The sequence below is a fragment of the Vitis vinifera genome, chromosome 16, assembly GCF_030704535.1.
Source record: "Vitis vinifera cultivar Pinot Noir 40024 chromosome 16, ASM3070453v1".
In the NCBI taxonomy this organism is placed as follows: domain Eukaryota; kingdom Viridiplantae; phylum Streptophyta; class Magnoliopsida; order Vitales; family Vitaceae; genus Vitis; species Vitis vinifera.
This window is the reverse complement of record NC_081820.1, coordinates 4,521,097-4,665,275: the sequence shown is the minus strand read 5'-3', so window position 1 is coordinate 4,665,275 and position 144,179 is coordinate 4,521,097. Positions and strand designations below refer to the sequence as shown.

At 33.0% G+C, this 144,179-nt stretch overlaps 5 protein-coding genes and 1 long non-coding RNA gene across 7 annotated transcripts in view; 2 read left to right on the top strand and 4 right to left on the bottom strand.

Moving 5' to 3' along the window:
- LOC100244174 (histone-lysine N-methyltransferase, H3 lysine-9 specific SUVH5) overlaps window positions 1-1,902 on the bottom strand; it is a 6,827-nt gene extending 4,925 nt beyond the window's left edge. The window contains exons 1-3 of one of the 2 annotated variants that reach the window (XM_010663939.3): window positions 1,696-1,902; window positions 845-874; window positions 1-295 (exon numbers count right to left, since the gene is read on the bottom strand). The exon at window positions 1-295 is cut by the window's left edge and continues 2,438 nt beyond it. In XM_010663939.3, the coding sequence (XP_010662241.1) occupies window positions 1-284 (284 nt within the window). In that variant the 5' untranslated portion in view covers window positions 285-295; window positions 845-874; window positions 1,696-1,902. The remainder of the gene's footprint in view (window positions 296-844; window positions 875-1,695) is intronic. The other variant, XM_010663940.3, reaches the window with a different exon arrangement.
- A 12,049-nt stretch (window positions 1,903-13,951) lies between these two features.
- On the bottom strand, window positions 13,952-16,321 carry LOC100249331 (cyclin-U4-1). Its single transcript, XM_002278390.4, has 2 exons — window positions 15,837-16,321; window positions 13,952-14,341 (listed from the first exon to the last, which is right to left on the bottom strand). Exons 1-2 carry the CDS (start codon window positions 16,169-16,171, stop codon window positions 14,092-14,094), a joined length of 585 nt encoding a protein of 194 aa, XP_002278426.1. The 5' UTR covers window positions 16,172-16,321; the 3' UTR covers window positions 13,952-14,091.
- Window positions 16,322-52,303: 35,982 nt separating this feature from the next.
- LOC100258013 (peptide methionine sulfoxide reductase A1) lies at window positions 52,304-60,174 on the top strand. Its single transcript, XM_002281289.5, has 2 exons — window positions 52,304-52,927; window positions 59,613-60,174. Exons 1-2 carry the CDS (start codon window positions 52,415-52,417, stop codon window positions 59,862-59,864), a joined length of 765 nt encoding a protein of 254 aa, XP_002281325.1. The 5' UTR covers window positions 52,304-52,414; the 3' UTR covers window positions 59,865-60,174.
- An 18,315-nt stretch (window positions 60,175-78,489) lies between these two features.
- On the top strand, window positions 78,490-89,878 carry LOC100263147 (protein mago nashi homolog 2). Its single transcript, XM_003633973.4, has 4 exons — window positions 78,490-78,901; window positions 80,305-80,481; window positions 84,683-84,747; window positions 89,579-89,878. Exons 1-3 carry the CDS (start codon window positions 78,683-78,685, stop codon window positions 84,740-84,742), a joined length of 456 nt encoding a protein of 151 aa, XP_003634021.1. The 5' UTR covers window positions 78,490-78,682; the 3' UTR covers window positions 84,743-84,747; window positions 89,579-89,878.
- A 489-nt stretch (window positions 89,879-90,367) lies between these two features.
- LOC100252930 (mavicyanin) lies at window positions 90,368-91,651 on the bottom strand. The gene is made up of 2 exons (XM_002281250.4): window positions 91,159-91,651; window positions 90,368-90,924 (listed from the first exon to the last, which is right to left on the bottom strand). The coding sequence occupies exons 1-2, from the start codon at window positions 91,322-91,324 to the stop codon at window positions 90,542-90,544; spliced, it is 549 nt and encodes a 182-aa protein (XP_002281286.1). The 5' UTR covers window positions 91,325-91,651; the 3' UTR covers window positions 90,368-90,541.
- A 44,467-nt stretch (window positions 91,652-136,118) lies between these two features.
- On the bottom strand, window positions 136,119-136,705 carry LOC132252708 (uncharacterized). Its single transcript, XR_009464478.1, has 3 exons — window positions 136,674-136,705; window positions 136,473-136,590; window positions 136,119-136,290 (listed from the first exon to the last, which is right to left on the bottom strand). It is a non-coding gene; the product is annotated as an uncharacterized LOC132252708 (long non-coding RNA).
- Between the last annotated feature and the right edge of the window lie 7,474 nt (window positions 136,706-144,179).

The following is a 144,179-nucleotide window of genomic DNA, read 5'->3' as shown; positions in this document are numbered from 1 at the left end:
TCCCTTGTGACTTCAGCATCAATTGTGGACGGGCTCCCCTGAATACCGTTCGCGACAGGAGCTTGCAAGTTTCCAGCTGTCCCAAAAGCAATGTTATCTCCAATTACATTTGAATCAGTTGGAGGAGTGAATTTTCCACACAATCTTGGCCAATCCCGAACAGCATCAACCTTTGGACGCCTGAATTTTGGAGGAAAACTTTGATATTGATGGTGAACATGGTTTTCAAATGGCCGTTTTTTGGGTGGCTTCAGAGTGGAAGTTCCAGGAATTGATAAAACCATTGTAGATTGTTCTAAGGTAATAAAAGAACATGCCAAAAGATAAAGCATCACTATATCAAATTTCTATAAGATTGACAATAATTGAAAACTACACTAACAAAAGCTTGCGAAAGCATATTGATATATTGAATATCTAGAGACAATAGAATAACAAACCAAGAATATACCGAGAAATGATAAATAAATAAACAATCATTGCATTATGGTCAATGAACAATGTAAATAGTACCAACATCAGATTATACAATTAAATAAGGAAAAAGATAGGAAAGAGACAAGAAATTTCAGAAAATGGTTTAAGAATGCTTCACTATCAATGAAAACCTAAGAACCCAAAAGCCAAGTCAAGAAGTTCTTTTCCACTCTATACTATAAAGGTTACTCTGAATGGATACTAATGTCCTTTTATTTCGTATATTTTTCTCAGCAACCAAATGGCATTGATGGAAATTAAAAGACGAAATGACACCTTGTTCTTGTTTCAATTGCAAACCATGAACTGAAATATAGAGGCACCAACAATTCCACTCAATTTTGCAAAGGGTCAAAACAGTGAATACCTGAATCAAGATTTGAATGTCTTCAACTTCCTACATTTTCTCAGCAACGAAACAGCACAAATGTAAAAAATAAGCACATTGATAGGAACCCAAAAACTAAGCAATGAAATTCAATTGCACTCAGATCCAAGTAATCAATAATCCAATCAAAAATTTCATTCTTTTTTTTTTTCCTAATATTTTGCAGACAAAGAAATTAAACTCCACTCCATCCAATTGCATAAAGTCTGCAGACATTGAATTCGAACCAAGATTTCAGTGTCTCCTTTTCTTCCTATATTTTCCCAGCATTAATGGAAATTTCAAAAAACATAAAAAAATAAAAAATAAAATTTAATGCCGCTCACGTGTGTAGAGATTCCAAACTGTAAATCAAGAGTATAGTTAAAGATAAGAAGCAAAGGTCAGGAGACCTCAACCCAAAAAAAGTAAGACGCAACCCAGGGCACATGTCGAGCACATGCCACTGTTCCTTGTCCTTTTCCGACATGTTCGAGATTTTCATATTCCTTTTTTCTGATATTTTCTCCTCATACCAAACAAAATTAAGAAAATTCCTTTCCAACAAAATGATTAGTTCTAAACCAAGGACTTCAACTCCCTATATTTTCTCAGCAACCAAAAAGCATTAAAAAAGTTAACGAGAACGAAACATCAAAGAACACTCAAAAACAAAGAAGACATCAAACCCAACAGAACTGAAGAACAAACCAAATGAATAGAAAACTGAAAAATCAAAGAATGCATTCCGTTCGTTTCAAGTAGAAATTAGAAAACTCAAAGGCAAAAATTGAAGCTCCTACTAAACAAAAACAAAAAAAAAATGTCAAGAAATAAGAGGAAATACATACGTAAATGTTGGTGAGAGTAGAAGAAGCTTGGGATTTTTGAGAGATTGTGAGAGATTGAATCACAGAAACAGGGAAAGAGAAAGAGAAAGAGAAAGAGAAAGAGAAAGACAGAGTGGTGTAGAAGTTTGAAAAAGAAACGAGGGTTTTGAATTTGAGGGACGCGTTGGCAGTTACAGGGAAGTAAAGTAGGGCCTCCTCTCACGATTCCCACATGGGCCCACTTACTATTTTTTATAATATATACATATAACCTCCGCCGTCGATATCCCTAAAAAAAATTCATGGGCCCCACTGTACAAGTGAAGTGTACTCTTCCTATTCTTAATCTTATTCTTTTATCGATTATTCTTATCCACCCAAAACCTCGACATATGAATATTCCATGAACCAATAACGTTGCTAAAATAATAAAATCTTCGACCCAATTTAATATAAAATAGTGTTTCAAACAAAAATTTAATATTACATGTGTAAAATCAAACCTAATAGACGGAGGAAAGGAAGAAAATAAAAATAAAAAGAAACTCTAATTTTTGAACGGGGCCATCCAATTAGCATGTTCATAAAAGCATTGACAAAAGCGTGAAAGAAAACTACAATCTCCAATTTCATGTACATTATTCCTCAATCACAACATCTATATGAATTTTTTTACAGGTTAAAAACGTCCACTTCCGTTTAAATCAAAGTCAAAATCATTATTTTCAAAAAATTAATATTGATATTACAAACTTGTTAAATAGATCAAAATCAAACATTTACATGGAGACTAGAATGTTTTCTTCTAACTAATCCAACTAATCCTACCCATTTATTTTAAAAACAAACTAATATACTAATCAACATGAATACTATATATATATATATAGATATATAGATATATATGAAAGAATACTAAGCAATCGATGATCTATGGTGGACTTTTTGACCTCTGATGTAAATGTAAATGGTAATCAATGAATAGTGAAAAATAAAAATAACTTTTGACTTTTATGATCAAATCTTACTTTTCAATGGAATACTATATAATATAATATAATATATATATATATAACTTCTAAGAAAACTTGGTTTAGTAATTATGTTCAATTTTAATTACTAAGTGAACTAAGATATCCATAATTGTTATTCTCCCAATGTAATCCAATTGGTGTGGGAAAATTTTGAACCAAAACTCAATCATTGTACTTAGAATTCGATGTGAAATTCTAGGGATGGCTAAATGAAGAATTCTAGAAATCCAAAGTGAAACTATAAACCTATGGGTGACAATTTGTATTGGTAGGTTGTGCTTATATCACATTGAAGTCTAGGTATTATACCATATAGCTCAACCTAAACCTAAATCGGACATATATTATGAAACCAAGATTTGGTTAATTTCGGTTTTGATGATAACAAAATAAGGTTTAGAACTAATGATTATATTTCAAGTGTGTTTGGTAAGACGATTTTCAAAGTGACAATCACAAAGATAAATTAAGCCAAAGAGAAATCATGAAAAAAAAAAAAAAACCTTAAATAGAATTGTTTTTCAAGACCCAAACTTCATAAGATCTCTTTGTAAGGTTGTTGGTGCACTAAGATTTTGATGCATTACATTCTTTACTTATATACCAAAATCATTCAAGAGTTTTTTCATTTTAAATCCTTTAAAATTGGATGATTTCATGTGTTTCAACTAAAACCTTGTGTTAAATGTTTTCTAAATTTGCTTAAAAAGTTTTAAGTTGAAAAAGTTGGTTGTTGAGCCATAAACAACTCAACTGATTGAACTGGATGAGGAACTAGTTGACTTCCAACTCAACTAGTTGAAGGATGCAAAAAAAACTCTCTCTCTCTTCTAGAACGGTTGCTCAACTGATCAAGATTGAACCTCAACCAGTCGACCCCCACCTCAAATGTCATGGTATGGTCAAGGGGCGGTCGAAGTCCAACGGTCACCTACTAAGCATTAAATGCTAACAGCTAGTCAACCGATCGACCTTCAGCTCGACTGGTCGAATTTGGTATTTTTCCTCTATAAAAAAAATCTAATTTTCATTGTTTCAGGACTTAACCTTCCTAAACCTTTCTTGCTTTGAATTATTCTATTTTGCCCTTGGAGTAGGAGGGCTTTTCTATGGAATGATGTATAGGGGGTGGCTGTATATAGCGTAGTATAATATGGCCTGAGGTTGGAATATGTGACCTTTCCACTGTGCCTTTGAAGGAGCGTAAACTCTAGGGCCTGATCGCGATTCATCAGTCACAATACTCCTTGTTTTGGTGAAAGCACAAGCTTACCCTTCTCCCAACGGATTTTCTCTTAATCTCAGCAGCTTTCCCCACCCATGCTGACTTTATTCGGGTAATCCAAAAGAGTTTAATATATTTGAGCCTTGGGAGAAAGTTTTTTAGTGCACCATTGTTTTAAAACTTGCATATCAATAGTGCACTATTCAATCCTAGTTTTCTTGTATCATTTGAGCCTAAAGTCTTGTATTAAGATTTTGTGAAATTATTTGTATATCTTTGAGAGTAAGAATCTAAGTGTGAGGTATCACTTGAGAGGTTGTTCAAGAGTGGGGCATCTCTTGAGGATTGTAAAGGGTGTTTGGACCCAAAAGTCCAAAATGGTAGATTGGAACCATAATCCAATTGTATTGCTTTGAAGGTTTGGTTTTGAAGTCTTGAAATAGTAAAACTTTAAGCTTGGGATTAAAGTTAAAGGAGAGTGGATATAGGTTGGGTTACACCAAACCACCATAAAAATCTTATGTTTGCATTATCTCTTCTCTACTCTCTTAATTTATATGCAATTGTTTTTATATTATTTTATTACATATTTGCATATAATTGTCTCTTACATTCATATAATTTAAATTTACAAAAAGAGACCATTACCTTATTCATCCTCCCTCTAGGATGACTACCTTATGTTGGATTAGCCTAATTTTTCTAATATGTATGATAATAATCATGTAAAAAATATAAACCTAAAATACTACCTATTGAATTGAGTTAAGTCATATATAAGTCTATATGATTAATGTCTCAATCAACATGTTTATAACTCAATAAACTTATTTATTTAAAAATAAATTAAATATGAATTAAATATTTTAAAGATATAATTAAGTTAATAATAAGATCCAAAAATTACTTATTTATTAAAGTATAATTGGGTTATAAAGATTAACTTTTATTAACCGGGAATTAACTTTTATTAATAGGGTTTTACAAATTACCTTTTATTAATAGGTTGGGTTTTGAAAAATTTGAAAGAAAACGTCAAAGAAATAAAACAAAAAATTGTTGGAAAGAAAAATAAAAAATAGATTTAAAACTAATAAATTATTTTTATATTTTACTTTAAATTCATTTAATTTATTTTTCTCTTCCTAAATATTAAATAATTTAAAAATATATAACATTTTAATAAATTTTATATATATATATATATGAAACTAAGCACGATTTTCAATCATTTTGACTTAATAATTAAACTCAGATATAGCCGTCTTCTTTATTTCCCTCTTACAAAAATCTTAATTTCACACAAAATTAACAATTGTTACATCAAACCTATCAAAAATACAAATTGAAGAAGCTCTTGACAGCCCAAAAGCACATGCTAAACTTATTTAACAAAACCAACAAAAAAAAAAAAACTCTAGCAAGTGTTTCACAAATTAAAAAAATTGAAAAAATAAATATATAAATAAATTTAAATATATGCATTTTAATTTATGAGGGGAAAAGAAAACAAACAAAACTTACAATATTGGAACTTGCCCCAGCATTGCCATTTGATCTCTCGCCTTCTCATTAGTGAGGTTGAAGAAGATGATCTTTTTATAGGCAGTAGAGCCTCTCTGTCTAACTTATTTGCAATTCTTCCTATTTCAGAAGTTGAATTAATTTAGAAGTCTTTCAAATTTGAAATTCCTAATTTCAAAATAATTGTCGATGGAGTTAATATTTAGTTGGTTTCCACCCAATTTTCATTCAAATTCCTTATTTATCTTTATCCAAATAAGTTTTTAATTAATCCATAAATGAATTATAATTAATTTTAAATTAATTCATATATTAATTCTAAAAACGTAAAATACAAAGTTTTGATTTCCTTCCAAGGAAATAACTAAATAAGGAATAAAATTAAAAAAGAAAGTTAATACTTATATTTTTATTTAAAATTTTTAAATATTATAATTCCAACGAATTGTTCGTCGGTCAAATACGGTAAAGTCGGGTGAGAATTTTCCGCTAATTGAAAATTTTCCGGCTTCTTGGTTATGCCAAGAAGGAAGGTTTCTCTTGTTCTTTTTCTTTTCCTTTCTAAGAAAATTTATGCTATAAAACTGAATCATAAATAATTTTTTACGTAAGTCATAATTTTGGTACTTAAATATATTTTAGTAATCACAAAATCTTATATGTTATATGTTACTCACATTTTTTCATACCCTAATTACAATTCTTATACCTTAGTAATTTGGTTACCTTTTTTGTTTTTTGTACCTTATTTATATTTATCATGCCCTTACCACATTCTCTATAATATGTTACAATATTTATTTGTTAGTACTTGGTTTAAAATTTTCATATACTCTTACATTTTTTCTATCATTAATTACATATTTATGCTCTAATCACATTATAGACCTGCATTTTTTAAAACAAAATAAGAAAGAAAACTCGTGACTCATTTTTTTTTTTTATAAAAAAAACACATCTATAAAAATCAATTCAAGGTCAAGTTATCTATCAAAAAAGTAAAAACATGTCTACAAAAATCAAGTCTAGATTCGGAGTCAAGTTATCTATTGGAAAAGTAGCCGTGACACCCCTTTAAACCTGTATGCCTATGATTTTTACTAAACAAATGGAAGAATATGTGACAATTAATTAATTAATTATGAATTCCAAGAATATAATCGTACAAATAAATATGTACAAATCAATATATATAAAAATGATGATGAAATCAAATTATAACAATGTATAAATATAAATGAAAATTATGCAAATTGATTTATTAAATTGATTACAAAAAAATTTCAAAAATTAGTTTTCAAGAAATTCCAAGGGAGTATATTAAAATCAATTTTGAATGAATGATTTTAATTTATTTATTTACAAAAACGTTTCAATTCATTTTCAATAAAATATTTGATTCAATGTTATTTGTATTCAATTTTTAAAAAAAGTTATTTATTTAAAAGAATTAATTAAAAGCAATTTTATTTACAACAAAATGATTTTATTTATATTTGTTTAGGAAAAGACTAAATTATTATAATTTTATTTGCAAAAGTATTTCAATTTTAATTTTTATTTAACAAAAGCGTTTTTAAAAAATATTATTAAAAAATGATTTTTTTATAACTTTATCTAAAAAGATATTTCAATTAAATAAACAAGACCTTTATACTTTTATTTACAAAAATATTAAAATGCAATGTAAAATATTAAAATTCAATCTAATTTTATTAATACAAAAAAGATTATTAATAGGAAAAAGATTTTTTACAAAATTAACTGTTTAATTTCATTAAAAAAAAGATTTATTAAAAAAAAATTATCTTTGTTTGATTTAAGAAAAAGTTTTATAAAATTATATTTGATTTTACAGATAGAAATTAAAAATTTATTGTTTATCTTCAAAGGTTTTGAATTTATTAAAAAAGAGTTTATCCAATTGTAGACCCCTCTTGTGGACCAAAATTTTTTTTCTCATCATTTGCTAGCCACTCGGGAAGAGCTGGGCATCTCTATAGAAGGGAGTAGGGGACGACTTCCATAGGTGAGTTGCATGCATGAGACGTGTGGCAAGGATGTGACCACCTTGCCATGGTGGTGGTTGAAGCAATGGAGTTGGTGGAGGCTGAGCGGTAAACAATGGAGTTGGTAGAGGCTTGGGAGAAAAAGAAAACAAAGCAAAAAGGTAGAGAGAGAGATGACTGGAACGAGGGGAGGGTTTTCAGAGGAGGATGAGTTGGGCAATGTCGTTAACAAGAATAGCTCTATAGAGATGAGAGAGTGGAAACAGGAAGTAAGGTGGGAAGGGAAAGCTGTACAAAAAAACAGGGGTTGAGTACCAGCTGAAAAAGAGAAAAAGAAGAGTTGGAAGCCATGGAACTCTCGATCATGAGGGAGCATTCCAAGAAAAGCTACTATGAGCTTCTTGTTTCTCATTTCCCCACTATTTCACTCTCATTTTCAGCTGTTTTTTCTGAGATTGATTTGTTGAGTGGTGTGGACATCAAGGGCCACTCGTTTGCTTGGCTAGATCTAACTTCCCACATGCCTGCTCTGTTTTGGCTTGGTTTTTGTATGTTTGTTTTCTCTTGTGAATGTCTGATGCCTTGCTCCTTCCCTGAACTAGATACATAAAAATCATGTTCTTACTTTCTTTAAATCCCACATGTTCCTTGCTCTTTGAGGATTGCTTTGTTTCTACGTGTTTTTTTTATTCTTCTCTGTTTCTTGCTGATGGTGGGGTTGAGGTCATCATGGCCAGTTTCAAGTGGAGAAGATTCACACAATGACATAGTCTCTAGTAGAAGCAAGATTTCTATCGGCATCACTATTCTTTTCGGGTTTTCTATGCACATCACAAGGGATTTTTTTACAGTTCCAAATCGGTGTTCGCAATTCTTCATCTCACCTTGTCCACAACTAGAGACCGTCATGCACCTCCCTTGGAAAACTTAAATTGGACACCGACATCACTTCTAAAGAAAGATCACTATTATCGGCATCATCTCCTCTACTGTCGATTGCAATTGAAAACAAGGAGCAACATCTTCATTATCTTCCTAATTACCACTAGTTCATGTCTCCATGCAGGAGTTACAGCAGGTTAACTTACCATCACCATACCTGATCATCGCCAGATTTTAGAAGTCATCATATTGTAAGACGGGCAAATTTCAGATGGATGCAACCATGAATTTCGACAGGAGGATTAACATATTGTAGCCATGAATCTCGGTGAGAGATTTTGAGGATCGCGACTACGAATTTCAACGGATGATTGGTAGATGTTTTGAAATTTTCTAATGGAGATTAAAGCTTTGAATTTAAGTGAGAGGGAAGAGAATCTAAGAATGGCAAACATGAATATTGTAATATCAAAGACAGGAATGCGTTAAGCTAGTTTGAGGTACTAATCATGAATTGTTTTCTTCTTTTGTTGTTGCATTTTGGTGGGAAAATTGAAAAATGACAGCAACTACTGGAGATCGCATTAGTGGTAGCAGCATATGGCAGCAACATGTGGATAAAATTCAAGAGTAAAAGGTGTTAGTTCCTAGCTGAAAATTAATAGAATTGGATGATTGAATTGTAGCCACGTAATAGAGTTTCATGGCTGCATTTCAATGGAGATCAATGGTTGTATAGATAGGGATTGTTTATGGCTGAAAGTTTTTTTAATTTAAGTAGAAATATGGATGAATTTTAGTAGATTTGGTGGTTGCATATAAGGTGATTGAATGGTTGAAATCCAAGTGAAGTTTTGTGGGTATTTTCATGGTTGAATTGTGTTGAAACTCTAGTGAAGAAACGAGCTGAAGGTGTCTACAAATAGGGTGATCAAATGGTTGAAATCCAAGTGAAGTTTGAATTGTGCTGAAACTCTAATGAGGAAACAAGCTGAAGGTGGTTGTATATATGGTGGTCATGTAGCAGAGAATTAATGACGAAAATGCCATGTGTGTATGGCTATGCATGGCCACTCTTGGCATGCAATCCCAATGGCCATATGTCATCCTTTTTTTTTTTCATCATTTGATGTTAAAAATAATTTTCCACACTCCAATTTTTAAATAATTTTTAAAACTCTTATTTTTCTCAAATAATTTTAATTCTACTCCGATTTTCAAATAATTTCTAAGTCATTAATTTTTCTTCCTTTCGTAGGGTTTTAGGTTAAAAAAAAATAAAAAATCTCATTTTTTTTATAAACTTGCTACATTTCCCTTCAGGTAAGCACTTTCACAAATTTTCTTTGATTTTCAAATAATATTTTGTTTCTCTTGATTTTAAATAAGCATGATTATGATTTTCATAATTCCAAAATAATGGCATTTGTGGGATTAATTCATAGAAAATCAATTGGGCTTTAGTAGGGGCCCTACATATGATCTCTTTTGATTGTCAACTGCTATACATAATGAATATTGTCTGATCTTTGTCTGATCTTTGATATGCATGTGATATATTCTGTATTCATTATTGTGCACTAACTTTGTTTCATAATAGGGCTTTATTACTTGTTGCCAAGGTACGCTCTCACTTTCTCACTCTCACTTTGTTTATTTGTTCATTATCATGACTTGTTTTTGATCTATGATCATTTTGGTATCCATTGATCTCCTAGTTAATTGTCATATTTGCTTTACTTTATTTAGTAGAGACACATTTTTAGGGGTTTAAAGGGGTGATATGACTCATCACTGTACCTTCCCAATAGGTAACCTGACCCCCAGACCCAGACTCGGTTTTTCCTAGACCTGTTTTTCCTTCAGGAGTCACACTTAGGGTTTTTCTTTCTTATTTTGTTTTTCCCTTTAAAAATAAAACAAAAATAAGCAGTGCCTCCAACTCTTTTTCTAAAAATCAATTTTTCACCAAATAAATGAAAAGCGAGTTTCGCCATTCGAGTGGGGACGCATGTGAAAAACGCGAGGTCTACACCAATTTTACTTAAAAAAAAACTATTTTTCAAATTTTATTCACAAAAACATTCCATTTTGATTTTTCAATTTGAATTTTGTTTTCTTTGAAAATGAATTCTTTTTTTTTTTTTTAAAAAAAAAAAAAAAGAATTTACATCTTGACAATTTTATGTAAAAGGAAAAGAATTTGATTTATTTTTATCATTAAAAAAAGAATAATCTTACAAATTGTTTAAAAAGGAATTTATCTTTAAAAAAAAAATTTCTCTCACAATTTCATCTAATAAAAAGTAATTTATGTTTGACTTTTATTAAAAAGGAATGTTTATTTAACTATACTTAAAAATAAAAATAAAAATTTTCTTTTTTAAAAAATAATTTTATCCAAAAAAGGATTTTCCTTAACTTAAAAAATATATATTTTTTAAAATTTTATTTAAAAAGATAGCTTTTCCTAAATAAATAATAGTAATAATAATAATAATAATAATATTGTAATATAAAGTGAGAAAAGAAATCAAGAAAAAGATAATAGAATGTATGGGAAAACTCAATCGAATTTCATTAAGGGTCCTTCCATTTTATAGGGAGTTACACAAGATATTTATGGATGATCGTCTACAAGTTACCATAGTGGTATAGAATCTTATATTTTATAACACTCCCCCTTGGATGATCATAAGAATAGGCCTCATTAAAACTTTGTTAGTAAAAAACCCTATAGGAAAAACCTAGCAAAGGAAAAAGAGTACAATATTCTTATAATTCTTTAAATTGCTCTTGGTATGTTAGGACCGTCTCGTTAAAAACCTTACCAGTAAAACCCAGTAGGACAAAACCTGGACGAAAGGAAAAATAGTACAATACACTAACATCATTTTACAAGCATACTCCATCTCATGTCGATATCCTTGAGTTGACGCATTCCAATCCTGTGTATTATCTTCTTGAATGTTGAGGTTGACAATGATTTTGTGAATAAATTTGCTAGATTATCACTTGAGCGTATTTGTTGCACATCAATTTCACCACTCTTCTGGAGTTCATGTGTATAAAAGAATTTTGGTGAAATGTGTTAAGTTTTATCTCCTTTAATGTAACCCCCTATTATTTGTGCAATGCTTGCAGCATTATCTTCAAATAATATTGTCGGGTCACTTTTGATAGAGGAGAGTTCACATGATTCCTGAATATGCTGAATCATAGATCTTCGTCATATACATTCACAACTTGCTTCATGAATTGCTAGTATTTCTAAATAATTTGATGATGTGACCACCATTGTTTGTTTGACAAATCTCCATGAAATAGCAGTACCATTGTAATTAAACACATATCCTATTTGTGACCTACCTTTATGTGGATCTGAAAGATATCTTGCATCTACATATCCAAACAATTGTTGCTTTGATTCCCTTGAGTAAAATAGACCCATATTAGTAGTTCTGCAAAGATAACGTAATATATGTTTGGTACCATTCCAATGTCTTTGAGTTGGAGCGGAATTGTATCTTGCTAATAAATTGACATAAAAAGCAATGTTTGGAAGTGTACAATTGGCAAGATACATAAGTGAACCAATAGCACTAAGATATGGTACTTCAGGACCAAGTAATTCTTCATCTTTTTCGCAAGGACAAAATGGGTAATTTTCACATCAAGTGATCAAACAACCATTGGAGAACTTAAAGGATGCACTTTATCCATATAAAAATGCTTCAAAACTTTCTTAATGTATGTTGATTGATGTACTAAAACTCCATTTGGAAAATGCTCGATCTATAGGCCGAGACAAAATTTTGTTTTTCCAAGATCTTTCATCTCAAATTTATTTTTCAAGTAATTTGTTGTTCTTGTGAGCTTTTCAGGAGTTCCAACAAGATTTAAGTCATGAACATACACTGCAATAATTGCAAATCCGGTTTTTGATTTCTTAATGAAGATGCATGGGCATATAGGGTTATTCATGTACCCTTCTTTTAGCAAGTATTTGTTAAGACAATTGTACCATATGCGTCCAGATTGCTTTAATCCATACAAGGATCGTTGTAACTTGATTGAATACATGTTATGAGGCTTTGTACAATTTTCTTCAGGCAATTTAAATCCTTCAGGGATTTTCATGTATATATCATTATCCATAGATCCATATAAATATTTTGTAATAACATCCATGAGACGCATGTCTAGTCCTTCTGAGATTGCCAAACTAATTCAAAAATGAAATGTGATTGCGTCCATGATGGGAGAGTATGTTTCCTCGTAGTCAATACCAAGTCTCTACTAGAAACCTTGTACTTATTAATCTCGCTTTATATCTTATGATCTCATTATTCTCATTGCGTTTTCTTATAAATACCCATTTGTACCCAACAGGTTTTACATCTTCAAGTGTTTGGACTACAGGTCCAAAAACTTCTCATTTTGTTAACGAGTTTAACTCTGCCTATATAGCTTCTTTCCATTTTGGCCAATCATTTCTATGTCGGCATTCTTCCACATTTCGTGGTTCAGGATCTTCATCATTTTTTATGATATCAGAGGCCACTTGGAAAACAAAAATATTGGTAATAATAATATTATTTCGATCCCATTTTTATCCTATGTATACATAACTTACGGAGATCTTACAATTTTCAGGCACATGTGCCTCTTCAGGGGCTCCTATGTATACATAATATTACTCGCTTGCTGCCAAGGTACGCACTTGCTCTCACTCTGACTACTCTCCATGCTTTGTTTTGGCCCCCAATGTATGATCACATTTTGGTATTCATGTTTAATCAATCAATAACCATATGTGCTTTATTTTATTAGTAGAAACTCGATTTTAGGGACTTCGAGGGGTGTTATGGTCTTTACCGTACCTTTCTGATAAGTAACCTGACCTCCGAGCTTAGATCCGGTTTTTTCATAAACCACCTTTTCCAAATAAGGAGTCACACTTAAGGTTTTCTTTCTTATTTTGTTTACCATTTAAAAATAAAACAAAATAAGTGGTGACTCCAAGTCTTTTTTTAAAAATCAATTTTTCATAAATAAATAAAAAGAAAGTTTCACCATCGAGTGGGAACGCATCGAGCAAAAATGCAGGGTCCATACCTTGATAAATTACATTTTTATATATTTTTTTATAGTTTTGATGTTGATTTTTTTTTAGAAATCCATTTTTTTTGGTTTCTATAAATTTAAAATTTTTTACTTTGTGATATGATTATGATGAATTAATTCTTTAAATAAATTTAAGATGATTAATTTTCTTATATGATTTAGAATAGCAAATTTTTTAGTGGAATTACTAGATTTGTTTAAAAAAAATATATTTATTAATAATTAGATTTAAATGGTGTGACACCTACCTTATTAGTCATATCATATAAAAGTATAGGTTAGATCATAGAAAAGGCCAAGACTATTTTCACAACATTAGAAAAATTCATACAATTAATTAATTAAAAAATAAAAATTTTAGAACAGGTAACTGCAATTTTTGTTTCTTCTTCAAATAATGTATAGCTGTTGCAAGGTTGGCTCCACTGAGAAACTCAGTGCCACCCAGCATGATGGAGAAAGGTGGTGGCAATCCATATCAAAACCAAGCTTTGATTATGAAGAAAACTCCATCTATGACAGCTGGGAAAAAAAACCCAAAAAAATCCAACTACCCAAAAGCAAGTCCAAAATTCAAAATTCAAAAAAAAAAAAAAAAAAAAAAAAAAAAAGGAATTCATACTCCAAAAATGCTTAAACAGTTGGTGGATTCATCTTCATGGAAGGAGCAATGGAGATTTAGGGGTCTTTCCAATGGAGGAGATTGGAAGGACATTTCCTTGTGTAGGAAAGAGCAATAGCTGTGGAATGCATTGGGGGTGACATTCAATTGGAATTTCAACCCAAATAGGAAGTCCACTTCAAGGAGGTTCATCTCTGCTCTGCTTATTCCTCCTACTTTTGCATAGTATGCATTGTTGTAGTACCTACACAACCCAAAAATTATTCAAAATATTAATTCATATTTGGGAAAATATCACATAAGGAATTGATTTGGACTAAAATTTCACACCAAAATCTTTTTAAGCATAAAATATGATGTATAAATATATTGAGAAATGTTAAATATTGAAATTTACTTATTTTTATAAATAAAATGTACATGTAAAATGATAAAACTTGTTTCGGTTATGTTTGGTTCTGGAAAATACTAAGGAAAAAAATGACAAGAAAAATGATTTTTTTCATGTTCAGTTGTTTTTTAGAAAATTTATAAGAAAATTAAATATGATTAAAATTAATTAGAAAATTATATATTTTTAAATTATTTAATTTTTATATCAATGAGTTAAAATAAATAAAATGAGTTTGAAGTAACAAATAAAAATAATTTATCGATTTTAACTCCTTTTTTTTCACTTTTTTTTCCTTCTATTTTTCCTCTCTATTTACATTTTCTTTCAATTTTTTTGAAAACCAAACATATTCTTTATCTTTTTCATTTTCTTTGTACCACTCATATTATTAAACTATGAATAAGAATTGGACTATTGCCTTGTTGTACCCATTTATATGTATAATTAAATAAAAAAAAATTATTTTGTAATTTTTCCCTTTTTTAAATAAAATTTTATTTCTCTAAAAATAATTTATAAAAATTATAATATTTATTTATAAATTATACTTATTTTAAAATTTTAAAATTTTAAAAAATTAAAAAATTAAACATTATATCAAGCATGAAAAATTTTCATATCTGTCCATCTATTTATTTATTTGTTTTTTTTTTTTTTACAAAATTAGAGAAGATTTAAAACAATTACAATTCATTCCATTATATAAAAAAAATTAAAATCAATAATTTTCATTATGACACTTATTACTGCAATTCTCATAGATAACTATCATGCTCTAAATTTCAAAAACAAAGAATTGAATGTTCCCCTCCAAAACCAAAGGAAGGTGCATTGTAAATGGAAAAAAGCAAGAAGCTGTTTGGCAGCAGGGAAAATGAGAGTCAAAGATGACAAATCATTGAACAGACAACCAGGCAATGCCCTTCATTGAGCTGTCATTCCCAACACTGACACTTGACCTTTTGCTTAAGCCCATCTTTTTCTACAAGATTTACAACTATGCCTCCATAACAAATTAGTGTACACAGACAGCCTTTCCACATCATTTTTTTTAGGTAATATATTAAAAATGGAAAAAGTAAAAGCTCTTTAAGTACTTAAAAATATAAATAAACGAAAGAAAAATTTATTTCAACTTGAAAAAAAAAAGAATTCCACCGAATAATTAAAATAAAAAATAAAAAATAAAAAATCAGGTCCCAAATCCAACCCATCTGATTGGGGAAAGAGAAAATTAGAAGAAACCCAGATTAAAAAAATCCAATTCCAGTCATCCAAACAGAAACCCAGAAGTAATCCCCCAAGAATGAAAGAAAGAAGCAGAGAAAATGCAGAGAAAACTCACATATCATCCATGAACTTAGCAGCAACCATGACACTGGTAATCAGGAGCCTATGCGCATTGAAGGAGCTGAGGGGCAAAGAGGGTTGGCTCTGAGAGAACCTGTCAAGGTAGATGAAGGCAACAATGAAGCAAGATGGGCTGCAATTGGCATACTTGAAGATCCTCTCAAGGTAACTCTGGATGGAAATGGAGGGCCTTGTGAGGCCATGGAAGGCTGAAATTTTCTGGGTGTGGAGCTTTGGGTTGAGGTCATTGGAGATGGCCACTCTCTGGAGGAGAGAAGAGAGGAAGGAGATGAGTTCTGGCAGTGGCATCATCACCTCAAGGTCAGCCATGGAGTTGCAGGTGAAGAGGCTCAGGGCCTCTCTGGTTGTTGGTTGGTGTCTTTTTGGGGAGGAGTTCCTTTGATTGGTAGATATGGGGTGTGGAGGGTTTTTGAATAACGACAGTTGGGGGTTATTGGACTTTTGTGGGACATTATTATGATGGGCGTGTCCCTACAGCTCGGATTTTGGGCACTGTGACTCGAAAGTTTTGTGGTAGTTCGAGAAGCGGTTTTTTTGGTACTAGCTTGGCTTCCAAATGAAGAAAAAAAAATGTTTGGAAGGTGGGATTTTGGGCTTGTTTTGGAGAAATTTGGGAAAGAAATGATTTGTGGGTGACCCCTAAATTGATTTCTAATGATAATTTTTTGGCACCAGATGGATAAAGGGCAGTGACACTATTCGTCTAGAGTTTGGATTTTAAAATAATTTCTCTATCCATGTGAGATTAAGAATGAAGGTAAATTACGAATTTATAATCTCATAAATGTTATATTTAATATTTTAAACATAGCAAGCTTTAAGCTATGTTTGATTGTCAAAAAGTTAAAAAAAAATAATACAAGAAAAAAAAATTAAAAAAATTAAACATATGAAAAAATTATATTTATATATATATTATATTAAAATCAAATATGAGAAAATTATTTTTCTTAACATATTTTTTTTTTGTGTTTTTTAGGAGTCAAACATAATCTAGATTATATTTAATTAAAAAAAATTATGAAAAATGATTTTCTCATACTTATATTAAAAAAATTAATTAAAAATTTATATATTTTAAATTATTTAATTTTTATATAAACAATAAGTGAAATAAGTTTCTAATAACATATAAAAATAATTTATAAATTTTAAATACATTTTTTTTTTAATTTTTTTTCATATTTTCTTTTATTTCTTTATTTTCCCTCACTCAAATTTTTTTAGAACCTAAGACCGACTGGTCACAGTTACCGTTCAGTTTGGTCACTTGGACTAGATCGGAATTGAACTAGTTAAACTGGTGGTCCGATCGCCGAATCGGATGAGCCGGACGATTCCCTTCAAACCGTCCGATTCAACTTTTTTCTTTTTCTTTCACTGTCGTCATCCCTTGCTGGCAAGACCCTTGCGACCTCGCTGGAACCCCCTCCACCCCCACCCCCGCGCTGGAAACCCCGCCCTCCCACGACCCCGTTGGAATCCCCTGGCCCCACCCCGCGCTAGAAACCCACCCACCCCCCGCTGGAACCCTCTGCGATGGAAAAGCTTCCATTTTTTGCCTGCCAGAACACCCCTCGCGCTGGAAACCCCGCTCCCACGCGACCCCTAGGAACCCAACCCCCCCTCCTCCCAACGACCCCACTAGAATCCCCTACATTGAAAAAGTGAAAATTTGTTCCCCTTTTTGCCCAACCCTCTCCTTCCTTCTTCTATATTTTTTTTTTAATTATTTTTTTTACCTCATCTCACTATTTTTTTTATATTTATTATTTTTTTACTTTATGTTTAAAACTTATGATTTTAATTTAAATTAATAAAAATATTACAATTTTAAATAAATTTGTAATTTTAAAATAAGTTTTTTTATTTAAAAATGAATTTTAAATTTGAAACTAAATTTCTAATTTTCAAATAAAATTTTAATTTTTAAATAATATTTAAATTATTATTTTTATTTTTATAATTATTTTAAAATTTAATAATTTATAAATTATATATTTATGACATCACCAGTTCGACCGCGATTCAATAATTGGTTCGATTAGTGAACTGTGATTCGGTAACTTTTTCGATTTAATGACCAATTTTTTTCGATTTAATGACTAGTTTAGTTTTGAAAATATTACCTTAAACTATGTTTGGTTATTCGAAAGTATTAAAAAAAAGAAAAAATATTTAAAAATTTATTTTTTCATATTTGTTTTTACTAGAAAAATGAGAAGAAAAATAAAATATAATTTAAATTAACAAGAAATTTATATATTTTTAAATTTTGAAATAAGTGAAATGAGTTTGAATTACTAAATAAAAATAATTTATTGATTTTCAATATGTTTTTATTTTATTTTATTTTATTTTTTCTTCTACTTTTCTTCTTTATTTTCTTTACCTTACATTTTCCCTTAAACTTTATGAAAACAAACATAACCTTAGAATGCAATTTATAGGATTATTTATCATAATTTATGAATAAAATCCCTTTTATTTCATGGAAGGATTAATTATTACATTATTTGATAGTAGACATTTTGCCTACAGAAAGATAAACAGTGAAGGATTCTTCTTAAAACCAGAAAATAATCAAGACTCTGTTTGGCAATTACTCAAATTTAAATGCACTGTCACCTTCAAATTTTATTTATTTTGTATTGATTATAAAGCCAAGACAGTGCCCTGAGAAAAAAGAATAGAAAATTTTCAAGTGTTTGGTAGTAAATAAAGTTAAATATAAGTTTTTCTAAAGCAAGATGGCAATGATGTGGCAATGCCACGTGTTATTTGCTGTAGAATGAGCTGGAGTTGGATTAAATTAATTCAAAATTGGTATAGATTTTCAAAATGGTGAGTCCTCCCTCGCAGTTGGCATAGGTTGTAAGTAATCATCAAAATTTCCAGCTTTCGCTTTCCATGTTTCTCCATTCACGCTTTCTTGTTTTGTCATTTTTCCTTTTCAACATGATAGCAATTAATTAATTACTAACTCCTTTTTTAGGCTTACCACAAATATTTTTAAAGTTTCTTAAAAAATTAATTTAAAAAATAATATAAAAATTGATAATATTACTTTTGAAATAATAATTTTCTTAATTTCTATGAAAAATTATTTTATATTTAATGAAACTTTCAATTATCAATATTCATCTTTTAATGTTATAAATTCAATTATAGCTCTATGATTTTTTAAATCAAAACTTTTTTTTAAAAAATTTATATTCAAATAAAATATGTGAAAATAAAATTTTGATTAAACCTTTTTTTTCATTCATATTATTATTTTTGTACTAAAATTTTCAAATCTTGAGGTAATTATCAAAATTATTATGAAAATATTTATTATAATCATTATGATTAGAGCCTTATAAATAAACTAATGTTATTGGAATAAAATAAGTTCATAATTCATTTTTTGAATTTTCCTCTCAATTTTTTTTCTTATTCATTTCTTCTTTTATGATGCAATTTTCCTTTTTTTAATTGAAAATTGCATTTAAGGTACTATAATAAAATAAAGTTGCTCTTTAAAAAATTCATTAAAATTAAATAATGTTTTTTAAAAAATTATTAATTTTTTTAATATAATATTGACTTATAATGTATTTAATATTAAATTTGTAATAGAGCATTATTACATTCAAAAAGTGAGTTAAATTTAGATTTTGTAAGATCATAATAATACAAAAATGCTCTTTATTAGTTAGTAGAGAAATGAATTGAATTAATACTTTTGGATCGGGTTTTAACCATCTCATCTAAAAACGAAACATTTTATGACATTCGACATCATTTCTCATGGACCTATTCTAGGAGTCATCATTTTAGGAACTCATTCCCAGGATTAAGAGCGACATTATTACACCTCCACAAACACAAATTTTGGTATTATTTTTTTTTCTTTTCAAAATTGTGGCTTCCTCAATTGGTATAAGTTGCAACACAAGAAATGCTAGTTTTTACTTACAATATCGTTTTGATATTTTAATAAATTAATAAAAAAAAATTAAAAAATATAATTAAAAAATGAAAATAAATAAATAATATACTTAGATCGCTTTTAATAGGTAACCTAGATTACTTATACATTTAATCTGTAATAATCCTAATATTTTCGAATTGATATTTTTTTTTTTTAATTCAAATCCGATTGGGTCAAAGGGTGTATTAAGAACAACAAAGGAAGCCAATGAAAAAGAACAAAGTAGGATTTATGAATTGACTATTGAGGTTGTGCTCCTCCATCATAGGAATGCTGCATGTTGACAACTTCAATTTGCCTCATTACTTGACTCCCATTTTCCAGGTTTTCCTCCCAAAATAATATAAGTTCAAAGGAGAAAAAAAAAAAAAAAAGAAAAGGAAAATTCAGTTAGATACATGCATCAGAGATATGAACCAGCTAGCTTTTGGATACTGAGCAAGTTGACTAAATTAAGTGATGGCATTCAATACATGGTCATCTCATAGGGTTTTATATGTATGGATCTTTTTGTAAAGACTTAATCAATCACTATTCAATATTCAATATTCAATCAAAAGAGCTTCCAACTTTTGAATTCTTGATATATATATATATATATATATAAATATTTTTGAGTTAATAAATATTTTAGCATTATATTATTGAGTCTTTGGTAAGCATTTTCACTGATTTTCCTTATTATAAGTGAGTCACTTAATACTAATTATTATTTCACTTAATACTAATTTTCTTGAGGAATGAGAATCTTATAATTTCACCTTTATAACTTGAATGGAATAACATCATGTTACCTTACATTGCGAGTATAACATTATCTTTATTTTTATGGAATTGGTGTTAGAAGAAGTTTCACATTAATTTATGAGTTGCCTAAGAACCCCAATTTAATTGTTTCATTAACAAATTTTTTAAGAACCCCAATTTAATTGTTTCATTAACAAATTTTTTACTCCAAGTCATGAATAGAATTGTTAATACGAGAACCACTCTAATTTTCACTATACAAGAGATGTAACCTTTGTGTTCATCGAGAAAACTAAAAACATTAAGCAACGACTTTTCCAAAAATATCTATGTTGAGGGAGACATTCTTTGACAGTTTTTTTAACGTGATATTTTTATATATTGATAGTTTCTGGATAAGTTATAAAACTCCTCGAAATTACTCCCTCCATTCTTTATTTATTCAGTTAGGTTAGCTCATTTAGGCACCCAATCTAGCTCTAACACTTCCTGCTTGAGCAAGATGGGATAAAATAGTCCAATTAGTAACATCCAAGTCTATCCTATTCAACTTTTGAGGACCATTCATACATATAATGGGTTGTGCGACCATGCAAGAACACCTTCAATTTAGGAACTATAAACTTACTTATTAGAGTGTATGGTAGCTCAACCCCAAAATTTATGAATGAACAATAATAATCATGTCTTGTTATATCCTAGACTTATTTAGTAATATTTTTAATGTATACATTTAATCCCATGAAGTTGTATACTATACAACATTATAAATGTATTCACAATTATATCAGCTACAAAAGCAATATAGTCGGTCCATCATGAATAGATCTCTGTTAATGTAACTTAAATAGTCTTCCTTTTGAGCTCATGCTTGCCTAATAGGTTTTATAAGGATAAATTATTTTATTTCCATTAGAAACATATAAAGTAATGACATTAATTTGTTATCTCAAAACATAATCAAAAGTACAAAGTCTACTTATATAGGTTATTATATATGATTATAATAAGCTTTAAGGATCTCACATAATGAGGATGTGGGGATTAGCCACTCACTTTTCTTATTAGTCACGTTCAAATATATGTAGCATGAAATACATGCTATGGTGGTTTCTCTTTACTTTAAGAGCATATGCCAAGCTTCTACCATATGAATTTTAATTAAAACCTTTATACTAGCAACTTGATAACTCTCCTTAAACTTCTTATGTAAAACTCAAGTTCAATTTAAACAAGAAAATGTAATTGTAGGCAATTAAATTCGGTTAAGATGTCATTTCTTATAAACCTCATCTTAATATTTAATCAAGGCAACACCCACCATTTTTGTATACTTTTTACTCATTTATCATCATTAGTATAGTGTGTTTCATCTCAACTTATAAACACATTGATGGAGGTGATTGTTTTGTGAGAGACTTAACCTTTGCTTGATGGCACACCTTTAAGTGCATATTTGTGTAATCACCAATTTCATATTCAATGATATGAATAATATATACTCATCTCATTTTATCATGTATAGTGTATCTTACATCCAATCAATAATGATCCCTTGACATATGATTAACGTGAATTATAACCTACATAATTCTACTGACATTACATGTACAAAAAAACATGTTTCTTGGAATGGATTTTGTGAATGGATTAGCAACTATTTCCTATGTAAGTAAATACTTCAGGGTCACCTCCTTTTATGCAATAATAACTCTTATAAAATTATTCTTGATATCTATATACTTAGTCCTTCTATGATATTTTGGGTCTTTTACATAAGTAATTGCAACTTGACTGTCACTATAGACTGTTGTTGACTTCAAATCATTTCTAACTATTCCCAAGTTCAATAAAAATCTTCTCAACCATACAGTTTCCTATACTATAGTTGAACATGCAATAAAATTCAGCTTCCAAGGTTGACAAAGTCACACAAGTTTGTTTCTTACTTTTCTATGAGATGATTCCATTATTGAGAAAAAAAAAACATATATCTTAATGTTGATTTATGCTTAACTAGATCTCCCGCCTAATCCAAATCTGAATAACCTACTAAGCACAATTACTAAGTGCAATTCTTTTTCTTGATAACAATGGGAATAGTTCATAGTGCCATTTTAATACCAAATTATAAAAAATTCTTGGATTCACTCCATTCTCATCTTTGGACTAGTTAGGGTGCATCTTATTCTTCTTAGGCCTCTAGATCATAGCAAGGGAAGCAATATAGATATCAAAACATTTAGGATCTAGTGTTTAGTCTACTTAAAATCTGGATGTTCCCTTATTAGATCCTACTAATGCAGAGTTATTAAAAAATGTTGCGGATAGTGTAGATCTCGTAGACCCAATGATTTTTTTTCCATAATGACTTATCCTTGAATCTAAGCATAGAGATGGTAGAGATCTTACAAGAGTAGTGGATAAAGTTCTTTCTCTCTCTCTAAAGTCAATAGGAAGCGAGATTGAAGCCTTAGCCCCAAAGGGGATATTTATAGGCTTTCAATGAGCTTAAGTGATTAGAGCTCATCTTGAGCTTAAGTCAATTAAACTAACCCACTTGGATCCTAATTAATTAATTAATGCAATTGGATTCCCCTTAATTAATTAGCCTAGTCAAAAGAGACAATTTACAAATTTTTTTGCAACCTTATGTATTTACTAAAACACCTTTATATACAAGTAAACAAAGAACTTAAACAACCCTCACAAATTGTACTATCAAGGGATATAAACTTGAGTAAGGACCATTGGGGCCCATTATAAAATACTTACTCCCTCATAATCTAATTTTTTAAAAAAATGTCAAATGCACTCCGTTATTCTATGTACATTACAAAGAAATACAAGAACTCGGGTATGTGACTTACTTTCCCTTATATGTAGGCTCTCTATGAACTAGTGTCTATAATATAATATGATGAGTGTTATCAACTTCTCAAGATTACCTCTACAATCCTTCGGTCATAGAATCTTCTATTATGTGATCAAATGACATACGTTAGCTCACAAAGAACACATGTTAATTTCCAGTTAATGAATTACTATAACTATTGATTTCTTGAACACACTTCCTTAGAATCACCTGAGGGAACACATTGTCTCAATCTCTGTGAGATATAATGGTGCCTCTATTCAGAATATCTATTGCTACTGATCTCAATCAGTAGTGTCCCAATCTATAAAGAATATATGACTACCTTGGGGTCTCATCTATAAGTCAAAGTCACTACAAACCTTAGTACAAGTTTAGTATTATGAGATATCACATAGTATAGTAGCTTGGTGAGGTCATACTACCCAATAGCCTTGCGTCATGACTTACCACAGGTCTTGTCCAATGTGTAACCGTACACACTAGTACATTCACTATGGCAACCCCATCCTAATGACCAAGACTAGTCATCGCTCCAATTAAGAGGTGATGTACTACAACGTCAAATAGATTGTTTAAGTCTATAAATCAGTAGTGAACAAATCATTTACTTGCAAAAAACCTATGACTTGGATCTTATGTGCAATTCCTAATGCACCCAATTCATATACAATACAAAAAAGACTAGATTAGAATGCTCATAGAGTGTAATGCATAAAATGGATCAATAAATGAGGAATTGGAATCTTTATTAACTAAATAATAAATCCATAAAATTTACATCATGTCATGCTTTTTAAAGGCTTAATCCTAACAATCTCCTACCATTCCTCAAAGAATACTACCCACAAAGTAAATTGGGAAAACATTTAACACCAATGCTATCCTAATCACCATCAAAGACTCTACCCACAAAGTCTTTGTGAAATGATCTACTAGGTTCTCTATAAAAAGTATCTTTTCCACTGCTACATTGTTAGAAACCTTGGATTATTCCATTCCCATCCCTCATATCATTAAGGTACATGAAATCCTATCTTAGGCTCTTTAGATCTAAGCACAATAGCAAACTTGGTATTTAGAATAAAAAATGATATTATAAATTTAGATATTACTCACATACCTAGGATTTGGATGTTTTTAAATTGATTCTCATCAATGTAGAATACTACAAATCTACAGACAATCACATAAACTTAGCAATCATTCACATGATAACTTCTCTTTGAGTATAGGCATAGAAATGGTAGGGATTTCTATTTTAGAGACTAAGGTTTTCTTTCTTTGGACTAAAAGGAGAGACAACAAGATTGAAGACCTAACCTTTAAGAGGGGTATTTATAATTTTCCTACTAGGCTTAAGTGATTCAAGCCCACCATGGGCTTAGGACACTTAATCTAACCCAAAAGGTTTCTAATTTATTAATTAACCCAATTGGGCTTCAATTAATCAATTAGCCTAATCCAGATATACCACTTACTTACCAATATACAACCTTGTGTGATTACCAAAACACCTTTATGCACATAAGTGAACTAAAAATCCATTCAACTCTTATAAACCGCGTCATAAAGGAATATGAGCTCGAGAGGGACTTCTAGGACTCATAGGAGACTATTGGCCCTCTTATAATCTAGTTTCGAAGTTAACTCAACATCCTACTATAAAGAGTCAGTTGTACTCTAATACACTATGTATATTACAATGAAACACCAAGTACTCAAGTTCGTGACCTACTATCTACTTTATACAGTTTCCCATGAACTAACCATTTGTAGTCTAACAAGATGAAAACTATTAGCCTTTCAAGATTACCTCTACCATCCTTGAGTTACAAATCCTCCTATTATGTGATCAAATGACATACTCTAGTTTATTAAGAGCATATGTCAAATTCCACTAAAGGAATTACTATAGGACCATATATTTCATGATCACGTATCCTTAGGATCACCTAAGGGGATACACAGTCTTAAAGTCCATGAGATATCATAGTGCCTTTATTAAGAATCTTGTTGTTTCTGGTTTCTATTAACAATGACCTAGTCTATAGGGAATATTTGATCACTTTAAGTCTTACTTGTATGTCAAAATCACTGCCAACTTCTGCACAAGCTCAATATTCTCTCAAGATTCAGAAACAATAGTGTAGTAGCTTAGTGAAATCATGACTACCCAATAGTCTTATGTCATGACTCATCATAGGTCCTGTCCAATTTATAACTGTACACATTAGTGCACTCACCATGGGAACACCATCTTGATGACCAAGACCAACCATCCCTCCAATTAGGAGATGTTGTACTTCAACTTCAAGCAAATTGCCTAAGTGCACAAATCGATTTGGAATTCATTATTTATTTAATAATATTCCAGTTTCACTTTTATCTATTTTTATTCCATGCATTTGTACTTTATGAGCATTGTTGGCTAGTACCTCTTGCATTGTACATGACGGGTGCATTAGGAATTGCACGAAAGATCCAAGTTATGGGTTCCTTGCAAGTAGATGACTTATTCACAATTAGTTCATAAACTTAGACAATCTATTAGAGGTTGTAGTGTACTATCTTCCTAATTGAAGGGAAGATTGGCCTTGGCCATCAAAATAAGTTTTTCATGGTGAGTGCACTAATATGTATGGTTACACATTAGACAAAACCTATAATGAGTCATGACTTAAGGCTATCAACTAGTCATAATCTCACTAAGTTATTTCATTGTGTTGTCTCTTAATCTTGAGAGAATATTGAGTTTGTTTTAAAGTTAGCAGTGACTTTGATCTATGAGTGAAATTGTAAACTAATAATATATTTCTCATGGATTAGTTGTAATAAGATAGTGAATCAACTTTATAATTGGATTATGAGAGAGTTAGTATTGTCTTAAGAGTCCTAGTGGTCACTGCTCAAGCTTATATACCTTATTGGCACAGTTTTTAAGGGTTTGATTAACTCTAGGTTCACTTTTGTGCATAAGAGTATTTTGATAATTACACAAGATTACATCAGGGTAAGCGAACAAAGTCTTTGGATTAGGCTAATTGATTAATTAGTAGACCCTGTTAGATTAATTAATCAATTAAGACTAGTTTTGGGCTAAATTAAGCAACTCAAGCCTTTAGTTGGATTAATCCACTTAAGCCCATTGAGGAACCCTATAAATACCTTATTTAGGGGTTAGGGTTTCCATAAAGTTATTTTCCACCTCTAGAGAGAAAGAGAGTCATAGCCTCCACCCTCTTCCTTCCTCCCCCTCCCAACTGGAAGTGTGCTAAGATTAAGGAAGAACCATCGAGTGGAAAATCATGAGTCTATGAGACTTTTAAGGACATCAATTTGATTCTTAAACACTTGGATTTTAAGGTTGAGGGACATCCAAACCTAAGGGTTTGTATTTTAACCCTAAAATCAATTTTTTAAACAATTGGTATTGTTGATATATATATATATATATATATATATATTTAATCTCTTTTATGGTCTATTAACAATTTTTTAAAATTTAAGGATGTTTTCTTGCTATAGAAGCACCATGACATTGTTAAGATAGAACCCTTAAAAGCATAACATGATGTAATAAATTTGGAATTTGTTATTTATTTAATGATGTTCAAGTTTCACTTTTATCTATCCTTATTGCATGTATTATACTTTATGAGCATTCTTGTCTACATTTTTTGCATTGTACATGACTTAGGTGCATTAGGAGTTGCATAGAAGATCTAAGTCATGGGTTCCTTGCAAATAGATGACTTGTTCACAATCGGTTGATGGGTCTAGGCAACCCATTAGAGGTTGTAGTGCACCACCTCCTAATTGGAGGGATGATTGGTCTTGGCTATAGGGATGAGTTTCCCATGGTGAGTGCACTAGTGTATATGGTTACACATTAGATATGACCTATGGTAAGTCATAACTTAAGGTTATCAAGTAGTCATGACCTCACCAAATCGCTTCATTGTGTTTTCTCTCAACCTTAAGAGAATATTGAGTTTGTACTAAAGTTAGCAGTGGCTTTGACCTACTGTTGAAATCGTAAGCTAATCATATATTCCTTATGGATTAGGTCACTGTTGATGGAAATTGGTAGCAATAGGTATTCTCAATAGAGACACCATAATATCTCATGGGATTGAGACAATGTGTCCTCTTGGGTGATCCTAAGAAGGTATGTTCATGGAAACTATGGTCATAGTAGTTCCTTAAGTGGAACTTGACATAAGCTCTTTGATAGCTAAGACATGTTAATTGAATACACAATAGGAAGATCTATAACTCAAGGATAGTAGAGGTAGTCTTAAAAGGTTGATAGCTTTCACTTTGTTAAACTATAGACACCAATTCATAGGGAGACTGAACACAAGGGATAGTAGGTCACGGACCTGAGCACGTAGTGTCTCATTGTTATTTACCTAGGATACTGGAGTTCAGTTGATTTTTTGTAGTGGGATGTTGAATAAACTTCAGAATTGGATTCTGGGGGAGCCAATACTCCTATGAGTCCCAATGGTCCTCGCTCTGTGCTCATATACTTTGTTGGCATGGATTATGAGGGTTAGATTAGCTCTAGGTTCACTTTTGTGCATAAGGGTGTTTTAGTAATTGCATAAGATTACATAGGGATAAGTGAACAAGGTCTTTAGATTGAGCTAATTGATTAATTAAAAGGCCTTATTGGGTTAATTAATCAATTAGAACCCATTTTGGGGCTAGAATAAGTGACCCAAGCCCATATGGGCTCAAGTCACTTAAGTCCAATTAAGAAGCCTATAAATACCCCATAGGGGTTAGGGTTTCTAAAACTTTTGGTTTCCAACATCCAGAGAGAATGAGAGTCATAGCCTCCACCATCATTTCCTCCCCACTAGTAGTATGCCAAAAATAAGGTTGAGTCATCGAGTGGAAGATCGTGGGTTTACGAGACTTCCAACAACTTCAAGGTCGTCTTCAACACTTGGATTTTGAGGTTTGGGAACATCCAAATATAAATGTTAGTATTTTAAACCTAAAATATCAATTTTTTTTTTTTTAAAAAAAAAAAATTGGTATTGCTTCCGTTGCTTAGATCTAAGATGCCAACATCTGGTATTAGAGCATAATGTTTTAAACATGCTTAGATCTTTATTTAGGGTGTGCTAACATCCCTTTTGCAGCCTTGATATTATCCCATAGCCAAGGGACACATGTATGTTCCTTTTTATTATTGTTTGTGATGATTGAATGGGATAATTTGTTTTCTTTCTTTGTTTCTTCATAGATTTGGTTGCAAGCTCCATTAAAGGAGCATAGGTTTTTTTTTCTTTTGTAAGGTTTTAATATTTTCCATAGATTGGGTTGTAAGCTCCATTATAAGAACATAGGATTTCTTTTATGATGTAAAGTCTTATTTTTTATCATCTATAGAGGACTACAAGAGATGAATTCCTGAATGATGTCAATAAAGATTGGATCTTTATTGGAACATCATCTATCAAGATTCAAGGATTTTAATGGTTGTGGAAGAAAGGTTGAATCCTTCCTTTGATTGATTAAAAAAAAAAAAAGAGTTTTTTTTTTTTTTTAGATCCATGGTTGCACAGAAATGTTCTTTTTTACTCAAAATCAAGGCTTCCTCCTGTGAGTTTTCTGGGGCAAGCTGCATATGGATTTAAATCTTAGGAAGTTAGGAATCAAATGACATAAATGGTTCACGATGCAGAGTTGAAACGGGGGATATATGGTTGTTTGAAGCAAAGTTGCGCAGAGGGTATGTTGTAACGGGATTGCGTACGGATTCAATTCTTTTTGTTTGTTTGGGCTCATCTTTTGGACCACTTGTTGGGCCTAAAGTTGCTGAATGGTGGCAGCTATGCAGGAGCTACTTTTGGTAAGTTTTGATGCCAAATATTGGTGTCAAGTTGAAGACAATTGACTTTGGTTCACAATTGGAAAGTTGTGAAAATTATCCTTTAGTCATGGGATCTCCTTTTGAATATTTCCTTTTTATGCATATTGTTATATTGCATGAGATGAGAAGTATTTTTTAAAAAAGTTGCTAATTTTGGTTTTTCTTATGAAAAGTAAATTTTCATGAGAAGATTAGTTCCAAACTTAAATTTTATTCAAAAATTGGAATGATGCTACTATTAAGGAATTTTTTATATGCAAAGTTTTTTTTAAGATTGTGAGATGATCTAGTTTCCTTTTCTAAAAATCCTTAGAAGATCCTTTTTCTTTTTCAAAGTTTTTTATTTTGAGATCTTTAAGGACTTGAGTTTCTATATTAAGGAAGGATTCTCTTATTTTAAAATCTTTATAGAATTGGATATTCCTTATAAGCACAAGTATTCCAATTTAATGAATAAGTAAAGCTTTTGGAAATTCTCATGATAGATAAATTATTGAAAGTTTCTTAGGAAAATTGTATGAAACTTTTAGTAATTTTAATGGATATAAATTTTCTTGAAAATTAGATTCCAAAGCATGTTATTTACTTAATTTTGGAATAGTGAGATAAGGAAAATAAAACTTGTGAAAATAAATTAGAGAGCAAAGTTTCCTTTTCTAAATTATTTTCTTTAAAATTATTTTGATAAGAATTCTTATAAAATAAAAGTTTCCATTTTTGGATAAAGTGCTCTCTAATTTTATTTTTCAAATTTTTGGAAACTTTCTTATTACACTAATCCTTAATTTGGAGAGTAAATATTTATTTTTGAACATTTTCAAGACGGATAATTTATCATTAATAGAATTACTAAAAGTTTTATTTTTGGTAATTTTAATGAAATAAATTATTATGAAAATTAATTTTCATATTTAAGAATATTTATTAAATTGGAAAGGTGTAGGGATAAGAAAATTAAATTATAAGGAATTTTGAATATGAGAGCTCAAGTTTCTTTCTGAATTTATTCTTAAGGATTTGAAATATTTTTCTTAAATTTATTTTTGAGAACCCTTGAAGAATTAAATGTTTCATAATTGGATAAGGTGCTCTCAAGTTCTCAAAATTTTATAAATTGAAAATTTCCTTATTACAGTAAGTTTCCAATTTGGATAGTAAATATCTTATGAAAAATTTCATTATAAATAATTTATCATTAAAGGTTATTACCAAAAAGATATTTAGTTATTTGATGAAAATAAATTTCTTTGAAAATATTTTCAAGACAAAATATTTATTAATTGGAATTGTGTAAAAAAGAAGAATTTTTTATGAAAATAAATTTTAAAATTTGAGAGTAGATATTTTGTCAAAAATCAGTTTTGGATAAAATACTCTCATAGAAATTTTAAATTTTGCATATGGACATTCTCCTGTAACATTGGGTTTCCAATTAAGAAATAAATTTTTTTGGAAATTCTCAAAGGGGATAATTTATCTAATGTTTTAAAAGCTCTAATTTCAAAAGATTAAGTGGGAGAGGGCCATAGGCAAGCCCATAGCCTCCAAGATCGAGCCCATCTTGATTTTGTGTGCATCACCATCCTAAAGATGGGATGACCCAAAGAATTAAAGGATATAGACTATCCATTATAGACGAGACTATATATGTTTGTAGTGAGAGTGACCAATCCTAAAGATGGAACTCTTCACTTGGTAACATTGATGTCAAGGATCTTGGTTACACACCTAACTTAAACATGAAGTAGTAGAATCACCTAAAGTGGTCCTACTTGCATGGGCTAAGGGCTAAACAAGAAGGGTATGTTGATCAATTTCTTAGGATAACTTTTAAAGTTTAAGGCAAGTTGATCAATTAGAGAGGGTCTCTACCCTAGTAATAAGAGTCATGACCTGCCTAAAATCGGCTTGATTCTTATGATACTAGGATACCTTACAAAATGACATGTAGTTTTAGAGCATTACATTTTTGCTAAATTAATTACCAACTTGCCTTGAATGCTCAGTTTCTTTTATTAATGCATTGAATTATTATATTTATTATAGATATCATGTCTTTAACCTGTCACCTCTTATCTCATGTTTAATTGGGCCTAATTATAGATTGCAAATAATCTAGATATAGTATTAATTGCATAGAAGTTGATTTAGGTAGAGTTTGTTATTTCATTTGAACAAACCTATCATAAAGTAAGAGAAACATATTAAAGGTGGCATAAGACGGATCAAAAGACTGTGTCTCATACTTGGGTCTCTAGATAATATGTTGTAAAAACAACACATGTTTATTGTCCTGGTCTATGATATTCTCTTTAAAGTTGCAAAGGCTATTTGGTGATAAGGGTAAATCAACTAGACAAGTTTTCCTTAGGACTATTATGAACACCAGGATTCATGTTATCTTAGAGATCTTATGAGATTCCTTTAGAATAGGTAAGAAGATTCTCAAAGAGTGGAAATGTGTTCATATGAAAGTCAAGGTTTTTTAGGCTCTTTTACCAAGAAGAATAATAATAACACCAAATAAGGAAAGTTTAAGAAAAGAAATGAGAAAACAAACTCATGGACACTAATTCCTTTATGACCATTTAGGACACTAGAAAAGGAATTCTTGAAGTGCCTAAGGATAGACAAGTACACAACATGTTCTCGTTGTTAAACTCATAGTGGTGGATTTCAGCAATTGTGGTGGATAGATTCCAGGCCCATTATAAACAAGTGAGAAGATCACATGATAGGATTGTACTTACCTTACCTTTTATTGTAAGGTTAGTTGTGTAAGTTAGTGGGAGGTATTACCTCTTTTATGTGAAACTCTATTATCACTTTGCCAAGTAATGAGAGTAGTTAGATTTTACTAAAAGAAAGAACCTAATACTAACCAAATTGGCTTTTAATGCCTAGGTTATGTTAATTTAAACAAGATCCAAAGATTGATCAAGTCTAGACACTTTTATTCTAAAGGATCTTTAAGTCTACGAATCTTGTATAGATAGTAAGATGACTAGAAGACCCATTTATTTCTAAAAGGACTTGTAACCAAGGAATGTTTGGAGTTAATACATACTAGCGTGTATGAACTTTTTTGTATTTATGCATGGAAAACATGGGTATTTGATTATTTTATTTATAAATACTCTAGATTTGAATATGTAGATAGGAAATCTAATGTCTTGAATAAATTCATTGAATTTAAGGCAGAATCGGATAACCTATTGGGTAAACATATCAAGGCACTTCAATTAGATCGAGGTGGTATGTCTAGTAGGTTTGATTATTTCCATATGGAGCATGAGATGATATCTCAATTGTGTACACCAAGGACTCCATTGTAAAATGGAGTAATGGGAATACGATATTGAATTTTGATAGATATAGGGAGATCGGTGATTGGTTTCTCAATACGTCACATATTCTTTGGTGATATATCTCGGAAACTATGTAATACCTCTTTTTCTAAAGAGGTGTATCAGTTTATAGGATGTCTAAGAGGATTTCAGGATTATTATTTTATAGTCAGAAAAATCAAAAGGTGTTTGTTGCTACAAATACCATATTTTTTATGAAGACTATATGATATGTAAGAAGATAGACAATGATATAGATTGGAGAATACTAGAAGATAGTCCCACTATACATAAGAAACTATGGATCTAGTACCAACCATTCCCATTTCTAGTACACTGATACCTTGTTGTAGTGGAAGTGTTTTTAAATAGCTAAACCAATTCATGTATTTAGGAGTCTTTCGAGGTCATTCTAAAGGAACATGAGATTGATCTCATAGATTACGATGAAGCAATGAACAATGTGGATGCACATCTTTGGTAAAAGGCTATGGAGGCAATGTTAGAATCCTTATGATTATAAAATTGAGATAGTATGCCCCCCTCTTGGGTGATCCTAAGGACTTGTGATTATAAAATCTATGGCACTATAGTAAATCCTTAAGTGAGATTTGTCATATGTCCTTTGTGAATAAGAGTGTATCAGTTGATCACAAAATAAAAAAATCTAAGATTTAAATATGGTAGAGATAATCTTAAGAGGTTGGTAGCTTCTGCCTCATTAGATTACAGACATCAGTTTATGGGGAGTTTGCATGCGATAAATAATAGGTAACAAACTTAAGAAATTGATTAAGATTCAATCAATTTTCATCTTGATGTAATTTCATAGGGTATTGGAGTGCAATTAACTCTTTTTAATGGACTGTTAAGTTAATTTCATAATTGAATTTTGAGGGAATCAATATTTTCATATAAGTCTAGTAGTTCCCACTAGAGCTCATATTCTTTGTTGTCACAAAGTTTTAAGGATTTATGGAGAATTAATCATTTATGTGCATAACGACTTTTTAGTAAAAACACAAAGCTACAAAAGAATTTATGATTAATTATTTTATTTTTATTTTTTAGATTGGACTAATTAATTATTGGAGTCCATTAGGGATAATAAATTAATTAAGACCTAGTGGGCTAAATTAAGTGACTCAATCCCAAGTTGAGTCAAAGTCACTTAAGCCTATAGGAGAGTTTATATAAACCCCTTAGGTTTTAGGATTAAACTCTAGCCTTCAGACTTCTAGTCTTCCAAAAACCTAGCCTCCCTCATTCCTTCCATCTCTATTTTTTTTTCTCTCTTTCTCTCTCTCTCTCTCCCTCCCTTCCTTCATTCCTTTCTCTCCATCTTTTTCTTCTCTCAAGGTGTGTGGCCATTTCACACAAGTTTCATGTTTCTAAGAAGTAGCCATTCGATGGAAGATTATAAAGTTTTTTGGATCCCTACATCAACTAGAATAGGATATAGGAACATTCAAATCCAAAGGTATGTTTTTTATAGCACCTAGATCTAATTTTTTTCATATAAATGTTTTTGCTATGCTTAGATCTAGATCCCTAAGAAGATTAGATGCATGCACTCTTAGGATCGAAGGTTTGGAATTGTTTTTCTAGATATTCCAATAAATTTAATGTTCAAGGATATACTTAGTAGTGACAAACCGTCCTAATAGCATAATAGATGTCTAGTCTTTTGCACATTGTAGCATACATTAGACTTGCAATAGAACTAAAGTTAAGAACATTAGTCATTTTCGTCTTGTCTTTTAAAGTATTCAAACCTATTTTCTTGCTTAAGTTTTTTAGTTTTTGCAATTTTGTATATTAAATCATTCAAATATTTTCTTAATATTGTGTTCTTGTGAAAGAGTCACCAATTTGTTAAAACAATCTCTATGGATCTTTACTCCAAGAATGTAAGATGTTTGTCTCTTATCTCTCGTCTCAAACGTAGATGATAACCATCTTTTAATGGTTTGAACAAAATCCAAATCATTTCTAGTTATAAGAATATCATCCATATATAAAGATACTAAAACATATTTATCTTTATATCACTTAATATAAACACAAGGGTCTTCATCAATCATTCTAAACTCACATGAAATTATTGCAAAATGAATTATTATATAGCACTGTCCGGATGATTGTTTAAGGTCATAGATATAACTATTTAACTTGCACACTTCGTATAGTGAAACCTATTTATAATTCCATTTAGATTTCTTCATTCAACTTTCCATTAATGAAAGTTGTCTTAGCATTCATTTAGTGTAGCTTTAAGTCCATATGAGCCTCTATAGCTAGAATAAGGCAGATTAAGGTCAACCTAAATATTGGAGATAAGTTTTCCTCATAGAATATACCCTCTTGTAGGGTATAATCTTTAGCCATTAAACAAACTTTATATTTTTCAATTGATACATCTGTTTTTCAACTTATTTTAAGTACCCATTTGTTCCTAATAGATTTTTTATTTTTTATTTTTTTATTTAAGGTAGATCAACCAAGTCCTATACTCGATTCTTTCACATTGACTCTTCCATTGCTTTTCTCCATTCATCCTAACTAACCTCAAGTTAATCATCATCAAATTGGGATAAAAAAGAATTTCCCCTTCAATATCAAGTCGTCATTGAGGAATGCTTTATCAATAACTTTTTCTCAAAATAGACTCTTTTAATGTACTTTTTGTTAGGTGCTAGTTCACTCCTACTTGGTTGAAGCATTAATTGTTGTTCAATTGTGGACCTTATGTCATGATCCATCATTTCATAGAATGTAAATCCCTATCAAACTTGCGTACACATAGGACATCATCCTCTAAGAACTTCTAATTTAGTTACTATTCCATGTTCATGCTTACCTATGAACACATACCCTTTGGAGTGTTCATTATATCTTATAAAAATGCATTTCCTATAAAAATACATTTCTTTCCTCTTAACCCTAATTTTCCATATTTATGAGAAAGATTATGAACATAAGTTGCTAACTCCCATGATTAAAGATCACCAAGATTACGCTTTTGATTATTCCACAACTTATAAGGAGTAGATGTAACAAACTTTGAGGGTACCTGATTAAGTACATGGATAGTAGTCATCAATGCATCTCCCTAATACAAAACGAGAAAATTTGCTTGTGTCATTATTGATCTAACTATGTTTAACAATATTGTATCTTGAAAAACATTAATTTTATATCCATATAAAAAATGAATTATTAAAAGTTAAACTTTAGTAAATAAATTAATTTTAATTATTTTATTTCAAATTCCAATAAATTGAATATTTAAAATATAAAAAATATATGCTAATCTTTTTAGTAAACTTTTTTTTATATCTTTTGTATAATTATTAAAACAAAGAAAAATATAAGATTATAAATAAAATTATAAACATTTTATATATATAAAATAATTATACATATATCATTATTTCATTTATATCCTTAAATACATTTAAACTAGATAGATCTTCACTTTCATATTAAGTGTGTTTGAAAGTATTTGATATAGATCCTCTTAAAGAAATAATTAATATGTGTATTATTAATTATTTTATCCTTTATTGAAGATTTTTTTACATTTTTATGAATTTTAATCAATTTTTATCAAATCTATATTTTTTTTTTCTAGATTTGCATCCAATATTTATGATACCTCCTTGTGTTAGTGTAAACTCTAACCACTAATATTTCTATTTTAATCCTTGGTGTATTTATACTAATATTGAGGTCAAACTATTTTACATCAATAAACCAAATCCAATACAAAGAAACTTCTAGGGGATGAATTAATTTTAAGAAGAACCAGAAGAAAAGGAAACGGGAAAAAAAGAAGGGCATCATATCTCCAAATTGAAATTGATCACTTTCTTAACTAAAAAAGATCAATATTAACAAAGTAACAACAAAAACACCTTCTTCTTTTTTAATCAATCTAATGAAGAACCTCTAATATGTATACTCTTTTTGTTCTTTCACCTTAACCCTAATCCTCTCTATAACTAACCCTAACTCTAATTTGAAGGTATTAATATAAATGGAAAAAAAAAATACTCCATCAATGGTTTTGTTTTGTTGTTATCTTTTTGTGTCATATTAGATAGTAAGGGTTTCAAAAAAAGATAGTCAAAGTCTTGGATTGAGTTTCAAAAGCAGCATCATTGCACCTTAGTATGATGTTTTTATAATTCAAACCTATGAAGTTGGCTCTAATACCAATTCATGGATCAAGTTTTCACCATGTCATCTAAAAACCCTTTAATGGTATTTGAGATCATCATCATTTGAATGATCATTCCTAGGCTTAAGAGTTTTTGCATCCACGAGGCAAGGCATAAGCCTCAAAACATTGAGGTGTAAGCTTTTCTCATTTTTAAAATTAATAAATATTTAAAATATATAATTACTTAGAGTTATAAAAAACCATTTTAATAATTTCACACTTTCATAAAAAAATCATAACAAATCAAACTAATAAATAGAGTCAACCACATATTGTTTTAACTTAAATAAAAACATAATAAATAAAAGAAATCAAATTAATCAATTCCATTTAATTTGCTAAAACATTAAATTGAAGCATAAAAAACCTAATCAATAAGATTAAGTTAAAAGAATAAGTTAATTGTAATAATATTTTCTTTCAAAATATATATATATATATATATATATATATATTTCAAAAATTGAATAGGAATTAGGAAAACAAAATGAAAATAAAATAAAAAGTGAAAATGCAAAAGAGACATGTGGTGATGGTGAAAAATAATAAACTATGATTATCTATAAGATGAAGGGAAAAAGAGAAGTGTGAAGTTAGAACTAATAGGTAAGACGAAGGTGTACAGACAACGAAATGAGCACGCCAAAGAGAAGTTGTCGGCGGAAAAAGAATAAAAAAAAAAAAAAAAAAAAAACCTCACATGTTAAAATTTTTAGGAAAACAAAAACTAAAATGGAAATTTTGCTTCCTCTAAAAAAAAAAATATAAATTTAATTTTAAAATTTTTAAAAATAAAAAATAATGAAAACAAAATATTATTACCAAAAAAATAATATCTGTTATTAATTACTAATAAAGCATTAAGATTGAGTTAAAATTTTAAAATAAAAATAAAATTGTAGACCCTCATTTTGGTATAATGGTAGGGAATATTTTTAAAGCACATTTTTACCACCTTTTAAGAGGTTTTGTCACCAGTTGTATGAGACAAAGTTGGCTAGCAAGGACCTTTTCTGTGGGGAACCAGCTGGTGACACATGGAGGGGAAATTCAAAGACTATTAGGAGGCTTGAAGAGGGGGCAACGAGCTGGAGGGAACAAAAGGAGTTGAGGAAAAGCTGTGAAATGGAAAGAGTAAGCAAGCTGTGAAATAAGCATTTGAGATGGGAGGGATTCTGATTCTTTGGGGGGTTGAGCTTTTGGAAGATTTAGGGCAAAACAAAGAGCTAGAGAGGAGGAAACGAGGAACAGAGGAGAGAGATTGTAGCTTGCTGGAAGCCAAGCAACATTTGCTCGAGGAGAATTGCTTAGGTATGACCCTTTCACACTTTAAGTTCACTTTTTTTTTCTTTTTTTTTACACTATCATACTATGTTTCTTACTAATATTTGGATTTTTGTTTTGATGCTTGAATGTGATAAGCCTATTTCTCATTTTGTTATTTGGTCTATGTTTCACCTATGTGTGTTGCATGATAGTTATGCCACTGTTCATGTGTTAAGATCACTAAAACCTTCTCACCTGCTTTTAAAAGCTCATTGACAACCCATGAAATAAAACTATTATTTAATGGGTATTTTGCTTTATTCATTCTTGTTGCATCTTTATTTCACTCACTTTAGATTTCTCTACTTCTGACATCCTTTTAAGAGAGCTAGGTCCTGTTAAGTTGATTCCAGAAAAGTTGAATAGGTTTCAGGCATCCGAGCAATGTTCTCTCGGTCATTTTTCCAAAGAGCTCTCAAGGTTTCAGTAATGTGGGTCATTGTGCTCCTAAAATCTCAACGTCACATGCAAGATAATGCTCCTGGTTATCCTTCTTTTGCTCACAAAAAGGGTCCTGCTTGGAACTTGCATCATCGACGACAAAAACTATTGTTGAGATGGACGACATTGTTGAATCTATGACGGAAATAGGTTCCAAGGCTCCTTTGAAATTATTGCTCTATTAAGAGAATCTTCTAAATCCTACAGTAACCTTAAGATCCAGATGATGACCTTTTAATGTATATTCTTCTTAATGGGTAAAATCTCAGCAAGGTTTGGGTTGTTAGAATCTATTCAATGAAAGACTTAGAAATTTTGGGTGATTTTGGTAATTGCTATGTCTATTTCCTCCATTATTCCCATGTCATGCCATCAAATGATAATAAAGAGTGGGTTTCATCCACCTGCAAAAAAAAAAAAAAAAAAAAAAAGTGATAATCATGAGCTAGAAGATGAATGTGTTTCGAAGGACCATCATGGTGTGACAGATTTTGTAATGATCGGGTATTTTAGGTTATGTTAGAATTTCAAGTTTGAAAAGTCTTCTATTGGACGGTGGTTGAAAAGTCAAAAAAGTGATTGGATAACACGTGCCAATTTTTTATTGGCAAAATTCGAAATATTTTGTTGATCAATTAAGCAAGTTGAATTTTTTTTGTGTCACATAAGCTTTATGGTAGAAAATTTATTAGGATCGTAAAAATTGAAAATTTTCAAAGACGAAAAGCGAAAAAAAAAAAACAAAAAAAGAAAAAATGAATTAATTAAAATTAATTAGAACTAATTAAGTAAAAATTAAATTGAATTACTTAATAATAAATTTGAGAAAATTAAAATTTTTGGGATGGTGTTTGATAATTTATTTTGTGTGTTGTTTAAAAAAAATGAAATGAAAAATGAATTGAATTGGAAAAAAAAAATAGCATAAAAACTATATATATATATATATATATATATATATATATATATATATATATATATATAAGTGGAGTGCCTGTATTGTGGTCTTTTAAAAGAACAAAAGAAATCAAAATAATCATAAAGCTTCTTTAAATGGTGTTTGGGCCATAGGCCACTTGGTGGTTAGGGGTTTTAACAACAGAAAGAAGAAGAAATGAAAAAAAAAGAAAAAAAAAAGGAAGAAATGAAAGAGGAAGAGAAAGTGGAGTGAGAGTGGCAGTGGCTCTCGGGTGCAGGAGAGAGTGGTAGCGTCGTCCACCTTTGGTCAGTTGTTTCGACGACCAAGCGAGCTCATTTTTGCATGAAATTTTGAGGGAAAGTTCTACTCAACGTGAGGAACATTCCTACGATGATGGATTTCGTTTTCAACGGTTGGATTGTTAGATTTATGGTAGGGAGACTTAACCCTAAAACTTTTATTTAATGTTTTTTAAAAAAAAATTATAAATCTCGTTGTTGGAAGGTAAATAAATAATATTTATGATGTGAGAAAGTTTATTGAGTGATTTAGGAATTTTCCTTGGGATTTTTGTGTGATAATGGAAGTGCTTAATTGTGGAAAATAATTGTGTTTGATTGTTGGAATTATTAGGATTGTTGAGAAATAATGGAATGTTGGTGGAAATTATGCTTAATTGATATTTGAATTATTGAAAATTTAAAAGTTTTTTTTGGTAATTTTATTGTGGAGAAAATAATTATATTTTATTATTGGAATTATTGGGATTGTAAAAAAATTATGGAATTTTGGTATAGATTATGTTTAATTGAGATTTGAATTATTGGAAATTTATTTGGTTGTTTTTGGTAATTTAATTGTGGAGAAATAATTAAATTTGATTATTTGAATTATTGGAATTGTTGAAAAATTATGGAATTTTGGTATAAATTGTAATTTTAATGATCTTTGGACAAGTGGGAATTTTATTTGATATTTGTGATATTTGTGAATGAAAAGTAATGAAATGGAAAAAGAAAGAAAAATAAAATAGGAATGAAAAGTAAAGGTCCATATAAGGCGAATTAAAAAGGAAGTGAGATCCCTACGGTGAAAGACCCAAAAATTTACCCTGAGAAGACTCCGAATGGGGAGTGTATTTGGGTATGGACGTGTATTCTTCAATGAAAACCCGAGAATGACAATGCATTATATGACTGTGTGCCACATATTCACATGCATTTTATTTAATTGTGGAAAATTTTTGAATTGTTATAATTATAGAAATTAAAATGTTTGGGTTGATCAATTATGGTGAAATGTTTATTTTGTGTGCACTTGAACTTTAGTAATTCCAATTAACCCCTTGGGTGTAAGACACCCTACTGAGCAATGTAGAATGTTCACCCCTTCCTTTTTAAATTTTTTTAGATGCAAATGTAGCTCTTGATGATCAACAAATGGGACAAGGAGGGCATGAGGATGCCCAAGGAGATTTTGAGGCAGCTTAGAGGATTTTGTTATTCTTGATTGCGTTGGGTTATTGGAACATGTTTTAATAGATTTTTAAATTTTGGAATCGTTTATAAACTGTACTTGGAATTAAACTTTTTCTATTGTGGACACTCTTTTTAGACTTTTATTAAAGGTCTTATTGACATTAAATTGCTTGTTGTTGTTAAATAGTTGTTGTACCTTTTTAAGCTGGAATGTTAGTTGGAGGAAGTTTTACTGTGAATAGTGTTTAGAAATAAATAAATAAAATTCAGAGCATTTTGGTTGATTGCCAGCGTGGATTTGGAGGAACCCTTAGAGTCAAACCTTTAACTTGGGGTCATGGGCCAAATTTTGGGTCGCCGAAATTTGGGTTGTGACAGATTTAATTGGAAGTGTTGCAGCCAAAGGTGATCACCTAGACGAAGAGAATTAACATAGCTGTGAGAAATGCTCAAGGAAGTTCCAGCCCTACCATTAGTGCTACAAGCAATGAAGATAGAAGAAGTATGAAATGAAGTGCCATGGGGTTGAATGTGAGTGGGCTGGAAGATCACTCCAAACCCGATGCACACGTTGGTCCAATTCTTCTCTACATGTATCCAATAGAAAGCTAGATGAATGGTTCAAGAAATAGGAATTTTAGTTCTATTAGGACAACGGATATTCTAGAAAAGATGATATGACAAGTTGGAATGAGTTCTCCTAGAGCACCCAAATCAAAATGACCCATTTCTTAGTCTCGATGCTACTTGCACCCACTTCCCACTTGCTTCACCACTCACCCCCCGAATTCATGAAAATCTGTATATGCATGGCTACCCTGGTGTGTGTTATGTTAAAGCACGCATGACTCATTCCTCCACTCATTCACCTGTTTCTTCTCTGCTCAGTTACAAACGGAACCAGCTCTTGGCAGACACTCAACTAAAAGGCGCCTTTGGTCATAGCACATGAGATTCAAAGAAGGTAATGGAACCTTACATGCGAGAATATTCAAACTTAGTGTTAGAAATATAGAATAATTGTATTCTATTCTGTGATCCAAAGAGTATACATCAGTGCCTTTATATAGGAGGCATATATGTGTAGTACAAGGGTGCAGTACAAAGGTGTAGTACAAGTACAGTACAAAGGTGTAGTACAAGTGTATAGTACAAGTACTATACAAGTAACCTAACTGGGCCTAAAGCCTAAAGCCCACAATACAATATACTTTAACAGCCCCCCTCAACTTCAAGGTGGATGTGAGACCAACTTAAGGTTGTCAACTAAATCACGAGTGCGTCTCTTAGGAAGAGACTTGGTGAAGATATCTGCAAGTTGATCTTTGGAGGAGACAGAGAAAAGCTTAAGAGCACCATGGAGAAGATGATAACGGATAAAATGACAATCAATCTCGATGTGTTTAGTCCGTTCATGAAAAACATCATTGTGAGCAATATGAATAGCACTCTGGTTGTCATAATAAAGAGGAGTAGCAGAGGAGGTGGATACACCCAAATCCTTAAGGAGCCATCTTAGCCAAAGGAGCTCAGATGTGGTATCAGCAAGGGCACGATATTCTGCTTCAGTACTGGAGCGGGCCACAAAGGTTTGTTTCTTACTTCGCCAGGAAATCAAAGAAGAACCAAGGAGGAAGCAATAACCTGTAGTGGACCTGCGATCAGTAGGATCTCCTGCCCAATCAGCATCTGAGAATGCACGGAGTACAAGAGGAGACTGAGCTGAGTAGAAAAGGCCATGAAAAAGGGTACCCTTCAGGTATCGAAGAATGCGCAGAACAGCAGCATAGTGAGTTGATCGTGGAGCAGACAAATACTGGCTCACCTGATGAACAGCATAGGAGATGTCTGGACGAGTAACTGTGAGGTAAACTAAGCTGCCAACCAATCGTCTGTAAAGAGAAGGATTAGACAATGGTTTCCCCCCCCAAGGGTGTCAGATGCGCATTAAGTTCAACTGGAGTGTCAACTGTTTTGCTGTTAGTGAGCCCAGCTTGAGACAACAAGTCAGAAGCATACTTGGCTTGAGTAATATAAAGACCATCTGTGGAATGAGTAATTTCAAGACCCAAGAAATAGCTGAGATGTCCAAGATCTTTCATCTCAAACTACTGACTGAGAAAATCCTTGAGTTCTTGAATGCCACTAAGGTCATCACCAGTTATGATCATATCATCCACATAGAGAAGAAGCAAAATAGTGCCTTTATCAGTGCGACGAAGAAATAAGGCAGAATCATATGGACTGGCGGTGTAACCCAAGCGAAAAATAGTGGAGCTGAACTTGGCAAACCAAGCACGTGGGGCTTGTTTGAGACCATAAAGTGCACGTCGAAGATGACAAACCTTGTTTGATTCAATAGAGAGACCAGGAGGAGGTTGCATATAGACTTCTTCACTCAGATCCCCATTAAGGAAGGCATTTTTAACATCCATCTGAAAAAGATCCCATTTACGAGCAGCAGCAACAACTAAGAGAGCACGAACAGATGAGATACGAGCAACTGGAGCAAACGTCTCTTCATAATCAATCCCATACTCTTGTGTAAAACCTTTGGCAACAAGACGAGCCTTATAGCGCTCAACGGATCCATCATAGCGAGTCTTGATCTTATAGATCCACTTACAACCAACCACAGACTGTCCAGGAGGGAGAGTAACCAGGTCCCAAGTATGGTTTTTGGTTAATGCATCAAGTTCCTCTTTCATTGCAATCTGCCATAAAGGGTCAGTAGAGGCCTCACGATAGGTTTGAGGCTCGTGAAGTGTAGCAAGGGCAGTGTAACAATGATAGTTAAGGAGGTGTGGAGGAATGGATCTTACCCGGGTTGAGTGGCGAGGTGGAATGTCTTGTGGAGGATCTTCAGGCAGAGTAGGAGCAGGGGACCCAGGCTCAAAGTGGGGTAGCTCGTGAATAATCTGTTCATCTGCAATCTGTCTAGGAGAAGCATCAAAGATATCTGGAGAGAAGTCTAAATGAAGATCAAAAGTATTTGCAGAAGGAACAAGAGACTCATCGGGAAAGATTTCTAAAATAGAGGAGTTAGTCAAGGAAGAACGAAAGTGAGAGAGTTCAACAAACAATCGATGTTCCCAAAAGACAACATTACGAGAAACGCGAAGACGATGAGAAACAGGATTATAACACCTATACCCCTTTTGAGTTTCGCCATAACCAAGAAAACAACAGAGTCTAGATCGAGGCTCAAGTTTGTTGTGCTCATGAGGCTGAAGAAGAACAAAACAAGCGGATCCAAAGGAGCGAAGGTGATGATAGTTAGGGGGTGACCCAAAGAGACGCTCATACGGAGTCTGATTATGGATGACAGTACTTGGAATGCGGTTAATTGCATGAACAGCATGAAGACTGGCTTCACCCCAAAATGGGGCAGGAATTTTGGCAGAAAGAAGTAAAGCACGAACAGTGTCAAGAATATGACGAAGTTTTCTTTCGGCTCGACCATTTTGCTGAGAGGTACCTGGACAGGTTAGATGATGGATAGTACCATAGGAATGTAACAGAGCTTGAAATGCATGTTGAGTATATTCAAGAGCATTATCAGATTGAAAGGTTTTGATACGTTTGGAGAATTGAGTTTCAACCATTTTTGCAAAGTTGCTATATATTGATAAAATTTCAGAACGAGATTTCATAGGAAAAATCCAACTATAACGAGAGTAATCATCAATAAAAACAACAAAATATCGAGATCCACCAATACTAGCAACAGGAGAAGGTCCCCAAACATCAGAATGAATTAACTCAAAAATACTTTTAGAAATGGAGTCACTGTTATTGAAAGGCAAAGATGGTTGTTTTCCTAACTGACATGAAGTGCAATCAAAATTGTCTTTAGACACAGAACCCAACAGACCTCTAGACACTAACTGTTGTACCCGAGAAGATGGTGCATGACCAAGACGAGAATGCCAAAGCGCAAGAGAAGGTAAGGAAGAAACTGCAGCTGTTGCAGCAGCAACAGAAACAGGAGCAACAGGTGGAAGATGAAGATTGTTCACGAGAAACATACGTCCAACTCTAGGACCGGTCCCAAGCTCCTGCCCCGTCCTCGGATCCTGTACAATACACCCAGAATAGTAAAAAATAAGGCGATAACCTAGTTCAGCTAATTGTCCCACAGAGCACAAATTATAGGATAGGTCGGGTACGTGGAAGACTCTAGGAACAGAAAGGGTAGAGGTTGAAACAAAACCTAGACTATTTCCATGTATGGTGGAACCATCGGCTATATGAATATTTAGAGGATGTGGTGCAGGGTCAAGGTTGGTGAACAGGGATGAGTGAGGTGTCATGTGATTGCAGCAGGCAGAATCAAAGAGCCAAGTTTGAGACTTACCAGGTAGAACAGATAAGGCAGTGGAAAGAGATGCATTACCAACCATACGAACAGCCTGAGTTATGATCTCCTGTAGTTCAGTGGAAGAGAGGTTGATAGTAGATCCAGAAGACTAGGACGTGGAAACCGTTGGCGGAGTAGGTGCAGTATTAGCAACAGCAGCAGTAGATTTGTTACGACGGTAACAAGTCTCAATGGTGTGGCCAGGACGCTTGCAATAGTTGCAGAACTTCTTGTTGGTTTGCTTGCGACGATTGCTAGAGCCAGAAAAATCACCTAATTGCTGAGGTTGCTCTATGAGTGGAGTAGATGGAGTAATAGCCAAAATATTGAGCTTATTCTGGGCTTAAAGGGTTGCAAGACGAGCTTCTTCTCTAACCAACTCATTCACAGCAGTATCAAGAGAGGGAGCAGGACTGCGATTTAACAACTGACCACGAATGGGCTCAAAGTCCTTGTGAAGTGACATCAAGAATTCATAGAGGCGAAATTCATCTCTAATGGAAGCATATTGCTGAGCATCTTTTGAGCATCCCCAAGTTGGATCAGAAAGGTCAATTTGGTCCCAAATGAAGCGAAGCTGATCATAATAGTCATTGATGGATTGCCCCGGTTCTTGCCTGAGTTGATGCAATTCAACCACTAACTGATATTTCATGGATCCATGAGTAGTGGAGTACCTTTTGGTCAACATATCCCATGCAGATTTTGCATCGTCAAAGCTGCCCAATAGGTTGGAAATAGAGGGAATGGAAGTGTTCCGGATCCATGTGAGGATCATGTGGTTATGACTATCCCATTCAATCATGCGACTAAGAAAGACAGCATCTTCTTCACTTGCTCCTTTGACAGGAATAGTCATTGCACCAGTACAATAATGCCAAAGCATGCGGCTCTTAAGAAAACTGCGCATAACTTGAGACCAGGATAAGTAATTTTTAGTCCCCTCCAATACAGTATGGATGGGGCGAGGAAGAAAAACATCTTTCTTATCCATTTAGGGACACAATATGCAAAAACTGACTGCAGAAATGAAATCTATACGAAAAACTGGGTAAGTAGAACCTGGCCGGGGAAAAAGTCAACTGGACGGTCAACGGTCAAAGTCAATGGTCAACGTTCGGTCAACAGCTGGTCAACGGTCAACGCTTGGTCAACGGTCAACGCTGGTCAACGCTGGTCAACGGTCAACGGTCAACGACTGGAGATGACGTCAGTAGATCAGTGGATGCTGACGCAGCTAGGGCTGATGTGGCAGCGCGTGGAGGCCTGACGAGCTAGGGCTGACGTGGCAGCGCGTGAGGGCGTGTGGAGGCGCGTGGGGGCGCGTGGAGGCGCTGCAGAATCTTTGAGCGGCGCGTGCGGTCTCCGATGGCGGCGAGATATCCACGAATGTGTAGATCGGCGCTGGACGATCTCAGTGGTACCTTTAAAAGTGAAATCGGAGCAATATTCGCAACGGTGATGCAAAGGGCAGTGGTCTGTGCAGTGTGAGACTTCTTAATGACTGCGGTTGCAGGTCCGGAACCCGGGGATGACGACTGGATGACGTCGGAGGTTCAACGGCAAGAGGCTACAGCGGCAGTTGTGATGGCGGAAACGCTTAGTGAAAAAAAAAAAAAAGGAAGTCACACTAATGAAGACAAGACTGCTAAGAAAAAGGTCAGAGCAGTGGCTCTGATACCATGTTAGAAATATAGAATAATTGTATTCTATTCTGTGATCCAAAGAGTATACATCAGTGCCTTTATATAGGAGGCATATATGTGTAGTACAAGGGTGCAGTACAAAGGTGTAGTACAAGTGTAGTACAAAGGTAGTACAAGTGTATAGTACAAGTACTATACAAGTAACCTAACTGGGCCTAGAGCCTAGAGCCTAGAGCCCACAATACAATATACTTTAACACTTAGACCCTAGCAATATCCATATTCAAACTGCGGATTGTTCTGAAATCCATCAGCCAAAAATGCTGGGAAATTGGCATCATTGTTAAACCTTCTGGACATTGCAAAAGAAGCAAATTCTCTTACCAGGATCTTGATCAACATTGAGTATGCAGTCTTCCTTGTGAAGTGGGATTAAATGTCATAGTTGCAGTCCTTGATGCCTTAAGAAAAGTTGGTTATGATAATGGAACCTCACTTGAAGTCATAATGGAGATGTTCCATTCTCCTTTGGACCCACCTCACTAGAACATCCAAATATCCTACTCTTTATTCCTGCCACCCTCTAGAACACCTTGATTTCACACTTGGTGCACCAGATCTCCGACTACACCTAAAGGGAAATAAGGGAACCGCTAATTCTCATGTGGGTAGCGTTGGTGATGAAGAGAAGGATGTGATGGAAGAAGAAATTATTTTATAATTAAATGAAAAAAATCCATTTAATTGATTAACAAAAATATAAAAATGATTATAATAATTTTCTTTTTTTAATATCATTAATATATTAATTAAATATTAAAAAATTATATATTTATCATCATTTATTTTATATCATATAATATAATTAAATTAAATGTATCATAATTTCAATATTAAATATATTTTAAAATTAGGCATATTATAATAAAATATTATAATATTATTATTGAATAATATTTTATGTAATTTAGTAATCAAAGTATACTTATAAAATATATCTTCGATATATCCGTAAAATTGAAATACTTATATATATATATATATATACGTGATTACCGATATTTTCATAATTGGTTATAAGACAATGACACTTAAAGGTATACACCTTTTTCTTTAAAAAAAATATATCAAAATTTATAATAAAAATTATTGAATTCTTTAAAATAATTTTAAGGGTTGTTGTTATAAAATGATTAAAATTATTAAAAATTTATATTTATTTTTTAATTCTTTAAAAAAATTATATAAAATCAAAAACTTATTTTAAATGTTCTTATTACTATGATTGTTTAATTTGATACATTTCATAATTAATATTTAAAATTATTTAATAATTTAATAATAATAATAATAATAATCATAATAATAAATACCATTAATTACCAGACAATTTATAAATAAGGGATATAATATAATATTTTTCTTGTATCACCCGTAACAAAATTCTCTAGCTCTGCCACTACAAAGTAAGAGCGTGTTTGAAGAGGTTTAGAAGAGGACCTATGAAGTTTCGTCGGTGTCTTATCAACCTTGACTCATATTTTAAAGGCCAAGTCTAATTCAATGCTTATCCCACTTTGATAAGTGCCAATTCTAAAGTTACTTTGACTTTAAATTTATTTGTGAAGGTAAAACCATTATAAGTCAAGCTTGCTTCACCAAATTCCACATCTATCATACTTCACTTGACAACAATTCATACTTCTTTTAAGTAATGAGTTTTTTTTTCGACATTTATTGGTTAGAACAATCCATGTAAATTCTTCAAGAAAAATACTTAATATATATAACTAATAATTTTCAAAATATAGACATCCATGTTACTTTTGGCTATGTTTTATTCCCAAAAATTTTGAAGAAAAAATATGAGAAAATTAGGAAGAAAAAAAAAGTAAAAAAAAAAAAAAAAAACATAACATTTCAAAAAATTTGTGGGCAAATATGAAAAAAGTAGAGAAAAAAAGTTAAAATCAATAAATTATCTTTATATTTTATTTCAAATTCATTTTATCGAAATTAAGAGAGTGTTCGATAAAACTTAATATTTATTACTTAATGATTTAAATTAACTTTAAGTTAAATTATATTTAAGTTATTAACTTAAAACCTATTACTTAATTATTCCTTTAAGTATTTGGGTTATTTGATAAAATTAATTTAAAATTTATTTTAAATCATCAAATTGACATATTTGCCCTAAAAAATTATAACTAAGGCAAAGCAGATCAAGTAATAATGTAGGTCATGAAATAATAAAGGAGATTGTGAAAATAACTAGGATAAATAGAGTAAAAATGTAAAATAAAAAAGTGAAATTAAGAATAAATTAATTATTTTTATTTATTACTTAAAATTATTTTTTTACTTTAAGTTATATAAGTCATTTTTCTAAACATACGTAATTTACTTGATAACTTAAATTAAGTTATTAAATCACTTTAAGTTATTAAATTAATTTATCAAACACTCACATCTTAAAATAAATAAATTTCTAACTCATTTTAATTATATTTGATTTTTTTTTTTTTTGTATTTTTCTAACAAAACCAATTATGAAAAAAAAAATTAATCATTTTTTTAATTTTATTTTAAATATTTTCTCTCTGATAATCTTAACTTGTTAGTGGTCATAAATTTGATAATATTGATCCAATATAAATTTTCAAACACATAGCCAGCTAATATAATTAAATTTAGCAAAATCTAAGCAATCATGGTATAAATGATTTTAAGTTCATATTTCCAAGTTTGCATTTGAGACATGTTCTTGATAGGGACATATACATACCTTGTCACTATGGCTACTACACACATTGGTCCAAGACCTCATCAACGAAGATAAGGTGCCTTCCTTGGAAAATATGAACGCCTCCACCTACCCCACATATGTCCCATTCTAGATTCTTCCTTCTCAAAACTTCTCAGCTTTTATAATAAATCTAGAATAAAGGATTGAGTACGAAAATGATTTTTTTCTAAAGCCATGATCTATTTTCTAATGCGAATAATATTTTTAAGTCTTATTATTTGTTTTCTTCTCATCGGTGTCATTCCAGTGTATCTTATACATCTTATCGTATATATTCAACGATCTTCTATTTTATAAGTATTAGAATCGTATCTTAACATTTTTTTAGAATAAAATAAAATACAAATTATTTTAATAAGATTTTGAGTTGAAAATAGTTTAAGAATAAATTAAATAAATAGTTTTCTATGATGTAGAAAGGGTTGGCTTCTCTTCTAAAAATTGCACTTAATGTGGAATTTTGGGAGGATTTTTCACCTAGGTGACTTCTAATTATTATTTTATTAACTAAAAAATTATTTTTTAAAAATGGAGAAAGGATTTTATTAGGATAATAATGGATTGTGTCGCAATGTCTCCGTGATATGAATATAATCTTAATAAAAAAAAATAATTTTTAATCAAATAAATTATAAAAAATTATAATATTTTTATTATTTAAAATATATTTATTTTAATGTAATTAGTTTTTTTAAAAGTTAAACAGGACAGGTTGGGCAAATATGAATTATTTTTATTTATAATATAATATATAAATTAAAGTTTTCATTTTTCATTTATTTTTAAATTTTATTTAATATTTTTAATTTTTACAATGATATATAACTTTTACTTATAGTGAGTTGACAGATTTTAAAAAACATTTTTAGTCTTTTTAACACTTAAAATTTTTTATCTTTCAATTATAAAAAAAAAACTAGAAACACTTCTTAAAATTACTATAAAAAACACTCTTAAAACCCGTTTGATAATGATTTTAAGAAGCGTTTTTAATTATTTAAGTGTTAAAAATACTATAAATGCTTTTTAGAATCACTTCCAAACCGACTCTTAGAGCCTGTTTGGCAGTGATTCTAGCGAAAGTGTTTTTATTTGAAGTGTTTTCTGCTATAGTGTTTATGTGAAAAACACTTTTATGATAATCAGAAAAAATGATTTTAAAGTGTTTTTGATAATATATTGTATAAATATAAAAACACTTTTAATATTAATAAATTACCAAAAAGGACATACAATTTTAATTAAAAAAAATGGTATGATAAACAAAAAAAACTTTTTATTAATGAAAAAACATCTAAATCACTAAAAAAATAACATTGAATAAAAGATAATTTTAAAATTAAAATAATATATGATTACCTATTAATTTCTAAAAAAAAAAAGACTTTTCTAATTAAAAATAATAATTTTTTTATCACTATACTAAAATTTTAAAAAATATTTACAAAAAACATCTAAATCAATAAATAAAAAAAAAGAACATTGAATAAAAGATAATTTTAAAAGTAAAACAATATAAGACCATCTATTAATTTCTAAAAAAAAAAAAAATTTTTCTAATTGATTTATCACTGGGAAGCATTTTTGGAATATTTCAAAAAAATTGAAGTGTTTTTTTTAAAAAAACACCTGTCAAGTGATTCTCTAAAAATCACTTCAAGTGTTTTTCCAGATTTTCAAAAGTATTTTTTAAAATTTGCCAAACACTTTATTTTCATCCCAAAAACACTTAAAAGTGTTTTTAAGGGTAGAAACACTTTTAAAAATCACTAATAATTTATTTCATTTTTTTTAGCTATATGGTATGTATACTAACAAGTATTTTAATTTTTTTAAAATTTTTAAACATATAAAGTTAATAAATTTTAATAATTGGTGAATTATCAAATACTTTCCTAATAAATACAAAACATCCAATAATTATTTTACTATTTTTTTGGTGAACAAGAAAAATGCTAAATTATGTAGGCAAATCTTCAAATTACACGTCGAAAATTTAAATTAAAAAAAGAAAAAAATAAATAAAACCCATCATTTTTCATTAATATCCAAAACTTTCTTCTTCCTCAAGAAAAAGAAAAAGAAGAACTAAATAAAAATTAAATACAAAGTCCCTGCTGGCATCCCCACTCTAGTCCCTTCTTCCCCGGATCAAAACCGTCCACGTCACAGTCGTCAGTGACCCAGAAAATAAAATTTATATGATTTTTTTAAAAAAACTTTAAAATATTTTCAACTCCCTAAATAATTTTTATAAATGTGTAGAAAAGAAACTATTTTTAAAAACAATTTTTTGAATTGATTTTAATTTTTTTGTTTTTGCTGACGTGTTAATTTAAGGCATCTTCGAAAATGTAAGCATAATTTTTATAATTTATAAATAAATATTAAAAACATAGAAAATATAATATATATATATATATATATAGATATATAAATGGGCTTCCTGAAATAGTCCCTCTCTGTTTCATTTTTCCTCCCTTAAACAAAAATCTGACACGTCACGCAAAAGGATGTTCAACGCCTTAGCATCGTCGTCCACCAGCACCAAGGCAACTCCTCTTCTCTCCTGCTTCTCCAGACCTTCAATTTCTCTCCCCAAAAAATTCTTTCTTTCTCCCTCTAAAAACCCTAAGCCCTCTTCCCTCTTAACTTCCATGAGTTGGCTGGGAAAGCTCGGGTTCGGCGCTCGCACTCCACCGGAGCCCTCCCTGGACCCCCACTCCTCCGCTATCGCCCAGGGACCCGACGACGACCTCCCAGCTCCGGGGCAGCAGTTCGCTCAGTTCGGCGCGGGTTGCTTCTGGGGCGTGGAGCTCGCCTTCCAGCGAGTTTCTGGCGTGACGAAGACGGAGGTGGGGTACACACAAGGCTTTGTGCATAATCCCACCTACAACGACGTCTGCTCCGGCACCACGAACCACTCCGAGGTGGTTAGGGTTCAGTATGATCCCAAGGAGTGCGGGTATGGTGCTTTGCTTGACGTGTTTTGGGCCAGGCATGACCCTACTACCCTGAATCGGCAGGTGAGTTTGTTGTGGTAGTTGAATTTTGCTTGTTTTGGTAGATTTTATGGGTTTCTGTTCCCTTTGGTTCCTAAGAGAAGATGAGAAAAGAAAATAGAAACAATTAGATGATTTTCTGGGTGTTTATTTTAAAGGCTTTTCCCAGCCTGGTGTTCTGGTGTCTTTTTTATCTTATTATATTATTATTATTAATTTATATTGTGTTTGGTTACTGAGACAAGCCAAGAAAAAAGAAAAGGACACAATCTTACCTGTTGATGAATCTTTGTTTACCTGATAGTTTGTGTTTTTTATAGTTACTTTTCGAGAAGGGGGTGTGGTCTTGGTTTGCTTGATGTTTTTTTGGGCTAGGTATCACTCGATTGCGTTGAATCCGAGGCGAGTTTCTTTTGGAATTTGGCATTTTTTGTCGTTGGTTTTATCTTGTAGTAGAATTTTGCTGGTTTTGGTTGATTGTTGGTTTGTGTTCTGTAGTTCGGTTTGATTGATGTGAAAAGATAAGGAAAACGAACTGGGGATAATTAGTTTATTTTTTAAAGATTTTTTATTTATTTTCTCATCCATTATTGTTTAGTTTTGTTTATTTATTTATTTTAAGCTTATGTCGAGAAAAAAAAGGAAAAGAAAAGGAGGGAATTACTTGATTTTCTAGGTTTTTTTTTCTTGACTAAGAAGTCTAATTTTCTGCCTTATTTAGTTTATGTTCTGTTTGGTTGCAGAGAAAAGCTAGGGGGAAAAACAGATGATCGTTTTTCTGGTAGATGAGTTTGTTGATGTTTTCTGGTCTAGACATGGCCTGGCTAAGCTTAACCATCAGTTAGGTTTGTTTTTGGTTTTGTTTTAGCTGCCCTCGGTTGTATTTGTGGGTGATTTTTTCTTGTTTTGGTTAATTTTCTGGTTCCTTTTTATTGGTTTGCAGTCTGTTTGGGTGCTGAGAAAAGATAAGGGAAAGAAAAGGGTTTCCCCCACCTTGATTTTCTAGTCTAGTTTTCTGGTTTGTTTGCTGAGAAAAGCCAAGGCAAAGACAGACAGATATTTTCAGTGTTGATGAATCTGTGTTTGGTTAATTATTTGTGTCTTTATTTACTTGAGGTTTGAGAATTTTCTAGATAACTTTTGGGCAAAGTATGAAATACCATGTTTGGCCAACTTGGGTAGTCTATTCTTTTTTGGTACTCTTCTCTTATTCTATGTTTAAGTTGCTGAAAAAAGCTGAGGAAAGAAAGAAGACAATTAATCTATTTTGTGGTTTTTTTATTTCTGTTTTATGTTTTTAAAGCTTATAATCTGTTTGGTTGCTGATAAAAACTAAGAGGGAAGGAGATAATTTTTCACTAAAGATGGATCTGCAGTTGGCCAATGTTTGTGTTTTTATTTACTTGTGGTGTCCTGAGTACAGCTCCCAACACCCTCCACCCCTTTTATTTTATTTTATTTTTCCTTTTTGTTTGTTTCTGGCTTCTGTTCTGTTGCTAAGAAAATTTAAGGAGAAGAAGAGGAAAAGAGAAGGAAAAAAATTGTACTGTAGATGAATCTGTGTCTTGTTGATAATTTATGCCCTTATTTACTTAAGGTTTGTTCTGAGTAAGTTAACTTGATTTTTGGTCAGCTTCGATTGCCTAATCTTCCATCTTTTCATGTTTAAAGTCCACTAATTAGCTTAGCCGAGCTGATTTTCTTCAGATTTTTTTTTTCTTTCAAACAAAGCTGCAGAAATATAAATAGATTTTTATTTGTTACCTAGAAAGTTTTGGTGATAAAAACTCACCCATTTTTTATAACATGGCTTGTTTCTAAACTCAACAAATTTGGCTTGATCTTAATATGAGAACTTCATTCCATGTTTATTTTAATATATGATTCTTGGAAAACTTTTGCTCAAGTCAAGAAAATAAGGGTCTGTTTGATAATTGTTTTTTATAACAGTTTTCTATTCTCCAGAACAAAAAAACAAGAAAACACGTTCGACAACTAAAACTTGTTTTTTGTTTTCTATTCTTAAGAACGGAAAATAAGGTGTTTTCAAATAATATAATTTAATTGTTTTCAAATGACTGTTTTAAAAAATAATTATACAAATGATTAAAAATAAAACACTAGACATAAAATTTATTTTTAAAACATATTTAAAAATATTAAAAATAGGTTAAAAATATTTAGGTTTCCAAATAGATTTTTGTTTTACAAAACATTAGACAACAATTTTTAAAAACAGTTTTTCATAACTGTTCTTATTTCATAACTATTTTCGAAAACAGTTACCAAAAATACACTAAACCATTCATTTGGAAGTTGGAAAAAGTAATGGCATAGAAAGAACAACTAATTATATCTAACATGTTTTCTCTCTAGGCTAGGAACTTTAGGAATGTCTGCTAGTTTCTTAGTCTTTATACCTTCCTTAACTGTGAAGGTAGAAACAGTGCCTCCCCATTTATTGCAGTGGTCTAAGAAGCCGAATCATTGCTGGTAGAGCGATAGTGGCCTAAAGGCCAACGTCACTGTTGTTTTCACTTTTTGTTTGAGAGAAGTGATCCTTTGCAAGGATATATTTGATCTCTACTCCCAAGGCAATAGAATAGGCATCCAAACCAAACCTGCCCATGACCCACTTCTAGTGGAGGTTATGCCTTCTCCAATGATAAAGAGGAAATAGAGGCTAAACCAGACTGGAAAGTCAGGACAGAAAAGTTTCGCTTTTATAGATGTGGATGAATTTTAACCTAGGCCCAAGAAATGCATTAGAAAAGGAGGGTAGGGCTGATCCCATTGGAAGCACACATATGCTTAAGATTAGATATAGCCAAATTCTTATATTGATGTGAATCTAGGATTGCAGAGGGTGATTTACCATGAAAACTCCAGCAGTGCTGATTTTTTAAGACAGACAGAGAGTATATTTTTTGATAGGTAATTGAAAAACATTGAATAAAGCATGCTAGAAAGGGCCATAACCTGAAAACAAGGGGTATAGATGTTTCAAGACTTAGTATAATTATTTCACTTTTACTTATTTTGCATTTTGGGGCAAATCTGCCTCATTAAATAATTTTAAACTACTAGTGTGCTTCTTTTTTTCTCTTTTTCCTTTTTTCTTTCTTCTTTGTGCTCAAGAACCGAGTGTACCATATATGCTGCTTCACTGGTACTGAAAACATTGAATGATAAATATGAATGCACTGCAAGGCTTAGGATAATTTTGTGATTGTATACACATTTTTCCTTCTTATGTATCATAGGCCAAAAATGTCTTTCTACTACTTCCTTTATACACATTTTGTTGATTGATTTGGACACTTTCTCATGTCAATGCCATGTTGTTGCCCCAAGTATTTTGTACAAAGTGTGGCTAAATTGTTTTAATACGGGTAATTATTGTTAATATAACTGTAGGCCCTTAAATCTGTCATTTAATTTAGGCCCATTTATTTAGAGCCTTGAAGCCCAAGTAGGAAGATGGTCTAAGCCTGATATTCACTCAGTTTAAAGACTATAGGCTCATTTACTTTGAGGGGAAAAGAAAAAGAGAAGAGAATAAAATGGAAAATTTGAAGAGAGGAAGAATGGAGTGTAATGGTGAAGTGATAGTGTGATTTACTTCCCCATTCAACTTCCTTTTTTTTTAATCATAACTTCCTTCTTCCTCTCTTCAATTTTTATTTTCTCTTCTCTTCTCTTCTCTCTTTACACACACACACACACACACACACATATATATATATGTATATTTATATACATAGGATCCGTCCATCTTCCTACTTGGGCTTCAAGGCTCTAAATAAATGGATTTGAATTAAATGACAAATTTAGGTGTCTATGATAAGGTATTTTAGTGGAAATTTATTTCCTTGAATTTGATTCTATTGTGAAGTGTATCTACTCAGATATAAGAAATTTCAAGTTCACTCGTTGAATGCCCTTCTCTTCAAATTATATATATCAAATAAAAATATGGTGTGCTTTATGATTTAAATGTTAGAAAATCAAGTAAATAAGATTTCACAATTTTAGTTTAATGAACCAAAATATATCTACAAAACTGACCTTGTGCCATTGTGATAAAGATCACCTTGCGTAGATTGTTTACAATATTGAGTCACTTTGGTAGCACTTCGTTACTTTCTATTGATATTGACGCCTTGTATCTTCCCTCTCCTTACTCTCTCTTACTTAATGTTTGTACAAATGATGGGAAACCTCACAAACTTAGGATGAGTGAAGAGAGGGGCCAAGAGCCCTTTTATACATGTTAAGTGACCTTCCATCAAGAGTTTCAAATGGATACTTCCTTCTAGATATATGAATCCACCTTTTTCAAGCCCATGTAGTATTCATGGTATATGCGAACCTAATGTACATACACAACTTTGGTCAAGATACCTTGTATTTTCCATATACCTTATACATTTAATCTTCCCACATACATTAGATGTATGGTATGGGAAATGTAAATTCAATAGGTTCATGACTTTGGTCATGAACCCTTAGGATATGGGGATTAACTTCATGTGGTCATGAAGCCACAATAATTCTAACATTAAAATGTTGTACAATACTCTATATGCTTGTTGACAGTTGGTTTTATTTATTTTATTTACCTTCACACTTATTCTTGAGAGGTAAATAGGATACGCATTCTAATTCTTTGTCACTCAGTAAAATAGGTGGCCTTAATTGCTAGGCACTCTTTTCAAGATTATTCCCGATGCTCATTCTGTTCACAAGGGGGCCTTAAGAAAGATCTCTTGATTCTGAGGTGGTTTTTTGAGGGTAGGAAGCCAGACTATGGACAGTTATCATCGCTAATGAGTGTTTAGCAGATTTGAGCTAAAAGGGTTAGGGATCACAGATTTTGAGAAGAGCTTATGATTACATGAATCAAGAACTCTTGGATTTGTGGTTCAAGTGAAACAGCAATATACTGGTTAGATTGAGAAAGTAGATGTCGGGCAATTCTTCTTCTTTTACTTTCTTGATTCTGTTGGATAGAGTGGCATTGCCTGTTTCAGAATGTGTTGAGGCAGTTGTTATAATGGTGCTCTTGTGGCTGATGTTCATGGTGGGTTTCTTCTCAAGGCACAGTACATCTGATAAAAAGGTTCTTGTGTTGGCAGAAATAAGATGCTGATTCGGATATCTCAGTTTTTCCTTTCTTCAGTTTTGGATGATCTGTTAATAGGGATAAACAATTCAGCAGCAAATGCTTCCAGGAGAGTCTGAGAGGTTATTTAGAAGCAAGTGCATGTTGTGTGTAACTTCCACCCAGACAATTCAGGTTTTAATTTTTGAGTGGAGATAAAAATCAATGTGTTTTGAAAATATGTGAGGCAAGGTTTTCCATTTTCAAGTATTTTCAAAGTTGTTTTGTCTCTATTCTAGGCAAGTGATGTAGTGTGTTTTGGAACGGCTGGATTCCTCCCAACAGGCGGATTCTAATGAGGATATCTTTCGCACAAACTTTGACATCTGAGGTGTCTCCTAAGGTCGCATGTATATGGACCCCTGCTTTTAGGACTACCCTAAAATGCTCTGGATAAGAATAGTCTTCCAGCATTTTTGCAGCCAGAAGGCTCAGATTACTAATATTTTGTTCCTTTTTTTCTCATTACCTTTGTTTGCCTTTTCCACTCTGTTGCATTTACTGGCTGAGCTGATCCAGTATCTTCATTTCCTTGGAGGCTGGCTTTTCTGCTTCGGTTGTTATAGTGCTTTCGAAGAAAAATAGAATACTCTCTGAAGACTATTTTTGGGTATTAAAGCTTGTTTCAGTCTTTGCACTTGGGTGTACATTGCCTGCAAATAGTTTCTGCCTCCTTGAATTATGTGATGTCCAACTTACTGAAGAATACATGTCAATTGGGTATTAGACACAGAATTTGGTCTCGTCAAGGAGAAACTACTGTTGCCTTTTTAAGACCTACTAGATGTGGATGGTCTAAATCAGTGGGAGGATATAAGAGCAGCTCCTTACCTCTTCCTGATATCACTGTGCCTTTACACCTAAGTTGTTATATGGGATTCTAAAGTCTTCTTTTCCTCGAGAGACTTTCACTCCCTAATCAAAGATACATGAAAAGGGGAAAGTGAGGGAGTAAAATGGTAGTTTTGGTTTTGTAAAGAATATTATTAAAGAGGAGCTCTGTATTGCAATAGCTGAAGCAGGTGATCACCCTGCTTGTGCTGCATGCACATTTAAATCACAAAAGCGGGTGTGTCCCTGCTTCTGCTGAATCCTCATTTAAATTGCGAAATGGCTTTTGAGTTTTTGGATTGCTAAGTTCATTAAAGTGAGATGTCATCTGATGAATGCCATCTTGTGCTGTTGGCTAACCATTGTTTGTAGGATAACCACAAAAAATTATGAGCAGAACATGCTCTTATCAATATGATATTGAAAGCTTATTGAAACTAAAAACCAAGTAGCAAATGTGTCTTGAGAGTTAGTTGTTTCAGCATCAAGAGTAACCTAAAACTGTGAAGAAAATTGGTATGTGCTTGAGAGTCTGAATTTGGCTTGCTTATGTTATGTCTTCTCTCTAGTTGGCAATTGCAGCTTAGGTGAACTTTATTTGAATCGGTATTTCTTCAGTAATAAAAATGTGTAACACTAACATTAGATTATTCTGATGTTGATCATCCTTAGTAGATCCTATAACCTAACAGCTTAACAATGCTTGATGGGCAGGGGAACGATGTGGGAACACAGTATAGGTCGGGAATATACTTCTACACACCAGAGCAAGAGAAGGCAGCAAGAGAATCTTTGGAACAACATCAGAAACTAATGAACAGGAAGATTGTTACTGAAATTCTGCCTGCCAAGAAATTCTACCGAGCAGAGGAATACCACCAGCAGTACCTTGAAAAAGGGGGCCGATTTGGTTTCAAGCAATCTTCTGAGAAAGGCTGCAATGACCCAATCCGATGCTATGGCTAAGTCCTCTCCAGATTCTGAAAATCTTATACTATGGTTGTTAGGGGTTTGTGCTTTGGTACATGATATACAAAAATTTCATGTGCATTGTGGTTATATGGATTCCTACTAGTATATGTAGCTTCTGAACATGGGCCTGTTATTTATCGGCTGTCCACTCATTCTCTTCTATCTTTCTTATGGACCAGAACCAAAAGGAAAGGGAGAATTTGCAGTTGTATTCTGTATGCTGTTTGTTAAGGGTTAGAATTGGTCTCGGTTGGTAATATCTACAGGAGAGTTCAGTAATTATAGGGGACATTCTTTCTTGCAACCTTGTCAGTCCGTATTATGGTTTGGAAAATGATGCAGTGAGTCTGGTTTGGTATGGCCTGCGCGCTAAAATTTTGGGTTCTTGGGCAACTTGAACACAACAACGTGGCTGGGTCCATTGGTGAATTGGCCTTGCTAAATGTGTTTTCCAACTTGGAAAGCATTTATGAAGCGGGCCTCTGATTTCCTTAAAAAAAAAGATGCTTTCAAAATTAGAGTGTGAGTGCTTCTATTTGAGGTGTTTTTAATGAAAGGTCATGATTGATATATATATAGGAGTGAGTGGGAATGAGCATTTCATTCCTTTTTCTTCTACTCCCATATTTCGATAACTCAAAGTGATGTTAGAGAAACCCAAATGAAGATTATATTGGAAGATTTTTAGTGTTAGTGTTAGATGGTGGAAAAAAACTTGAAAGAAAGATATCGTGTTTTACTTTATTGGCTTTTTTCTGTGATTTTTTTTTCTTTTTTTCTTTTTTTTCTTTTTCTTTTTTTATATTTTTATTTTGCTTTTAAAAATAAGTGAAAACAACTTCTATTTATACTTTTAAAAAAAATCATTTTGTTTTTAAAAACTATTTCTAAAAAATAATAATCACACTAGTGGTATAATGCCCATTTGATCATGTTTTCTAATATTTGTTTTTAAAAACTATTTTTAAGTTAAAAGAACAAAAAATAGTCTTGTAGTATTTTATAAAATGAAAGGTGTTTGACATGTTGCTTTTAAAAACATTTAAAAAAAAAACTTAATTGGGTAGGTTGTTTTTAAAAATAATTTTTTAATTTTGATTTTATAAAAATATAGTAAATTCAATTTTTGATAATATTAATATTTTATAAAAATATTAATTAAAATGAATAATGATAATTATTAATAATATTTATTTAAAATGAATTTAAAAAAAATAAAGTTTAACTTTTTTTTAGTATGTAAATTAGTCAAATCTTTCAACACATTTAATACTCTATTACAAACAAAATATTCTAAATTCTCTAATTAATTTACAATTAATTAGACCAATTTTTGAATTCTAAATTATTTTTAAAAATTATTAAACTTATGTATACATTCAATATAAAGTCTCACATGATTTAAAGTTCATTTCCCTAATTAGAAAATTATAAAAATATAATTATGTGCAAAAAAAAAAAAACAATACAGTTATTGTAGTCCAATTTTTATTCATAATTTTGGTGAATTATTTGAGTCATTATTTGAGTTTGAAATTATTTTTAAAAATAATTAGACTTATTTATAAATCCAATGCCTTAAAGCCTGCTTAACTTGGAGTTTATTTGTTTAGTGAAAATTTTGAAAAAAATATAGTTCTAAGTAGAAGTGTAACAATGAAGTCATTTTAAACCAATTTTTGTCTATATATTTTTCGTATTAATTGGATCACTATTTGATTTTCAAGTTATTTTTAAAAATTACTAGATTCATTATTGAATCTATTTGTAGACCCCCATTTGGGGCTCGTTTTTCAGCAGCTCAATTTTGCCAAGTGTCACTATCCCGGGTGGCCACATGTCGCCTCCTGGTTGGTTGTTGTGGAATCAGTTTAGTGGAGTTGATAGACGAATGAGAAAGCGACACCTGTTGGAGAATATTCAGAAGAGCTTTTGGGTTGTTAAAGTGAAGTTTGGTTATTTTTTTAAAAGTGTGAGGGGGACCCCCCTCTCTTACCATGAATCCCGTCCAGATGGGACAGGAAGCTGAGGGCTTGATGCCGGCTGCAGCAGGCGTGCAGCGACAGAGATAGTGGTTGGGCAAGCCATGCTTGCTGACCGGTGAATAGGAGGGCAGAAGAGTGGCTTGCAAAGGAGACACCAGGAAAGAAAAGAGAAAAATGAGGAGGAACGGTTGAGGAGAGGAGACGGAAGGAGTAAGAAGGAAAGCATTTTTTGGAGAGGTAGGAGAAGAATCAGTCAGGTTTGATTATCTCTTACTTTATCTTATCTTATTTTTGAGGATCACCTTACGTTTCTTGTTGATATTTAGATGATTGCTTTGATTACCTAAGGAGGCAAACCTGTTTCTGACTTTTGTTTATTTGATCTTTGTTTTCTCCCGTATGAGCTGCATGTTGGATATATTTTGTGTTTGTGTGTTAAGTTCATTGAGATCCTCCCACCAATCTCTTTTGAAAGCTCTTTTGGTCTTCGTGATGTAGAGCTTAGTTTTAGTAGTATTATCTCCCCTTTATACATTGCTCTGTTCTTTTTTTTTTTTTTTTTTTTGTTCTTTTTCTTTTTCTTCGCCTTTCCATTCTATTCTTGACATTTTCTGGAGAGGAGATTCGTTAGCTTGAGGGTGAAGCAAAGTAGCAAACTGCCTGGGTATATTTTGCAGAGTGAGCAGGGAAAGAGCTTGTTAGTTCGATCTAGTTTAACTTGTCCAAGCAAAGGCTTCATGCTCTCATGATGAATAACACAGTTACCACATGCCTACGTCTTCTTCACTGTTCGCGTCAGCCATACCCATTTCCTCACTCAAGCTTGCAGGAATCAAGCATCCTCCACCACACCCAGTTTCCTCTCATTGATTCTCCATCCCACTCCCTCACTTACATGGAGTCTCGCGGGTGTATGTTATCCTTCACTCCTTCACATACCCATTAAAACCACTCACCCAAGCCTCCATATCCATACAACGCACCAAACCCGTTCCTCTCTCTAAACTTTCACCTACCTGTGGGATCCTCCTTAAAAAAATGCCACATGGCTCTCTCTCCCTCGCACACGTAGACGGTCCCCCTTGCGACGCGCGGCATACCTCATTCCACCCGGGGAAGAATTATGTTCGACCGACATTCCACCTTCTCCAGATGTCTCACATCCGGAATTCTGTCCGGCCAACATTCCACCTTCTCCAGATATCTCACATCCGGAATTCTGTTCGGCCGACATTCCACATTCTCCGGATGTCTCACATCCAGAATTCTGTCCAGCCGACATTCCACCTTCTCCAGATGTCTCACATTCGGAATTCTGTCCGGCCGACATTCCACGTTCTCCGGATATCTCACATCCGGAATTTTGTCCGGCCGACATTCTACCTTCTCCGGATGTCTCACATCCGGAATTCTATCTGGCCAACGTTCCACCTTCTTCGGATATTTCACAGTCGGCGCCTGACGTCGAATGGGGGAGAAGGGCGATTCAACTTCCCCGGTTAGACATGTCCGGATCCTCTGATAGCGCTTACCCGGAGAGCATCCGCAGCCGACAGTTCAGATTCTCCGGACAGCTTGGCTCGTCAGACACTCGCGATTCGTCGGATCCATTTCCGCCCACAATCAAAAAGCAAACTCTGATAATACTGACAACCAAGTCTCCTGAACTGCCACTCTCTCTATGTTTCATCCTTATTTGTTTTTCTTATGAATAATCTCTCATACTCCTATTTCTTATATCTTTTTCAAATTCAAGCTTTTAAATAGTTTTCCAATCTCTAAACCCCTTTCAATAATTTCAATTTTTTTAAATTCTCATCCTTAGGGTTTCAGGTCCTAAAAATCACATTTTTAATAAAAATTGGTTGCCACTTTCTTTCTGGCAAGCCATTTTCACACCTCCTCTGTTTTAAAAAATGTTTTGAAATAAGCAAAGAATCAAATTTTGTAATTCTGAATAATGGAATTTACGGATTTGGTCCATGCAAAAATAATCGGGCTTTGGTGGGGGGCCCCACATACCTGATCTTATGATCGATTGATTGATCTGATTGATTGACTTGGTTATCATACATGATTTATTTATCCTACTCTCTGACATGCATGCTATTATTCCTTAATTGTGCACTAACCCTCTCTCTTGATAGTGCATGGTGGCTTATTGCCGAGGTACGTACCCACTTTCCGTCTGATAATTGTCTATGCATATTCAAACTGTCATACGCGCATGATCACTTTGGGTATTCATTGATTTACTCATCAATTGCCATGATTGCTTCACTTTATTACTAGAGACCCGACTTTAGGGGCTTAGAGGGGTGCTACGGTTTTCACCGTACCTTTCCGATAAGTAACCTGACCCCCGAACCCGATCCGGTTTTTCACAGACCACCTTTTCCAAAACAAGGAGTCACACTTAGGGTTTTTCTTTCTTATTTTGTTTATCCTTTAAAAATAAAACAAAAATAAGTGGTGACTCCAAGTCATTTTTCATAATCAATAATAAATCATTTTTCGAAATGAAAATCGAGCTCGCCATCGAGTGGGAAATGCATGAGCTCGAAATGCGGAGTCCATAAAATGGCGACTCCGTTGGGGATGCGTTTAGAGGGTCAAGCTTGAACTTAGGATGAAGCAAATGAGGCGTTTGATGAGTCTATCAGTGGGTACTCACTTCTTGATTGCACATTGAGGGTTCCCAAGTTTTCACTTGGGACATTGACATGTTGATCATGTTGGTTGATTATTTTGGTTGGGGATTCTGATATAGCCAGTTTCTTCATGCTTCATTGATATATTTGTTTGAGATATTTGACATGCTGATTATGATGATTGATTCATCTTGATAGAGGATTCTGAGATAGGTATTTTCTTTGTGCTTCATTGCCATATTCGTTTGAGATATTGACATGCTGACTGTATTGATTGTCTATCTTATTTTGCTTAGCATAGTGATTCTGATATTTGCCATGATTGTTTTGATCGTCTGGCACGTATGGATTCATTGTTATACATTGTTTGATTCGACATGTCGATTGTCTGGATTATATATTCTCTTGATCGTCTTTGAGCATGATATTTGTATCACTTTTTCATCTGATTGTCATAGCTTGTATGCGTACATGAGTGATATATCCTGTACTCTGCCTGACTGCATGTTGCATGACTGCCCTTCTTCTGCATGATTGCATGTCGCTTGTCCATGTGGGCTGCACTTCTATCCCCTTATCTCCAAATCTCTTGGTCTCGGTCATTTCCTTCATTTCGGTTCTCACTTTTGCAAGTGTGAGGCCTTCTGTGTGCTTGTTCTCTGACCGAGCCAGATGTTAGGAGTAGGGTCTAGCGACGAGCTATGCCGATGTCTGGGAGCATTCTGGAGGAGACCGACATATCGATGCTGATTGGAGTCCGATCATTGAAGACCTGTATAGCCCTGAGCTAGGTTTCATGGATATTTGTGTGGCTAGTGTGTTTTCTTTTTTTTGTTTTAGCTCCCTAGGGTTTTCGGATGCACCCACACCATCACTGTGCACTCTAGTTGACTGTTGAGCGTTGAGAGTTTGAGAGGTTTCACCATAGGAACCCCCCTGGGATGTCGAGGTAGTGCATGTGTGGATGTGATGACCACCTTGCATGGAAGCGCCCCGTCTCTTCGGAGGCGTGCAGAGGGTTGCGTACCGTCGGAGGGTATGATCGCTTCTGCTAAGGATCTTTAAAGTCCACCCATATCCATTTAGAGTCACCATGACCTTGTAGGTTGAGCCGTAAATCATTCGATTAGGACTCCTTCCCTACACGTGGGTGCATCTGAGGGCCTTCAAAGCCTCTGTAGTTACAGTTAGGATTTGACACTCCCTCTTTTAGTCTCCAGTTGAGAGTGCTTGGAGATCGGTATGAGTTTGAGTATCGGTTGGATCACCTTTCGTCTTGTTGCCTTAGTTTGTGTTTTTCACTTGATGAGTTTAGCATGTTTTCTCCCTAGGGTTTTTGTTCTCATTTCTTGGCTCGACACACCCCTTTCACTTTGTTGTCACCCACTCGATACTTTGGGATATGTTCATTGATCATCTTTTTACACTACACACCTATCACAGGCTCAGTACCCCATTCTTTGTTTGATCCTTAGTTCGATTTTCGACTCGATGCTCGTATTTTCATTACAGAAAGGTGAAAGGCATATTTTCATATTCACACATTTTTCGAGAGATTCGCCTGGATTACCTTATCATTCTTTTTTCTCTTATAGAGCTCGAGTTGAAGGTTGAATCAAGGATATTTTGGTCTAGATTGAGTATCGATCTCGTGATAGTGTTGCTCTTCACACCCCATTTATTTTCTTCACACCTCGATCATTTTCTGGATCATCGATAGAAATTCTTTAGTCATATTTGTAGTTGTCTCACACTAGACACTCATGTGACTCTAGAGTTTCTATCGTACATCCAGATTTCTGATTGTCACCATAGGATTATGTATCGTACCCTGTCATGTGTTGGGTTGTATTGTATCATGCATTGGTCGTTGTTCGTTGCATCTCGTGTCTTGCATGAGTCGTGTTTGAGTCATTTTGCTCGGGTTCTTTTGTAGGGGTCTGTTTGTAGTCCCAGTCTTGGTTCAGTGCCCTGGGTTGAGTGGGAGATTGATTCGTATTGCTGAGCTGCTATAGACGGATTCATAGTCAGTTTCGATTGGTTAGCTTATCGCTTCTGTGGTTTCGATTCAGGAGGCATTGACCTATTTGAGTTAGAGGATGGATACTTAGCAGAGTAGGCATGTAGTGCTCGAGGACACGCCATTTGATTCAGTGCCACCACCTATTCTACCTGTTCAGATGCCGGCTACACAGACTTTGCATACTATTTCACATGATCAGGCTGTTGTCATTCCACCCATTGTCACACCAGTTACCATTATTGAGGATCGTTCTCGTATGGACAGACTCGAGCGGAGGATTAAACAGATGAGAGATCCTGATGAGATGATTTCATGGGATGACCCTGACGATGTGCTAGTGGCCACTTTGCCGATCGGTTTCAGGATGCCTGATATAGAGAGATATACGGGTGTTGGATGTCCTCGTATTCATCTCAGACTTTATAGCACAGTTATGAGGGCTCTTGGTCTAGATGAGGCACAATTGCTCACTTTGTTTCCATTGTCATTGAGTGGTATGACACAGAGATGGTACGTTTCATTAGGGTCATCTCGTCGGAGAACTTGGGAGGACTTAGCACAGGAGTTTCTGAGAAGGTATTCGTTCAGTGGTGATACGAGCGTTACACGTGGAGAGCTTGAGTTTCTTAGACAGGGATCAGATGAGCCTGTTTCTTCTTTTATCTTCCGTTGGAGGGAGGAGGTCGCAGAGATGATTGAGCAACCTACCGAGAGAGATCAGATGAGCATGTTTTTGAGGAGTTTGCATCCTAGGTTTGCTCGACATCTGATAAGAGTCCCATTCCAGGATTTCAGATCATTGGTTCAGGCTTTGTTTGATGTAGATGATGGCATATCTAGGGGATTATGGTCAGATATTATTCCTTCCCCAGATACTGAAGGGAAGGGAATTGGTGGATTGTCTAAGAGCTATGGAGGCGTATGTTCCGCAGACTTTCAGCATCGACGGCCTAGTTATCATCCCTACGCGAGATCATTGCAGATACCTAGGAGTGATTTCCCACCCTTACAGCATCATCATCCTCATTCAATTCAGCACTATCCTTCTATGCATTCTCATACTATCACGGTGCGACCTTCATTTCGTTTTCAGCGTCCACAGACTAGTATCCCACGGTAGGAGCAGTCTCGTCCCCATCAGCGACATCATAAGACTTATTCTGATTTGGGGATGCCTTTGGATAGAGCTTTTGAGCGACTCAGATCTACTGGTTTTTTAGTACCATTGGCCCCTAGGCCACCCCCGAGCACCTTACCTTCGCGTTTTCGTGCTCACGAGTTTTGTGCATTTCACCAGATGGCAGGCCACCGTACTGATTATTGTGCTTCTCTACGTCATACTATACAGGATCTTATTGACAGTGGTGCGGTTAGCTTTCCCGTATCGACCATAGATACTGGTCTTGGTCCGGATATGACTGCTGATTCCATTCCAGCCTATTCCACACATGCAGTTCCTCCTCCCTCAGGCTTATACCATCATGTTTGAGACACCTAGTGCACTGATATTCACCAGACACTTTGATATGGCAGACCTTGTTAGTGTATTTTGGGACTACTTTGTTAGTTGGTCGTTTGAGTTTTTGTTCTCTTTTACTTTTTATTTGAGTCTTGTTTTATAGTTAGTGATTCATGTTCGTACCCTGTGTTTTGAGAGTAGACATTATTGTCTTATTATTTTGCATGATGTACTCTCATTTCACTTAGTGATATTGTTGCTTTCTTGGGTATGTGTTTCCATCTTCTTTTTATTATTATCATTGTTTCGTATCATGCATTTTATGTGTTGTTATTTTGAATAGCATCGTGTGTTGTTTTGTTTTGTCTCTTGCATGTGTTTGCCTTAGAGTCTTGGACAGTTTTAGTGTCGTGACTGGTCCCTGAGCAGAGATTGATGGTATGATGGTTATGATACAGAGCACATTGAGATTAGACTCCTTCAGTTGAGGTTCACCATGTTGGACGAGATCGCACCCATTACTCTTACTACTCTTTATGAGATGATGGTGGATTTGACACGGAGGGTTGAGAGGATTGAGCTTATTTTGTTGGAGTACCCATCGTCATCGAGAGGAGCTCCAGGAATAGCGATGCCTTCATTGCTAGACTTGACTTCACCGGCATCTGTTACTTTGGGTGCCTCGCATCCACGACCTCGCCCACACTCAGTGTTCCAGCAGCATTCCTTATCCATTTCATTGGCTACGTCGACACGACCTCCATCCTGGGTTCGCGGTCCTCTAGTTATCACAGTTTCTCATGAGCGACTTCACCCTCGTCGATTTTGTCGGAGACACTTTTCAGATTTGAGCACACCCCTGAGTAGAGTTTTTGAGACGTTCCAGGCCATGGGATTTTTGGCTCCTAGGGCACTTCCGGATCCTGTGCCTTCACAGTTTCGACTTGATTTATATTGTACGTACCGTCAGTCAGCAGGACATCACACTGATCGTTGCACTGCTCTACGACATGCTATACAGGACATTGTTGATTCTGGGACGTTTGGACATCCTCAGTCCGATATGTTTCCTATTCCTACCTCAGCTCAGGCCATGCATGCAGACTCTCCTTCACCAGCAGTCCCTGATCTTATTGATTTGGGCGATTGACTCATGATTGGCTTTCCTTGGTACAGTGGTGCTTAGATTTTGTTCCTTTTATGGCCAGAGATGTGATGACAGGACCAGTCGTTGTTTTTGTTTTTGTTTGTTTAGTCTTGTTTTGCTTTTGACTTTTAGGGACTATAACTCGATTCTTGAGTATTGTCTTTGTTATCCTTCTTTTGCATGATGTACTCATCGGTTATCCCATTGGATGCATTTTCTTTATGGACATATACTTGTGTTTTGTGATATGATGTGTTGTTCTTTTTACTTGAGGCATCTCTTCACTTGCACGTTGTGGTATTGAGGCTTGACCTATCATGAAGGATGTTGAGCCTATTAGCCTAGGATTAGAGATTTGACCTAGGGAGTTCGAGACTGTGACACATCTTCTTATGATCAGAGCAGTACCTTGCTCACTTCCCACACCTTGACTTTGTTTTGACCTACATCCATCCATTGTGAGCTTTGCACGGCATCACCATTGAGACCATTACATGGCCTTTCCATCCTCGACTTTTCTAGCTTTGCACATCCCCTCTCTGATTCGACCAGGTAGAGTGTGAGGAGTTTGAGCCCATGGTTGTTCTTTCATGGCGAGGGATAGCTTATGATCTTTGGGTGGCTTACGATATGAGGATTAGTCGATTGCTTGATGAGACTATCACTTATTTTGCCGTGAGTTTAGAGATTGATCTTGTATGATGAGAGCTGGCTTGTGATGGGCGGTCATGCCTGATGAGATCACCGTTTACTTTGCTTTGAGAGGATCGTCTTTGAGATTATCATAAAGCATTTGGTGTACGGTTGATGCATGATTCTAAAGGGTTGACGTGGTTATATCAGATGGACATCGATCTCTAGTATTGATCATTTGAGGGCTTGATAGCATGATGTCTGAGACCGTGGTCGCAGGATGGGTGGCCTTCATTTCGGTTAGCTCATACCTTATTACCTTTATTGACATCATAGTCAGTTGTTAGCCCATTGAGCCTCGCATGCGCATTATAGCCTTTCTTTCTTATCGCCTTGCTCACATTTTCACATCGGGATAGGGGCTTTTTAATGTATGCATGCATTGTTTGGGAGTTTCATGAGCCTTGGACCTAGGGGCACGTTTTTCTCATTATCTTTTCCTATCACTGCACCTCTGCATTTTCATCTCATCTCGTTGGTTGTGTTCCTCATCTCTTCTTCCTTATCCTATCTACTACTTGTTTGTTTCATATTTCTCTTCACCCTGAGTGGTGATCCTCCTCAGTTCATCACACGAAGGATAGTCACATCATTTCCGCCATCTATCTCGCGGACACTAGTTTAGAGATCCTTAGTATGAGAAGGTCATCTTGTCAGAGAGAGTTTGTTTGTTACCTTAGCACTTGGGAGTGTGTCCATTTGTTATTGATATCATCTTTCGGGTTCTTTTGTTCACGTTCAGGGTACGTGTATTTGTATATATGTAAAAAAAAAAAAAAAATTATTATTATTATTATTAGCACATGTGTGTATGTGCATAGTGTTCTCGATCATTGAGTATGTATATTGATGTCTGGGGGTCATTTTTATCGAGTATGTTCGTTATTGGGAGTTCGTATGTGAGCTCTCTGAGATCCCATGATTATTTGTATTACTTTGTCATATCTATTTTGTGAGAGAGATGAGTGACCTTTTCCTAAGGACTCTGAGTCATTGTCCTTTCCATCATCACATTCATTATTGATGTGACTTCACTTCATGTTTGATCTGAGTCGATCACCACCTTTCTTCATATATTCATTGTTTCGCTGTCATTTTTATTGTAGCTTGTGTTTCACCTCATTCACTTTACGTCTTATTCTCTCCTTACAGCAACTCATCTCGGGTTCGATACTCACTTCGCGTCATCATTACACATATCGTTATCAGTTCGTTTTGCTTCATTTGTCTCTTTATCGACATCATATTCACGTTAGGCATCCTCAAGTCCATGGCTCATGAGATTCACTATACATGTTGCATTTCATATATGAGGGCATGGTTTTCTGATCATTGGGTATTTGGGCCTAGTTTCCCTTCATTTCTATCACCCTATCACCCTAGCCTACGTTACGTCCTGAGTCTTAAGACCGCCCTGAGGCCATGACATCACACGTTGTGTTTGATAGCTCTTATGTGAGCGATACTTGGGATTGATTCGGGAGCATTCTGTTTGTGATGGACTAGGAGTTATGGTATGACCCTACACTGGGGCATAGCCATCTCAGAGGGTTTTATTATCAGATGACCATTATGTCGAGGCATACTCTTCTCAGTCGATGACGAATTTTTGAGCCATGTCCATTCCTTGGAGGATATCAGATGTTTTTTTTTTTCACATAGGAGCATGAGACATGATTGGCGCATTTCATATGGTGTACTTTACACAGGGGCATACCCCCTTTCGGTTCATGATGGTTTTTAGGCATAGTTGTTCCTTGGAGGTGATTAGATTCATTTCACATTGGAGTACGAGATATGATTGTGTGATTTCTTTGCTGTGATCATAGGAGCATAGCCTTCTCATCATTGTTGACATATTTTTGATATGATTGGATCAGGACACGGACACTTATGAGAGCATACAGCGGAGTTTAGTCATTTCAGGGTTTACCCTATACTGGGGCATAACCCTTTCATTGGCGGTTGATCTTAGAGATACCAGTTCACATTGGAACATGCTCTTTCTTTAGAGGAGGTCAGATACTCTCTTCACATTACCACAATGACTTTGAGGAGCGGAAATTCATTTTGATCAGATGAGGTATGATTAGTTATACTCCTCTCATGGATGTTTGATTTGGAGATGCTTACACTGGGGCATAGCCCACTCATCGATGATGATTTTGTGAGTTGACAGTTTATACCAGACGCTTACTTTCCAGAGATTATCTTGTACTGAGAGCTTATCCATTTCGAGATGACGCATTCACACTGGGGCATAGCCACCTTGCTGATTTTGACATTGAGACTCCACCTCCTGTTTATGATTGCTGCTTTCGATGGATCATGGAGTCATTGACACCCTGGGCTCAGTCTTCTCAGCGTACCTAGTTTGATTTGGACATTCACTTATCTTTGTTACACACCCATCCATCCTACATTGGACACCGTTATACTTGCACCCATCTTATCAGAGCCTTACATCTTTTGAGCCCACATATTTCATCGTCTTACATGACCTTATCCCTTTCTCTTGTGATCAGAGGAGGATGCAGACTAGTCTTGAGCTTTCTGGTTGAGTTTTCACATGCCTTTGGACATTCGGTTCAACATCTTCCGTGATGGTAGGGTCTGTTAGATTGTTGATATATATGTGATGATGTACTCATATTGATAGTTGACATGTCGTGTCTTGATTTGCTCACATTTTAGACTTAGAGTCTTTGGTCAGCATTTGTTTGATCCATTATTTTGGATTTGCTTTGTCAGCACAGTTTTGGTGATGTTTGGTCTTGTTTTAGCATTTGTTCATTGAGGCTTTGTATTGTGTTTTTTTTCATTGCATCATCATTGAGCATATCCCAGAGTGTCTTGTTTGGTGACATTCTATGTCTTATGTTGGTTACTATCTTACACTAGGGCATACCCCTATCCTTCAGTTCATTAGATATTTTGCGGACTTTCTCACTGCTCATTCTATTTCTTGATCTTTATAGGTCGTCACACTGGGGCATACCCCTATCCTTGGGTTTATCAGGTCTTTTGCATACTTTCTCACTACTCGATCTATTTCTTGATCTTTATGGGTCTTCACACTGGGGCATACCCCCATCCTTGAGTCCACCAGATCTTTTGCGGATTTTCTCACTGCTCATTCTATTTCTTAATCTTTATGGGTCGTCACATTGGGGCATACCCCCATCCTTGGGTTTATCAGGTCTTTTGCATACTTTCTCATTGCTTGATCTATTTCTTGATCTTTGTGAGACATCATACAAGGGCATCCCCCTTTTTAACGCTATTCTACTGGGGCGTACCTTCTCTTTGGGTTTGCCACGTCTCGTGCCGATTTCATGGTTGTCAGACCCATTTTTCGATCTTTACGAGTTATCACCTAGAGTATCCCCCTATTATCATCAGCTTGTTTAGGGCATCCCCCTATTATCACCTAAGGCATCCCCCTACTGTCACCTTGCCTAGGGCATCCCCCTACCGTCAGTTTGTTTAAGGCATTCTCCTACTTTTAGTTTGTTTAGGGCATCCCCCTATTATCACCTAGGGCATCCCCCTATTTTCAGTTTGTTTAGGGCATCCCCCTACTGTCATTGTTTAGGGCATCCCCCTATTTTCAGTTTATTTAGGGCATCCCCCTTTGTTTCAGTTTCACCACCATAGATCAGACATCTATGGGCTTTGATCAGTTTTTCACCATCATAGATTTTCATCTATGAGCATTTATTTCAGTTATCACCACCATGGATTTTCATCATTGGGCTTTCGAGATTATTACCACCATAGATTAGCTATCTGTGGGCATTTCAGTTATTTCACCACCATGGATTTTCATCCTTGGGCATTTGAGAGTTTCACCACCATGGATTGGCATCTATAGGCATTTTTATTATATCACCACCGTAGGTTTTCACCTATAGGCCTTCTAGTTTAGTGTTAGAGTTAGTTTTTTTGGTTTGGGCTTCTAGAGCCATTATCCTTCTAGTTTAGTGTTTAGAGTTAGCTTTTTGGTTTGGCTTCCAGAGCTATTCTTTTCTCAGTTTAGCATTTAGAGTTAGCTTTTTGGTTTGGCTTCCAAAGCTATTATTTTCCCAATTTAGCATGTTAGAGTTAGTTTTTTTTTGTTTGGCTTCCAGGACCATTATTCTTCTAGTTTAGAGTTTAGAGTTATCTTTTTTGGTTTGGCTTCCAGAGCTATTATTTTCTCAGTTTGGTGTTTAGAGTCAGTCTCATCATTTAGAGTCACAGCTCCAAGCATTCATATTCACTGGCATTGCACGTCTCACCTTCATGGACTTGCACTTATTCTCATTCTCCTCACCTTGTTACCTTGTGCTTATCGTTTCAGCATTGCTCTTCTAGGCTTCTCCTCCCATTGCACATGACATAATCCTTTGAGTTCACGACACATATTTCAGTCATATTGTTGGGATCCCTGGACATAGCATTCCCATGTAATTCACATTGGACGGTCCCCTTTAGACGCATTCTTTCTCATACTCTAGGGTGGTTCGACCGTTACTCATCTTTGATATGGTTTTTCGAGTCACTTTTAGAGTCATCTTAGAGGGAGCCTAGGTCCTTAGTGTGGCTTCAGAGGCGCTTTGAGATATGTTTTTCTTTTAGGATTAGAGCCTTTGTGTTCGTCTACTAGCCTGAATGAGTTTGCATTTCACTAGTGTCCCTATGGGGGTCTTCTTGGTTTTTCGGTAGAGTTCACTTCATTCCACTCACTATTCACACTTTCTTTTCACTTCAGTGTTCATATTCCTTACACTCGTGAACTCTACCGAAGAGGGGCATATTTGTAGACCCCCATTTGGGGCTCGTTTTTCAGCAGCTCAATTTTGCCAAATGTCACTATCCCGGGTGGCCACATGACGCCTCCTGGTTGGTTGCTGTGGAATCAATTTAGTGGAGTTGATAGACGAATGAGAAAGCGACACCTGTTGGAGAATATTCAGAAGAGCTTTTAGGCTGTTAGAGTGGAGTTTGGTTATTTTTTTAAAAGTGTGAGGGGGACCCCCCTCTCTTACCATGAATCCCAGCCAAATGGGATAGGCAACCAGGAAGCTAAGGGCTTGATGCCGGCTGTAGCAGGCGTGCAACGACAGAGAGAGTGGTTGGGCAAGCCATGCTTGCTGACCGGTGAATAGGAGAGTAGAAGAGTGGCTTGCAAAGGAGACACCAGGAAAGAAAAGAGAAAAAGGAGGAGGAACGGCTGAGGAGAGGGGACGGAAGGAGTAAGGAGGAAAGCATTTTTTTGGAGAGGTAGGAGAAGAATCAGTCAGGTTTGATTATCTCTTACTTTATCTTATCTTATTTTTGAAGACCACCTTACGTTTCTTGCTGATATTCAGATGATTGCTTTGATTACCTAAGGAGGCAAACCTGTTTCTAACTTTTGTTTATTTGATCTTTGTTTTCTCCCGTATGAGCTGCATATTGGATATATTTTGTGTTTGTGTGTTAAGTTCATTGAGATCCTCCCACAGTCTCTTTTGAAAGCTCTTTTGGTCTTCGTGATGCAGAGCTTAGTTTTAGTGGTATTATCTCCCCTTTATACATTGCTCTGTTTTTTTTTTTTTGTTCTTTTTCTTTTTCTTTGCCTTTCCCCTCTATTCTTGGCATTTTCTGGAGAGGAGATTCGTTAGCTTGAGGGTGAAGCAAAGTAGCAAACTGCCTGGGTATATTTTGCAGAGTGAGCAGGGAAAGAGCTTGTTAGTTCGATCCAGTTTAACTTGTCCAAGCAAAGGCTTCATGCTCTCATGATGAATAACACAGTTACCACATGCCTACGCCTTCTTCACTATTCGCGTTAGCCATACCCATTTCCTCACTCAAGCTTGCAGGAATCAAGCATCCTCCACCACACCCAGTTTCCTCTCATTGATTCTCCATCCCACTCCCTCACTTACATGGAGTCTCTCGGGTGCATGCTATTCTTCACTCCTTCACATACCTATTAAAACCACTCACCCAAGCCTCCATATCCATACTACCCACCAAACCCGTTCCTCTCTCTAAACTTTCACCTACCTGTGGAATCCTCCCTAAAAAAATGCCACGTGGCTCTCTCTACCTCGCACACGCAGACAGTCCTCCCTGCGATGCGCGGCATAGCTCATTCCACCCAGGGAAGAATTCTGTCCGACTGACATTCCACCTTCTCCAGATGTCTCACATCCGGCATTCTGTTCGGCCGACATTCCACCTTCTTCGGATGTCTCACATCTGGAATTCTGTCCGGCCGACATTCCACCTTCTCCGGATGTCTCACATCCGGAATTCAGCCCGGCCGACGTTCCACCTTCTCCGGATATCTCACATCTAGAATTCTGTCTGGCCGACGTTCCACCTTCTCCGGATGTCTCACATCCGGAATTCTATCCGGCCGACATTCCACCTTCTTCGGATATTTCACAACCGGCGCCTGACTCCGGATGGGGGAGGAGGGCGATTCAACTTCCCCGGTCAGACATGTCCGGATCCTCTTATAGCGCTTACCCGGAGAGCATCCGCAGCCGACAGTTCAGATTCTCCGGACAGCTTGGCTCGTCAGACACTCGGGATTTGCTGGATCCATTTCAGCCCACAATCAAAAAGCAAACTCCGATAATACTGACGACCAATTCTCTTGAACTGTCACTCTCTCTATGTTTCATCCTTATTTGTTTTTCTTATGAATAATCTCTCATACTCCTATTTCTTATATCTTTTTCAAATTCAAGCTTTTAAATAGTTTTCCAATCTCTAAACCCCTTTCAATAATTTCAGTTTTTTTAAATTCTCATCCTTAGGGTTCCAGGTCCTAAAAATCACATTTTTAATAAAAATTGGTTGTCACTTTCTTTCTGGCAAGCCATTTTCACACCTCCTCTATTTTAAAAAATGTTTTGAAATAAGCAAAGGATCAAATTTTGTAATTTTGAATAATGGAATTTACGGATTTGGTCCATGCAAAAATAATCGGGCTTTGGTGGGGGGCCCCACATACCTGATCTTATGATCGATTGATTGATCTGATTGATTGACTTGGTTATCATACATGATTTATTTATCCTGCTCTCTGACATGCATGCTATTATTCCTTAATTGTGCGCTAACTCTCTCTCTTGATAGTGCATGGTGGCTTATTGCCGAGGTACGTACCCACTTTCCGTCTGATCATTGTCTGTGCATATTCAAACTTTCATACGCGCATGATCACTTTGGGTATTCATTGATTTACTCATCAATTGCCATGATTGCTTCACTTTATTACTAGAGACCAGACTTTAGGGGCTTAGAGGGGTGCTACGGTTTTCACCGTACCTTTCCGATAAGTAACTTGACCCCCGAACCCGATCCTGTTTTTCACAGACCACCTTTTCCAAAACAAGGAGTCACACTTAGGGTTTTTCTTTCTTATTTTGTTTATCCTTTAAAAATAAAACAAAAATAAGTGGCGACTCCAAGTCATTTTTCCTAATCAATAATAAATCATTTTTCTAAATGAAAATCGAGCTCGCCATTGAGTGGAAAACGCATGAGCTCGAAATACGGGGTCCACAAAGTGGCGACTCCAAGTCATTTTTCCTAATCAATAATAAATCATTTTTCGACATGAAAATCGAGCTCGCCATCGAGTGGGAAACGCATGAGCTCGAAATGCGGGGTCCACACTATTGCATTTAGTCTTGTTTGATTTGAAATTTATTTTCTTAGTAAAATGAGAAATTGTAAAAATATGATTATATATCACGAAGAAACTAGCCAAGTAATTCAAAATGAATTTTCATCTATGACTTTTTAAATATTAGTGAGTTTTCACTTTGTAATACTAATTAAATTAATTTTTGAGCTTAAAGTTAGTTTTAAAAATTAATAAATTCTATGTATCAAATATAATTTATTTGTTTAATAAAAATTTTAGAGAAGTTAAATGAAATTTATTAAAACGTGTGTAATTTAAAAGAATATTATATTTGAAGATTTTAGTATTAATATTAGATTGTGGAGGAAGAAGAAGAATTATATCATGTTCGATTTTTTTTAATTTATTTATATTTTCCCTTTATTTTAAAAAACCGGGAACGAAGGATAACAAACACACAATGTGCTTCTAAAATTTTTTAATTCTTATAAATTTTTACCAAAAAAATTGTTTTCAAGTGCTACAAAACTAATTTTTTTTTCTAAAATTATTATCAAATAAACTCTTAAAAAGAAAACCCCTCTCAACATGTGAAGTTTTTTAAATGAAAACAAAAAATTATTTTAAACTAGGATATTATTATTAATTAATTTATTTTTTCATTCTCATTCCAAATTTATATTTTAAAGTTTATCCAAACACAAGAATTAGAAACACCAAATTCATTTATATTTAAATGAAGTTATTGACACAAACATCATTCTTATTCTTCATTCTCATGTACAATGTAAGTGTTTTTTTCTATAATAGTGTTTGGGAGAACCAAAACTAAGCGCTTCTCCGAAAACTATTATAAATGATTTTTTAAAATTTTAAAATATATCCTAAATATTTTTTAAATGATTTATTTGTTTTCAATGTTAAAAGGAAAAACATTTTCAAGAATGATAATGATTTTATGAATTGTTTCAAATTTTTCTAAAATAAAAAATTTAAAATATTAGAAAGAGCTGCCAAACGAGTCTTACTCCATAGAAGGCTATTTCTTTTAGAGAGTTTATACTTTATATCAAAAACCCCCCTTGAATCAAATAACTCTTCTTAAACCCAACCTGACTTTTCAAAACCCATTAACCAGTTTATTCTCGAGCCCATTCACAATATAAAGCATTTTCCTGAGGAAGAATCAGCCGTTTTTCTCCATCTTTTGCATCCCACGGAGAGATGGCGACAGGGGAAGACAGCGGAGAGTTCTACCTCCGGTACTACGTTGGCCACAAGGGGAAGTTCGGGCACGAGTTCTTGGAGTTCGAGTTCAGGCCCGACGGCAAGCTCCGCTATGCCAACAACTCCAACTACAAGAACGACACCATGATCCGCAAGGAGGTCTTCCTCAACCCCGCCGTCCTCAGGGAGTGCCGCCGCATCATCTCCGACAGCGAGGTCTTCTTTCCTCCTTCCTCCTATATCTCTCATATTGCACCAGAAATTTAATGATTTTGTTTTGTTTTGTTTTGATTTGATTCGATTCGATTTGAGATGGGATTCCACTGAGCCACCTACGATATTTATTTATTTATTTTTGGGTTTTTCTTTTCTTTTTTTCTAGCAGTTTCTTAGCAGCGGCGTGGAGTGTTAGGGTTTACAGATTCATAGGAGTTTGATTCAATTGGCATTTTTAGGGTTTTAGCATTTTTATGGTTTTTTTTTTGGGTTTTTCTTTCCTTTTTTTCTAGCAGTTTCTTAGCAGCGGCGTGGAGTGTTAGGGTTTACAGATTGTGGCATTTTTAGGTTTTTAGGTTTTTAGCATTTTTATGGTTTTTAGTGTGTCGACTGTTTTCCCATGGTTTATCTACCAAGAAAATTGAAGAGAACATTATGAAGTTGAAAACCCTAAAAATGGGCAGAAATTAATGATATGCCAATTTATGGGTGTTTTTCTAAGGGAGGAGTCAAGTGAACCAAATGGGTTTCTGTTTTGTTGGGATGCTAATTCGTTGTTTAGTTATTCTCCATTTTTTCCAATAAATTCCAAGCAGCTAAAAGGAGTACTAAGCCTTACCCCTTTGGGGGTTTTCATTCAATTATCATTTTAGGATTTTGTGGTATACATTGTTGTATATATTGTTATTGATCAAAAAAAAAAAAAAATTGTTGTATATATTGTTGTTTTCTATTTGTGAAATTTGGTTGTTTAATTCCTCTAGTGGTACGTTGCATCTCATAATTTGTTTTGTCCGATTTTGTTTGAAAATGGGATTAGCTGGGCCACATGGGTTGTATGTTTTAGGATCAGTTCACTAGAGATGTTATATTTATTTTTTCATCATGGATGGAAAATAAATAAATGTTTTAAGTATCAAACTTCAATAGTTTTTTTAGTTTTTTTTAACCGTTTCTTAGCAATTAAACTGAGTGTTAGGGTTTATAGCTTTCTGAAGGTTAAATGATTTATTTTTTTGTTTTCATTTTTGTGAATCAGGTGGAAGTCCTTATTCACTCATGCAAAATATTTTTTTTTCCATGATCCCCGGGTTCTTTGTGTTGTTTGTTTCCTTAGGATATATGGGAGGAGAAATAAAATTCTGATTGCCCTTATTTACTCATGCAAAACATTTTTTTTTCCCATGATCCTCGGGTTCTTTGTGTTGCTTGTTTCCTTAGGATATATGGGAGGAGAAATAAAATTCTGATTTTAGAAACTGTTGGTTTTCTTCTTGAAGTCCTGCTTAAGGATTTGAGTGTCTGCTCTTCTTTCATTTAAGCTTGCTTTCTGTTTGAAAAAATTGGTTCTTGTTTTCTGTTTGTAAAAATTGGTTGTTGACAGTGGGGTTGTGTTTCTGTAGATTATGAAGGAAGATGATAACAACTGGCCAGAGCCAGACAATGTGGGCAGGCAAGAGCTTGAGATTGTGATGGGGAATGAACACATATCATTTACCACTTCAAAGATTGGATCACTAATTGATGTTCAGAGCAGCAAAGATCCGGAAGGCCTTCGTATCTTCTATTATCTTGTTCAGGTCAGTCATAGGCTTCAGCCAGTTCCTCCTCATCACACATGCCAACAAATAGATGAAAAGTTATTTTATTTTTGACTAGGTTTTTATGTGCTTGTCAAAGCTTTGTCTTGCTTTTGAATGGAAGCTGGGGTTATATGAGTTGCCTTACTAACTTCGTGTTCTCTTTCTCATTGAGGAATTGGTGTTTTTTTGTATTTTATTCTGTGATTCCTAAGAAAATTACTTCAGGCACTACAAAAAATGAGGAAAATAGAAAGGAATAAAATTACAGATCTTATGTGTTGTGAATTAGGAGCTTAATCCAACTAATTTAAATGGCCGTACATCAGGTTAAATTTTTGTTTTTGCTGGTCCCAAATGACAAGTAACAATTTTAAAGTTTAAATTTTACTTTTCCTTAGTTTCTTTGCAATGGAACAAAGGTTTGGGTCTTGCATTTCATTCATTATGTTGTTCCTGAAAAATTTTGGGGTGGGAGTGGATTTGGTGTGAAATCATGAAGTTGATTTGGCTTGATGCTCTCTTTTGGAGGAATCATGAATGCAACTTGGAAGATCATCTTCAATTGTACCATTAAATTATTTAGAAATCAAACTAATGAATGGACCAATATCAGGAAAAGAGCTGTCAGCCATGAGATTGATTTGTCTTTAGTATTGTGTTCATGATTCATCTTTCTCTGTGCTTTGAATGCTTTCTTCATAACTTCCCATTTGGCATCCCGATCAATATCAACTGTTTAGGATTCAAATTGGGCATGTTGTGGAAGAACTTGAAGAGGAAGGGAAACCCCCATGTCATCTGTTGGATGAGCGGGCGGGGCTGTGCCTATCATATCAATAACAGGTTGATTGACGTGAATTAAATTTTCAGTTTACAAAAGCAACTTGGCTGTGAAGTTCAATGAAACAGTGTGCCTTTTCCATCACAGTTCATTACTTGTTGAAGGCAGAGTGCGTGGAGCCCATTCTCATGATAGCTTATTCTAAAATATTTTTATGGACATCTATTTGTTGCTACGAAAACTGACAGCACATATGACTCAGTAATGGTGTTTGGGTTCACTCTATTAGTGCACCTGGTTAGGGAAGTTTAAAGTTTTCAGGGTTGTGAAAAGTTGAAGGAAGGGTTTTATGGTTTAGAAACATAATATAGCAAGAATATGCAACGTGATGATGATTAGTTGCTGAAATTATATAGGGCATTTGTGTCTCCTTCAGAAGTTCTTTGACCTATGCAATTGGGATTTTGGTTTTTCTAGAGTGTTTGTTTCCTTTCTTCATCTTCATCTTTTGTTATCCTTCACCTCTGAAGGATAACTCATTCTTGTAATTTTTATGATGCAATCACACAATAAACCTGTTGTTTCTGATTGGGAAAATATATATATTTATTGCTGAAATTTCAGAAAACAGATTGTGGAAATTTTTGAAGGCTTAAAGTTAAAAGTGGTTTAGGGTTGGGAAAGCTTGTGGAATTTGTTTGTCCATTTGTTTGTTTTTTCCAGCCAAAATGGTTTCATGCAAAATCTCAACCAAGAAATGAAATGATATGGTCCTTGATTCATCAAATCAATTTCAGGTCTATTTAGTATGTCTCAGCTATTTTGATCAAAACAACCCTTCACAGTAGCTATGTACCCATCCTTCTCTCACTCTATTCATCCCTCAACCCCTAGCCATAAACTCTTTTACCATTGATGACATTTGCATCTGAATAGGATGTTTCATTATTTGGTTGGTGCTTTGGTGATTTCATTGGATATCTTTAGTGGAGAGAGAAGGAAGAATGGGGTTTCTTTAGGTTGACTTGAAAGAGCTTTGATCTTATTGGTTTGAGTGCTGGCATGTTGGTGTATTTGTTGAGATTGTGGAATGGGATAAGGGTTACTCTAGCTTGGTGAAACCCCAGAAAGCAACAGACATCTGATTGTTGTGGGACTTATGTATGGGGTGAGAGGTGTAGGGGATTGAGATGATCTTAAGCTTAAATTGTTAAAGTGCGCCTAGGCCTAAGGAGCAATGCCTCCCAGTGATAGTTCTTCGCTTGTCAAGGTGCATGCGTTGTTGGAGAGGTGTAACTCATCTATTTTCCTTTGTATTTTGCAATACTTTTAATCATTGAATTTTTTGACTGTATATTGAAATTTTGTATAATTGCACTAGTTTTTGTTGAAATTCATTGATTAGATCCTCCTTTACCAAGCCAAGGGTTTTGTGGCGGTTGTTGTTCTCTTTGTTTGGTGTATCTTGTTGGGTACTTTCTTCCATGGTCAAACCGATTCTCTTTGGTTGACATGATTCCTTTATGGGAAAAAGATGAAAGAAGGTTTAGAAAACTGCTCCCTTAAGCATTTTTTGAACAATGTGGAGGGAAAGGAATTGTAGATTCTTTTGAAAATGAGGAGCAGTCTGACCAAAGTCTGAAAAGCACTTTTCTTAGCAATATTTTCTTGTGGGTTGAGTTGTATATAGATATGCTTTTATTCTATGGTCTTGATCTAGGGTGTCTATAGATAAGGACCCAATTTCTCTTGTTAGCTTCATTGATTGGTTAGGCTCTAAGTAAGGGCAGGTATTTTTTTTTTTTTTTCCCTCCCCCTTTGGGTTGGGCTTTTAGGCTTTTATTGTGTACTTCCTATATACTTTGAAGGCACTGCTTTTAGTGTCTCCTCTTTACTTTATATATGACTTTTCTTTACCTATCACAAAAAAAAAAATGCTTTTAATTGATTTTTTTTCGATTATTGGCTTTTCATTGAGGGAGGGAGTACTTTTGTGTTTTCTCTCTTTTAGCTGTGCCTTTTAGAACGTGTTGTATTCGTCTTTTATGCTTTGGTGCGCTATTTCTTTGGGCACTTTTTATATTATATCCTCACTTTATTTGCCTATAAGAAAAAGGTCATGTTTAAAATGCTATCCCCACTCAGACCAAGATTTAACTTTTACTTGTTCAAATAACATTTAGGTCAAATTCAGATTGCTGTTCAAGTTAGTGAAGTTAGTTCAGTTAAATTTCAAATGCAACTTAGTTTGTGCTCACCTCAGGCCTGGGATTTGAGTTACGCCTACACGTAATAAGTATTAGGACACTTTGGGTGCATCTAGCGCCTTCCAAAACTATTACCTAATTGTAGGAGGTTGAAGTAGTGGGTTGCTCAGTGGCAGGTTGGGAGGTACTGTTTGAAGATTTTGGAGTGGCATGTGTGTTGTCCATCTTTAGTGATTTTGGGACAAGCCTCATTTTTCTGCGTCTACGATGCCAATAGTTTGGTGCTTTGACAGGGTGGGGATTGAGATTCCTGGTCTACCTTTCCCCTATTGATGTCTTGATTTTTTCATTGTTGTCAGGACCATACATGGGGTTTGTTACTGTTGATGAAACCACAGCTATGAAACACGATCACTGATGGGTGAGACTTTTTGTTTTATGGTTGGTCAGGTTCCCAGCATCTGATTTAGTGGGCTTTGGGGCTGATTGGTTTTTCACCTCAATTTAGGTGGAATCTGTGCCATTGCCTATTTCAGAGGTAGGTATGGTGGTTAAGGATAGGAAACAACGTGCTTTTAGGGTTGTGGATGAGGGGTGGTTGTGGAACAAGAGTAATGCTTGAGCATGGTTTTGGGGCATGAAAAGGAGTTGATTATCTTAGGGGTGGTCTCTCAATGGTGGAAGTGTGAAAACTCATGTATGCTTATGCTACATTGGGCACTCAAGCATGCTTTCATAAAAATTCATGCACATATGGGTATGCAAGAACATGGATTACATTATAGGAAGGGCCAAAATTATTTAAAGGAAAAAGAAACTGGATCCAGATCTCAATCAGCTTGTTCCTAGGTAGGTTCATTTCAGGGGCATCTAGGCACGCCCACATCATGCAATAAAATTGGCATCTTCATGTTATTTTCAGTGATTGTTTTGCATTAGTTATTTGAGACAGGATAGCCTATGTATTGTTATCCCATGGAACATAGGCCATTGTCTTGGAGAGCATGTTTTAAAAAAAATAAATCACTAAAAATTCCTGATTTAACAATTTTGAGTGATTGAGGAATCACTCTCTCATCGGTGAGGATCAAATGCCTTTCTCTTCTAAAGGTGTCATTATTTTACTAAATTGTAGTTTATTTGGGTGTCAGTGTAGTTTTGTACGTGCTTATTCTTACTTCAGGCACATACTTTCTCCATTGTTTTGCAGGATTTGAAGTGTTTTGTATTCTCACTTATCTCGCTCCACTTCAAGATCAAGCCGATATAAGAAGGGTAATGGTTTTATTTGGTGTGAAGGCTTTACAAAACATAGATTATTACTGGCACTTTTTGGTTTTAACACTGATTGTAACCTTTATTTGCTATGTTTTGTGGGGTCTGTTTGTGAAGTTTTAGGGTTGTTTCTAGAGTGAATGTTGGGAAAAGTGACTGTTCAAGCTTCTTAATGAATCTGTAACACCAGATTTTTTTGGAATTAACTTCAACTTCTTTTATCGTTTTTATTGAGAGTGGAACTATCTGCATCTTTATTTGCATCTCAGCTAAATGGATCCAATCTTGTGGTCTCTATGTGGTTTCAAACTTATTATGGTCATCTGGATTTGACCTATAAGCTTCCTGTTCTAATCATTGTCTCTTTGAATTATAATATCTTCACTTTTCTGTTAAATTGATTATCAGTGCTTCTCTCTGCTGCTATACTAATGGGTTAAGTTTACAAGATCTATTGTTGCTTCAAGGTCTTCGCTTAGGTTTTTTTTTTTTCTTTCAACTTTAAATTTCTAATTCAACACAGATTCCTTCTATTACCATTCTCAAGGATCCATCAAAATTTAGTTCCCACCTTAAATCTACTTTGTAGTGAGTACAATACTGTTCATCTCTGTTTCCTGAATTTACTTACCCACGTGCATTCATGAAGTTTGCACTTGTGGTATTAACTTTAAAAAATATTTCGAAATAGTTCTTGTTGTTAACATTTTTCAGTAGTTTGATATGCCCTTGAAGGCCATTATAGTAAATGTGTTGTAGCCACTCTATTGCAAGTGGGAAACTCAGGCTATTTCTATTGAGAAACCATGATCTGCAACTTGTTGCCCTAGAAATTAACCTGCTAAGGATGTTTCACAGCTATGGTAAACAGAAAAGATGACAATGTTCACCTTTTTGAGCACATTTAAAGGCAGAAATCAGCACTAGGGTTTCCTCTAATCAACATTGCAAACTAATTTATTGTAGACATCCCTATGTGTGCACTCTCCACTTAGTCCTGAAATCTAGGTTCCAAAATCTAAGATATGTTTGGAAGGAAATCAGCACTAGGGCTTTGGAAGGAGATCAGCAAGGAAGGTTTGTTACTGCTCAATAATGTTTCATTCTCGGTGGGGGATGGTAAAAGGGTGAGGTTTTGGAAAGACATTTGGTGCGGGAACACGCCCCTTTGTGAGGCCTTTCCCTCCTTGTTTGATTTAGTGGGTTCTAAAGATGCGCGGGTAGCGGACTATTGGGACCCAATGGGGGAAGAGGGAGGGTGGACTCCCCACTTCCTTAGACCTTTCAATGATTGGGAGGTGGAGGAGGTGGAGAGATTCCTTTCGTCCATTCAAGGAAAGAGGTTGGATGCTGATGTGGAGGATAGGATGGTGTGGAAAGAGACGAAAAATGAGATTTTCACTGTAAAATCACTTTATAAGTCTCTTGTTCATAGCTGTGCAGTCTCGTTTCCGTGCAATATTATTTGGAGTCCGTATGTTCCTACAAAGGTGATTTTTTTTGCTTGGGAAGCTTCTTGGGAGAAGGTCCTTACTCAAGATCAACTCAAGAGGAGGGGCTAGATTTTAGCCAACAGATGTTGCTTGTGTTGTGTTGAAGAGGAAACGATAAATCACATCTTTGTTCATTGTTCTAAGGCGAAGAATTTGTGGGATCTTGTGTTTTCTCTATTTGGGGTTAATTGGGTTCTTCCGTTTACGGTTAGAGACACTCTATTAAGATGGTATGTTTCTTTTAAGGACAAGAAGCATAGAAAGGTTTGGCGGGCAGTCCCTCTTTGTTTATTTTGGACGGTTTGGAAGGAAAGAAATAGGATAGTCTTTGATAATGAGGTTTTGTCGATTCAAAAATTGAAAAATTCATTTGTTTGTAATCTTTTATCCTGGGCTAAATCTTCTATAGCTGTAGGCTCCTTAACTTTGTGGAATGGTTTGGTTCTTGTTGAGGGGCAGTGAGTGCTTGTGTTTTTGTTGTTTTTTTTAGGTGACGCTTGTATACTCCCTGTATGCTCTGGGTTGCCTTTCAAGAACCCTTTTTCTAATATATCTTTGTGCATTTACCTATAAAAAATAACAGATTTCTATTTTGAAGAACAAAAAGATAGAAAACATGCTTCTTACAAACAGAGAACTGTTTGGTAACCAGAAAACAACAAACAATTATCTATTCTAATATAAAACAGGGATGGTGGTGAGAAATAATTTAGTTGTTTTTACTTGTTTATTGAAGATTGTTTCTAAAAAATAATTCTACAAATATGGAGAATGATTGAAAACGAAACAATACACATAAAAGTTATTTTTAAAAATTATTTTAAAAGATAGAAAAATAGGTTAAGAATATTTCATGTGTTCAAATAAGATTTTTGTTCTACAAAACATTAGAAAATAGTTCTTAACAACTATTTTTTAGAACAGGTTTGAAAATATGTATACATTTTATTTATTTTTGAGAAGTAAAAGACAAAAGTAAATTATATATCAAGAGAAAAAGGTGCCTAGAAGACAGCCCAAAGCATACCAAGAGGTGCCTCAAAGTGAAAGCCAAGAGGAAGGGTTGCAAGAACTTACCCACCCTCGTTTAGAATCCAACCAATCAAAAAAGTCAATCAATGATAAAGAACCTACATCTATGAACAATTTAGCCCAAGACTAATAATTACAAACACAAGAATTTTTCAATCTTTGACCCGAAAACTCCCCATTTTCGAAAGCAATCCTGTTTCTTTCCTTCCAAACCGTCCAAAAGAGGCATAAAGGGGTTGCCTTCCACACCTTTAGATGCTTCTTGCCCACAAAGGAACCTTTCCAACCAAGAAGAGTCTCTTTAACCAACAAAGGAAGAACCCACAACACCCTAAAGAGAGCAAAAATTAACTCCCACAAAACCTTAGTCTTGGAGCAATGAATTAGAATGTGGTCTATAGACTCTTCTTCAACAAGGCACAAGAAACATCTATGGGCTAGGGTCCACCCCCTCCTCTTTAACTGATCCAATGTTAAGACCTTACCTTATGATACTTCCCAAGCAAAAAAGCCTACTTTGGAAGGCACACAAGGGTTCCAAATGATGCCCTCCACGGAAAAGGGGCTGCATTCCTTGTCTCCAAAGCACCATAAAGAGACTTAACAGAAAACTCCACACTTTTAGTCTCCTTCCAAAGCATCCTATCCTCCAAATCCACAAGAACCCTCTTTCCTTGAATTGTTGAAAGAAAATGTTCCATCAAATCCACCTCCCAATCATTGAAAGGTCTTGAAAAATGAGGATTCCATCCCCCTACCTTACTTGATGAATCCCAAACCTCTGTCAACCATCCTGTTTAGAATCCGCCAAGGCATACAAATAGGGGAAAGACTCGCACAAAGCAACATTGCCACACCACTTATCCTTCCAGAATTTCACTCTTCTCCTATTACCCATTGACACACAATAAAAATCCTTCCTTCGGTGTTGTTACTTTGAAGAAAATATGGATAAAATTTATGGAATGTAATTTTGGTGAAATTAGAAACAATAACTAACAGAAATGGAAAATTGCCATCTAAAGAGTTGGATGATCATATAATTTCAATCAAGATGAACGAGAGACATTATAAGATATTCACTGTATCAGTTATTTTTTATGGTATGGACAATTAATGTGTTAAAAAAATGGATAATTAAAATAATCATTTTTAATAAAAATGAGTGATAGATGGTAGGCGACTTGATGCAGGTGGAAGGGGATCTATGATAGAATTGGCTTAAGGGTGAGGTTTTGGAAAGATAGGTGGTTTGGGGAGGAACCTTTAGCTGTGACATTCCCAGAGCTGTTTTCAATTGCCATTGATAAAGAAGCTTGGGTAGATCAGTTGTAGGAGCAGGTTGGGGAGACTGGTTACTGGAACCCAGTGTTCTCTAGACAGATAAATGATTGGGAGTTAGGTGAGATGGAAGGTTTGCTTAGAAGGTTGCAAGGGCACATGATCAGTGCTATAGTTTGATGGTTGGCGAAGGAGGGCATGTTCTCTATCAAATCTTACTACTCCTCCCTAGCAGGTTGTTTTCCAAAAGGTTTCCCCACAAGCTTGGTGTGGAATCCTTAAGTGCCTATGAAAGTTAGCTTTTTTGCTTGGGAAGCTTTTTAGGATAAAATTCTTACTCTGGACCAGCTAAAAAGGAGGGTTTGGAGTCTTCCAAATAGATGGTATTTGTGTAAGGGTGAAGAAGGGTCAGCAAACCATATTCTCGTTCATTGTCCCAAGGCAAGCATGTTGTGGTACCTTATTTTGGCTATTTTTGATATTCAATGGGCGATGTTGTTCTCAAACAAGGATGCCCTCGTTAGTTGGTGGGGTGCCTTTGTTGGGAAGAAGGCCTAGAAAGCTGCGCCTTTGTGCTTATTTTGGACTTTATGGAAGGAGAGAAATCAAAGAGCTTTTGAATATTTTGAACTAATAGACCACACGATTCTTTGTACATGTTTTTGGAGTGGGTTAGGGTACATATAGAATCTAATTCTTTGTCCCTTTTAGATTTCATAGATTGGTTGGGCTGTAAGTGAAGAGAGGGGGTTGGTTTTTTGTCTTTCCCTCCTTTTTTTGGCCTTGTATAAACTTTTAATACAATTGCTTTACTTATCAAAAATGAAAAAATAAAAATGAGTGATAGAATAAGATATAAATACATTTGTTAGGGCTTTTGCTTAGGTCAACTTGATATACATTGTTTGCTTCTTGCCCCTTCTAGAGATTTGGACCTGTGCATTTGTTAGTGTGAAACAATTCTCTCTTCTTCCTCATAATGAGGAGGATTCAATCGCATTTTACAATTCTATTATAATTTTCAGGAAATTGCAGCTTCAAACTTTTGGATTCCTACCATCTTCGACTCTCCCATTCATGAAATCCACATCTATAAGTCTGGAATGTTATTTTCTTGTTTTTTACTCTCTCATTGCAACAATTTGGAGGAGGCACCAAGAGTTTGTTTTCTTAGTACTTTCTTTGTGACTGAAATCAAGGATAATAGCATTGTTATCTTCTGTAGGGTATTGGGGGAATCATTCATATGGTTCCATATTAGATCTGCTGTTTCACATCAAAGAAAGATGTGATTTTGATCTTCAATTTGACTTCATTTTAGTTTATCTTGTTCTTCTTGGAATCTAAACGGCCTTAAGAAAGTAATTAGAAGGTAAAACTGCTTGCCTTACCAATTGTTTCTTACCTTGCATAGCAAATAGCATGACATCCTGATATTAAGACGATACAAGTTAGGAGTCACCATGTGCAAACTTGACGACTCACTATGTCATCTGTGTAGGTGGGTGAAAACAATGGTTGATAGATGAGTTTGATGAGGCTAGTGAATATCTCATTTCTTGGTTTGTTACTAGCTTTAAGTTTATCTTAAATTGGAATCCTTTTTTAGTTCATAGTTTGCCCTTGGTAAGCAAAATCCTATGCTATATGGGTTTGGGTATAGGTGTGTCAGGTCCAGGTGTGTGTCTGTGTCTAATATTTCACATCTCAAATTTTATGATATAGGGACTTGGTTGGAAAATGATCTTGAATGATACTTGGATGTGAAATAATAAAGGGAAAATTTTAATTAGAAGTAAAAAATTAACATATCCTTGAAAGAAACAAATTTCTCTTTTTTTCATTTTCCTTTTTTCTTTTATTTTATCTTTATTTTATAAAAGACAAAAAATCAAAATAGGCAAATATCAGGGCAAAATAAGAGTATCTGAAGTGATCCCCTTCAAATATCAGAAACAACCTGGACAATTTCAAACAGCCATGTAGGTTTATAAGATCCATAACAAAGTAGCCATGGAACCCAGAAAAGCTGATAGAAGAGAAACCATTCCACCATTGATAAACCCTGTGGAATCTGGAATAGCTGCAGCAGGGTTGTTGTTCTTAGAGGAAGGTCTTGGAAGAGAACCCTCAGATGCTTCGGGAGCACCTGCAGGTGAAGCTGCAGGGTCCTTTTGTACATTTACTTGAAGCTTCATCCCTCCAAGGCAGTGTAACTTGTTCCCACAGACAAAATACCTCTCACCTGGCCTGTTCAGAGGAATTGATGTGTTCCCATTGCTACTTGTTTGTAGGGTGTCAGTCATGTTGCAGCCCTTGAAACTCTCTTCTGTGACCTCATTCACACTGTTGGATGATGAATATTGGAACACTGCATAACAAAAACAATGATTAGGCACCTGTTTTTTGAATTGCTTATTGATGCGCATGTTGGGTATATTGAGGAAGTGATTACATGTGATAATAGATATACTTTCTCAGCAATTGACATGGTAACTTTGTGTAATTGAGTATGAAGTCTAGGAATACCAAGTTCTGATATGGTTTTCTGAATGATGTTTATATACAAAAATATGGTAAATCAGTCAGGTAGATGCAAACTTACATAGAACATCACCCACTATGAATTTCTTGTCCTTAGCCCATGTATCAAGGTCAGTGCTGATGTCCCAGCCAGAGCTATCCCCCACAGTATAGAAGGTAGCAGCACTGCACGTTAGTGCAAAACCAAGAACCACAAGAACACAACCCAGAACCACCCCCTTCCCCATTACTGATGATATTGTCCTAAAGATGGGAGAAAGAGACTATGCATCCATGTATATATATTGTGAAGGTTGTTTATGATCAGATCACCTAATTTCATATCTGGGATTAACCTTTGCTTGTTGTTCTTATATTGTTATTGTTAACATTCGATTTCTGAAATCTTAGGACTCTATTTTGAAGTGTTTAGGTGATCAACTGAAACTAGAGCAATCTAGAATGTAATCGAGACTGTCCATTTGACCATGTGATGCACTAGATTGATGATCACAAAGGGGATGGATGATTTCTTGAGGTTAGGGGCAATTGAATTTTTGGGGTATAGTTTTCATGAATTTGGTAGCGGTGGTTGAAAAGGTATATGAAGGTCGTTGGTACTTGGTAGACGGTTAAACACCTCCCTAAGATTTGACTTAGCAATTAGAATTTCCTTTTTGCAAGTAACCATTCTAACGATTGCTTGTACAACCTTAAATTTCGTAGTTTTATTCATTATTGTGAAAATTTCTGTTGTTTAACATTTAATCAAACGCTAATTAAAAAAAGAAAAAGCTTAACTAAAATTCTAATGGGGGTAGTATTGCTATTAGTGTTTTATTATTTCTTATTTTTGTTTTTGTAATCACTATTCTAGTTTTAACGTTTAAAAGATACCATTATTTTCATGTAGAATCCATTATAATGTTTGTGTTATAACTTCAAATCGATAAAATTTTATCGAGATTGATTTTTTTATTTTTATTTTTATTTTATAATATAGACTCAAATTCAATAAAAACATAAATTACTTAAACATAAATTTGGTTCATTTGGGAACATTTAGATCACAAATATAGGTCCGGTTAAATAACCGTTTTCGAAAACCGTTATTTGAAGTTTTGTAGAATCAAATTTTATTTGAGAACTTAAAATGTTTTTAACTTATTTATAATATTTTTAAATATGTTTTAAAAATAATTTTCATATTCATGGTTTTATTTTTAATTATTTTACAAGCTTGTATAATTATTTTATAAAATAATCTTAAAAAATAAAGTGAAAATAATATAAAATAACTAAAAGATGTTATTTAAAAATATATATATTTCTTTTAATAACGTGTCTTTTTTTTGTTATGGAAAAAAGAAAATTGTTCTTGAAAAGTTAAATAGGCCATAACTTTTATTGTCTATATATAAGTTTTAAAATATCTTTTCGCTTCAATTGTGTAGACGTAGAGAAGCCTATGATAATTTTTACATGCATATCTTTAGAGCCCGATGGTTTATGTAACCACTTTTTTACACCTTCGCATGTTAAAAATGTTTGAGTTTGGTTTTTGTTAAGATTTGAAATCTTAATTCTATTAGAAGTTTAGTTTTTATTAAAATTAGGTTTTTATAATTGTTGTTATATATATAATTTATTTATCATTTCTTTAATGTATTTTTTTTTTTTTTTTTTGGAGAAATTGTTCTTGTGCGATTAGGATGGTTCTATGATTTTCTACGGGGTACTTTGTTCTTTAATTTGTGGATGAAAATATTGAGTTTTTTTTTTTGGTTATTATGAAACTAAAAAGAAAATATAAAAAGCGTGAGAAAGGAAAAAAAAAAATAGAGATGGAAAATGGAATATAAATTTAAATTATTTTTTGAAAGGTTATCCCGAATCCCGATGTGATTTTTGTGATATATATATATATATATATATATATAGTATTAAAATAAGGAGGTTTGAAGGGAAAATAAAAAAATGATTTATTATAATGAATAAATATAGATAAATTTTCATGTTTTAGAAACCATTGATATCATTCAATAAAATAACTAAATAACTAATTATTGATATTAAGTATTAACTATAAAAGAAAAGAAAATTTATAATATGATAAATTAAATAACAAAAGTATTAAAAAAGCATTGACAAGAGAGTCCTAAATTTTATTACAAGTGTATAAAAAAAAAAATATTCAAATAATATTTTAAGAAATGTGAACAAAACATTTTTAATAATTTTTTAAAATATTTTGCTATAGAACTTTTAGAAAAAGTTAATAATTTCACTAATAATTTTTTTTTTTGGATTTTCTTAAACAATTAAATATAAATTGGGATAAATTTTTTATTTAAAAGTTATTATGTGTAAGTACAATGTCATTATTAAAACTAACATAGTAATCTCTAAATTAATAAATACTTGATTAAACCTAAAAGTCTAAATATTTATTAAACTAAAATTAATTATCAATAAAAAAATTTGATAAAATATCAAATATTAAAATATTTTTTTATTAATAATTAAATAACATATATTTGAATAATTGTATAGGTGTTCATGAATTAACAACTACTTGATTAAATCTAATAATCTAAAACATTTAATAAATTTCAAAATTAAACAAACCCACTGTATACTTCAAAATTTGTCCCAATTTTAAATCCCAATTACATGTATTTTTTTTTATCCACTCACCCTTTAATTTTTAGTTTTTATTATTTTATAAATTATTTTTTTATTTTTATTCATTCATTTTATTTGTTGTTATTATTATATTATATTATATTTTTATATATTTATTTTATTTATTTATTTTTCCTCTCTCCTCTCTCTTCCCTTTTCTCCTCCACCTACCTTCACCCATCTACTTTCTTCTCTCTCCTCCCACACTCACCACCGGCCACCACTTCATTTCTTCCCTTTTATTTTTTTATTTTATTTTCTTCTTTTCCCTCCCACTCTTCTCTCTCTTCCTCCAAAAAAACTCCCTTTGGCCCGCCCGCCCCCCCTTTCCCCCCCAATTCCCAAGACTTTTTCCCCAATTTCCCCCCTCCATTCACTCTCACTGGCCGGTACCCCACTCGGTAATCTTCCCATTTTTTCCTTTTCTCTGCTCCCCTCAACTCCCACACGCCGACCCCTAGATTTTTTTCTTTCCTTCTCCATCTTCTTCCTCCTTCACAACACTCCACCGCACTTCCCTTCCAGCAGCATGACCCCAATGCCCACTCCCGTCGGCGCCTTTTCCGACGTCCCTCCATCCCCATTTTTTTTCCTCCCATTTTATTTTAATTTTAATTTTATTTTATTTTGCTTCCCGAGAGCCCGTCCACCCTCACTGTCGCCGGTAGGGCCACCGACCAGTTGCCGCCGGTGAGCCACTACCGGCTGACGACCCTTCCCATCTCATCCGTTTCTGTTGTTGTTATTATTATTATTATTATTATTATTATTATTATTGTTATTGTTGTTATTTTATTTTATTTTAATAGTAATTGTTGTTTGTGAAATTTGAATTGTTGAATGAGTTAATTTATTGTTGGTAAGTTAATACGTAATTTGATTTAATTTATTGTTAGTGAATTAATTTGAAATTTGTTAATGTGGGTTTTTGAGCATATTGTATTTGGTGATTAATTTGGGGATATTTGGATTATATCAATTGTATATTGTTTATTTGGACTTGAGCCTATTGTTTAGTTGTTATTTGTTTGGGCTTATTGGATTGAGCTTGAAATATTATTTCTCTTGACCATGTATTTTTTTTTATGTGGGCTTGTTAACTGATGTGAATTTTGGGGCCCATAATATGGGTGAGATTTGTTGGATTATTTAAATATTTGATATGAGCTTGACCGATTTGAATTGTTTAATTTGGACATGGGACAATTGTGGTGTATATATTAAACTATGCTTAGATTATAAAATATTAAATTTAGGTATAGTAGAATTTATTTTAATTTATCCAATTTTAGGTTTGGTTGATTGTATTTATATTTTTGGTTATTAATTTGGATGTTCTGGGTTAAGATAATTGACGAAATTTATGGGACTAATTTGAAATTGGAATTTGGGTTTGAATATTTGTTTGAGATTTTATACATCTCTAGATATTTATATTTGTGTTATTTTTGTTTCTGCATGGACCCATTTTACAATCTTGTTGACTTAGTACGAATTGATGACACGTGGAGCTTGTTGTAAGTTTATTTGGATACATATTTTATTTCACATTTTTATTTGGTTTTATTTTAATTAGTTCTTGTAAATATTTGTTCGTATATATTTATTGAGTGTATACAGAATTGAACACCGAACAAATTAGAAATTTTGTTTAAATGAGAGGAAGAATTTCGTAAATATGTTCTAATAAAATACTAATTTAAAAATATTCTTATTAATAAAGAATTTTTATTTTTATTTTTTATTTTTTATAAAAATTCATAAAAAAAAAAAATTGTTTTTAATAGAATTGGAAAAATTGTTTTTAATGACATTGTTAAAAAATTTCTTTGTTTAATAAAAATTGTCCAAAAATTGTTTTGTAAATAAAGTTGTTCCAAAAATTAATTTTTAGTAAAATTGTCTAAAAATATTTTTTCAAATGAATTCTTTTTCCTTAATTAAAATGGGATTAAAAGTGTTTTTCAGAAATAGAGAATTTAAATGTTTGTTTTTCTTTTTAATTAAAATTTCTTTTGCAAATAAAGTTATGTCATTTTAAATAATTTATAAAAATCACTCTTTTAAATGAAAATAAATCTAAATACTTTTGTAAATAAAATTGTAAAAATTCATTATTTTCTAGTAAAAGCAAGTAAAAATAATTTTTGTCCCCAAATTGAAATTTTGTAATAAATTCTTTTGATACAATAAGTGTAAATAGCTTTTTTGAAAATCGAATACAACTGAAATTGAGAAAATAAATTGATTTTTTTTTATAAGTAAATAAATGGAAATCATTAATTCAAAATCATTTTTAATAAAATCCTTTGAAATTTCTTTAAAATTTTTTTTAATATCTTTTATTTATTTAATTTAATAATTTTTTTTCATAATCCTCTTATTATTTATTTTGTGTATTTTTGTAATTAGATTTCATAATTGTTTTTGTGCATATGAATTTTCATCATGACTTGTATATTGATTATTTTTCTTGGTATCTATAATTAATTAATTAATTGTTACAATTTCCTTAATTCGTTTAGTAGAGACCGTATGTATATGGGCTTAGAGGGATGCTACGACTCACCATCGTACCTTCCCAATGAGTAACCTGACCCTCGGACCTAGACTCGATTTTTCACAGACTCGTTTTTTCCTTTAGGAGTCGCACTTAAGGTTTTTATTTCTTATTTTATTTTTCCTTTTAAAAATAAAATAAAAATAAGTGGCAACTTCAAGTCTTTTTCTAAAAATCAAATTTTCACCAAACAAAATAAAAATCGAGCTCGCCATCGAGTGAGAAAGCATCGAGCAGAATGCGGGGTCCACACCCACAAAAAAAAAAATCAAATACAAAATTATAAAAAATTAATTTTCTTTTCAAGATTTATTTTATGTATATTAGGATTTCAATAAATTTAATTTTAATCACATTAAATAAGATTAAAAATACAAACAAACAAATATTTTATAAAATTTATTCAATATTCAAGTTTATCTAATTTTTTATTGTATCTATTTTTCTTCACACATAAAATTAGTTTTTTAGAGGAGGGAATCTTGCATTTTTTTTTTTAACTTTCTAATCATTTGTAGCAAAATAAGGTCAATGAATTATAATTTTTTAGAACTTTTTCATTCCATCCTTATCCCTTTTTATGAAATTGTAAAATTTTATTTCTTTCAAATTAAAACATTCTATTATTATTTCATTAATACAATAAAATCAAATTCTAAAAAAAATATCTATTTTAATTTATTTATTAGATTCACATATAATGAATTTATTTTAAAATATAATATTTTATTTTTATTCATTTTTAATTCTTGCATATAATACTAAATAATTTCTATTTAATTGATTAATAAGAATTATTTTTTCATGTTATTTAGTTTGAAATTTGGTATCACTATGTATACATACCATGACGATTTTTTTCATTTATTTTTAATTACTTAACATAGTAAAATTAAAATTGTACTTTTTCATTACAAAGTTTCAAAATTTCTTGTTTCGTGTAGTTAGAGGAAAAAGGAAAAAAAAAAAGAGAAGATTTTTTTTTTTTTTAAAAGGGAGAATATAAGAACTTTATTTTATTATTTGTTTATTTTTTTATATTTTCTATCTTTATGTATGTATTTTGATAATTATTTTTATTTATTTTTAAAATTTTAATATAATAAAATTAGGATTTTATGTAAACTCAATTTGATTGGTTTGTAAGAATATTCTTTCATTTAAAGGATTTTATTAAAGAGCTCCAAAATTTATTGTTAGTATAACTTACAAAAAGAAGAAAAAAAGAGTACAATAAAAACTTTTTCATGTCATTATTATTATTATTATTATTATTTATTTTTGTATTTTGAAATATTGTTATTGTTTGTGTAGTAATACATAACTTACATTAAAGAAACAAGAGTTAATAATGATTTTTTTTTATTACAAATTTGATAATGATAATTTTTTATATGAAATTATGAGATTTGACATCAATAAAATTTAGAGGACTTGGAATACGATCTAGTCAAATTTACGTGCTTAATCATATCAAAGTTACATGTTTAATTTATGTGAGCAAGTTGTAAATGAATCATCTAGTAGTTGGCTAAATTGTAATACACATGATATTTTATATTGAAGGATGATTTTTATTGATTAATGCATTATTTATATATGTAATTTGAGAAAAATATTTAAAAATTTTCATATAATGAGTGTAAGGTTAATTTTGCAAAACAAATCATTCTCATTTTCATTGTCAAACAATTAAATTAAATTCACAATTTTAAACTAAGATGATACCAAACTTAAAACTTAAATGATACTAATTGCTTTTCTGTTGAATTAATTTAGCACTAACAATATTAATTTTCAACACTAGAGATTTTTATTACTTAATTTTTAGTTTTATAAAACACCTATTTAGCCATTCTTTTTAATTATTTTTTGTGGTATTTTTTTATATTTAAAATTGACATTTTGATGAAATTTAATGCATAATATTGACACACTTGCCTGGTGTATTTACAATTATTTTCATATAAGATGACATGGTTAAAATGAATGAAAATTTATATTAAATAAGATTAGAAAATAGATTTTTCATTAACTTTAAAGTATTTTTATTTTTATATTTTTAAATCATGAGATAATATATATAAAAATAATATAAATATAACACCGTTTGAACACTTTATTTATTTATATAGAAAGTAATAAATATTTTAGTTGGATTAATGAATAATTTTCATTCATTCATTGAAATGATGAATCATTAAGATATAAAAATACACCATTTAAATACCAGAAAAATATCTGAAAAGGTAGAAAACATTCAAAAACAAAATAGAGTTATTAACCCTCGGAGCTAAGCAATTCCCTTAATCAATCCCGGTAGGTTATTAACCCTCCTGGAGGGTAATTCAGAGTAACCATTATTTTAAAAATTAGAAGTATTCACATATATCCTAAGAAATGATTAAAGATTATATTCGTGAAATATAAACATTTAATAAAACTAAATTACCCCATTTTAATAATATTGGATAATGATAATCTCTAAAGTGATAGAAATATTTTTCTTTTAATTTCCTTCAATATCTAAGTTTTAGGACTATTAAATTCTTAAAGGATCTGAAGTTATACATCAGTTCAAACAAAACCTAATGTCCTAAGGTTTTATGTGAAAAGTACATAATTGAGATTAAGTAGCTTATTTATTAATGGAGAAAGATCATGATAAAGTTATTGATTCATACAAAATAATTCTACCTACATTTCAATAACATAGAGAATTTATGATTCATGCAAAATAAATCAAAAATACATTTGAATATCATCAGGGAATTTATGATTCATGCAAAATAAATCTATATATATTAACAAATCATTTCTAAAACAAATAAAACGATCATTTTTTAGTTATATAAGCTGCTTTTTTGCAATGATAATTTTTTTAAGTATAAAAATTATATAAGCTACTTTTTATATTGTTATAATGGTTTAATTTGCTTAAACTTTTAACTCAATAATAAAATATTCAAGCACTCTTTTACTTTTAATAAGAAATATTAATTGGAGAACCTTTTCAAACCTTATTTAAAAATATTAATTAAAAATGAAAATTTTAAATTGAAAACAATTATTTTTAAATGAAAATATTCCAAAACTATTAAAAAATAAGAATATTTATTCATTTATTTTTAATATTAAAAACCCTTTTCATTTTGGATTTTGGGTCATTGTCATGTATTATTAAAAGATATGTTTATCTTAATTATATTTTTAATAATTGTTTTAAATTTCAATTGTTTGTTGATTGTGTTATTAGTTGTCTTTTATTCCCTTGATTTTCTTTTCCATTAAAGATATTTTTTGTCTCATCTACCAACATAAAATTTATTGCAAACTCTTTTAGTTTTAGAACTTTTATCTCTTTTAACCAGTTGTAAAGTGTTAGACCATAAAACTAGAGTTCCAACTCTCTTTTTACATTTTTCGACAAAGCTATGGATTTGTTACCAAAATGGTTTAGATATGGGTAAATTTTTAACCCTAATGTTGGGAATTTATTCTTATAAGATTATTATAGAAAAATGACTTAAATGAGCAAAAGTCTAGACCTTCTATAATATTGTTCCTTCACAAGGCTTAAGTGAACCTTATTTTCCTCATGATGTTGTTGAGCAAACACTAGCTTTCCGAAATCTAAAAGCTCAAAGAAAATGCCATCAAATTCCCTAAGAGAAATTGATTGCATTGATGGCCTATTTGATAGGATAAGAGAAAGAGGTATTTATGGAGTTCTTTAGATGGGGAATGGACTCATCAAATTAGACTGAACTTGTAAGATTCAAATATGTGATAATTATAAGATAATTTTGAAGTTTAAAAGGCTTCTCTATATCTATTGTAGCGAAAAAGAATGATATAAAAACCATTAAAGAAATTAGATCTAGAGATGGAAACTTTTACCTATGATTTGGATATTCTTAAATCAAATCAAATTTGATGAAGATATTGTGGACATAGATATCGTCTACTCGATGACCTTCCACCCATTGGCATTCTATCCAATCTCTGCCTTCACTAAGAGAAGGGTGAACTTCTCTTTCTCTCATGAGAGTAGTTAGAGTTTCTCTCTAGAAGACAGGAGGCAAAAGTCTAAACATTGAACCCTTAAAGGGGTTTATATAGGATTCCCTTTGGACTTAACTGACTTGAGCCCAAATAAGGGTTGAGTCATCTAATCCAACCCACCTAGTTTCTAATTAATTAATTAGTTCTATTGAACTCCAATTAATTAATTAGCTCAGTCTAGAAATACTATTAGTAAGATCTAGAGCAACTTTATGCTTTTACTAAAATGCTCTTATGCATACTTTATATATATATATATATTGAGAAAACAAAGGCTATGTTTAGTTAAGAAAAACACCCAAAAGGGGGGGTGAATTGAGTTTTTTAAAATCTTTTCAATCACAACAAAATTAAACAAAATATAAACAAAGTAAAGAGATAGAGTTGAGAGAATTCAAACTCGGGTTTATAGTGGTTCGACACTTCCTTGCCTACGTCCACTCTCCTCAACCTTCTAACCGAGTGAGGGTTCCACTAACTTGAAGCTTCAACCAAGCTTCCAATCTTCTTACACTTGGATTCCGGCTCTAATGGGCTCTTACACAACCTCTTTAAGATTCAACCCTTTTGAAAGCTTTATCACTCAGATTGTTACAAAATATACTTACTCAACTTAGCTTAAAGATGGCTCAAATACAAGACAAAGCTAGGATGACAACAAGAGTGCACTAAAGGATATGCAAGTGGTGTTTTAATGCACTATGAAAGAAATGAGAGCTTTTTGATCAAGAACAGGTAGGTGGGCTTTGAATGCAAGTGTTCTCTTATCAATAAATGAAGTGGAGCTCTCAATTTATAGGTTTCTAAGCTCGGGAGTCAAAATCAGCAAAAGGCAACCTCGTCCGATCGAGTTAAGGGTCGACCGGTTCACTAGCCGTTAGAGCATTTAATGCATGACAGGTTACCGTTGCCTCAATCGGACCTCGACCGGACCTCTACCGGTCCTCGACCGGACCTCGACTGGACCTCGACCGGTAAAGGAATCACCTCAACTGGGAAGAGAAGGCTACTGGGAGAGAGAGAAGGTTTTTAACCTTCCTCGACTGGTCCTCGATCGGACGACCTCAACCGGTCGATCGGTTCCTCAATCGGTTGACCGGTTGGCCATAGCCTTGACCGGTTGAGCCTTTTTGGGCCTGAAAAACCTATTTTTTTTATTCCTTTCTTTTCTAACACTTAGGCAAGGTCTTTAGGTAAATTATTAAGCCAATTTTGAAACATTTTGCCTAAGGTAAATTATTTAAAAACTCGGGTTTTAATGAAGTTGACGTTTTAAAGAATAAACCGAGTTTTCTAAGATGCATGAAAACGTATGAAACTCCTAAGTGCACTCATGCATTCATCTTACATTAGTTTCCTATGATCTCAAGTCTTCCAAGCGTCTCGATCTTGTATCCATATATATATATATATATATATATATAACTCAAATTTCTTAAATAAAATGTTCCATCATAAACTAGGAGCTTGAGTGGGGACCATTAGGATGCATAGGAAAATATTGGCTCCTTCAAAATCCAATTTTAAAGTTAACTAAAAATTCCACTAAAGAGAGTTAACTGCATTATAGTATCCTATGAAATTACAATGAGACAAAGTTTGGATCTATGACCTACTATCCATTGCATGAAGACTCCCCATGAATCAGTGTCCATAATCTAACAAGGTAATGCGCTATCAGCCTATCAAAATTTTCTCTCTAATGTGCTATAAGAACTTTATTTTATTATTTATTTATTTTTTACATTTTTTTATTTTTATGTATATATTTTGATATTTTTTTTTAAATTTTTAATTTTTTAATATAATAAAATTAGGATTTTATGCAAACTCAATTTGATTGGTTTGTAAGAATATTCTTTCACTAAAAGGGTTTTATTAAGGGTTATTTGATTAAAAAGGTCATTGAAAACCCGATTTTAGAAATCTAACCCTTCATTCTTTTTTGGCCTCATTTTGACAAAAACGCCCTCACTTTTTTCTTGTAAAAATTACCCTATTTAAAACATATATGTAAATAGTTGAAATAGTCAAAGACATTTATGTCCAAAATGGGTTTCTCTTTAAATAAAAACATGGAAGGGGTTAATTTCACAAATATGAGATTTTTTTTTATATCTATTTTAACCAATTTTTTTTTTATTTTATTAAAGAGTTCCAAAATTTATTGTTAAAATATGTTACAAAAAGAAGAAAAAAGAGGTAAAATAAAAACTTTTTCATGTCATTATTATCATTATTAATTATATATTTTTTGTATTTTTATCTATAATTTATTTTAAGTTACAAATTTTATTGTGATAATTTATTTGAAGCTATAAATTTGTTAATAAAATTACATAGCTATTTATTTCTATAATATAATGTTGTTAGATACTTTTTGTTTCTATAATGTAATATTATTAGATACTTTTTAAACAAAGAAATATTGTTATTGTTTGTATAATAATATATAACTACCCTTAAAGAACAAGAGATAATATGATACGTTTGAATTTGATAGAGAAGGAGAGAAGGAGAATGAGAGAGAAGATTTGGGTTTTCTTAACTATGCATAATAGTCTCATAATACTGGAAAGAATAACAAACAATGCTAAGAAATAGGAAAACACAACTACCCCACTAAAGCTAAATATCAACACTTCATGGACTCATTAAATGAAACAAACAAAATTAATAAAACTATACTATGGCCATCCACGTTCCCACTTCGAAGCTAGTGCGGTTGAATATGGACACATCAGTTGCTTGGCAAGGCTCCATGAATGGTGGCACCTATCATTCTTCCCCACTCAATGATCCTTGTCCGCTAGGATAAAATCAGGATATGACTTAGCAAAGTGCCACTCATTTTCCCAGGTTGCGTCTTCTACTGGTGCGCTCCCTTCCATTTAAGTAAGATCTCAGACTTTGGACGATATCTACCCTTACGAATGACACGATAGTCTAGGACAACTTTAGGTTATGGAAGAATGGTAGAATCATCTGTAATTGGTAGAAGTTGGGAGAGGTCGGAGTGATTGTTCCTAAATGCTTTTGTAACAAACTAACATGGAACACATGAATTTGAGAACCAAAAGGAAGAGCCAATCTATATGCCACTGTTCCCACCTTCTCAATTATTTGATATGGACCATAAAAAACGGGGAGCAAGTTTCATTAAACCTTGAAAAGCCACGGAAGTTTGTCGATATGGCTGAAGTTTCAAATACACATAGTCTCTAACAACAAATGAAACCTCGCATCAGTTTTGATTTGCCTGACATTTCATTCGATCTTGGGCCAACGAAAGATTGTGGTGTAACTCACATAAAATGGCATCGTGGTCATGTAGGTACTCATCGCCGGCTTGGTCATGGGAAATGCCTGGAACATAAGCTAGTAGGCTTGGAGGTGGAATGCCATAAACAACCTCAAATGGTGTCATTTTGGTGGAGGAATGAATTAATGTGTTATAGTTTAACTTAGCCAAAGGAATCCATTCGATCCATTTCCGTGGTTGGTCCCCTGCAAAACATCGCAAATATTTCTCCAAGGTGCGATTTACTACCTCAGTTTGGCTGTCGGACAGTGGGTAGTAACTTGAACTCATACAAAGCTTAGTTCCTTGCAGCTGGAATAGTGTTTGCTAAAAAGTGCTAATAAACACCTCATCCCGGTCGCTAACAATTGATGTTGGAATGATGTGGAGACGGGCCACATTGGCAACAAATGCCTTGGCAATAGTGACTACAGTATACGGGTGTTTCAAGGCTACAAAGTGGGAATGCTTTGTTAATCGATCGACAATTACCTTGATGATAGTATGTCCATTAGATGGTGGTAATCCCTCGATAAAATCCATTGAAACGTCAGTCCACATTCGAGTCGGGATTGGAAGTGGTTGAAGTAACCCGGCAGGCTTCATACAATCGGTTTTGTACCGTTGATAGATATCGCACTATTGCAAAAATTCCTTCATTGACCGATGCATATTAGACCAAAAGAAGTTCTTCTTAATACAAGAGAGAGTTTTGTGGAACTCGAAATGCCCACCAGTGGTTTTGAGTGACAGTCTGTAATCACATTTTGAATCAAAGTTGAGGTAGGGCTTAAGTAGACTTATTCATTTTTGAACCACACTCCATCACGTTGGGTCAATTGGTGGTGTGATTGTATTTTGATCAAGTCCTCATAGAAGAAATTCTGTTGAACTTCTTTTTGTAGAATCGACCAATCTGCATGTGGCATTGAAATGGATATATAAGAATTGAAATTCAACTACATGTGATAGAGAATCTGCACCTTGATTTTCTGGTCCCTTTTTACACTCAATCTGATAATCATAACCAAGTAGCTTTGGAAGCCATCAAAGGTAGTAATTCATTGCTCGAGCAAGTACTTGAGACTTTTTTGGTCGGTACGAACAGTGAATGGTTTCCCAAGCAAATAAAGACGTCATTTTCGGATTGATTTGAAGATAGCCAACATTTCTTTCTCATAAGTGGACAATGCCACGGTTGATCCCTTCAAAACCTTACTATAGTAAGATACTAGTTGATTGTGCTGAGAAAGGATTGTGCTAATTCCGATTCCACTTGATCGCATTCAATCACGAATTGTAGAGAAAAATCTGGAAGACACAGAATTGGTGGTGATGTGAATGCCTCCTTTAATTGTTTGAAAGCTATCTCGGTAGCCTTATTCCATTTAAATCCATCCTTGGTCAAGAGTTGATTTAGAGGAGCAACGATGCATCCAAAGTTACGGATGAACTTTCAGTAGTAGCTTGCTAATCCGTAACTTTCAGTAGTAGCTTGCTAAACTGAGGAATCCACGTACTCCATTCGTTGTTGTCAGTGTGGGCCACTCCAACATTGCTTGTATTATGGCTGGGTCAACAACCACTCTTTGCTCTGAAATAATGTGGCCTAAGTAGTCGACCCGTGAGACTCCAAACTTGCACTTACTTTAATTCTTTTGCAAACAAACTGTTAGTTGATAAGATTGTTAAAACCGCCTGTAAATGTGAGAGATGAGCTTCCCAAGATCGTGAGTACACCATGATATCGTCGAAGAAGACCAAAATAAACTTCTAGAGATAGGGACGGAAGAGGTCATTCATGAGACTTCGGAAGATTGCAAGTGCGTTGGTGAGGCCAAATGGTATCACAATGAACCCGTAACGCCCTTCATGTGTTCGAAAAGCCATTTTCAGAATGCCTTCATCTTGTACCCGAATCTGATGACAACCAGCCCGTAAATCCAATTTGAAAAAGGATTTGGCTCCATGAAACTCATCTAGAAGCTCATCGATCACAGGGATTGGGTATTTATTTTTTATTGTTATGTTGTTCAAGGCTTGGTAGTCTACACAAAATTGCCAATCCTCGTTTGTCTTCTTCACTAATAAAACCGGTGATGGGAATGACTGTTACTGGGTCTTATTAAACTAGATTACAAAAGCTCTTTCACCATCTTCTCTATTTCGGTTTTCTGGTAATAAGGATATCGATATGGATGCACACTAACAGGTTCTGCGTTTGGTTGCAATGGAATGTGATGGTCATGTGATTGCTTTGGAGGCAAACTGGTGGGTGGTTCAAATACATGGGAAAATTCAACTAGAAGATGATCCATGTCAGGTGGATAAGAATTTGGTTGGGTGTTATTAATAGAGGGAATGATTTGGAAGAAAAGCCCATTACCTTGTAGGTTGCTGAATTCTGTCTGTTAAAGCTTCGATGCCAACACACTTCAATCCTTGGAAAGTGTGGGGAACCCCTCCAACTTTGAAGGTCATGGTTAGATGCTTGTTCGTCTTGATGGGTCCAAGAGTTTCAAGCCACTGTACTCCTAAAACTAGTTGGCATGCCACGACGGGAAGAACATAGTAGTCTATTGTGATGGAATGACCTTGGATGGTGATGGTGAGCACTTGACACTGCCCAATGATATACAATACTTAGCTGATCAACAAGAAGAAGACTCAAGCCGCAAGAAAGTAACTGTCTGGGATCAGCTGCAACAAACAAAAGTATGTTAAGAACATCTTGAAGTAGGAAGTTAGTCAGTTAGGTTGTTGTAAATATAAATATAAAAACGTCAGTGTACAAGCACTTATCATCCTTTCTAATACAATGAGAAATATTCGTTGTTCGTTTTCTAAAACCCAGTTTCTGAAACTTACATGGTATCGGAGCTTTAGTATTTTCTTGAAAAGACTTCTTCTCATGTGTGTCTCTTTAGTAATCGAGTTTTAGAAAACGAATATTTTTGTCATTGTATTAGAAAGGATGATAAGTGCTTGTACACTGATGTTTTTATATTTATATTTACAACAACCTAACTGACTAACTTCCTACTTCAAGACGTTCTTAACAGACTTCTGTTTGTTGCAGCTAATCCTAGACAGTTACTTTCTTGTGGTTTTAGTCTTCTTCTTGTTGATCACTTAAGTATTGTCTATCATCCCCCCACAAGCTCACAGGGGAGGGAACAACAAAAAGCTTCGTTTTGAAACTAAGGATCTGGGAGCTTGAAATATGTTTAGTGAAAATGTTAGCAACCTGTTCGGATGAAGGAATATACTGAATGATGAACTGTTTACGAAGAACGTGATCTCATATAAAGTGAAGATCCATCTCAATGTGTTTGGTCCTAGCATGGAACATGGGATTAGCAGCCAAGTGAGCTGCACTTTTATTATCACACCAAAGTAGGGGTGGAGAGGAGGAAGAGAGATAGATTTCCTGTAAAATAGATTGAATCCAAATAATCTCCGAAGTAGCAAACATAAGAGCACGATACTCAAATTCTGCACTATTGCGAGACAACTTTTTGTTTAACTTTACTTCATATTGATCTTTGGGGCCTTGCTTCCACTCCATCCACAACTGGTGCACGCTACTTCATTTTGTTTGTTGATGATTTCTCTCATTTTTTTTTGGATTTATCCGTTACACAACAAAGATCAAGCATTATTTGTATTCATAAAGTTCAAAGTCTAGTTGAAAATCAGCTTAATTCTTAGATACAATGTTTACGGTTTGATAATGGTGGTGAATTAAAGGCATTTTCTTCATATCTTGCTACGCATGGTATTAAAAGTCAGTTTTCTTGTCCATACACACCTGAATAGAATGGCTGAGCAGAGCGCAAATTATGACATTTAATTGAAATTGGTCTTGCTCTATTAGCCGCTGCATCTTTACCTTTCAAGTTTTGGCTATATGCATTTCATAAAACTATTTTCCTTATAAATCGGCTACCTACTAAGGTTTTCAATTATCAATCTTTCTTTCAAATTCTTTTTGGAAAATCACCAAATTATCACATCCTTAAAATTCTCGGTTGCTTATGCTACCCTTAGAGTCGACCATACAACAAAAATAAAATCTCCTATTACTCCAGTCAATGCGTATTTCTTGGCTATATAGTTCCGATCACAAGGGTTATATGTGTCTTGACCCCTTGTTAGGTCGTCTCTATGTTACTAGACATGTTGTGTTTCATGAAACAGTGTTCCCATTTAAGTCTACTCCGGATCAATCCTCATCTATGGTTATCGTATCCACTCCATCCCTTCTTCCTTGCTCATCTTCTCCTGTGTCCTCACTACCTTCCCATACAACTCTTTCCATCTCAAGCCCACTGTTAACTAATATGCCTTCTTCCACTACTTTACCAAACCTGATACAAGTTCCTTTTGCCGACATCTCCATCTTTGAATCTCATCGTATTTATCAACATCCCATGGTCACCCGTGCAAAGAATGACATTAGCAAGAAGAGGGCTTACTTATCATCTCACATTTATGAACCTACTACATTCACACAAGCTGTTAAAGATTCAAATTGGGTTCTTTCCATGGAAAAAAAGTTTTATGCTCTCCAAAGAAACAACACATGACATTTTGTTCCACTGCCCTCCAATAGCAATATAATTGGTTGCAAATGGGTATACAAACTCAAATATAAACCCAATGGAACAGTTGATCGCTATAAGGCTCAGTTAATTGCACAAGGATTTACTCAAACACCAGGTCTCGATTATTTTGAGACTTTTAGTCCATTTGTCAAGGCTTCTACTATCTGAATTATACTTGTAGTTGCACTTTCATTTAACTGGTTAGTTCACCAACTTGATGTTTAGGATGCCTTTCTCCATGGAGATCTTGAAGAACATGTGTTTATGCATCAACCCTGGGCTTTATCAATTCTCAATTTTCTTCTCATGTTTGCAAGCTTAACAAGGCTTTATATGGCCTTAAGCAGGCCCCTTGGGCATGGTATACCAAACTCAGCACCTCACTTCTTGGATGGGGATTTCAAGCTTCTCAAGTTGACAACTCGATGTTTATTCATCATTCAGCACATGATGTCTTTATTTTGCTCATTTATGTAGATGACATACTAGTAACTAGCAACAACTCAGCTTAGGTTTCCTCATTTATTACTCGACTCAACCCCTCTTTTGCTCTTCGTGACTTGGGTTATGTCAATTATTTTTTGGGCATTGAAGTAGTTCGTCATGGTACTATGTTTCATGTTAGTCAACACAAGTACACAAGACATCTTAACTCGCACAACCATGTTAGACTCCAAGCTTGCTACCACTCCGAGATTGTTAGGACAAACGTTATCTCATCTTGATGGTGAACCTCTCTCGGATGCCATCTTATATCGAAGCACGGTTGGTGCACTTCAATACCTTACCCTTTCCAGACTGGACATTTCCTTTGCCATTAATAAAGCTTGTCAATTCATGGCTACACCCACCACTACTTATTGGCTTGGTGTGAAACGAATTTTGTGATATCTCAAGGGTACTTTATCCTATGGCATTCAGATGCAGTAGTCCACCTCGTTGGATATTCATAGATATACTGATGCCAACTAGACATCTTGTCCAGATGACAGAAGAAGCACCGGTGGCTATGGCATTTTCCTTGGTCTGAATTTAGTGTCCTGGTCTTCCAACAAACAAAAGTTTGTGTCTCGCAGCAGTGTAGAATCTGAGTATCATGCTCTTGCGTTTGCTACTTTTGAGATTATATGGATTCAATCTATTTTACAGGAAATATGTCTCTCTTTCTCCTCTCCACCTCTACTTTGGTGTGATAATAAAAATGCAACTCACTTGGCTTCTAATCCCGTGTTCCATGCTAGGACCAAACACATTGAGATGGATCTTCACTTTATACCGGATCACGTTCTTCGTAAACAACTCATCATTCAGTATATTCCTTCATTCGAACAGGTTGCTAACATTTTCACTAAACATATTTCAAGCTCCCAGTTCCTTAGTTTCAGAATGAAGCTCTTTGTTGTTCCCTCCCTTGTGAGCTTGTGGGGGGATGATAGACAATACTTAGCTGATCAACAAGAAGAAGACTCAAGCCGCAAGAATGTAGCTGTCCAGGATCAGTTACAACAAACAGAAGTCTGTTAAGAACGTCTTAAAGTAGGAAGTTAGTCAGTTAGGTTGTTGTAAATATAAATATAAAATCATCAGTGTACAAGCCCTTATCATCATTTCTAATACAATGAGAAATATTCATTTTCTAAAACCCAGTTTCTAAAACTTACACCCAACACATTCTATTTTCTCTTTGTTGGCCACCATAACTTGAAACTTCTTATCTCGAATCATTGGTATCCCATACTTAGTGACTATGGCTTGATCAATGAAGTTGTGAGTGCTACTGTCGTCTATTAGCATAATTATATTCTTGTTTCTCAGCTTGCCCAGGAGTCGTATTGTTTGTGGATGGTTGGTTCTTGCAATTGCATGAAAAGAAATCTCAGGCATTGTTTCTTGATTCTGGTTCTTGTCAAGTATTGCAATCATCATCAGAGCTTAGGTGCAGTGAATCTTCAATCATGAATAATTGTGGACGTTCATAGCGATGGCCTGGAATGAACTTTTCGTCATAATAGTAACATAATCCCTTATCTCAACGCTCACGTGCTTCTTAATTGGTAATTCATCAGAATGTTGTCAAATTAGTATTGGAATTTGGATTCACACGCTGGTTTGGTGGAGGCCCTAGTACACCAGCTATTGGGTTGGGGGGCTTGCCTTTGGTGCCACTAAAGTTGGTTGGAAGCGAAATGGTTAGCTTGGTTTCTTTTGTAATTGATGTCGTTCTTCGATTAGCCGAGTGACTCCTATCGTATCTGCCAGGGTGCTAGGTTGTTTAATTTTCACATCTAGGCGAATGTCATCCCGAAGTCCTGCAATAAAATAGCCAATGAGAAAATTTTCAGGCAAGCCATCAACTTGATGGAAAAGCTTTTCGAAAGCTTCCTGGCAAGCTACTACGGTTAAGGTTTATTTTAGTCGAGTTAGAGCTTCTGACGAGTCTTCGTAGTTAGCTGGACCGAAACGGAGGACAACTTTGGTGAACTCATCCCATGTAAGTGGCTCGCGAAATTTTGTTATCCACTGATGCCATTGTAGGGCGATGCCTTCTAAATGGAAGGATGCTAGCCAAACTTGTTGGTTAGATGCAATATTTTTGAAATCAAAATATTGTTTTGCTTTGTAGACCTAGCCAGTTAGGTTCTTGCCGTTGAACTTTGGGAAAGACAGTTTGAGATGATGATGGTGGCCATTATCAGTGTTAGAACGAGCAACATTTGGCGAATGTGAGAATTCTCCAAGGGCAAATGGGTTGATTTCGGGGTGGCTAGTGCGTGGGCTTCAAAAAGCTTGTAGAGCTTGAAGCTCGGTTAACATTGTTTGTAGGGCAAACATTAACGTGATCAAAGCTTGACTCATGTTGTGCTAAGATTTCATTGACATCGTTGCAGAATTCTGCATTTGTTTTGCCGTAAGTGTCCATGGTTGGAACCGGGCTCTGATACCACTGACACGTTTGAATTTGATAGAGAAGGAGAAAATGAGGATGAGAGAGAAGATTTGGGTTTTCTTAACTGCTTATCTTCCTTTCAAATATTTCCCACTATACATAATAGTCTTGACAATACTGGAAAGAACAACAAACAATGCTAAGAATTAGGAAAACACAACTACCCCACTAAAGCTAAATATCAGCACTTCATGGACTTATTAAATGAAACAAACAAAATTAATAAAACTATACTATGGCCATCCATGTTACCACTCCCAGGCTAGTGCAGTTGAATATGGAAATCAATTACTTGGCAAGGCTGCATGAATGGTGGCACGTATCATACTGCTGCATTTTTTTTTATAAATTTGATAATGATAATTTTTTATTTGAAACTATGAGATTTGACATCAATAAAATTTAGAGGACTTGGAACATGATCTGGTCAAATTTACGTGCTTAATCATATCAAATTTACATATTTAATTTATGTGAGCAAGTTGTAAATGAATTATTTAGTAGTCGAATAAATTGTAATACACATGGTAATTTATACATGATAATTTTTATTGATTAATGTATTACTTCTATATAATTTAAGAAGAATATTTAAAATTTGCCATATAATGAGTATAAGGTTAATTGTGTAAAATAAATCATCCTCATTTTTTAGCTGTTTCCATTGTCAAACAGTTAAATTAAAATTCAATATTTAAAACTAAGGTGATACTAAATGATTTTTAGTTCGACTAATTTAACACTTGCAATATTAATTTTCAGTACTAAAGATTTTTGCTACTTAATTTTCAGTTTTATCAACCAACTCTTTAGTCATTCTTTTCAATTAATTTTTGTTCTATTTTTAAAATTTAGTCATTCCTTCGATTAATCTTTATTGTGTTTTTTTTTTTAATTTAAAAATTGATATTTTGATGAAATTTAATGTATTGACAGTTGACACTTGCTTGTGTATTTACAGTTATTTTCATATAAGATGACATGGTTGAAATGAATGAAAATTCATATTAAATGAGATTAGAAAATAAATTTTTCAATAACTTCAAAATATTTTGAACAATTTTTTTTTTCATTTCTCTTTATATTTTGAAATCATGAGATAATAAATACAAAGATAATAATCACAAGTGTTGATAAGAAACTATGATCTTAAAAGTGGATCAGCAGTACCCATGCTGAAACGATTGGGAGCTTTGTACCTGTAATTATACTGTAACACCAACTCCATACAGGGAAGAGGTTGTTAGGGATAATCACGTCAGTCAGTCAAGGGGCGAAGGTTGTACTCTATTCCTTGCGGAAAAGAGTAGTCACATATATCCTAATAAATAAATAAAAATTATATTCTTGACCCGTTTTTGATTAACCACAATGAATGAAAACTATAGGTAAAATATAAACATTTAATAAAACTAAATTACCTCATTCTAATACATATTGGATAATAATAGTCTCTACACTCATAGAATTACTTTTCTTTTAATTTCCTTCAATATCTAAGTTTTAGGACTATTAAATTTTTAAAGGATTTGAAATTATGCATAAGTTTGAACAAAACCCATACTATGCTTTTTAATAAAACAAATGTTCTAAGGTTTTATGTGAAAATTATAGAATTGAGATTAAGTAGCATGTTTATTTATAGGGAAAGATCATCCCATAGTATTCATACAAAATAAATCTACCTACACTTCAATATCATGAGAGAATTTATGATTCATGCAAAATAAATCTACCTACATTTCAATATCATAAAAGAATTTATGATTCATGCAAAATAAATCTATATATATATATATATATTTAAAAATCATGAGTATCCACACAAATACTGTAAAAGAAAATAGAACGATCATTTTTTAGTATAAAAATGATATAAGCTGTTTTTTTGCAACAATAATTTTTTTAGTATAAAATTTATATAAGCTACTTTTTTTTTATAGTATATTTTAGCTCAAAAATAAAATATTCAAGCACTTTTTTACTTTTAATAAGTATTAGTGGGATCACATTTTCAAATCTTATTTTAAAAATATTAATTAAAAATAAAAATTTTAAAATGAAAATAATTATTTGCAAAAGAAAATATTCCCAAAACTATTTAAAATTAAGAATATTTATTTATTTATTTTTAAGATTAAAACCCTTTTTCTTTTTGGATTTTGGGCCAATGATGATTGTCATGTATTATTAAAACATATGCTCATCTTAATTATATTTTTAGTCTCATCTCTCAACTTAAAATTTATTCCAAACTCTTTTTGTTTAAGAACTTTTTCCCTTTTAACCAGTTAGAAAGTGTTAGACCATAAAACTAGCGTTCCAACTCACTTTTTACATTTTTCAGCAAAGCTATATATTTGTTACCAAAATGCTTTACATATGTGTAATTTTTAATCCTAATGTTGGGAATTTATTCTTATAAGATTGTTATAGAAAAATGACTTAAATAAGTGATAGTCTAGACCTTCTATAGTATTGTTCCTTCATGAGGCTTAAGTGAACATGTTGTTCCTCATTATGCTGTTGAGCAAACACTAGCTTTCCGAAATCTAAAAGCCCTAAGAAAATGCCATCAAAAGCCCTAAGAAAAATTGATTGCATTGATGGCCTATTTGATAGGCTAAGAGAAAGAGGTATTTATGGAGTTCATTAGATAGGGATGGACTCATGAAATTAGACTAAAAACATAACAATCAGATTCAAATCCCTAACAATTATAAGATAGTTTTGAATTTTAAAAGGCTTCTCTAGATCTATTGTAGTGAAAAACAATGATATAAAAACCATTAAAGAATATATTGGTTGTCCAATGATTCAAGGTAGGGTTAAAAGAAACACTTTTTCTGAAGTAATTCTCAAATCTAAAAAAAAGCTTACGTCTTGGAAAGTTGGGTTTCTTTCAAAAACTGGTAAAATAGTCTAAATAAAGGCTAATTTGGCTAGCTCACCTCTTCATGTTATGAATCATTTCAAACTTACAAAGAGAAATAATGAGGATCTAGATAGAATCAGTAGAAACTTCTTATGGTTACCAAATGTAGGGTCTAATGATTCTAAAGGTTTTCCTTTGGTAGCTTGGGATGAGGTTTGTAGACCTAAATATGAAGGAGGACTATGAATTAGAAGGAATGAAGATGTTAGTAAAGCTATAATTACTAAGTTAGGGTGGAAAATCCTCATGGATAATGATAGCATTTGGGTTAGGATCATGAGAGAAAAGTATATTAAAAACAACAATTTCTTTAGGATCCCAAAAAAGAAAAGAGATTCCATTGTTTGGAAGGAAGTAGTTAACCATATAAAATATATTCAAGTTGGGCTAAAATGGTGCATAGGAGATGAGAGGAAAAGTCTACTTCTGGACAGATTATTAGGTTTACATGTCACCACTTATTTCTATTATGGATGAAAATCACTTACATTACATCAATTGGGATGCTAGTGTATTACTTTATAAACCAGGATTCCAAAGAGTGGAATCTACAATTCATTTCCTCAATCCTCCCTCTAAATGTTCTAGCAGACATTAAAGCAATCCCAATTCCTTCCCCTCCCTTATGTGATAGGATTATTTAGGGATTATCTCAAGATGGAAAGTTCACTCTTAAGTTACTACTTGGGCTATGAGAAAGCCATTGATGCACCCTAGATCCAAAATACTACATTGGATTTAGAAATTAAATCTTATGCCAAAATTAAAATTTTTCTTATGGTTAGTTATTAGAAATGCTCTTCCTACTCACGAGTTCCTAATAGCTAGAAGAATGGAAATTTCGAACATGTGTTGTCTATGCAATCAAAATATGAATAATATTGAAAGTATTTTTTAAAAATTGCACTTTTGTGCAAAGTATTTGAGATCACATCAAGTTTAATTGTCCTTCATCTCTTTTATTTGAAGGTGATTTTTTTATCATGGATTGAAACAGTGTATAAAAATTATAAAATTAATTGAAAATTTTTCAATCATCCTACGGAAAAAATTGCTATTATCTTATGGAATGTATGGATCCATAGAAATCAAATAGTGTTTAAGAAGATTCAACCCAACCCCTTTTTCGTTATTGAGAAAGCCACCTTTAACTTTCAAAATCTATAGGAATTTGTGATTGATCCTTAGCTTTAGAATGAAGGACGTTTTGTCCCTCGAGTGCTTGAAAAATGGATTTGTTGGATTCCTCCAACTAGTGAAAATTTCAAATTAAACTTTGATGGTTTAAGGGTAGAGAATAGAAGTGCATTAGATGAGTTATTAAAGATTCTAACGACATAATAAAAATTGTTGCAAGTAAGCAAATAAAATGTGTTAATAATTATTGTAGAATGTATGACTTCTAGAGATGGTGTGCTAAATACTAAAAATAATGGATTCTTAAATCTAGATATTGAAGGTGACTCAAAAGTAGTGATAGATGGTTATAATAAAAAAAGTAACATTCCTAGTTCTATTATGTTGTTAATGGAAGATGTTTGGAAGATAACTCAAGACCTTAATGTTTGTATTTGTCGTCATGTTTATAGAGAAGTAAATGGAACAACAGATTGTTGAGAGATGTTATAAAGTTTGGCTTTGAAGATTACTGTGGTTCTTTGATCGAATCTGTAGATATTCTACTTTGTAGTTTCTTTTCATAAAAAAAAAACCATTAAAGAAATAAGATCTAGAAAAGGAAACTTATACCTAGCTATGATTTACTTTTACACTGTATGATACTGCATGCCAAATATTTACTTGATCAAGGTATTTATGTGAAATTAAGGATTCAATATATGAAGTGACATGCATTATGAAACCAATTGTAGCTACTCAAGAAGAAGTAACCATGTCTTACTTCCAAGGTTTGTTGTTCTTTAGAATGATCTTGACTATACATGTTGCAACTAAATCAGTTGAAAATGATAGGGCATTGATAAAAGAAGGAATGAAATAACTAAATAAATTACTTGTATAAAAAAAATCGAAAGGCTACATAATTTATCCAATAGTGAGAAGTTCGGTGCAACATTAATTATCTTGAAGCAATCGTTTTAAAAAAAAAAAAAAATCTTGACAATGGGAATTTATTAAGACTATATAAGGTTCCTAGAAAATAAGGAAAATGCGAAGAAAAAAAAATAGAGAGGAAAAGTAGAAGGAAAGAAAAAATGAAGGAAATTTTTTTTTAATAAATTATTTTGATACATTTATTCAAACTTATTTTATTTATTTATCTCTATTATAGCAAGATTAAATAATTTAAAAATATATAAATTTTAAATTAATTTTAATTATATTTAATTTTCTTTTATATTTTTTATAGTGAAGCCAAACATGAGAAAACCATTTTCCTTAACATTTTTTTTCTTTCTTTAATATTTTTTGGGATCCAAACATAGTCTAAGGAAAAAAAGCTCAATTGATATTCTACTTAAACCAAATACAAGTATATTAGATGAGATTCCAATCAAATCTCGGTGGTTCTAAAATGTTCTATTATTGAGAACAAGAAAAATTTTGACACAAACATCAAGTCTCTCTCTATGTAATCTTCAAAAACAAAATCTTTACAAAAGGAAGTTACTGAGGGGGGAGATCTTTGTCTAAAGTTTTATAATCAATAGACACAAAAACCAAACATTAAGGTTATGTTTGGTTTCGAAAAATACTAAAGAAAGAAAAAAAATGCAAAGGAAAATAATTTTTTCATGTTGGTTGTCCTATGAAAAATATCAAAGAAAATCAAATATAATTAAAATTAATTAAAAAAATATGTATTTTTAAATTATTTAATCTTTATATTGATGAGTTAAAATAAATAAAATGAGTTTGAAGTAACAAAAAAAATAATTTATCAACTTTTAATCTATTTTTTTATTTTCCTTCACTTTTTCTTTCCTTCTACTTTTCTTTTATATTTTCTTTCCTTTGCATTTTACTTCAAATTTTATGGGAACCAAACATAGTTTAAAAGTATGAACCTTCAAATAAAATCCTCTATGACGAGTCAAAATTCTTGAATAGAAAACTTTATCATACTAATTCCATTTGAACATTGTCATATCAAATTCTGAAAGAAAATTTGGTTGAATAACTAACTTGAAGTCATGGTAATTTAATGAGCAAGCGCAACAAACTTGAAGCAACTAGATCCAATTATTTTGATTGAAATGGTTAACTAATTTCTAATACTCATTCATATTCGTATGAGTTTTATATTCTATTTTGACATGTATAATTTCATAATTATTACAAAATATTCTTATGAAAAAATTCAAAATAAAGAACTCAAAAAATCATCCAAATTATAATCAAGAAATAAATACAAAAAAAAAATTCAAAATTGTCAAGTAGCATAATAAAATAATTTGACTAACAATAACAAGTGATTGTAAATGAAAGGAAAAGTCATGGACAAATTAGAAATCATACAATAGTCCAAAATGTCAAAATTGCAAAAATAATAATAATAATAATAATAAATAAATAAATAAATATGTAAAAGAAATTATGATAGACCCCATAACCGAAAAATAAAAATAAAAATATGGTTGTTATATTATAAAGTTAAATTGATATAAATGTCATATTTATGGGAAAATTTTTGATTTAAGAAACATTCTTATTATTGTTGTTTTCGCTAAAAAGAAAAAAAAAAAAAAGAAAGAAAAAAAATCACAACTATTTTTTTTTTTTGTTTGTTTTGAATCAAGGATCAACATTGTTCTAAAGCACAACCAGAGCATTGGTGCACTCTGAGCCTGGAAGGCTCACATCGATCGCCCAAATTACATTAAAAATATTGTATTTTTCCTTATTTTTTCCCCTATCTATGCATAGTTTGAATAACATTGCTAAAATAATTGATTCTTAAAACCATTTTACAATTGGAATCCAAATATAATCCATACTAGAAAATAATATAGTCTGTAAATTGGTGTAAATACTTCTCTTTTAATTTCCTCCATTATCTAACCTTTGACTCTTAAAATTTTAAATGTAATTGAAATTATGATTCAGTTTTAAGCAAAATCAAAATTATGCTTTAATAAAACAAATGCACTAATATTTTATGTGAAACAACGAAATGTAGAATTGAGGTTTGAAAAGATATATTAAGTAGCTTATTTATTTATAGAAGAAGATCATGCCATAGTTAATGATTCATACAAATTAAATTTACATACATTTCAATATCATGGGAGGAATTAGTGGTTCATGTAAAATAAATCTACATTCACTTAAAAATCATTAGAGTAGCCACATAAATACTCTAAAATAAGTAGAAGAATCATTAGTCAATGTTGAACCATTAGATGTAGGTGAATATGGATTCCCTGCAACTTTTCAGACTTGAAACAACACTTCCAGTCCCTTCTGTTGTAGAATAGAATGTATATATTGCATTGTAAATGCCCGCCCCAATTCTTCAAAGTTTGAAATCGTCTTCGGTGGAAGCTAGGGATGGCAATGAGGCAGGTTCGGGATGGGTTGCCCCCATCCCAAACCCGTTCCATTTATTTGAAATAATTCACATCCCCGTCCCATTTAAAAAATTAAACGGAGCGGGACGGGACGGGCGGGTATGATAAATGCCTATACTCATCCTGTTTAACTTTTTTTTGAATTTTTTTTTTTAAATAACTTTTAAAATTTTAATTATATTAAAATAAATATATTTTATAAATAATTAAATTATTATATTTTTTATAAATTATTTTAATAAAAATATTTTATTATTATCTATATATTAAAAATAATAAAATAAAAATTTATCTATAATTTTCAAAATAATTAGAAATATTTAGATAGCTTTGGCCAAATACTTTGTGTAAACCTAAACCATCTAGAAAATAAAAAATATTGTTTCTAAACCTACTTGGCAGCATAAAGATAAAAAAGAAAAGACATTTAACCCTACACAAACTATAAATTTATTAGATTCTTTCTCCCACCTTGCATAATTATTTGTGCAAAATAATATATATATATATATATATATATATGAATTTTTATTTTTCTTTTACATGGTATGGGGTTCAAGCTATGATGGATGCACTTATGTTATTTTGTAAAAGTATTCCATTTATAGGCAATCAAGATAAAGCTTTAAATTAAATTAAATTCGTCATTGATAAACCAAATGTAGTGGGGGTAATTGTCTGCTCCGCCGCAATAATCTACTCTCATCTTTTAAACCATTTTCCAAACTCTATAAAATAAATAATCCATTTTCTGAAGTATTAAAACCAAATGAATTTAGTTTGAAAGGAAATTACTTGACATAAAATTGGTTCTTTCTATATCAATCTAACAATTATTTAAAAAAAACTAGAAATAAATTCATTCGTTTATGTAATTTTTTTAGAAGTTCAAATACAAAAAAAAAAACTAAAGAACATCCATTGTTGACATAATTTTAAATTTAACTTAATCTATTATAACATAAAATTAAGAATCCTTATTTTATATGACTAAATTAATTTTTTCACATTAAAAATTAGAACGAGGTAATCACATGAAAAATGTTTTTGGATGATTTTTTACCAACATTTTTAATTATTTTTGGATATATGTTTAATTAAGCTTCCAATAAGAGAATATTACTACTTAATTTTCATTATGTCTTTATTTTATTTATTATTTTTTTTTTGGTTGTGTAAGTTTTGCCAATTTTTTGGAATTAGTAGTAAAAATTAAACTTTTTTTCTTCCTAAAAGGGAAAAGAGAAGAGCATATAAGTCAATTATTAAAAATCATATTTACAATCACTTTTTAAAATTATTTTAAAATATGTTCTAATATTGAGTAATTTATTTACAAATTATTAGGACATTATTATTTTTCTTTTAGAAATGCAAGAGTTTTAACAAAAAAAAAAAAAAAATTGCTTTAAAAGGAATATGTTTGCTTGTTTGTTTTAAAACAAATACTTTAAACTCTGAAATTTAGTCCTATAATACCACATACCATGAGAGGTATGCATGTCCTACATTTCTAGAAGTTACTAGTTTTGTTTATAGTAACTAGGTCATTATCAATATATAAAAGATAAGTTCGTTAAGCAAGTCAAGATAATAATCTCGATGGATATTAGATTGGTACCCTTAAAATAAAGTATAAAAATCAAATAATTTTCTTATTATAGTTATCACTTGACTAGCAAGTATTGATTGTATTATTTAACACGCACCTTCATAGATTAGGGAACTCATATTCTCAAGTGCCTCCGGAATTGACCCATGTAGTCCATTGGAGGAGAGATGAAGTTCTGTAAGGGAAGTCATGCTCTCAAATGCCTCTGGAACTGAACCTTGTAGTTGATTTTCAGAGAGATCAAAGATATGTATGTTATATTTATATAAATATATATATATATATTGTTGGTTAAAAAATAAAGTGTAAGAAGAGTTACACTTTTGAAAATAACTTTTGGAAAATAAAGTGTAAGAAGGGTTACACTTTTAATGTGTGAATTAAACACATGATTAAGTTTTGAAATATTACAAAACTTGAAAGGCTGAGGAAGACAATGAGTCTTCTCATCTTTGTAACTTTATAAACTTAAGAGGTTAAGTGTAAGAGAGTTACACATTTGAGATTAAATCATGTTTAATGTGTGAATTAAACATATGATTTAATTTTGAATGTTACAAAGATGAAGAGGTTGAGGAAGACAATGAGTCTTCTCATCTTTGTAACTTTATAAACTTAAGAGGTTAAGTGTAAGAGAGTTACACATTTGAGATTAAATCATGTTTAATGTGTGAATTAAACATATGATTTAATTTTGAATGTTACAAAGATGAAGAGATTGAGGAAAACAATGAGTTTTTTCTCATCCTTGTAACCTTTTTTTCAACCCTAAGAGTGCTATATATATGACTTTTCTTCTTTTTGAAATCTCATGCAGAAAAGTGAAAAGGCTTGATCAATCCCAAGACTATTTCCTTTTAGTTCCCAAAAAGATTTCTAGAGGTGAGAGGAAATAGAGTCTTTGGACAAAGTTCCAAGAACTTGTTTGAGCCTTTCTTGTGTTCTTCTTCTTCTTGTTCTTATTTTGTATCTTTGAGAGTTTTTATTGTATCAAAGTGAGTGTGTGAGAGTGTTTCCTTTCTCCATTGTATCCAAATTTTCTCTACAATCAAAGACTTTAATCTCAATGGAGGGAGAGACTATCAAGATTATGAACCAAGACCTTGTGAGGTTGGATCGTTTTGATGGTTCCAACTTCACTAGGTGGCAAGACAAGGTGAGATTCCTTCTCACAACACTCAAGATTTTCTACATTCTTGATCCTACCTTGGCACCATTACCGGAACCAAAGGAAAATGACACACCTCAAGTGGTGGCGGCAAGGAAGAAGAGGGAGGAGGATGAGCTCATATGTAGGGGTCATATTTTGAACGCCTTATCCGATAGGCTATATGATCTCTACACCAACACCAATTCCGCGAGGGAGATTTGGGAGGCTCTTGAAAACAAGTACAAAGCCGAGGAAGAAGGTACCAAAAAGTTTCTTATTTCTCAATACATAGATTTCAAATTTTTTGATGAAAAGCCTCTCTTACCACAAATTCATGAGTTGCAAGTAATTGTGAATAAGTTGAAAGTTCTCAAAATTGAACTTCCGGAGGCCTTCCAAGTTGGTGCTATTGTGGCTAAATTACCATCAAGTTGGAAAGGTTACCGGAAGAGGATTCTCCACAAGAGTGAAGATTACTCCTTGGAAGAGATTCAAAAACATCTTCGCATTGAGGAAGAATCGAGATCAAGAGACAAAATGGTGGAAGAGTCCAATGGTGGGACTAACAAAGCCAATGCGATTTCAAAGGCCAATCATCCTAGAGGTAAAAATAACAACAACAAAAAGAATTCCGAAAATTATATGAGCCCCAAGAAAAATCAAGAGCAATTTAAGGGCAAGAAAGGTCCTTGTTTTATGTGTGGAAAACCCGGGCATTATGCTAGGGAGTGTAGGTTCCGAAAGGACCAAAAAGGGGCTGTGGTGAATGCAATTGATGAGGAGATCATTGCAACACTAAGCGATGTGTGCGTTGTCCAAGGAAAGGTGCAAGGATGGTGGTATGATACTTGTGCCACAGTTCATGTTACCTATGACAAATCTCTTTTCAAGACCTTTGAAGATGCAAAGGGAGATCAAGAGGTTCAAATGGGCAATGAAGGAAAATCCAAGGTGCTTGGCAAGGGCACTATTGAAGTTGTTTTTACCTCCGGCAAAAAGGTTACCCTTAAAAATGTATTGTATGTCCCCGATATGAATAAAAATTTGGTTAGTGGGGATTTGCTTGGCAAACCGGGTATCAAAGCGGTGTTTGAATCCGGTAAGCTAATTTTAACCAAATCGGGGAACTTTGTGGGAAAGGGGTATTCTTGTGATGGGATGATCAAACTTAGTACCAATGACAATATCAATAAAATGACGTCTACTTCCGCCTATATGTGTGATTCAAATTCTTTAATTTTGTGGCATAATAGGCTTGCACATGTTGGTTTAAACACTATTAAAAGGATTGTGAAATGTGGTTTGATTGCTTGTGATACGAAGAAATTTGAAAAGTGTGAAATATGTGTTAAATCAAAGATGATTAAAAAGCCTTTTCATAGTGTTGAGAGATCATCTAATTTGCTTGATTTAATACATAGTGATCTTTGTGAACTTAATGGCATGTTAACAAGAGGTGGAAATATGTATTTTCTTACATTCATAGATGATTGTTCTAGATTTACCTATGTGTTTTTGTTGAAAAACAAAAGTGAAACTTTCAATGCCTTTAAAGTTTACAAAGCCGAAGTTGAAAATCAACTAGGAAAAAATATTAAGGTGCTTAGAAGTGATAGAGGTGGTAAATATTTCTCTAGTGAATTCAATTCTTTTTGTGAAGAATATGGCATAATACATGAGTGCACCACACCCTATACACCTCAACACAATGGCATAGCGGAGAGAAAGAATAGAACATTTTTGGAAATGGTGAATGCTATGTTATTGCATGCTAAATTGAATTTCAATTTGTGGGGTGAAGCTTTGTTGACTGCTTGCTATATTTTGAATAGAATTCCTATGAAGAAAAATGAGATATCTCCATATGAGTTATGGAAAGGAAGGAAGCCTAATATAGGTTACTTCAAAGTGTGGGGGTGTCTTGCTTATTGCAAGAAAACGGATCCAAATAAAACAAAATTGGGTCCAAGAGCCATTAAGTGTGCATTTGTAGGCTATGCCTCAAATAGCAAAGCTTATAGGCTATTAGACTTGGAGTCTAATATGATAATTGAATCAAGAGAGGTAGAGTTTTTTGAGAATTTATTGAGTGATAGCAATTCTCAAGTACCTACTAGTGTTGGAGAGTCTCAAGAGGAGACACCTTCAAAGGTTGTTGAGCAACCCATTGTGCCTCGGAAAAGCCAAAGAGCTAGAAAAGAGAAAGTGTTGGGATCGGATGAGATTGACTCTCAAAGAATTTCCTTTTACTTAGTAGAAGGAAATAGAGAAGATATTATAAGAAAAATTCCTATAGTACTTCAAATAGAGGAGGATCCCAAAACATACAAAGAAGCTATGGCTTCTAGAGATGTTGCTTTTTGGAAAGAGGCTATCAATGATGAAATGGATTCAATTATGTCCAACCAAACATGGGAATTGGTAGACCTTCCACCAGGATCTAAACCAATAGGGTGCAAGTGGGTATTTCGAAGGAAATATCACACCGATGACATGATTCAGACCTTTAAGGCTAGATTAGTAGCTAAGGGGTTTAAACAAAGAGAAGGTATTGATTATTTTGATACCTATGCGCCGGTGGCTAGAACAACATTGATTAGGATATTGTTTGCTTTGGCATCAATTCATAATCTATTTGTTCATCAAATGGATGTCAAAACGACATTCTTGAATGGGGATCTCAATGAGGAGGTCTACATGGAACAACCAGAAGGTTTTGTTCTACTGGGGAATGAAAACAAAGTGTGTAAGCTTGTCAAATCATTATATGGTTTAAAACAAGCTCCCAAACAATGACACGAAAAATTTGATCATGCTATTCTTTTGGATGGATTTAGACACAATAATGTGGACAAGTGCTTATATTCTAAGACTTGTGATGACTATATGGTCATAGTGTGTCTATATGTGGATGACATGTTAATCTTGAGTGATGACATGAGAGGAATAATAGAAACGAAAAAGTTTCTATCCTCAACCTTCAAGATGAAAGATCTTGGAGAAGTTGATACTATATTGGGTATCAAAGTGAAAAGAAATAGTGGGGGTTATGCTTTGAACCAAACCCACTATATTGAGAAAGTAGTTAGCAAATTTAGTCATCTCAAGATTAAAGATGCTAATACTCCATTTGATTCAAGTATAAAACTTGAAAAGAATGATGGTAGATCGGTGGCTCAACTTGAGTATGCAAGTGCAATTGGAAGTCTTATGTATGTTGCTCAGTGTACTAGGGCTGACATTTCATTTGTAGTTAGTAAACTAAGTAGGTTTACTAGCAATCCAAGCGTGGAACATTGGAAAGCTATTGGTAGAGTTCTTGGTTACCTAAAGAATACCAAAGAACTAAGCCTCCAATATTCAAAGTTTCCTGCTATAATTGAAGGGTATTTAGATGCAAGCTGGATATCGAGTGTGGGAGATAATTTATCTACCACAGGTTGGGTGTTTACACTTGGTGGTGGGGTTGTCTCTTGGGGATCCAAGAAACAGACTTGTATATCACACTCAACCATGGAGGCAGAGTTTATAGCTCTAGCTGCAACTGGAAAAGAAGCTGAGTGGCTTAGGGATCTCATGATGGACATCCCTTTTACTGCAAATAATGTGTCAACAGTGTCGATACATTGTGATAGTCAAGCCACTCTAGCTCATGCGTACAGTGGAGTGTACAATGGGAAGTCTAGACATATAAGCATTAGACATGAGTATGTAAGACAATTGATTCAAAATGGAATCATCTCAATCTCATTTGTGAGGTCAAGTGGAAACTTGGCGGATCCTTTTACTAAACCTCTTACAAGAGATTTAGTAAGGATAACATCTAGAGGGATGGGACTAAAACTCCTTAAATAAAACTCCCCAATGATGGTAACCCAACTTAATACTACGAAATGACTAGTCTTAAGTTCAATGGGTAAAAACAAGTCATTGATAAGTGGGTTGTGGCAGCATTAGAACATGTGAGTTCCATCTGTGATGATTAATGCTGGTTGTTACCGTTGGAGGGTTAAGCTTAAAGCTTTTAATGAAATTCAGTCTATGTGTGACAAGCATCTTAAAGGTAACAAGGATGCTGGAAGAATTTCACCTATGTGAACTTAGGGGTGGTGCCGCCTCTCATGAGAGTTGGAGTTTCTTTCAAGAAAGTTCATGAATGGATTGAGCACATGGCCATAAAAGTGCTAAGCAAGAAAATAATGGGCACTCGTGTGGTTAGTGGAAGTGTGTGTGTTGTTACCGGTTTCGTTACAAGGAATAACTGGTTCAATGCTACAAGCAACCTGGGATTTCAACGGAGCTTTGTGACAATTACACTAAGGTAAAATTCAAATCGAAAGATATTTTATTTTATGCATTTTCAGTGTTAAGGTTATAAGGGTTTATGTTTATTTTTAACCAAGTGGGGGATTGTTATATTTATATAAATATATATATATCTATATATATATATATATATATATATATATATATATATATATATATATATATATATATATATATTGTTGGTTAAAAAATAAAGTGTAAGAAGAGTTACACTTTTGAAAATAACTTTTGGAAAATAAAGTGTAAGAAGGGTTACACTTTTAATGTGTGAATTAAACACATGATTAAGTTTTGAAATGTTACAAAACTTGAAAGGTTGAGGAAGACAATGAGTCTTCTCATCTTTGTAACTTTATAAACTTAAGAGGTTAAGTGTAAGAGGGTTACACATTTGAGATTAAATCATGTTTAATGTGTGAATTAAACATATGATTTAATTTTGAATGTTACAAAAATGAAGAGGTTGAGGAAGACAATGAGTCTTCTCATCTTTGTAACTTTATAAACTTAAGAGGTTAAGTGTAAGAGAGTTACACATTTGAGATTAAATCATGTTTAATGTGTGAATTAAACATATGATTTAATTTTGAATGTTACAAAGATGAAGAGATTGAGGAAAACAATAAGTTTTTTCTCATCCTTGTAACCTTTTTTCAACCCTAAGAGTGCTATATATATGACTTTTCTTCTTTTTGAAATCTCATGCAGAAAAGTGAAAAAGCTTGATCAATTCCAAGACTATTTCCTTTTAGTTCCCAAAAAGATTTCTAGAGGTGGGAGGAAATAGAGTCTTTGGACAAAGTTCCAAGAACTTGTTTGAGCCTTTCTTGTGTTCTTCTTCTTCTTGTTCTTATTTTGTATCTTTGAGAGTTTTTATTGTATCAAAGTGAGTGTGTGAGAGTGTTTCCTTTCTCCATTGTATCCAAATTTTCTCTACAATGTAAAGGAACTCATGTTCTCAAATGCCTCCGGAATTGAACCCCGTAGTCGATTCACGGGGAGATAGAGTCGTTTAAGAGAAGCCAAGTTCCCAACTGTATTGGTATTGAACCCTGCAGTTGATTCTGAGAGAGATCAAGATATTTAAGGGAACGCATGTTCCCAAATGCGTCTGGAATTACACCCTGTAGTGGATTCTCAGACATATCAAGATATGTAAGGGAACTTATGTTCCCATATGCCTCTGGAATCTCACCTTTTAATGCACAAGCTCTGAGATCTAGATATGCAAGAGAAATCATGTTCCCATAAGCATCCGGAATCAAACAATTTAGATTACTCTCAGAGATACTAATTAGATGAACAAGGGTGGTACTAAAGTTGAACACCCATGGATATACTGAAGAAGCGAGATCATAATTATCAGAGAGGTCAAGGAAAGCAAGAGGGGCAGAGGAATTAACATGGGAAAGAGACGGGGTGGTGAGGGGAGGGAGGCTACAGTCTCCTAAGTTTAAGTGAATGAGAGAAGGGAGTTTATTAATTGCTTGTGACCAATGGATGGCTTTACTAAGGCTAACATGACTCAGGTCAAGGAGTCTTAAAGAAGAAAGATGAGACAGCCACTCCAGATTTCCAGAATCCAAATCATCGTTAAAGCTGAGTTCAAGGGAAAGCAAGTTGGGAAGATTCTGAGTTGACTAAGAAGACGTCTAGTGAAATTGGCATGAGAGAGATTGAGGTATTGCATCTTGGTGAGAGGAGTGAGGAACGAAAGTATGAGACTCCCTTCGAAATCATTACAGCTGAGATCCAAATGAGTCAAGCGCTCCAATTCAAGCAGTTAAGGACTTATCTCACCTCTAAGAGATTGGTACACACCATCAAATTCAATTGGCGGGGCAGGAAGATGAAGCTTGACAATGTGACCTGATTGCTTGCCACAGTGGACTCCTCTCCATCGGCAACAATCTCTTGTCTTGTTCATCTCCCCAAAAAGAAAGAAGGTCATGATCATCGACAAGGCCATGTTTGAAGTGAAGGAGAGCTTGTCTCTCCCTCTCCATGCACCCAGTGGTTCCTAGCCCAGGTTTGGCACATAGCACCAAAACCACAAGAAAGCTAACCAGGAAGTGTTGAAAGGACCGTGTAGCCATGGTCGGGCAAGTAACACAAGAAGATTCACAAACATCAATCACTCACATGTATTTATAGTTTTAGTGCCCAATTTGGACAAGAAGTAAACGACTCTTTCTACCAAGGAGTTGTTGGAATAGTTTTCCTATTAGTTCATGGTTTTCTGATATCATTTTCTAAAAATTGAGTACAAATTGTCAAAAAGGAAGAAAAAAAAATTTGACTCCCACTAACTCCATAACTTTTTTTTTTAATGGATTCACAAATTCCAAGCACTCATGTGTACATAGAGCAGGGAAAAGTATGTTTCATAAGTTGCGAGGAGTTGGAAGCCGAGTGGTTGCGCCTCCTGGACAGCTGTACAAGAAACCAGTCGTTCCGGTGGGTTAGCTCCCTCCCATCTTGGCCCACAGTGGGGACGATGACACGGATGAGACGTGGGTGGCAGTCAAAGGTTGGCTGGGCAAACAAGCCGGAGGACCGGTGGTATATGTGGCATTAGGGAGCGAGGCCAAACCCAATCAGACTGAAATCGCACTAGGGTTGGACAAGTCCGAGTTACCCATCTTCTGGGCGCTAAAATTGAGGCGCGGGCCACTGATACTGAAGTGATCCAATTACCACTATTTTTTATTTTCTAAAATAGCAAAAATTGAAAACAAAGAGTGTATTAGTATAAGTCCAGTTTCTTATTATATTATAGTAAAAAGTGCTTAGTAAATAACAATTTCAAATGATGTTAATTTGAAATGTAGTAAATAGAAACCAAACTCCTCCTATTTGTTATTTTTAAAATTTGTTTTAAATAGTTTTTAAAACCATTAATATTCAATGTAAATATCTCAAAGTTCCTGAAATTTTTATTAAAATTATTATTATTTATTATTTAAAAAAAAAATTAAGTGTATCCAAATTGACACATTGTGGGGTTGTTGTGTATTCATAATGATCAAAATAATAATATCAAAATTTTAATAAATTAACATTATTTATTTAATTGACTGCTTATTGAAAATCAATAAGTAATTTCAAATATAGAAATGTTTAATAAAAATTTAAATTATTAGTAAAAAATGTAATATTATTTTATAGGGAAAATTACCAATAATGCCAGCGGACTATACTAAACTTCATTAAGTGTTAAGAACAACAATAAATGGGTTTCTAAATCATATTTTTAATTAAATCATAAAAAAATTATATTGAAACTTTCCAAAGTGAAAAGGAATTTTTTGTTATCATTTTCTAATTAAATCAAATAATGTCATATTGAAACTATTTTTTCTTTTCATTTTTTTTTTTTTTTTTTGTAGAGCAGACTTTATTAAGTGATAAGAAAGATATAGAATGAGTTATAAAATGGGTTTCTAACTGGAATGACTTTATATCCTCTTTTTAATTAAATCATAACAAAGTTATATTGAAACTTTTCGTCCTGAAAAGAATTTTTTTTATCATTCTCTAATTAAATTAAATAATGTCATACAAAACTTTTTTATCATTTTTTTTTGGTAGAGTGTTTTGAATAACATTTGAAAAGATAAAGAATATTTTAGAAAAGATAAAAAAATATTCTAAATGACTCATTGAAATTTTATGAAAAGTTATCTGTGGTATTCTTCTTCCAATGGAGACTTTTTGTTAGTGGAAGGTTTTTTAATTGCTCTCATGTCTTATTTATACTAACTAAAACTACTATCAAATGTGAAGTTAAAAAATAGAAGCTTAATTCAAATGTGGTAGGTAAAATTTGTTAAATTATTGGATGACTTGTTATACGTCAAAGATTATTAATAAAAAGAGAAGACTATAAGTCTTGGTCTCTACAAGTCAACAATTGCATCAACCATGGAACAAAAGAATTTAGAAAACAAAATTAACTTCATGATTGTTTTTTTCTTATAATCTTAAAAGAAAGAAAATGATAAAGTGAGCTTCTAAATATAATGAATTCATTGAACCTAGTGGTCAACACTTTTGGGTCCCTCAATAGGTAAGGTTCAAACCCAATTTTTAGTATAGGTAATATTGTTGTATCCTTTACAATTTAATTCATCTTTATATTTATATTTTATAAGGGTATTCCAACTCTGATCTTATGTCCTTACACCTTTCTTGATCTTTTAGCTCTAATATCACCGGTTGGAACCCATACTATTGGGTATTGATAATGATTTTTAATAAAATAATATTTTATTTCATTCAACTCTCTATCATCATAATAACAAACCGATATTTATAATAAATTAATCATTTTTGAATCACACTCTAATTTATCATTAAATTAAGACTCTAACTAATATAAAAAACCTAAATAAATAACAATTTCTATTTTTTCCAAATTCCTAAAGTTGTTCTATTTTGAATTCAAACAAGTTCTTTATGATTTGTTTCTCTTTGAAAAAATAGATGACTCTTATAAATGCAAAGCTCTTTCTTTTTGGTCTCTAAAGCTTTCTCATGCGAAGATGCCCCTTAAATGCTTGGATGAATATCTATTTTTCATCGGTAGTTGATTTATATATTAGATAATTATATTAATAAATATTTAAAATAGCATCAATGTCCATCTTGAGATTACTATACCGATTTTCTTGTTTTATTTGTTGAAAAAGGTAGCATATCCTTGGTAAAGGACATAGAAAAAATTATGAATGTATGCCACTATATGTGAAAGGGGTATATATATATATATATATATATATATATATATATATATATATATATAAAGAATAACTGTCCAAAGTCTACGTTTTCATTAATCAATTAACTTGACAAAGATAAAACATAATTTGTTATTACTTATTTTAAAGATTATAAGACATGATAGGTGTGACTCATTATATATACTTTATTGTTTATCAAGAAAGAGAAGATTCATGTGCTAATATGCTTGCTAGAAATTAAAGAGAGGGATATGGTAACCATGTTTATTTGTCCTTTTATTTGTGGAGGTGTCCCAATTGAATTATTTGAATAACAAACTTTCATTGGATGTATTATAAAGAGAGAGTATTGAGAGCTTATTAGAAAAATTAAAGCGAAGCGGAATATGGAAAATAGGAAGAAAAGTAGGAAAATAAAAGGAGAAAATGAATAAAATGAAGAAAAAGAAAAAGTGAGAAACTAAAAAATAGATTAAACTCAATATATTTTTTACAACAACCAACCTATATTTATAATAAATTAGTCATATTTGAATTGTTACTCTAATTCATATTTAAATTAAGACTTCAATTAACAATAAAACCTAAACAAATGGTAATTTCTATTTTTTTTTAAATTCCCAAAATCGTTCTAATTTGAATTCACAACAAGTTATTTATGATATACTTCTCTTTCTTTGACAAAAATAGATAACTCTTATAAATGCAAAGTACTTTCTTTCTAATCTCTAAAGCTTTCTCACACAAAGTTGTTCCTCAAATGTTTGGACAAATATTTAGTATTCATCAATTTTTTTGTTGATTTCTTCTTCTTCTTCTTGCTTCTTGGTTTTATGGGATCTCAAGTCTAGCTTCTTTTTGCAAGAGGGTTTTTCAAAAATAAAAAATAAAAAATTCTCTTGTTATATTCTTTATTGTAACATAATCCAAAGATAAGATAATCAAAATATGATTAAAAATAAATAATAGGTGAAAAATAATTAAATTCTACTCATACTCTATAAATAATATAAAATATTTGATTCACATTAAATCATACCTATAAATATTTAAAATAGTGCTAATCTCAATCATCCTGAGATTATTATACCAACTCTTACTTTATTTGTTGAAAAATGATAGAAAAATGTAGAACTATTTGCCACTGTGTGAAAGGGATAAAAAGAAAGAATAAATGTCCATCATTTATGTTTTTAATCATCAATTGATCACTTGACTTGACAAAGATAAAACATTATGTGTTGTTACCTATTTGTAAAATTATAAGATACAATAGATCATTCTTTATTATACTTTGTTGTTTATCAAGACCTATTGATTATTGAATTGAAATAAAATGGTGGCAGAAGAGTGGGAAACAAAAAAGAAAGGGAAGACTCATGTGCTAGTAACCATTTTATTTTTTTGTACGGAGAGTGAAAGAAAGCATGTGCATGTCAAGACAGACACAACAAAAAATAATTTAGTTACATCAAATATTTGCTATACATTTATTTGCTTAGAAATAGATACATATGGCGCATAGAATATTAAGCTAAGCTTAAAGAAACATGTGTGTGTCTCTCTCTCTCACATACACACGCACGCACGCGTGCACACACACACACACACATATCTATATATATATATATATATATATATATATTAAATATGTTTTTTGAACCATTCTTTTCTAGTTTTTTTTTAAATAATTAACAATTACATGGTATTTTACTATGAATTAAAAATTAAGAAAACTAATCCAAAATTCTAATAATACAAAAACTAATATATGTAATGATATTCTGACATCACCTTAATTTAAACTAGTTGGGGGTGCTCTAGTTTAAAGGATATTCCAACACACACAATACTCTGGTTTAAAGGATATTCTTACGCACACACCTTTAAACTAGTTAGGGGTACTTCAGTTGAAAGGATATTCTGACACACACACAGTACTCTAGTTACACACATACACCTTAAAACTAGTTGGGGGTACTCCATTTTAAAAATACAAAAACCAATATATGTAATGATATTCTGACATTATCTTTAAACTAATGGGGGGTACTCCAATTTTTGGGTGTATTCCAATTCATTATTAGCTTTGTATATTAATTTAGCTCTTCTCATGACTCAAATCCAAGTAAATGTGTTTGGTGTGAAAACTTTTCACTATAACTTTAGCATGATATTGCAATATTATAAATATTTATAAATTTCTCCAATTATTTTAAGTTTCATCTATGTTAATACTATTGTTAATTGCTTGCATGAGTATTAGAAATCTATTTTTTCTTTCTTTTTTAATCTAATAATTTTGTATTTTGAGATATTAAAGGAAGTTAAAAGAAAATTAACACCTATTATTACAAGTTTTGGAGTTCAAAAACTACCAATATAATTAATTCACTTATTTGCACTAGGTGGTTTGGGCCATAGGGATGTTGTCACAATCTTAAAAGAAAATCATTATTGAAAGAGAGAAATAAGAAGAAAAAAATAAAATACATGGGTTTAAAATGTTTTAAAGCCATTATTTCAGTTATTTCCATTACTTCAATGATATTCAAGAAATCATGGAATAGAAACATGTTAGCCCAAGGGTTCTCCTAATTAGGTTTTGATGATAACAAACCATGGTTAAGTTACTAATTGGTTTGAATTATAAAAAATTTCAGGTGTTGATTTGGAAATTCATCAAAGAACCAAATGGATGCAAGATCAAGACCTTTAATCATAGGAAACATATGTAAGGTGAATGCATGGGTGCACTTAGGTTTTACATATCATTTCATGCATCTTTGAAAAACTTGACTTATTCTTTAAAGTTACAGTTTCATCAAAACCCGAGTTTTGTCATATGAAACTTAGGCAAAACATTTCAAAAATGGCATATAACTTTATCTAAAGACCTTGCCTAAGTCTTAGAAGAAAAAAGACCAGAAAAAGATAGGTTTTCGGGCTAAAAATGGTGAACCAGTCAAGGCACTGGCCAACCAGCTTAACTGGCTAGGGTACTGGTCAACCAGTTCCCTATGCTCGATCGAGGAGTGCAAAAAACACTCTCTCTCTTCCAATAACCTTCCTTTCCCAATCGACCTTCAGTCAAGGTCCGGTCGAATGTAACAGTCACTTGCCATGCATTAAATGCTCCAACGGCTAGTGAACCGATCGACCCCCAACTCGATCGGTTGAGGCTACTTTTTTATTTTCTTGGTTCCCGAGCTTAGAAACCTATAAATAGAGAGCTCCACTTCATTTATGAGCAAGAGAACACCTGCATTGATTTGTCTACCCGCTTGTTATTACCTTAAAAGCTCTCATTCCTTTCTTGGTGCATTAAATCTTCATTTGCATATCCTTTAGTGCACCTTTGTGATTCATTCTAGCCTTAAGTTATATTTGAGCTATTTTTGAGCTAGGTTGAGAGATTTATTCTTGTTAGTTGAGTGTTAAAGCCTTCAAGTGAGTTGAAAATTGAAAAGATTATGTAAGAGCCCATTATAGCCGGAATCCAAGTGTAAAGGTGATTAGAAGCTTGGTTGAAGCTTCAAGTTAGTGGAACCCTCACTCGATTGGGAGCTTGAAGAGAGTGGATGTAGGCAAGGAAGTGTTGAACCACTATAAAATCTGAGTTTGATTTTTCTAACTCTATTTCTTTATATTTACTTCTCTTGTGCTTAAATTTGTCATGTTTAAAAAGAAATTTTAAAAACCCAATTCACTCCCCTCTTGGGTGTTTTTCTCATTTAAGTTTAGCCTTTAATTTTTCAATTGGTATAAGAGTTAGGCCTCTTGTTTAAGACTTAATCGTCTAAAAGGAAATGACTATTCCATCAAACTCATCTCACATTGAAAGTTTTGCAAAAAATAGAACTCCATTTTTTACGGGAATCAATTATCCCTATTGGAAAACTAAAATGACTTGGTTTTTACAATCAATCAATTTAGACGTATGGTACGTCATTGAAGATGGCCCAACTTTTCATTCAAAACTAGTTGATGGAGTCATGGTTCTAAAACCCAAGCAAGAATGGGATGAGCGTGATAGAAGAAATTTTCAATTAAATGCTAAGGTCATTTATACTTTGCAATGCTCTATGGATAGAAATGAATATAATAGAATATGTCAATGTAAATCGGCTAAAGAAATTTGGAGATGGGTTGAAATAACTCATAAAGGAACAAATCAAGTGAAATAGTCAAAAATCAATTTACTTGTTCATAGTTATGAATTGTTTTTTATGGAAGATAATGCGACTATTGTTGAGATGATCACTAGGTTCACCGACATTGTCAATGGTCTTGAAGCCTTGGGAAAGACCTACAAGGAATCTGAAAAGGTGATGAAGATTTTGAGGTCACTTCCATCAAAGTGGCATACAAAAGTCACAGCAATTCAAGAAGCTAAAGACTTGACCAAGCTACCTTTGGAGGAGCTCATAGGATCATTGATGACATATGAGATCAATTTGGCAAAAATGCAACAAGAAGGTGAAGACAAAAAGAAGAAGAGCATAGCTCTCAAAGCTACAACTAAGGAAGAAGAAAAACAAAGTAAAGAAGATGAAGATTTAACCTTCATCACAAGAAAGTTCAACAAATTCATAAGGGGTGAAAAGTTTAGAGGAATAAGGTTCACTTCTAGAAGAGACCTTTCTAAAAAGGAATCTTCATCTCATAGTGACAAAGAGAGATGGGAAGAGAAAAGAGACTTGGTGTGTTTCAAGTGCAAGAAACTGGGATACATCAAATATGATTCTCCTCTCTACAAAAGTGAAGCCAAGAGGAGAAAGAAAAAGACAATGATGGCCACTTGGAGTGAAAGTGAAGAATCTTCAGAAGAAGAAAAGGATAAAGAAGTGGCAAACATGTGCTTCATGGCAATAGATGAACTTGAGGAGGTAAACTCTAACCTTAGTGATGAAGAATTGTATGAGGATTTTGAAAAACTTAGTTTGAAAAATATTTCTCTTAAAAAGAAAGTTCAACAACCACTACAAGGAAAAAGGTATATGGTGACATTTATAACGAGTCACCATAAACATAAGGTGTCACTACAACATAGCGTCACCTTCTCCACTGACACCATAGAGGGTACCAATTGGTGATGTATTTGGAAATGACACCAAAGTAGATAAATGGTGACCCATTCAGAAGTGACACCATATATTTCTAGTGATGATAGGGTGTCACATTAAATACATCATCTTTGAGTTATGATGTCACATTAAATGCATCACCTTTGAGTTATGGTATCACATCATTGTAAATTATTGTGGAATATATGATTGGTTTTAGTTGTTGATTTTTGTAATGCTTATGAATTAATAAGATTAACCTGTTTATATTTTGTCCAAAAATATAACAATCATATTATATTTAACTCATTTTTCTGTAATGTTTCTGGAATAACTCATAATACATTGATCATCTAATAATATTTGTATATCAAATGTTCACAAAAGGATAGTACGTCCAACATATCAAACCCATCAAAACTAAAAAAGAAGAGTGAATACATACCAAAACATGATTTAGAAATGTTAAAGATCCTAAGATTCATGTATACCTCCATTTCATAATCATAAAACCGGCTAACCATAAAATGACATAGAAGTCCCATCTAAAAATCTAAATTTCTCAATTGCAATTAAAGTAACGTTTATGTCCTACAACGTATGACATAAGAGTTGCATTTAAAAACCCAAAATCTTGTTGCCTTCTTCTTTCTTTTTATTCTCCATTTCACCCTCCCAAGAGTGTATACCTGCATTTCAAAATTTAATGAATTTTAGTGATTTTTATTGAAGAAAATAAACATGGATCTATGTTGTCATAAATGAACAAATCTAAGAATTAATTTTTTTTTCAAATAGAAACATTATTCAAAGAATAAGCATTACTATACAATACCTATGAAAAAATTCATGTAGTAGCTAAGGGACTCACCATGCATGGTGATCATGATGCATCAACATGATTCATGATTAGTTGTAGCACAAAAGTAGCCCATTCTCCTCTAATTTCATCGAATTCTACTTGAGAATATGTTTTTTTTATTACCAAACTGAAATCAAATAAGAAAATAACATTAAAATGCATAACATTTGGAAGCCTAAAACTATGTACAATTCATTAAATAAGTAATACCTTTGAAGCAATAATTGTAGGATAAAAAATTATTTCTTTAATGAATCTCATAACAAAGTAGTCACATTCGAACCTTCCTTCTTGTCTTGGACACTAATCGATCAATTATAAAATAACATTAGTACTCACATATATAAATGGTGCAAATGCATAAGCTAATGTGTAAAGAAAAATTTTTGGATGTCACCTGCACTAGTTGCTAAGATGGATCCCTCTTAGATGTTTTCTTTGCAGATATTCGAAGAGCCCTATGTAAATAAGTTCAATGGGTACATTTTTAAAATAGGTAAATGTTATATGTTTTAATATATATAAATAATAAAAAAAATGTGTTTGAGGTGAATGTATTTTTTTTATTTAAAAATAATACTATGAAAAATAATAGGAAGAACTTACATGTTTACAATATCCTTTAAGTCCTCACATGGTTTGTGATGCATAGGGTCAAGATAGTGGACTATCATTTCCTTGGCTCAAGCATTACCTAAATATAAACCCTTTAAGTCCTCATATCTATTTCTATTAACAAAATATAAAAACTTTCCAAAACTCAACTACTTAAATATAAAAAAAAAAAAATCAAATAAAATATCTAGCTAATTGGATTTTAGAAACTAAATAAACTAAATATAAAAACTAAATAAAATATCTATGCCCATGAATTAATTGAAGAGGATAGAAAGACACAGAGAGAACATGGTTATGGTTATGATTTCCATCTTATCATTTCCTGTCAATACCACACATGCCCATTTTAAGGTTGGACACTACTTTTGTTGCTGGACTTGGAAAGGGAACTTCAAAATTGAAAACATAAATAAACCCTTATGTAAAAAAAAAAAAACATTAAAATATAATTGAGCATTAAAATATTTACTCTCTTTCATCACTTTCATTTGAATATTAATAATCTCTTATTGAGATAGATACTTACAATTTAACAAAATAGAAATTCCTAATAATAAAAAATATAAAATTTCTATTTCTATTAACAAAATATAAAAACTTTCCAAAACTCAACTACTTAAATATAAAAATAAAATCAAATAAAATATCTAGCTAATTGGATTTTAGAAACTAAATAAACTATAAATAAACTAAATAAAATATCTATGCCCATGAATTAATTGAAGATGATAGAAAGACGCAGAGAGAACATGGCTATGGTTATGATTTCCATCTTATCATCTCCCGTCAATACCACACATGCCCATTTTAAGGTTGGACACTACTTTTGTTGCTGGACTTGGAAAGGGAACTTCAAAATTGAAAACATAAATAAACCCTTATGTAAAAAAAAAAAAAACATTAAAATATAATTGAGCATTAAAATATTTACTCTCTTTCATCACTTTCATTTGAATATTAATAATCTCTTATTGAGATAGATACTTACAATTTAACAAAATAGAAATTCCTAATAATAAAAAATATAAAAATTTCTATTTCTATTAACAAAATATAAAAACTTTCCAAAACTCAAATACTTAAATATAAAAACAAAATCAAATAAAATATCTAACTAATTGGATTTTAGAAACTAAATAAACTATAAATAAACTAAATATAAAAACTAAATAAAATATCTATGCTCATGAATTAATTGAAGAGGATAGAAAGACACAGAGAGAACATGGCTATGGTTATGATTTCCATCTTATCATCTCCCGTCAATACCACACATGTCTTCCCAGATTGGTCCTTTTGGGGTTGGATACTCTCAACGAAATTCTATATCTCATTCCCACTTAGATACAAACAGAAAAATCATTCTTTTTTTTTTTCTCTCTCATTTTTTAGAAAGGATGAAGATTATGTGATAGTATATCTTAAAAAAATTATGTACCTGTCATTCTCACACAAATACATATTAAAAATCATTCATTTTTTCCTGTTTTTCACTTTTTTTGAAGGACTTGATCATGTGTTTGGTTTAGATTAAAAAAATCAATTAATCTATAGTTTTTTCTTCCATGCTAGAAGATTAAACCTAAATTTTTCTTCCCTACAACTCAAGAAAACACAATTCACAAAAACCATAATACAAATATGTTGAAACAATTAATATAATGGCATTAATAAAAGAAAAAAAAATGATAGATCCAAGAGATTTTGGGTTACCTGGGAGTCCACAAAGTGAAGAATGTCGGTTTTGAGCGTGTTGACTATGGATGGGTGAGAGAAAAGGTTGAAGAAGATCATGATTTTATATATAGGATTTATATATTAAGATTTTTTGGATTGTGGGTGAGATATGGAAACAATGAGATTTTTATATAGTATCCATCATTATTAATTCTAAAAGTGGGCTCATTAAGTTATAATACTTAAAAAAAATTATTTTATATGATGTCACTTCCCAAAAAATGACACTATAAATATAAAATTAATATCATCTAACTACCTCAATTGAAGATTTTTTATATGATGTGTCACCTTTATTAATTATAAACCCTATGGTGTCATTATTTTAAAAGTGACACAGTAAATAGTGACACCATAAACTATTTTTGTAGTAGTGAACTTAAAAAAAAACCTTGGAGAAGTAAAAGAAAAATTTTCAAATGTTGAAATTTCTAAAACTCATCTTGAAAAAGAAAATGAGATTTTAAGAAATAAAAAAGAATGGTTGACCTCCTCTCTTTCAATATTTTCTTATGGACAAAAATCTTTTGAAATGATTCTAGCTAGCCAAAAATGTGTTTTTGACAAACAAGCTAAAAATATTTGGATTGAAAAATCTAAGGTCACTAACCCTCAAGGACACAAAAAGATATGGGTACCTAAATCAACTTGAGTTTTATGTTGTAGGGTTTAAAGAAGGATAAGTGGTTTTTGGATAGTGGATGCTCAAGACACATGACCGGAGATGAATTCAAGTTTTCTTTCCTTACAAAGAAAAAAGGAGGATATGTTACCTTTGGAGACAATGCAAAAAAAAGGATCATTGGTCAAGGCAACATTGGTAATGGCACATCCTCTCTTATTGAAAGTGTTTTATTAGTAGATGGTTTAAAACATAACCTTCTAAGCATTAGTCAACTTTGTGACAAAGGTTTTAAAGTAACTTTTGAAGCATCTCATTGCATCATCAAAGATATTCAAAATGATAAAACCCTCTTCATGGGCTATAGATGTTATAATGTTTACGCTATAAATATTTCAAAATATGATGACTATGATAGATGCTTTTCAAGCATGCATGATCAAAGTTGGTTGTGGAATAGGAGGTTGAGACATTCTAACATGGACCTCATTTCCCAACTCAACAAAGATGAACTTGTTAGAGGCCTTCCCAAAATAAATTTTCAAAACGATATAGTTTGTGAAGCTTGTCAAGTGGGAAAGCAAATTAAAAACTCTTTTAAAAACAAAAACTTCATTTCCACATCTAGGCCACTTGAGTTGTTGCATATGGATTTATTTGGTCCCTCTAGGATACCAAGTCTTGGAGGAAAATCTTATGCATATGTTATTGTGGATGACTTCTCTAGATACACATGGGTCTTATTTTTAAGTCAAAAAAATGAAGTCTTTTATGAGTATTCAAAGTTTTGCAATAAGGTTCAAAATGAAAAAGGTTTTGAAATTACTTGTATAAGAAGTGATCATGGGAAAGAATTTGAAAATATTGATTTTGAAGAATATTGCAATGAGCATGGAATTGACTACAATTTTTCGGCTCTTGGAACTCCTCAACAAAATGGGGTAGTTGAAAGGTAAAATAGAACTCTTCAAGAGATGGCAATGACCATGCTAAATGAAAACAACTTATCAAAATATTTTTGGGCCGAAGCGGTTAACACCTCTTGTTATGTTTTAAATAGAATATTATTGAGGCCCATTCTTAAGAAAACTCCCTATGAACTTTGAAAAAACAAGAAACCCAACGTTAGCTATTTCAAAGTCTTTGGATGCAAATGTTTTATATTAAACACTAAAGACAATCTTGGAAAATTTGATGCAAAATCGGAAGTTGGAATTTTTCTTGGTTGCTCAACTTCAAGTAAAGCTTTTAGAGTTTTTAACAAAAGAACCATGGTTGTATATGAGTCCATCCAGGTTATTTTTTATGAATTTAACAATTCTCTCCGAGAAATAGAGAGTTTTGATGATGATTTAGGTTTGGAGACCTCCATGGGAAGACTGCAAATTGAAGATAGAAGATAACAAAAAGAAAATAGAGAGGATCCCAAGAAAGAAGGATCACCATTGGCACTACCCTCTCCTCAACAAATGCAAGGTGAATCAAACCAAGACCTTCCTAAAGAATGGAAGTTTGTCATCAATCACCCACAAGATCAAATTATAGGTAATCCATCTAGTGGGGTAAGAACTAGATCCTCTCTTAAAAACATTTGCAATAATCTAGCTTTTATATCTCAAATTGAGCCTAAAAATATAAATGATGATTTAGATGATGAAAATTGGATGATTGCTATGCAAGAAGAGTTAAATCAATTTGAAAAAAGTGAAGTATGAGAATTAGTATCAAGACCTTCAAATCAAAGTGTTATTGGAACTAGATGGGTCTTTAGAAATAAAATGGATGAAAATGGCATAATTATTAGAAATAAAGCAAGATTGGTAGCCCAAGGTTTTATCAAGAAGTGATAGATTATGAAGAAACCTTTGCCCCCGTAGCTAGGTTGGAAGCCATTAGGATGTTACTTGCCTTTGCATGCTTTAAAGACTTTGTTTTATATCAAATGGATGTGAAAAGTGCTTTTTTAAGCAGGTTTATAAATGAACAAGTATATGTTGAACAACCACCCGATTTTCAAAGTTTTAACTTTCCTAACCATGTTTTTAAACTTAAAAAGGCACTTTATGGTTTGAAACAAGCACCTAGAGCATGGTATGAAAGATTGAGTAAATTTATTTTGAAAAAAGGTTTTAAAATGGGAAAAATTGACACAACTCTTTTCATAAAAACCAAAGAAAAAGATATGCTCTTAGTTCAAATATGTGTTGATGATATCATTTTTGGTGCTACTAATGTCTCTCTTTGTGAAGAATTTTCTAAGTGCATGCATAGTGAGTTTGAAAAGAGCATGATGGGAGAACTCAACTTCTTCCTTGGACTTCAAATCAAGCAACTAAAGAAAGGAACCTTCATCAATCAAGCAAAGTATATAAGAGGTCTTCTCAAGAGGTTCAACATGGAGGAAGCCAAAATAATGAAGACTCCAATGAGTTCATCCATCAAGCTTGATAAGGATGAGAAAGGTAAATCCATTGACTCTACTATGTATAGAGGCATGATAGTCTCTCTACTATATTTGACCGTTTGTAGACCCGACATTATGTATAGTGTATGCTTGTGTGCTAGATTTCAATCTTGTCCTAAAAAATCTCACTTCAGTTTTGTAAAAAGAATTCTCAAATATTTGAAAGGGACAATGGACATAGGCTTATGATATCCTAGGAGTGATAACTTTGAATTAATTGGATTTTTGGATGTCAATTTTACCGGTTGTAGGGTTGAAAGAAAAAACACTAGTGGAACTTGTCATTTCTTAGGACACTCACTTGTCTCATGGCATAGTAAGAAGCAAAATTTGGTAGCTTTGTCAACGGCGAAAGCCGAATACATAGCAATCGGTTTATGTTGTGCACAAATCCTTTGGATGAAACAAACACTTAGTGATTTTGATTTATCTTTTGAGCATGTTCCTATTAAATATGATAATACTAGTGCTATAAGTATATAAAAAAATCTTGTGCAACACTCTAGGACTAAGCATATAAAGATTAGACATCATTTTCTTAGAGATGATGCACAAAAGGGTGACATAACACTTGAAATTGTAAGCAAAAAAGATGCAACTTGCCGATATCTTTACAAAACCTCTAAGTGAAGAATAATTTGTAGTTATTAGAAAACAACTAGGGGTGATTTCTTTATGATCTAATGATTGCTTAATGAATTCTTGATGAATATACCTTCTGATTGCATGAATTTATGTCATATGCATCATATAGACATATACTTAGATAATGGTCAAATTTGGACCAAAAATCAAAATTCCCTTGGCATTAAGCATAAAAAATTGGGGATTTCAACTAAAAATGGCAGAGGAAGGATCAAAAAATGAGAAAATACGTAAAAAAAAATTTTGAAAAGTCAAAGTGTTGACCGCATTGATCAGGGGGTCAATCGAACCAGGACCGGTTGACCGATTCGTCGGGATTAGGATTTTAAAGAGACTTCTGCGCTTCAATTTCTCCACTGTTCTCCTCCACTTCTTCAAGGTTTCTATGATTTTGGCTACTAAAGACTGATTTGAGTGCATTTTTGACCAATTGAAGCCTCTTGGATTTGATTTTAGGAAGATTGGAGGCTAGGGTTTCGGATTTGAGCTGCCTTCTCTTCCTCTCATGCATCACAGTCAACTTCTTCTCCATTTCTGCACGCCTAGGCTTTCAATTGTGAGTGTTTCTCTCTCTACCAGCCATTTCTCCATTGTTTCACTCTTTCTCATGGCTTCCAAATGAGAGTCGGCTACCTTTAGGGCATAGGGCAAGTGCCCAGCTGAACCGTCTCAATCGAAGACACGCCAAAAGATGAGATTTGACACCACTTTGTTCAGTTTTGTGGAGGACTACTAGTGGTACAAGTAGCACTTTGCTAAAAGAAAAGTAGTTCCAGGGAGAAATATTAATTTTTCCCAACTTTAGCATTTCGGATTCGATGACCTATTCACTAGGATGGGTTAGCTGCTCGTGGTGACTGTTTCGGAGCCGGTTTTCTTGACTTTGGTGCAAGCATTTTATTCGAGGGCGACATATGGCGTAGGTGGCTCAATTATTTCCACTATTAGAGGAGTCGAGATCTGTTTGGACCCGGAGAGCATCTGCTGTAGTTTCAATATTGCTCTGATTGGACTCAGAGTGTACGAATCCAATATTTGGCCCACCGTACCGAGATTCAAGCATAGAAAGGCCATTTAGAGGATTTGCGAACTTGTAGACGCCTAAGGGATGGGCAAACCCTCGGCCCACAGCGTGACTGTTATCAGCAAAGTACTACACTGTATGATATGTTCTATCTTTCTACCATGGGGCGGACACCGAGATGAGGTCTCTTACTATGAGGCATTCCTTATTAACTCTGTTTTGACTGGGAGACAGATCCACTTGGGGTACTTGATGATGATGCACATGATCTCATGTTACGAGAGCATGACACGCGTACTCCTCTACGGTCGCTTCCTTACCAGAGTGTTCAAGACTGTCGGCATTGACTTGAGCAAAGAGACAGACTTTGAGGCCCCCAGTGCTTATGATACGTATGATGATCTGTCGATGGGGCAGATGAAATTTGAGAAAGCCCCCGATGGTTCTTGGGTTAGGAGAGCAAAGATACCACCTGCACAGGCTAGGGGACAAGGATAGACACATCCTAAAGTAGAAGAGGAGGCCGAGATACGAGAGATGGAGGATGAAGTAGACCCTCAGAGTGGCTTTCAGCAGAGAGAGCCCAAGCTTAACATTCCTCCACTT

Coding starts and splice junctions, on each gene's coding strand:
- LOC100249331 (XM_002278390.4), bottom strand. CDS start 16,171: ATGGCTGACCTTGAGGTGATGATGCCACTGCCAGAACTCATCTCCTTC. Junction 14,342..15,836: donor GCTAAGTTCATGGATGATAT/GTGAGTTTTCTC, acceptor TGGGTTGTGTAG/GTACTACAACAATGCATACT.
- LOC100258013 (XM_002281289.5), top strand. CDS start 52,415: ATGTTCAACGCCTTAGCATCGTCGTCCACCAGCACCAAGGCAACTCCT. Junction 52,928..59,612: donor CTACTACCCTGAATCGGCAG/GTGAGTTTGTTG, acceptor CTTGATGGGCAG/GGGAACGATGTGGGAACACA.
- LOC100263147 (XM_003633973.4), top strand. CDS start 78,683: ATGGCGACAGGGGAAGACAGCGGAGAGTTCTACCTCCGGTACTACGTT. Junction 78,902..80,304: donor GCATCATCTCCGACAGCGAG/GTCTTCTTTCCT, acceptor GTGTTTCTGTAG/ATTATGAAGGAAGATGATAA. Junction 80,482..84,682: donor TCTTCTATTATCTTGTTCAG/GTCAGTCATAGG, acceptor ATTGTTTTGCAG/GATTTGAAGTGTTTTGTATT.
- LOC100252930 (XM_002281250.4), bottom strand. CDS start 91,324: ATGGGGAAGGGGGTGGTTCTGGGTTGTGTTCTTGTGGTTCTTGGTTTT. Junction 90,925..91,158: donor CATAGTGGGTGATGTTCTAT/GTAAGTTTGCAT, acceptor TTTGTTATGCAG/TGTTCCAATATTCATCATCC.